The sequence below is a fragment of the Drosophila mojavensis genome, unplaced genomic scaffold (assembly GCF_018153725.1).
Source record: "Drosophila mojavensis isolate 15081-1352.22 unplaced genomic scaffold, ASM1815372v1 contig_74, whole genome shotgun sequence".
Lineage (NCBI taxonomy): Eukaryota > Metazoa > Arthropoda > Insecta > Diptera > Drosophilidae > Drosophila > Drosophila mojavensis.
In genome coordinates, this window is record NW_025318899.1 from 27,095,668 (window position 1) to 27,239,846 (window position 144,179).

At 42.6% G+C, this 144,179-nt stretch overlaps 1 protein-coding gene and 3 long non-coding RNA genes across 6 annotated transcripts; 1 reads left to right on the forward strand and 3 right to left on the reverse strand.

Moving 5' to 3' along the window:
- Positions 1 to 5,888: 5,888 nt before the first annotated feature.
- Positions 5,889 to 12,895, reverse strand: LOC122757585. Of its 3 annotated transcripts, none has more exons than XR_006357682.1 (3): positions 12,044 to 12,895; positions 11,703 to 11,839; positions 5,889 to 6,006 (listed from the first exon to the last, which is right to left on the reverse strand). It is a non-coding gene; the product is annotated as an uncharacterized LOC122757585 (long non-coding RNA). The 3 variants fall into 3 exon arrangements; XR_006357681.1 differs by having other exon boundaries at positions 11,699 to 11,839; XR_006357683.1 differs by having other exon boundaries at positions 11,699 to 11,839; positions 12,015 to 12,895.
- A 19,553-nt stretch (positions 12,896 to 32,448) lies between these two features.
- Positions 32,449 to 57,943, reverse strand: LOC122757509. The gene is made up of 2 exons (XM_044009817.1): positions 56,622 to 57,943; positions 32,449 to 32,568 (listed from the first exon to the last, which is right to left on the reverse strand). Exons 1-2 carry the CDS (start codon positions 57,211 to 57,213, stop codon positions 32,483 to 32,485), a joined length of 678 nt encoding a protein of 225 aa, XP_043865752.1. The 5' UTR covers positions 57,214 to 57,943; the 3' UTR covers positions 32,449 to 32,482.
- On the forward strand, positions 55,996 to 56,262 carry LOC122757510. Its single transcript, XR_006357569.1, has 2 exons — positions 55,996 to 56,036; positions 56,201 to 56,262. It is a non-coding gene; the product is annotated as an uncharacterized LOC122757510 (long non-coding RNA).
- A 19,924-nt stretch (positions 57,944 to 77,867) lies between the features above and the next one.
- Positions 77,868 to 78,606, reverse strand: LOC116804380. Its single transcript, XR_006357571.1, has 2 exons — positions 78,006 to 78,606; positions 77,868 to 77,927 (listed from the first exon to the last, which is right to left on the reverse strand). It is a non-coding gene; the product is annotated as an uncharacterized LOC116804380 (long non-coding RNA).
- Positions 78,607 to 144,179: the final 65,573 nt, after the last annotated feature.

Below are 144,179 nucleotides of genomic sequence, written 5' to 3' on the forward strand. Positions count from 1 at the left end.
TAAAACTGTATCTCCTAAAGTTGTAAACCTAGAATGCTGAAATTTTGCACGTCAGCTAATGGTATGATTCTATAAAGTCTAAAGATAAATTATAAGTCTACGCCCATTGTGGGCGTGGCAAATCGGACCTGAAGATATAGTGATTTTTTAAATTCTCCTATATTTTGGACACTATTGATGGCAGAGACCTCAAATTTTGTATATATACTCGGACTGATCACCCAAGACCAAAAAGTTTTGTCGGATATATGTCGTGGCAAACCGCAAAAGTTTATATCTCCTAAAGTATAATAGCTAGAAGCTTCAAATTTTGATAGTTGAGTTACGGCTAGCCTCCTCTATCGATTCCCCAAAAATAATTTTTACGCCTCTTTAGGGGCGTGGCATATCGAAAAAACCTGTATATTCTACAGTATTAGAGCGAAACTTAACTACTGAATTGTTGATGGGATGTGAATGAGTATTCCGCAGTCGGTAACGCCCGACTGCAACGTTCTTACTTGTTTCGTTTTGTACAAGTTTTCACTCAATTCAATGATGACTTTGTACAGTTGAATGTGCTTTTTTTGCCATTCATGCAGACGTCTAATATGTACATACATATAATTTCAAAAGCACGTTTTTTCTCCGCGAATCCCGATGTTGCCACATTCGCTTATCTTCGCTAAGTTGCCACACTAAGTCAATCAGCTGACTACAGCTGATCGTAGTGTGGGCTGTAGGCAGTGTGCCCAATCCGTCTTGAAATAAATTTGTCTGTTTTGAGCAAGGGCCTTTTATTTTGACTCGGCTGCAATATTATGAATGGAAATTCTTGCGACAATTTCTTGAACTTCCGTAACATATTACAGCATTTTGAAAATTGATGTTGTTTGCCATTCCACCCTGACCAGCGTTCTTACCACCGATCAGTGAATGATATTTATTTTTCTGTGATTTAACCAATTGAGTGTAAACACTAAAAGGCGTGTAAACTTAAATATAGTGAGTAAACACGAAAAAGATCACATACACAAGAATGGACATTCGTCAATTTTTCGTTAAAAGACCTAGGTTAGAAAATCGGGAGGTAAGTAAAAATTGTCATATCGAATACTACAAGTTGGAATATCAAGTGAATCATCATGTTTTGGATTTCCTCAAACTTACGGTTATAAAAATATATTACATTTCATTTAGGACATTTAGCGACAAAACACGTTCATTGATGCATTGAATCATTGTTGAGAGTCTTTTTACCCCACGGTTCATCGGTATTTGCAAATTGCTGCGACGCTTCCAGTCTCTGTTGCTCCGAGCGAACGAATTTTCAATGGGTTCAGGGTATAATGGTTTTGTTAAAAGTATGTAACAGGCAGAAAGAGGCGTGGCAGACCCCACAAAGTATATATATTCTTGATCAGGGCGACGAGATGAGTCGATTTGGCCCTGTCCGTCTGTCTGTCCGTCCGTATGTATGAACGCGTCGATCTCAGAAGATATAAGAGTTAGAGACTTGAAATTTTTTTTCCTAGGTCCGTGTGTATCACGCGCATATCAAGTTTTTCTTTTTATATCGATAACTACTCCCGATATTTTATTATCGATTAAAAACCTTATCGAAAGCTAGTTATTTAATTCTATCTCCTACACCTTTAGAGCTAGAGCTTGCAAATTTTAAATGTAGACTTATATGTATTTTATATAATTTCGATTTTTGTTGTAATTTACCCCCACCCCTACATCCACCCCCTCACCCTCACCTTTGTAAAAGGCGTATTTCAAATACTAGAGACTTGTGCTTTGGCAATTACATGCACATTCATGTTATAATCAGAATCTGAAAGTTTCATGAAGATCGTACGTCCATAAAAAAAGTTATTAAACAATTAAGCTCTCATAGTTAGCGCACACTGCAGCCCATGCGTGTTTATGCGTGGGTGCTTGTGTGTGTATGTGTTTGTGTATGTGTGTGTATGTGTATGTATTTATGTTTTTTTTTTTTTTTTATATTCATTTATTGACAAAATAACAAATTGCAAGTTGCGTGGTGGCTAGGATAGCGCGCGGTGCTTGCGGGACGGCCGTAAAGCATTGCTTCGCAAGCACTATGCGCTACCTTAGCCTGGGACAGCTCGTCTTCTCAGTCGCTCGACTCTGCGGAGCTCCATCATCACCGTGGCCGCGAAGGTGCTTGTTAGTTCCCAAGCTTCCTCCGATTCCAGCATGGCGTTGACTAAGTTGTCCGCTCTGATGGAGCGGCCCACTGCCTCTTCCAGACGACGCCTCTCCTCCAGGAACCGTCCACATTCGAAAAGAATGTGGTTGGCGTCTTCCACATGCTCTCGCTCGCACCAGGGGCGCTCGTCAGATTCCTCGTGGCCAAAGCGCTTCAAATAGCTCCGAAAGCATCCATGACCCGAGAGGATCTGCGTAAGGTAGAAGTTAACCTCGCCATGTTTGCGTTCAACCCATGGTTCAAGCTCCGGGATGAGCTTGTGCGTCCACCGCCCTTTAGCTGAGCTATTCCACCTTCTTTGCCATCGTGCGATGCTGTTCGCCCTGACAGCGTTGAGTCGCGTAGGCCCGTGCGAATTCCGCTCCACGGCTTCGGCGACCAAATACTCCAGTGGCACCATACCGGCTATGACGAGCGCCGCGACATCGGAGATAGTCCTGAAGGCGCAGCTGACTCTGATTGCGCTCAGCCTGTAGATCGCGCAAATGCCTCGGCTGTAGCTCGGCGTTGCCATCGCTCTTGCCCATATTGGCGCAGCATAGAGGATGACAGACCTAATGACGCTCATTAGGAGGAGACGTCGTTGCTGTTTAGGTCCCCGCGTGTTAAGCATGATTCTCGAGAGAGCTCTACAAGAATAAGCTGCCTTTTTATGCACATATTCTAAGTGCTCGCGGAAAGTTAATCTTGTGTCTATCATGACACCAAGATATCTTATCGCCCTCTTTGACGCAATGGTGACGCTGCCGATCTTTATATTGGCAGTTTCCACTCTTTTGCGACTGCTGACTAGTACAACTTCGGTCTTGTGTGCCGCTAGTTCGAGCCCAGCTCCTGTCCTGACCGTAATCGAGGCACTTGAAACAGCGTTTAGGCTGCTCCACGGCTCGGATACGGCAAACTACCCATCCTATTCTAATTTTTGACAGCTCGAGCAAAGTTTTAGCTTTCCCAATTGGAAGAGCAACCGTAGCTCTTTGCTGTCCACCAAAAGCTGGCCGAAGCGATTTGATAGCCTCAATGGGGAGTGAGCTATCCTTCAACTCCACCCTAATTGCCTCCAAGATCTCCTCTTTGGTCGCTAAATCATCTAGATCGCGAATCTCAACTTGAGCCGATTCGGTAAGTGTTTTAACTACCGCTCGGTCTCCCAAGGCCTTGCCTACAGCTTCGTGCAGAGCCTCAGCGCTATGCTCCGGCTTCCTACTCAGTTTCAATAAAAGGTCCCCCTTAGCTGTCTTCCTAATGCCTTGAACGTCGCTGCTCAGATGCTTCAAATTTGGGTCGCTTTTAACTACACGAAGCATGTCCGCATAGCTGCAACCCCCTACGCCTGAAATCGCAATCGCGTCAGTCCTGGGACGTTTTTGCATAGGCTTTCGCCCTTTGACGACTGTCCAGCTGCTCTGGTTTGTCTATCGAGCGGCCTGGTTTGAAGTTTCAGCTGTAGCCCGTAGAGCCATTGGTTCTTTTGGGTTCGCTATTGGGCCTCGGCTTTTTTGAGGGAGTTTTCCTCTGTTCGGAGGTAACTTCCCTCGACCGCTTGGGAGTATTGCTACCTACTGTAGCACTAATGCTCGCTGCCTTAACGTTTTCGCCTACTTTTTTGAGTGGCGTGGTCTGCACCTCACAGTTTTTAACCGAACGGTTGCAGAACGCTTCGGCCGTCTTGTGAAGGCTGACCAGCCTAGCCAGCTCCTCTCTCATTAAGGCATTTATATGCCGCTGACCCCCAAATAAGGCAGACAAACCCTCTAGTGTAGCTCCTATTTGAGCTAACGCTTCTTTTAGTGACTTGGGTGCCTGGCACTCAGCCACTGGAGCCTGGTTTGAAGTCGACGGCTGCGCCAACGCCCTCTGTTGTTGCTGCGGCGATCGCTGCAACGAGGAACGACGCGCAAAAGCTTGCAGCTCGTCCTCCATCATGGCATCCATTTCTGCTCCGACTACCACGGCGTGAAGCCTGTAGTGGGCAATGGCTACTAATATAATCTGAGTTTAATCTGAGTTTACGCAGTAACTTAAACTCAACTTGACTACAGCGAGAGCCGGAAAGTATGCACTACTTTTAATAACTGCTACTTCACTCCAGCAGCTAGGTTGCTGTCTTTGCTAAGGCTTAGCAACTCACCAACGTTAGTGAGCAGCTGATTGCCCGATGCAATTTCCAGCACTACTAACAGCTGTTAGAGTGAATGCACCTGATTTTTATTATTGCGCAAATGTGACGCCTAAAGTAACAAAATTTACGCGCCCACAAAAGACAAGGAAAGGAAGAAGCCCTGACGCCAAAACAATGACGCTATCGCCCCCCTCTCTTGCACCACCGAATTATACCGCTTGGGAATTCCACGAACCGCCGCGCAGTAAGTCTCTGGTAGTTTTTTTTTGAGGTCGCTGGGTACGCCGCGCCCACAGCAAACACATTGACTTCAGTTCTTTCCACTTTCACAGGGGAAAACACAGTTCAAGCTATTGTCTACGATGGATCACGATGACATCGACCGCACTCCGTGAAAACGCAACTCGAACTGATGTGTATGTATGTGTTTGTGTATGTGTGTGTGTATGTGTTTGTGTGTGTGTGTGTATGTGTTTATGTATGTGTATGTATGTGTTTGTGTATGTGTGTGTGTATGTGAGAGTGTGTATGCGTTTGTGTCTTTATGCGCGTGTGTGTATGTATGCCTGTGTGTGTGTGTGCGTGTTTCTTGTGTAAGCTGAAAGACGCGAAAAATTATTGAAATATCTATTGCTCCAACGGTTCAAGGAATCTCGTAGTCGAGCAGTCTCGACTAGAGTCTTCTTACTTGTTATACCCTGAACCCATTGAAAATGGGAAATCAGGGTATAATGGTTTTGTTAAAAGTATGTAACAGGCAGAAGGAGGCGTGGCAGACCCCACAAAGTATATATATTCTTGATCAGGGCGACGAGCTAAGTCGATTTGGCCCTGTCCGTCTGTCTGTCCGTCCGTCCGTATGTATGAACGCGTCGATTTCAGAAGATATAAGAGCTAGAGACTTGAAATTTTTTTTCCTAGGTCCGTGTATATCACGCGCATATCAATTCTTTATATACCGATAACTACTCCCGATATTTTATTATCGATCAAAAACCTTATCGAAAGCTAGTTATATTATTATATCTCCTACACCTTTAAAGCTAGAGCTTGCAAATTTTAAATGTAGACTTTTATGTATTTTATATAATTTCGATTTTTGTTGTAGTTTACCCCCCACCCCTATATCCACCCCCTCACCCTCACCTTTGTAAAAGGCGTATTTCAAGTACTAGAGACATGTGCTTTGGAATGTACATACATTTTCACCATATAATTACGCCCTGAAACTTTCATTAAGATTGTACATATAGAAATTAAATTATTCAACAAATAAATTCTTACATTGTTACCTACACTGCAGCGCAGCCCAAGCGCAGTTAGCAGAGCGCATTCTAATACGTGTGTGTGTATGTATGTTTGTCGAAAAGAAGTGCAGACTGATTAGAATATCAGATTAGAGGGTTCAGGGTATCTCCTAGTCGAGCAGTCTCGACTAGAGTCTTCTGACTTGTTTTACTATTATTATTCTATTTGTTTAATTTTATTTATTTATTTCTTAAAGCTATTAACAAAAACGAGAGTCAATTTTAATTTAAAAAAGCCTATACAAAGTACACGATATAATTTCAATAGTAACACCAACCCGATGGGGGTATTTTATTTGCCAGTCCGGCCGGTTATGCCCTTGTCTCACAGCCAAACATGGTCAGTGATACTATTGAAGCTATGAAAAGAAAGTGTTAGTAAGAAAGCTTAAAAAACAAAATATTAAAATGTAGGTTATAAACAATATCTAGCATAATTAAAATAATTCTTAAAATAATAATAAAAAATAAAATAATAATAATAATAATAATAATAATAAAAAAAAAATAAATAAATAAATAAATAAAATGAAAGGAGCTAAAAAAAAAAACAATAATAAAATAAAAAAAAAGAATAAAATAAGAAGAGATAAAGTATAGAAAAAGAAAAAGGACGGTAATAAAAGAAGTTGCAAGAAAAGTTAATAAAAAGAATGAGAAATAATAAAAAGAAAAGAGTAAGGGAAGAGCCAAAAATAGAGTATAAGAATAGAATTGAGAAATCACTAACACAACATTAGCAGCAAAAACGTATGCCAATGCTTATGCCTGGGCATTGTGAGTGATTTCCCTAAGATAAGCTGGTAGTAAACTTTTTATTTTAGGAGGAGAGAGCTCTAGGGAAAAAACGTGATAATATTTATTAAAATTAACACAAAGAACATGAAACGCACTGTGCAAAGAATAATCCCTAGTGCACACAGGTAAATGAAGCGGACGATAGTGTCTAGTTGCTCGGGACGGAACCAAAAAATTTAGACGACCCAACAAAGAGGACGAATCAATATCACCACTAATCAATTTATGCAGAAAAACAATTCCTAAAATTGTTCTGCGATTGGTTAGCGATGGAAGATCAATTAACTGGAGCCTACTATGATAAGACGGTAATCGTAAATTACTGTCCCATCTAAGGTCTCTTAAGGCAAAGAGAAGAAACTGTTTTTGGACCGATTCGATACGATCCTGATACAGTTTATGTTGCGGAGACCATACGACAGAGCAATACTCTAGGATAGGACGCACAAGCGAAGTAAATAAGCGCTTGGTAATAAAAGGATCTTTAAATTCCTTAGACCAACGTTTAATAAAGCCAAGCACACTTTTGGCTTCATTAATGATGGTAGAAATATGAAGATTAAAGTTAAGTTTACAGTCAAAGAACACACCAAGATCTTTGACTGTAAAGATGCGTTCTAAGGAAATATTGCTAATTTTATAATCAACAATTAGAGGAACGGTACGACTGAAGGTCATTGTCATACACTTTGAGCAATTTAGGTCAAGCTGGTTTGCCGCACACCAAAGTTGAAATGCATTTAGGTCATCTTGAAGGTGAAGATGTCCATTTGCCCTGGAGTATGGAAGGCAAAGTTTTACATCATCAGCATACATAAATATAGTGGAATACGAGATACAACTAGGAAGGTCATTTATAAAAAGGGAAAAGAGCAATGGGCCCAAATGGCTACCCTGAGGTACACCAGACGAAACAAAGATAAGTTTAGACATAGCTGTTCTCAGCAAGACTCTTTGGGTTCTACCCGTTAAATAGGATGAAATCCAAGAGACAAGACTGGGTGAAAATCCTAAACGTTCAAGCTTAAGAATTAGTATGTGATGATGAGCTGAGTCAAATGCTTTACTGAAGTCCGTATAAATAACATCGGTTTGCATTTTTTTTGGAAAAGCTGTCATTAACAAGCGAAGTGAACTCAAGTAAATTAGAGGACGTGGATCGATTTTGAACAAAACCATGTTGAGATGGTTGTATAATCGATTTGCAAAAGTGCTGCAAGGCCGATGTTATGATTTTCTCAAATAACTTCGGAATAGCAGATAATTTCGCGATGCCTCTATAATTGGAAATATCAGATCTTCCACCTTTTTTATATAAGGGAATGATGAAAGATTCTTTCCAAATTGAAGGGAACACAGAAGTATCCAAGGACAAGTTAAACAATTTTAGTAATTGTGACTGAAGAGAGACACTGCACTCTTTAATCACACAACTAGGAATATTATCAGCACCAGGAGAGAAAGATGATTTCAATGTCCTAATGGCTGCACCCAGAGAGGATGCAGTAACTTTGGGAGTATTTATAGATCCATATTCAGGAAGAGAATATGGATATGAGTTGCTGTAGAGATCAGCAGAAGAATAAGTGGATTGAAAAAAATCAGCAAATAGATCAGAGGAATCCTGATCATTGCATGTTTTTACACCTCCAAGGACAAATGAGGACGGCAAACCAGAGGATTTACGCTTCGAGTTTACAAATGAGAAAAATTGTTTGGGATCTCGAGTAAACTGACGTTTGCAACGTGTAAGATAATTCTCATAACAGCTAGAATTTAAAATATTGAAGTTTGACTTGGCAATGGAATATTTGGACCAGTCAATACTTGAACCAGACTTTTTGTAATTTTTAAAACATTTAGTTTTAATGTTTCTCAAGTTCGAAAGAGTTTTGGTGAACCAAGGTGGCTTATTTGAAACTGGCGAAATACGGCGGAGAGGGACACAAACATCCAGAATAGAGTTTAAGGTAGAATAAAAAAACGATGCCGCTAAATTAATATCAACCGACTCATATAGAATAGACCAGTCTGTTGAATTAATTAGTTCGTTAAGCAAAACGAAATTGCATTTACGATAACAGTGACTAAGTTTAGAAGGCATTGGAATAGTAGAGGGAGGATTATCGATAGTTAATAAAACCTCTAAAGTGGGGTGATATATATCCTCAGGTAAGGAGAAAGGAGTTGATCTCGCGACATTAATGAGCGAATCATGATTAACAAACACAAGATCAAGAGTACGATTAAGATGGTTTGAAATAGAGTTCATCTGAAACATAGACAGGTTAAACAATTCATCAAAAAAATAGTGATCAATTGTCGGAATAAAGTAATTTGCATTACAAGTTGAAGACCAAGAAGTGTTCGGAATATTAAAATCACCCAACACAAGAAGACAATCACTATCATTTACATGTTCATTAACTTGTTTAATACAATTTATGTGGTGAGCATAAACTTGTACATCAGAAGAGGGAGGGATATAAGAACATGTGATGTACAATGAGCACGATGGGAGAGTTAATTTAACCGCTATAATCTCCACATCATGAAGGGTCGAAAAGGTAAACAATTCAGAGTGGATAATGGACTTAACCGCAATTAACACCCCACCACCTCTACGCGACGAACGGTCGAGTCTATAAATAGTGAAATTACTTGAAAGAATTTCACTATTATGAATATTACTACTTAGCCATGTTTCAGTGAAAGCGATAATATCATATTGTACACTGAAACTATGCAAGAAAAGACTTTTAAGTTTTGAGTTTAAGCCACGTACATTTTGATAAATCAGGGACAGCTGAGAAGAGGTTTGTAAGTAATTTAGTTTTTTGGTACAACGTTTGATGAAGATTGCACCGAAAGTAAATTTACTGAAATAGGCATCGATCTGTTACGATTTTTGGGTTTAAATTCATGAACAACTACATGAGGTGGCCAGAAATTAGGGTCACAAAGGGTTTTAAAGTATTCTACAGGCACATTGATTTTGAACGAAGCAATTTCACGCGGTGTCGCAAAACTAAACTTCGATATAAAAACATTAGCCGGAATCTTATTTGAGATAAAAGCCGATACTGCCTCAATGGTAGTGTCAGATGAAAGCCTAGATAAGAAAACTTGCTTTCTAGGAGAGACAACAGATAAGGTAATGCTAGGAGAGGCTGACTTATTGTCACTCTTTGTTTGAGCAACAATAGAAGTAGCATCCAAATTTGGGACAGGGGCTTGAGATTCAATAGAAGCCTCAATAGGAGAAACAGATATGGGACAAGGTGAAGGAGGATCTAGAGAATTGGGAGCCGATGACAAAACAGAAGCGCAAGGTGAGGGAGGAGCAAGCGAATTAGTTATTTTTATTATTATTATTATTTTTTATTATTAAACCCTTTGTAGGATTATTTTTATTTGATTACTATATTTTTTAATTTTTAAACTTTTTGCAGGATTTCTTTTAATTATTTTTTTTTTTTTTTTTTGGTATTCTTTTTATAATTTGTAAATTTTTCAAAATTTTTCGTTTAGTTACGGCACTGACCAAAGAACACATAGATGAGACTTGTAGAACAAACTTTTTCACCACCGAAAAAATGTGCATGAGGGACTACTCACCTTCGTAGTTGCTCGGCTCCGTCTCTTATGGCTCGAGCAGTGAAAATACAACACTACAAAGTCATTTCGTTGCGAGCGCTCATACGAACTGGTCCCATTCTTATATGAAGCAAGGCTATGCGCTATTTGTCCTACTCTCTCTCTCACTCTATCTCTCTCTTTGGTCTCTCAAATCACCGAACTCAGCAGCGCACAAAAATTGAATTTTGTTCGCGATGATCCCAGCTCCTTCCCTTTGAAGTGAAGGGTATACCTAATCATAAAAGCGTTTGTCACGCCCATGCAAACAAAACTTAAGCGTTTGTATGGTTATTCGTGAGAAGGGTATGAAAGCGTTGATACTCATGGAAATGCTTTCGCGACGAGTGTGCACACAGACACATGAAACATGAGCATTAGTGGCCTGTGTGCGTAACTCTTGCTGCTTGTAGTAATTTTAAAGCCCAGCATTTGCATTTGGTCGATTTTGGGATATCACTTGTAGAAGCATTTGTATGCCTCTGTCCTTTACATGTGCGTATGTGTACATATGTCTTTGTGTGTATGCATGGGATCTGTGTGCATGCAATCTAAAATTGTGTGAACGATTTAGAGTTCGAAATACGAATTGCAGAATCGCATTTACATACATAGCAATATTTAATTAGCTAACTAAACTAATACTTTTGATATTTGTTTTTTTACTTGCATGATTTTTATGTCATCTTGACCTCTATATGTATGAACATATGCTTATTTTAAAAATTGCATATGAACATATGTATGTATATGCTTTGGAATATTTCGGGTTGCAGACTATAAATATATACTTCAAATGGGACATGAAATACACATGTCATATTAAGTCATAAAGGCCCATTCGACAGTCACTTTACAATGCAAACCATACATAATTTACAAACTATTAAATCGCGAGACAATTATCTTCCCATTCCATACATACATACCCATATGCAAATGTATATACATATACATATGTATATACATGTATGTATGTATGTTTGTGAGCACAAAATCGACCAAATGCAAATGCTGGGCTTTAAAATTACTACAAGCAGCAAGAGTTACGCACACAGGCCACGAATGCTCATGTTTCCAGAGACTGCAAGTGTGTGTGTCTGTGTGCACACTCGTCGCGAAAGCATTTCCATGAGTATCAACGCTTTCATACTCTTCTCACGAATAACCATACAAACGCTTACGTTTTGTTTGCATGAGCGTGACAAACGCTTTTATGATTAGGTATACCCTTCACTTCAAAGGGAAAGATCTGGGATCATCGCGAACAAAATTCAATTTTTGTGCGCTGCTGAGTTCGATGATTTGAGAGACCAAAGAGAGAGATAGAGTGAGAGAGAGAGTAGGACAAATAGCGCATAGCCTTGCTTCATATAAGAATGGGACCAGTTCGTTTGAGCGCTCGCAACGAACTGACTTTGTAGTGTTGTATTTTCACTGCTCGAGCCGTAAGAGACGGAGCCGAGCAACTACGAAGGTGAGTAGTCCCTCATGCACATTTTTTCGGTGGTGAAAAAGTTTGTTCTACATGTCTCATCTATGTGTTCTTTGGTCAGTGGTTACGGTTTGAGCTCGGTGCAAAAGTGAACTAAATTATTTCAATGTCGAAAAACTTACTTACTATTCAATTCGATGCCTACTATGTTATCGATATAATTTTCTACATTAAATCTGCTGTTCATTGTTTCCAAGCTGCTGCTATTTACCGTTTCCAGTGGATATAAGAAAATATTAATAATCGTCTCGTAGAATTGCTTCCTGTGGAGATATATATATTAGTAATGCTCTCACATGGTCGTAAAACCTTCTTTGAATAGTTGACGGGAATATTATTTCTTTTATATTATTTCATTGAATTACTAATTGTATTGATTTACGTGTTTGTATTACCACGTGTGTTATTGCGTTGTCTGTTATAGAATTACTGAATTACCAATTACTAGTTGTATTATCTTTTGTTACCGAACTTGGGAAGCCCTCAGGATCCTTTTTGGTGTAAGACCTACTTAGGTGAGGGTGGTTCCACAATCATCTCGTCTCTCTCTTACTTTCGTTTCATTTATTTATTTATTTTACTTTTTTCTTTTATATATTGTTGCCAGACTTATTCTCTTCCGAAAGGGAAGCCCAAAGTATTCCTCTTTGGTTCTAAGACCTACTAGGGTAAGGGTTATTTTTGCATATTTATGCTTTGCTTGTTGATTAGAGATTTCCAGACAACCGTCTTTTAATTTTGTTATATAGTTAGTGCTTTAAACTTAACGTTGACCACTATATTTCTTTTAATTTATACGGAAACCCATCATTCAACACAGGTGGAAATGGTGGGGTTTATTTTTTATGACATTTGTCTTACGGCAAGGATTTGAACCTCGATACGAGAATCAATCTCGTACCACCATTATGCCTGCAAATTTCTTGTATTTTCGTTTTAAGACTCGTCTCGGCACGGATTTGAGCCTAGGTATTGCCAATACCACCATTTAGCCACGATTTCTTTTATGTTATAGAATTATCTAGTGCACCAACACTTGCTAGAAATTATGTTATTATTTATTGTATTATGTTATGGCAAGGATTTTCACCCCATTACTTTGCAAATCGCAGAAGTACTTCGTAATTTTGCCAACAATTGCCCAATTGGATTGGAACAATTTATTTGTACTTGCTTTTTTAATAAGTTATTTTTATAGAATTATTGACCCGTCACCATTTCCCTTTATTTCCGTGAAGAATGTGGGTCCCTGCTCGGGCGCCAGTTAAGCGCTCCCATACTAGAGTACTAGTGATTGGAGGACGCTGTGTTGGGTTCTTGTGAATATATAACAACTTTGTGTTCAATGAAATAATATATTTTATACAATTTGGAACAATAGGTCTAAACTCTCTCTAGTCCGAATATAAACTGAACTAAAACTGTTCAACTGGTTAGGTTCTCCCCTTGAATGTCTGACTGGACTCTCCAGCCTCCTTAGATTGTCGAAAGTCTTAACTTATATATGATCTACTCAATAATACCTTTCATTTGATGTATAATACGTATGTAAATATGTACTTGTATAGGTACATATACATATGTATTTAATTATATGCTTGGGCGCTTGTCCAGGGCACTTGCGCTGTGCACTTACCCGTACCTATTCAGCAGGTAATGTGAGGGGGAGACAGATACAAATATAACATAATCACTGTATATATGTACATACATATGTTTATTTGTATATAGATGTATTATTGTCACTTTTACCTGCACCCATAGATATAACACTTAGTATAGGTTTACTATTTATTTATTTTATAGAATCTGCACTTAGGTTAGACCTTAAATCGGTCAGCATAAGCTTAAGAGCAGAAAATGTCCTTTCTACCGAAACCTGCGTGGCAGGCACCGAGTGAACTATCTTGGCAAGACGGTACAATCGTGGATAAGTAAACTTTTTGTCCTCCCAATAGTACATAATGTCCACGTTTATGTCTATTGGCCTCTCGATTCTGGCCAATTTGAGCTCCGGTTCGTCTTCTTCCTCAGACTCTATATAGTCAGACGCAACCTCAATGGAGTTCAAATAGGCGTTCAAAAATGAGCATGGTCTTTGCGATGTCATTTCAAGCCATCGTCCTATCTATTAGGCTCACCTTTTTATTTAAGGCAAGTATTTGGCGCATCAATGCTACCAAATGATTTTTGGTTGCCGGCAGCTGAAGTGGATTCTTCAGAAGAATCCGCCGAATTCTGGGATTCGAATAAATTAAAGAGAGAATGACTTTATTTGTTGTGAGTATTTCCTCACGCTTCTCCATTAAAAGTGACTTGTGCAAATATTTAAAAATAGACAGCCTATCGTCTACAGCACATCACCACCGGACATTAGGTACCGTTGAAAGAAGTCCTAGAACATTCAATGAGTACATTCGTTCATATATATCAATAGATAAAACTGACTGGGACGTATGGTTACAGTATTTCGTGTATTGTTTTAACACAACACCATCAGTAACTCATAATTATTGTCCATATGAACTTGTATTTGGAAGGCAAAGTAACCTTCCAATAAATTTTAATACCATAGAGGTAATTGAACCATTATATAATATAGATGATTATGCTAAAGAAGTTAAGTATAGACTAGAATATGCGCATAAGAGAGCTAAATATTGTAAGAACAAGTAAGAAAGCTCTAGTCGAGACTACTCGACTACGAGATCCCCTGAACCCTTGGAATAATAGCTATTTCAATAATTTTTCGCGTCTTTCAGCTTACACAAGAAACACGCACACACACACACACACACGCACGCACGCACACACAGGCATACATACACACACATACATACACACATACACACACACACACACACACACACATACACAAACAATTACATACATATACACACACAAGCATAAACACGCATGGGCGGCAGTGAGCGCTTACTATGAGAACTTAATTGCTTAATAACTTTTTTGTGGACGTACGATCTTCATGAAACTTTCAGATTATGATTATGACATGGATATGCATGTAATTGCCAAAGCACAAGTCTCTAGTATTTGAAATACGCTTTTTACAAAAGTGAGGGTGAGGGGGTAAATTTTAACAAAAACCGAAATTGTATAAATTGCATATAAGCATACATTAAAAATTTGGAGACTCTAGCAATAAAGGTGTAGAAGATATAATTTTATAACTGGTTTTCGATAAGGTTTTTTATCGATAAAAAAAGATCGGGATGAGTTATCGATTTTTAATGATAAACTTGATATGCGCGCTGTAATTACGAACATTTAAAAAAAAATTTGAAGTCTCTAGCTCTTATATCTTCTGAAATCGACGCGTTCATACATACGGACAGACGGACAGACGGACAGACGGACGGACGGACAGACGGACAGACGGACAGACAGACGGACAGGGCCAAATCAACTCAGCTCGTCGCCCTGATCAAGAATATATATACTTTGTGGGGTCTGCCACGCCTCCTTCTGCCTGTTACATACATTTCAACAAAACCATTATACCCTGATTTCCCATTAAAAATGGGTTCAGGGTATAAAAACATAAGATAAAACAAAAAGAGATAAATGATAAGAAATTATTAGACTCTAAATTAAAAGTAGGAGACCGGGTTTATCGAAAAAACGAAACAGGTCATAAACTGGAACCTTCTTATATAGGACCTTTTGAGGTCACTAGTATTGAAAACAATAGTAATATAGTTATAAAAACCCAAATAATAAGAATAAAACACAGAAAGTTCATAGGGATAGACTAAAAAATTTTTTTTAATAATTAATGTTTTTCTTTTAATGTCGTTTAAGCCAATTACTGGTAAATCAAAAAAACATTTTTTTAAAAATTAATTAACCAAAATTAAAACAATATATATATATATAAATATATAGATATACTAATGTATAAAAAAATGAAAATAAAACCTTTGTTTTCTCTTGCTAAATTTTAAATTACACAAAAATATATAAATCAAAATATGATAATAATAATAAAACAACATTTTTGTTTCACCTAAATATAATAAAATGAACAAAATAAAATAAAAAACAAGTAAGAAGACTCTAGTCGAGACTGCTCGACTAGGAGATACCCTGAACCCTCTAATCTGATATTCCAATCAGTCTGCACTTCTTTTCGACACACATACATACACACACACGTATTAGAATGCGCTCTGCTAACTGCGCTTGGGCTGCGCTGTGGTGTAGTAACATTATAAGAATTTATTTGTTGAATAATTTAATTCCTAGATGTACAATCTTAATGAAAGTTTCAGGGCGTAATTATATGGTGAAAATGTATGTACATTCCAAAGCACATGTCTCTAGTACTTAAAATACGCCTTTTACAAAGGTGAGGGTGAGGGGGTGGATATAGGGGTGGGGGGTAAATTACAACAAAAATCGAAATTATATAAAATATATATAAGTCTACATTTTAAATTTGCAAGCTCTAGCTCTAAAGGTGTAGGAGATATAATTAAATAACTAGCTTTCGATAAGGTTTTTGATCGATACTAAAATATCGGGAGTAGTTATTGATATATAAAGAAAAACTTGATATGCGCGTGATATACACGGACCTGGGAAAAAAAAAATTTAAAGTCTCTAGCTCCTATATCTTCTGAAATCGACGCGTTCATACATACGGACGGACGGACGGACAGACAGACGGACAGGGCCAAATCGACTTACCTCGTCGCCCTGATCAAGAATATATATACTTTGTGGGGTCTGCCACGCCTCCTTCTGTCTGTTACTTTTAACAAAATCGTTATATGATTTCCCATTTTCAATGGGTTCAGGGTATAACAAGAAAGAAAGCTCTAGTCGAGACTATTCGACTACGAGATCCCCTGAACCCTTGGAGTAATAGCTATTTCAATAATTTTTCGCGTCTTTCTGCTTACACAAGAAACACACACACACGCACGCACACATAGGCATACATACACACACACACACTCACATACACAAATAATTACATACATATACACACACAAGCATAAAACGCATGGGCGGCAGTGAGCGCTTACTATGAGAACTTAATTGCTTAATAACTTTTTTTGTGGACGTACGATCTTCATGAAGCTTTCAGATTATGATTATAACATGAATATGCATGTAATTGCCAAAGCACAGCAGTCTCTAGTATTTGAAATACGCTTTTTACAAAAGTGTGGGTGAGGGGGTGAATTTAAGGGTGGGGGTAAATTTCATCAAAAACCGAAATTGTATAAATTGCATATAAGCATACATTAAAAATTTGGAGACTCTAGCAATAAAGGTGTAGAAGATATAATTTTATAACTGGTTTTCGATAAGGTTTTTTATCGATAAAAAAAGATCGGGATGAGTTATCGATTTTTAATGATAAACTTGATATGCGCGCTGTAATTACGGACATTTTAAAAAATATTTGAAGTCTCTAGCTCTTATATCTTCTGAAATCGACGCGTTCATACATACGGACAGACGGACGGACGGACAGACGGACAGACGGACAGGGCCAAATCAACTCAGCTCGTCGCCCTGATCAAGAATATATATACTTTGTGGGGTCTGCCACGCCTCCTTCTGCCTGTTACATACATTTCAACAAAACCATTATATCCTGATTTCCCATTTTCAATGGGTTCAGGGTATAACAAGTAAGAAGACTCTAGTCGAGACTGCTCGACTAGGAGATACCCTGAACGCTCTAATCTGATATTCTAATCAGTCTGCACTTCTTTTCGACACACATACATACACACGCACGTATTAGAACGCGCTCTGCTAACTGCGCAGTAAGCAGCGACTGCGCTTAGGCTGCGCTGTAGTGTGGGCAACATTATAAGAATTTATTTGTTGAATAATTTGATTTCTACACGTATAATCTTAATGAAACTTTTAGAGCGTAATCATATGGAAACAAGTAAGACGGCTCTAGTCGAGACTTCTCGACTAGGAGATACCCTGAACCCTCCAAGCTGATATTCTAATCATTCTGCACTTCTTCTATGCACACATACATACACATGCATCCAGACGCACGTATAACAACGCGCTCTGCTGACAGCGCAGTAAGCAGTGACTGCGCTTGGGCTGCGCTGCAATGTGGGCAATATTATACGAATTTATTTGTTAAATTATTTAATTTCTAGACGCACAATCTTAATGAAACTTTCAGGGCGTAATCATATGGTGAAAATGTGTGTACATTCTAAAGCACACGTCTCTAGTACTTGAAATATGCCTTTTACAAAGGTGAGGGTGAGGGGGTGGATATAGGGGTGGGGGGTAAATTACAACAAAAATCGAAATTATATAAAATACATATAAGTCTACATTTAAAATTTGGAAGCTCTAGCTTTAAAGGTGTAGGAGATATAATTAAATAACTAGCTTTCGATAAGGTTTTTAATCGATAATAAAATATCGGGAGTAATTATCGATATATAAAGAAAAACTTGATATGCGCGTGATATACACGGACCTAGGAAAAAAATTTCAAGTCTCTAGCTCTTATATCTTCTGAGATCGACGCGTTCATACATACGGACGGACGGACGGACAGGGCCAAATCGATCCTGATCAAGGGCCTGATCAAGGATATATATAGTTTGTCGGGTCTGCTACGCCTCCTTCTGCCTGTTACATACTTTTAACAAAATCGTTATACCCTGATTTCCCATTTTCAATGGGTTCAGGGTATAACAAGTAAGAAAGCTCTAGTCGAGACTACTCGACTACGAGATCCCCTGAACCCTTGGAGTAATAGCTATTTCAATAATTTTTCGCGTCTTTCTGCTTACACAAGAAACACGCACACACGCAACACACACACACACACACACACACACACGCACGCACGCACACACAGGCATACATACACACACAAACATACACACACATACACACTAACACACATATATTAAGAACAAGTAAGAAGACTCTAGTCGAGGCTGCTCGCTAGGAGATACCCTGAACCCTCTAATCTGATATTCTAATCAGTCTGCTTTTCTTTTTGACACACATACATACACACGCACGTATTAGAACGCGCTCTGCTAGCTGCGAGGTAAGCAGCGACTGCGCTTGGGCTGCGCTGCAGTGTGGGAAACATTATAAGAATTTATTTGTTGAACAATTTAATTTCTAGACGTGCAATCTTAATGAAACTTTCAGAGCGTAATCATATGGTGAAAATGTATGTACATTCCAAAGCACATGTCTCTAGTACTTGAAATACGCCTTTTACAAAGGTGAGGGTGAGGGGGTGGATATAGGGGTGGGGGGTAAATTACAAAAAAAAAACCGAAATTATATAAAATACATATAAGTGTATATTTAAAATTTGCAAGCTCTAGCTCTAAAGGTGTAGGAGATATAATTAAATAACTAGCTTTCGACAAGGTTTTTGATCGGTAATAAAATATTGGGAGTAGTTATCGATATATAAAGAAAAACTTGATATGCGCGTGACATACACGGACCTAGGAAAAAAAATTTCAAGTCTCTAGCTCTTATTACTTCTGAAATCGACGCGTTCATACATACGGACGGCGGACGGGCGGACGGACAGACGGACAGACAGACGGACAGGGCCAAATCGACTCAGCTCGTCGCTCTGATCAAGAATATATATACTTTGTGGGGTCTGCCACACACACTCACATACACAAATAATTACATACATATACACACACAAGCATAAAACGCATGGGCGGCAGTGAGCGCTTACTATGAGAACTTAATTGCTTAATAACTTTTTTTGTGGACGTACGATCTTCATGAAGCTTTTAGATTAAGATTACAAGTAAGAAGACTCTAGTCGAGACTGCTCGACTAGGAGATACCCTGAACCCTCTAATCTGATATTCTAATCACTCTGCACTTCTTTTCGGCACACATACATACACATCTACGTATTAGAACGCGCTCTGCTAACTGCGCAGTAAGCAGCGACTGCGCTTGTGCTGCGCTGCAGTGTGGGCAACATTATAAGGATTTATTTGTTGAATATTTTAATTTCTAGACGTACAATCTTAATGAAACTTTCAGAACATAATCATAATATTCAAATGTATGCACATTCCAAAGCACAAGTCTCTAGTACTTGAAATACGCCTTTTACAAAGGTGTGGGTGAGGGGGTGGATATAGGGGTGAGGGGTAAATTACAACAAAAATCGAAATTATATAAAATGCATATAAGTCTACATATAAAATTTGGAAGCTCTAGCTCTAAAGGTATAGGAGGTATAATTAAACAACTAGCTTTCGATAAGGCTTTTGATCGATAATAAATTATCGGGAGTAGTTATCGATATAAAAAGAAAAACTTGATATGCGCGTGATATACACGGACCTAGGAAAAAAAATTTGAAGTCTCTAGCTCCTATATCTTCTGAAATCGACGCGTTCATACATACGGACGGACGGACGGACGGACGGACGGACGGACGGACGGACGGACGGACGGACGGACGGACAGACAGACGGACAGGGCCAAATCGACTTAGCTCGTCGCCCTGATCAAGAATATATATACTTTGTGGGGTCTGCCACGCCTCCTTCTGTCTGTTACATACTTTTAACAAAACCATTATACCCTGATTTCCCATTATCAATGGGTTCAGGGTATAATAACATGAATATGCATGTAATTGCCAAAGCACAGCAGTCTCTAGTATTTGAAATACGCTTTTTACAAAAGTGATGGTGAGGGGGTGAATTTAAGGGTGGGGGTAAATTTCAACAAAAACCGAAATTGTATAAATTGCATATAAGCATACATTAATAATTTGGAGACTCTAGCAATAAAGGTGTAGAAGATATAATTTTATAACTGGTTTTCGATAAGGTTTTTATCGATAAAAAAAGATCGGGATGAGTTATCGATTTTTAATGATAAACTTGATATGCGCGCTGTAATTACGGACATTTTAAAAAATATTTGAAGTCTCTAGCTCTTATATCTTCTGAAATCGACGCGTTCATACATACGGACGGACGGACGGACGGACAGACGGACAGACGGATAGGGCCAAATCAACTCAGCTCGTCGCCCTGATCAAGAATATATATACTTTGTGGGGTCTGCCACACCTCCTTCTGCCTGTTACATACATTTCAACAAAACCATTATACCCTGATTTCCCATTTTCTATGGGTTCAGGGTATAAAAATGCCCATTTAGTATGTCTGAAATTTCAATTTCGATGTATTTAAAAATATAAATAAAATACCAAACTCATTTAATAAAATATAAAAATATTTTGAAACAATTAAAAAAGTCAACATCAGTTGCACCGATCGGGATTCGATTTCTCGATCGATCGTCATGCAGCTAACACACTACGCCACCTCACTCCTGCAAGTGGCGCTGGCAAAACCGAAATAGATTCACTGCTGCAGCGCCATTTACCAAAACTAAACGAAACTAACTGCTGATGTGATTCTAAAAATCTGCTCGAATAACCAAACTATTAAAAACGCACATTAAGTATGGTTAAAATTTAAATTTCGGTCCTTCGATGGGCCAGTGTATAATATATTTATAAAAAAATGTAGACAGCAACTTGCGGTCTCTCTGAAGTGAATATGAAGTGCTGGCACCAGTGTTCAATTTTGTACTGATTTATTAAATTTAACATCAACGCAAGCGCAGCTTGCACAGTAGAGAGCGCACCTATGCGCATCTAACCGCGAGCAGCGAGAGAGCGATCTTTTGGAGAGCGACACTCCCGTGCTAGCGCGTACAACAACAACTTCTCTGTACAGTGGTTCAGCTTCAATTACTTAACCTATACAATTTCGATAATAATTCAATTTCTTAATATATATATATAACAATATATAATATAATATAATAATATAAGTTAACGACAGACCCTACAAAAGGGCATTGCACCGGCCCAATTATATCACGGCTCCAGTGCATGCACTTTTGACACGTGCGCTTTGTCAGCAGAATGCAACAGCAACGCAACCGCAACCGTGGGAGCCTATCGTCAGCAATATTAATAAGATCAATGCACTTGGCCAAAACACATTCTGGTCAACGTGCGCATTTCCGCCACGAGCGCCGAGTCAGCGCACCGATCAGCAACCACCGTGAGAGTCATCGTGTCACAAGACACCTATTCAGCAGCAACAGCAGTGACCACGGCGGCAGCGACGCCAATAGCAGCAGCGGCAGCTTTCATATAAATATTACTTGTATAATTATTCTTAAGTTAGTTCTAATCCAGCTCCGAAAGAAAATAAATGTTTTTTAATACAAAAATCGCTTCCGAATATTTAATTGGCGCCCGAGCAGGGACCCGCGTTCGTTACCACAGAAAAGTTTACGCGTCGAAAAACATAGTACCAACTATTGTTCGCGAGAGCACCTATAACGAAATATAGCTGCTAGTGAACGCGACGAAAATCTTTAGTGCCTAATCCGCAGCCACATCGTGAATGAGTGACTCTAACTACGTAAACGTGGTACGTTCGTCGGTCAAAAAAACCATTGTTGCCACCCTATAAGTGTCCGTCCGTAGGGTACCGCGAAATCGGAGTGCGTCGCAGGATCTTCAGTAACGGATAAATCACTAGCACTGGAATCTGAGGAAAGAGAGAAATCCGGACCACCATCGCGGGAGTCAACAATGCTGAAAATTATCTTGTAAGCATAGTAAATAAGATTTGAAAACAAAAACAAAGAAACTAGAAAAGAAAAGAATTAAAACAAATCAAGAAATATTAGTAATTAAGAAAAGAACAAGTAAGAAGACTCTAGTCGAGACTGCTCGACTAGGAGATACCCTGAACCCTCTAATCTGATATTCTAATCACTCTGCACTTCTTTTCGGCACACGTACATACACATCCACGTATTAGAACGCGCTCTGCTAACTGCGCTTGTGCTGCGCTGCAGTGTGGGCAACATTATAAGGATTTATTTGTTGAATATTTTAATTTCTAGACGTACAATCTTAATGAAACTTTCAGAACATAATCATAATATTTAAATGTATGTACATTCCAAAGCACAAATCTCTAGTACTTGAAATACGCCTTTTACAAAGGTGAGGGTGAGGGGGTGGATATAGGGGTGGGGGGTAAATTACAACAAAAATCGAAATTATATAAAATACATATAAGTCTACATATAAAATTTGGAAGCTCTAGCTCTAAAGTTGTAGGAGATATAATTAAATAACTAGCTTTCGATAAGGTTTTTGATCGATAATAAATTATCGGGAGTAGTTATCGATATAAAAAGAAAAACTTGATATGCGCGTGATATACACGGACCTAGGAAAAAAAATTTCAAGTCTCTAGCTCTTATATCTTCGGAAATCGACGCGTTCATACATACGGACGGACGGACGGACGGACAGACAGACGGACAGGGCTAAATCGACTTAGCTCGTCGCCCTGATCAAGAATATATATACTTTGTGGGGTCTGCCACGCCTCCTTCTGTCTGCTACATACTTTTAACAAAACCATTATACCCTGATTTCCCATTTTCAATGGGTTCAGGGTATAATAACAAGAATTAAACAACAAATATTAAGAATTAAACAATTAATATTAATTAAGAAGAAATAACAAGAAATATTAAACATTAACACTTAATAATTAAGAAAAACTCTGAAATTGTACTACTGAGCGATAATTGCGTTGCTCGGTATAGCGTATAGCCCGTAAAGCTATACAAAAATAGCCAGGAAGATCACTGCGTTGATCGCTTAGGAATTTACCATTTACTAACACAAAATCAAAATCCTGAGAACATTTTCTGAAAACAAACCACCATCATTTTCCGTTTCGATAAAAATTCTTTAAATCTGTCCGTGACCATTGACGAACTAACGACCGCATTCTCTAAGATAAACATGCCACCACCAGAGAATACACTCCCGTCCACCAGCACAGGTGCCACAAGGCAAACCTTTCTGACTGAACCAATTGAGAATACGATAGAGAGATACCTTAGGAAGATATTGTCCGAGAAAGGCGATGAGTTACTTAAAACAGGTACAACCGTTTCAGTTAAGCAAGATCAGACGATTCTACCAGAACATATGGGACGAATCAACGAGTTAGACAAGTTGCCAGACGTTGTAAGGGTTTTAAAAGACTTTTCCGGGAATAGAGCAGAATTCACTTCATGGCGCAAAAGCGTAGACAGGATATTCGAGGCATACTCTACCGTACAGGGAACACCAAAGCACTATGGTATCTTAATGGTAGTAAGAAGCAAAGTAGTTGGCGAAGCCGATGCTGTATTAGAAGCATATAACACACCACTAAATTGGAAAGCCATATCTCAATGTCTCACTGATCATTTTGCAGACCGTAGAGATCTTAACCCTTTATATGGCACCACGTCCGATTTTGATTCGGTTTTTTTTATTAGATAGAAAACTGAAAATAAAAAATACACTTTTTTTTCGTTTTTCAAAATTTTGATTCAGTACGATTTTATAAAGGAACAAGTAAGACGGCTCTAGTCGAGACTTCTCGACTAGGAGATACCCTGAACCCTCCAAGCTGATATTCTAATCATTCTGCACTTCTTCTATGCACACATACATACACATGCATCCAGACGCACGTATAACAACGCGCTCTGCTGACAGCGCAGTAAGCAGTGACTGCGCTTGGGCTGCGCTGCAATGTGGGCAATATTATACGAATTTATTTGTTAAATTATTTAATTTCTAGACGCACAATCTTAATGAAACTTTCAGAGCGTAATCATATGGTGAAAATGTGTGTACATTCTAAAGCACACGTCTCTAGTACTTGAAATACGCCTTTTACAAAGGTGAGGGTGTGGGGGTGGATATAGGGGTGGGGGTAAATTACAACAAAAATCGAAATTATATAAAATACATATAAGTCTACATTTAAAATTTGGAAGCTCTAGCTTTAAAGGTGTAGGAGATATAATTAAATAACTAGCTTTCGATAAGGTTTTTAATCGATAATAAAATATCGGGAGTAGTTATCGATATATAAAGAAAAACTTGATATGCGCGTGATATACACGGACCTAGGAAAAAAAATTTCAAGTCTCTAGCTCTTATATCTTCTGAAATCGACGCGTTCATACATACGGACGGACGGACGGACGGACGGACGGACGGACGGACGGACGGACGGACGGACGGACAGACAGACGGACAGGGTCAAATCGACTCAGCTCGTCGCCCTGATCAAGAATATATATACTTTGTGGGGTCTGCCACGCCTCCTTCTGCCTGTTACATACTTTTAACAAAACCATTATACCCTGATTTCCCATTTTCAATGGGTTCAGGGTATAAAAAGGATTTGTTGCAGATATGCAACAGATGTGCTTAAGGGGAAAAAAAATTACTGATAGTTCTCTGGGTATTTAGAAGAACGTAATATTTAATTTGGATTTTCTTAAACTATTTAACATATTATTATATTTATTTAATGACTATACGACTATTTATCTTAATAATATATTTATTAAACTTTAATTTAAGTGGAAATTTTTAAAACAATTGTTTCTCTTGTTGAAACATAAGGCCACTTCACATTTCCCACACATTACTTGCGAGAATCCCGTACACTTCGGGTACTTGCACCTTATTCGTTTTTCACCCCACAAAGGCCAATGTCCAAATTCATCCTGCCGTACCATTCGATTTGGCACGCGTTGCGTAGGACCTCTTTGTTTTTTTGCTGCAATTCGTTCTCGAGCATAGAACTTCTTTTTCCCATTATTGATTTGGTATCAATTTTTGTTAGCACCTCTGCAATATTTATCCGAAACTCGGAAGATCCTAAGAGTTTAGTGCTTGATGCATTCGCCTTATGAACGCGTTTGTACAAAAGCCAAGCATTACTCACTGTCAAGTCGAGTAGATGGTGAAAAATGCGAACCTGCCAGCGTCTACTTCTTAGTAAAATTTTATATCTTCCAATAATGCTGTCAATCAGATCAACACCTCCCATATAGCTATTGTATTGTGCTACTGCAAAGGGTCGGTCAATCTCTACGTATTTCTTTTTGGCTTTCTTGAATCGAAGTGCTTTGTCCTCTGGTAGTATTCCAGCATAGTTGGATGCCAATGATACGACTTTATTATCCACCCATGATGTTACTGATATGTCAACTCCGTCAAAATCAGTGACATATTCTACAGACGTACCCCTTGGATGCTTCTTCAAATTAATATTATCAATTGTTTTGTTATTTGGAATTCTGTTTCTTCGAATAGTACCCAAAGCTAAAATTCCTTCATCCGCTAAGTATTTCAAAAGGGGCAATAAATTGAAAAAATTGTCAAAATAAATTCGAAAGTTCTGATGCCTGGGCACTTCTCTGACCATTCTAACAACACAGTTTGATGCCGCACCTAGATCTGGTTCGTTAGGCAAAACTTTGTTTTCATTTCCTGAATCTATCTCAAACTTATAGCAGAAGCCTGAATGACCGATAAGAACATAAATTCTATATCCCCATTTATGAGGTTTGTTCGGGTTGTATCTTTTCATACGAAATCACTTTCTTCATTGCCAGAAAAATCGAATTCGTCCTCGCTCTCCAAACTATTAAAAAATCTTGCGATTTCCGAAGGTGTCAATCCCCTTGCGGACATTATTTCTAAGTAAGAAATACTGTCTACAAAAATATAAATATGTGTAGGTCGGCCTCAAAGAAGAACATAAAACACATAAGACAATCCAAAATAAATTCATAGCAACACATAATGACACAAAACAACAAAAGAAGTATATAGTGACATATAAAACATAAGCACAATAAATGGTATGTTGCATAAATGCAACAAAATTGAGAGTGCAAAAAAGAAGTCCTAATAGTACTTTGTTGCATATCTGCAACATACCGATATTCAAGAGTTACTCACAATACACAACAACAAACCCAAAAACTTGATTACAAACGCATTATTAATATAGTTACCTTATTTAAAAAGTAGTTGTTCGCAAATTAAAAATTTTTGTTATTAGAAAAATTTGCAAATATAAAATTGATTTGGACACCATATACACAACTCACTAAATTGGCGGGAAATTTTAATATTTGTATGGCAAGACATGTGGACAAGTGTAACCAGCTACAAAAATCGAAAAAACACATATTTCTGACTTATAAAAGAATTTGCCATACCACTTTCTTGATACCCATTGCGAAATAACTCAATTTAAACGGTATGTTGCAGATATGCAACAAGGCCGTATAAAGGGTTAAGACATTAGAGTACCAACTCTATACTCTTAAGCAAAATGGACGATCAATAGACGAATTTTATCAAGCCGTTTATTATCATCTGTCTTTAATCTTGAATCAGATAAACAACCATGATTCATCTGCAGAAACAGTAAGGGCCATTACCGAGATATATAGAGACAAAGCTTTAGATACATTTATCAGAGGTCTCAACGGAGACTTATCAAGATTATTAGCCATCAAAGAGCCAACCGACCTTAAACATGCCCTTCACTTGTGCCGACTGATTGAGAACCAGTCGATTAGAAATTCTGTTAGTCCCATTAGAGCCCCTTCGCTTCCTTCGAAGAACAATTATCAAAACAAAACTACTCAATCCCCGTTTCGATACAACAATCCACACGTCTTAAATCAAACCAACTTCAATCCGAACCTGTACTATCCACCAAAGCCTAAGTTTAACCCCCAGAATTCAGTTTTTCCACCAAGACCCATATACCAACAACAACAACAACAATTCTTTAACGCACCGCCAAGACCAATAGCCCCAAAGCCACAACCGGCTCCACAACCAATGGAAGTCGACTCTTCTATCAGAACTAGGAACGTGAATTATATGAATAGGCCAAATAATAGTCAATTTGCTGGGAAAAGACCCTTATCTTCTAGGGCAGAAAACCCATTCAAGCATCAGAGACAATTTCATATCAATACTTGGGAAACCCAAGTAGATGATGAGGCTAACGCTTACGCAGATGCATATGCAAATGCATACGCCGCCGAAGCTTATGCCGAGGCATACGAGCAGTGTATGAGTGAACAGGCTTACTATGCTGCTGCAGAGGAGCAAGGTATCGTCGAAGCACCATAAGAAAACGAAGCAACTACAGACAACCAGACTCAGGTAGAAATTGCTGATATGTCCGATGTCAATTTTTTAGCTTAAATCGTTCCTCGTTACCTTACTTCCAATGCAAAACGAGGGACGGACAGGTATTAAACTTCCTCATTAATACTGGTTCCAACCAGAATTACATACAGTCTTCCCTAGTAAACAACGCAAAAGAAAACAAAGAAGCTTTTTTCGCTAATTCTATAGGTGGAAAAATAGCCATAACCCATCATATCTTTTTGAATCTATTTAACCTCAAAACCCCAATCAGATTTTTCGTATTGCCCACTCTAAAAACTTTTCATGGCATTCTAGGCAACGATACAATGAAACAACTCAATGTTGTTATCGATGTCAGGAATGATATCCTTATAGTAAATGGCAGTAATAAATTCCGTATTAAGCAATTACCCGCACAAGCAGTTAACAATATAAAGGTCCGAACAAGTCATATGTCCGATAACCAGAAAAAGATAATAGATCGACTTATTTATGAAACTAAACCGTTATTTGCAGACCCAGAGCAAAAATTAACTTACACGACTAAAGTAGTAGGAGAGATCCGAACCAATACCGACACCCCAGTTTACAGCAGGCATTACCCATATCCCATTGCTCTAAAGCAAGAAGTCGAAAAGCAGATATCAGAAATGCTTGACGACGGAGTCATTAGACCCTCTAGATCACCGTATAACGCTCCAGTATGGATCGTACCAAAGAAATCTGATGTCTCAGGAAAAAAGAAATACCGACTAGTAATCGATTAACGCAAGCTAAATTTGGTCACAATCTCCGACCGATACCCTATGCCAGAAATAGGGGACATCATAGCCCACTTAGGGGACAATAAATTCTTCACGGTCCTCGACCTCAAAAGTGGTTTCCACCAAATTCCTTTGAAGGAGACAGACATAGAAAAGACAGCATTTTCTGTCAACGGAGGGAAGTACGAATTTACAAGACTACCTTTTGGTCTCAAGAATTCCCCTTCAATATTCCAAAGAGCCTTAGATGATATTCTAAGGGATCATGTTGGAAAAATATGCTATGTCTACATTGATGACATCATTGTTTTCAGCAAAACTGAAAACGAACATGCTCATCACCTAAAACAAGTCTTCACGACTTTACTTAACGCTAATATGAAAGTCCAAATGGACAAATGTGAATTTTTCAAAAAGGAAGTGAATTTCCTAGGATTCACCATTTCAGACAGTGGCGTTAAGACAAATCCAGAAAAGGTTGAAGCGGTTTCTAGATTCCCCATACCCAAAACTCATAAAGAACTACGATCGTTCTTAGGCCTCTCCGGCTATTACCGCAGATTCATAAAAGATTATGCAAAATTAGCTAAGCCTCTTACCACTCATCTCAGAGGTGAAGATGGTCGTATATCAGCAAAAGCATCAGATAAAGTACAGATAAAGTTAGATAACAAGGCAATAGAAGCATTTAACAAAATAAAACAGACTCTTTGTTCTAATGACGTAATCCTAAATTATCCAAACTTCTCTAAAGAATTCCATCTAACAACCGATGCTTCAAACTACGCAATCGGTGCAGTCGTTGAACAGGAAGGTAGACCCATTACTTTTATATCACGAACATTGTCAAAAACAGAGGAGAACTATGCAACTAATGAAAAGGAAATGCTAGCCATAGTTTGGGCATTGCAAAACCTTCGAATTTACTTGTATGGAACTGCCAAAGTTATTATATTCACAGACCACCAACCAATAACCTTTGCTCTGAGTAATAAAAATCACAACGGAAAATTGAAACGTTGGAAGAGTTACTTAGAAGAGTTCAATTACGACTTAAAGTACAAGCCAGGAACCACTAACATAGTAGCAGACGCTTTATCAAGAAACCCAATAAACGAAATCAATAGTACAGAAACCACAGTTATGAGTGATGAAAGTTCGTCACACAATCTCATCCCTACAATAGAAACGCCTATTAACGTTTTCAAGAATCAGTTATTCATAATAATCGGCGAAAAGCATGATTATAAATTCGAAATTCCCTTTCCTACATATCATAGGCATACAGTAACACAACCCCACTTTACTGAAGACGAATTAATCGATATTTTCAAGAAACGACTTGACCCAAGACTTATTAACGGCTTATTTACTCCAGAACATATTATGAGCAAAATACAGGAATTCTATCCACTTCACTTTTCAAATTATAAAATACGATATACCCAAAGAAAGGTAGAAGACATTACAAGCGTCGATGAACAGAATAAAATTATAACGCAAGAACATAGACGAGCACACAGAAATGCATCAGAAAATAAAGCCCAAATTCTAGAAAAATTTTTCTTCCCACAACTCCACAAAAAAGTTAAGGAAATTACAAAAGCATGCTTAACATGCAGAGAGTCAAAGTATGATAGACACCCTCCACATCCCGCAATTCAAGCAACACCAATTCCCAAATTTCCAGGCGAAATCATTCATATAGATATTTATATAACAGAAAATAAAACTATTTTAACTAGCATTGATAAATTCTCAAAATACGTTCAAGTCAAGATTCTAAACTCAAGAGCAGCAGAAGATATAAAAATCCCGTTAAGAGAAATACTAATTGCATTCGGTATGCCCAAAACTGTAGTAATCGATAACGAACGAGCTTTAAATTCAGCCTCCATAAAGTTTTTGTTGCAAGACCAGCTAGGTATCGAAGTTTATACAACCCCTCCATATAACTCAACAAGTAACGGACAAATAGAGAGATTCCACTCCACTCTTTCAGAAATAATGACTTGCCTAAGAAAAGACAATAAAGATATGAGTTTCACAGATACACTCTTTAAAGCAGTACAAGAATATAACGCCTCCTACCATTCAGTTACTAAAAAGAAACCAATAGAGATATTTTTCGGCACAACAGTTCAGGATAACCCAGAAAAAACAGAAGAGAATAGGAAGATAATATCCAACAAGCTACTAGATAAACAAAAATATGATTTAAATTACCACAATAAAGAGAGACAGGAAATTAAAGCTTACGAACCAGGGGAGATAGTCTATGTAAAAATAAACAAGCGCCTAGGTTCAAAACTCACACCCAAATACAAGAAAGAAACTGTAGCAGAAAACAGGAATTCAACCATTAGAACAGCATGGAAATGGCTGGCCGGTACACCGGACCATAGTGACCACGAGGTTTTAATTACAAAAATTAATGAGCAATTAGAAAATAATAATAAACAAGTAGTTATCAATAGAGTATTGCAAGATAGAATCAATGAAATAACACAAACCTCAAATAACATAATGAAAATTGTAAAAGATCATTCTAATATTCAAGAGGAAAAAATCACGTTTTTTAAATACAAGCTCCAAATCTTTAAAGACGATTTAACTAATTTAATTCATGCCATAGACTGGGCAAAAACAAATACAATAAACTCAATAATATTGTCAGAATCCGAAGTCAAAATAATAGAGCAGATACTAGAAAGAGAAAAAATCATGTTCTTAAATGCAGAAGAATTGTTAGAATTTAGCCAAATAAAAATCGCAAGTAATGGAAAAAATATACTCTATATAATCAACATACCTTTAATCTCAAATGAAGTTTGTACAACCATGTTAATTAAGCCAATTAAAAGAAAAAATTATATCAATGAAATAAAATTCGAAAATATTGTAAAATGCGAAAATTCAATCTATGCTATAAGAGACTCATGTGAGTCGCATAATGAAAAAACAATTTGTAATAAAAATAAGTTAGTCGACTTAAGAAATGATACTTGTACTCTGCCACTATTAAAAAACCAACCTCCAAACTGCCGTGCTATCAACAATCAACACGTACCCAATCACGAACAGCTGTTTGTCGGAACAATATTGCTCAACGATTTCAATGGATCAATCAAGATCGACGAAGAGGAAGTAGAACTCCATGGTACCTTCCTGGTACAATTCGAAAACTCCACGATACGCATCGAAGATGACATATACGAATCAAAAGTAATGTCCTTCGCAGAAGCCACCCCACCGCTATTTCAAATCATGGCGAAAACAAACAAGATCGACGAAGTCCTTTCACTGCAAATGCTCAAGGAAATAAATCTAAACAACACAAGAAAATTAGAAACCCTAAAGAGCAGCAACGATATAAGAGCAACAATCAATATAACTCTCTCTGGAACTCTACTGATAATTATGGCCGTAGTTGGATATTTGCTAAAACGAAAGACCCCAACCACCACAGGCCAAGTCACAACACCCGAAGCAGAAAAGAGAGAAAATGCTCAAGTTTTCTATATTGCGACCGAGGACGTTCGCATCTAAGGGGGGAAGAGTTAACGACAGACCCTACAAAAGGGCATTGCACCGGCCCAATTATATCACGGCTCCAGTGCATGCACTTTTGACACGTGCGCTTTGTCAGCAGAATGCAACAGCAACGCAACCGCAACCGTGGGAGCCTATCGTCAGCAATATTAATAAGATCAATGCACTTGGCCAAAACACATTCTGGTCAACGTGCGCACCGATCAGCAACCACCGTGAGAGCCATCGTGTCACAAGACACCTATTCAGCAGCAACAGCAGTGACCACGGCGGCAGCGACGCCAATAGCAGCAGCGGCAGCTTTCATATAAATATTACTTGTATAATTATTCTTGTGTGTTTTTTTAATACAAAAACCGCTTCCGAATATTTAATTTATATATAATATAATAATAATTCAGAGGGCAAATATCCAAATGCCTTAACATCGGCCGCGTTGAAAGGCCGCATGGCTTCAATAATATGGTGTATTAGTGGAGTGGCAGTGGTGCAACGCGATGAATTGCCCTTTTATATGTGCCATTTTTTGTCTTAACGACAATTACGCGCACTCTACCATCTCCTCCGACTATGGCTTCCACTGTTGTGGAGGAGCGTTGTCCTCTCCCACGAGCACGACTGCTCCGACCTGTACGTTCTGCCTCTCCTTCGTCCATTTTGACTTCTGCTGCAGGCTGAGCAGGTAGTCCCTTGACCAGTCGTTCCAAAATCGACGCTTGATGTTGGATGTCAGCTGCCATCTTTTTAAGAGTGTCAGCTTGGCGTCGTCGACTGGCTCTGTGGACGCGATTGGCAGCGGCACGAGCGTTGCTCCTATCAGGAAGTGCCCTGGCGTGAGCACTTCGCCGTCGTTTGGGTTGCTGCTGGGAGCGCCCATTGGCCGCGAATTGAGCACGGCCTCGACCTCGACCAGCACGGTGGCCACCTCGTCTTGCCGTAATCGAGCGCTGCCCATCGCTTTCAGCAGCAAACCCTTGGCGGATTTCACCGCCGCTTCCCAAAGGCCGCCAAAATGCGGCGCTCGAGGAGGGATGAACACAATCTTCATGCCCCGCTCCGCAGCAAACATTTCCATGTCCGCTGTGTTGCCATGGAACGTAGTTTTGAGGTCCAGCGTGCGTGCAGCACCCACGAAATTGGTGGCATTGTCGCAATACAGCTTCCGGACAAGCTCACGTCGACCAACGAACCTGGATAAACACATCAGAAATGAATTTGAGGTTGAATCGGTGACTAATTCAAGATGCACTGCCTTCGAAGTAAAGCAAACAAATATGGCAATATACATTTTGACTGGCGATTTACCCCGAATTCCCAGCGAAATTAGTATTGGACCGCAAAAGTCCACTCCACTGATCTCAAATGGCCTATTTCCATGTAAGCGATCAGCGGGAAGATTGCCCATTATTTGGGATAAGAGTTTCGGCTTGTAGCGAAAACAATGTACACATTTTCGGACTACTGCACTGCAAGCCTGTCGAGCATTGACCAGCCAAACCTGCTGACGAAGCAGGCCCATTAGTACTAGGGGATTGGCGTGGCAATGAGAGCGATGCAAATGCTCCAAATAAAGCGTTACGAAACGACACTTTTTTGGAAGCAATAATGGGAATGCTAATGGTGCCTTCAATAAACGACCTCCTACTCGTAGCAACCATAACATACGCCTGCCATGCTGATGTGGGTGCAAAAACGGTGTCAGTTTTTGCAATGACGGTTGCAACACGACTGACTTCTTTATTTTCTTTATTTCTTCGCTGAATTCAATGTGTTGAATTACAGATATAACTGCAAGGAATGCGAAGCTTAACTCAGAAGCTGTAGGAACAAGTGAAGAATGACTTTCTTGTTTTCCATTGATAAAGCGGAACATATAGGCAACGATGCGGATTAGCTTAGAAAATTATGACGTTGACTCAATAAGATGTACGATGGGATTTGTTACCTCATCGACCGCGATCATAGTAATTGCAGTTCTACGCTTCTCTAGCAGCTCTAACTCCTTTGATAGGGTGATTTGTGGGTTGGCTGGCCACAATGTGTCAGAAAGCTTTAAAAATCCTGGTCCGCAAAACCACAATGATGTTTTAAGCTCCTCAACTGAACATCCCCGAGATACAATATCTGCTGGGTTGTCTTTCGTTGGTACATGACGCCAAGATACATTAGTTGTCAACTCTTGGATGGTTGCAATGCGATTAGCAACGAATGTGTTCAAGCTAGATGAATGCATTCGCAGCCAATGAAGCACCACCTCAGAGTCTGACCAAAATGTGACTTGATTAATAGGACCACCAAGTACTTTCTTAACCGCATCCCATAAGGTAGCTAACAATTCTGCAGCACACAACTCCAGCCGCGGAACAGATTTTGTTTTCAAGGGCGCTACCTTAGATTTGGCGACTAGCAGCCTGGTAGTGATACCCTTATCTGTTTGCATTCTTACGTATAAACAACAAACGTAAGCTCTCGTTGAGGCGTCAGCAAATCCATGGATTTGACATCCTTTCGATTTAAGTGTGCCAACGTAACGAGGTATATGCAACGAGTTTAGATTTGAGAAACAGCTACTGCCTCAAATTCTTGCCTCATTTGAACAGGCAATTGGTCATCCCACCCAAGTTTGTGCAACCACATTTCCTGTAAAAGGACCTTCGAACGAGTTACGATCGGACTTAACAAACCTAAGGGGTCGTATAACCTTGCTACAAATGACAAAACGGATCTTTTGGTCTGTTGAACTTCCACTGGACAGTTCATGGAATATCTAAAGCTGTCATTCATTGGATTCCAAATTAATCCCAATGTTTTTGTGTCCTCTTGATGACCAATAACTATATCGTTTCTAGCTGGTTGTGCTGCGAGTTGTTTACAATTTGACGACCATTTCGTGAGAGGAAATCCAAACTTTTGAAGAATTGCTATCAAGTCTCGATGCAACAAGCACAATTCTTCAACGCTATCTGCTCCTGTCAACAAGTCATTAACATAGAAATCTCGGGCTAACGATCTTGCAGCAGCTGGATGAGTGGAAGCATGCAAGTCGCTTAGATGTTTTAAACATCGAATTGCTAAGAATGGAGCAGTCGCTGTCCCGTACGTTACTGTGTTTAATCGAAAGATTTGTAACGGATCAGTGGGCGTTTCCCTCCACACAATAAGTTGAAAGTTGCGGTGGGACTCGTCAAGTTCAATTTGACGGTACATTTTAGCGATGTCTGCAGTAGCAGCCCAAGGACGAAGTCGAAATCTTAGCAAAGTCTCTCATAACTGCGGCTGGATGGTCGGACCCACCATGAGTAGATCATTCAGCGACAATTGAGAGGAGGACTTGCTAGAGGCATCAAACACTACTCGAAGTTTAGTGGATGAGCTGTGCGGTCTTAGCACGCATTGATATGGGATGAAATAATGCGGCTCTCTCGGAATTTGATTGTTAGTTGGGCTCATGTGACCCAAGGCCAAGTATTCTTTCATAAAGTCAATGTACATTGGCCGAATGTCTTCTTGCTTGCTCATTCTTCTTTCCAAGGCCAGGAATCGTCGCTTGGCTGTGTCATAAGACGTACCAAGACAATGTGGGCTTGATTTGAATGGCAGCGACACTCTGAAACGACCCGAGGTAGTTTGGCAAATAGTCTCCACAAATGACTTCTCGCACAGTTGTTGCTCTGGGGTATACAAATTCGAATTAATTGTATTTGGCTTTTCTTCCAACTCCCAGAACTTGCGAACTATTGAATCTATAGCTATGTCGTCGTTTACGACGCTAATGAAAGTCGACGAACTAGTAGCTGCATTCAATGTTGTTATCGGGTCCTTTTATTTTGCCTTCTCTTAATATATCAAACAAGTAAGAAGGCTCTAGTCGAGACTGCTCGACTAGGAGATACCCTGAACCCTCTAAGCTGATATTCTAATCATTCTGCACTTCTTTTATGCACACATACATACACATGCATCCACACGCACGCATAGGCCTGCGCTCTGCTAACTGCGCAGTAAGCAGCGACTGCGCTTGGGCTGCGCTGCAGTGTAAGCAATATTATGGGAATTTATTTGTTGAATAATTTCTTTTGTAGACATATGATCTCAATGAAAGGAATAGAGCGTAATCATATGGTGAATATGTGTGTACATTCCAAAGCACAAGTCTCTAGTACTTGAAATGCGTTTTTTACAAATTGGAGGAGAAGGGGGCGTGGTATCCAAAATCTGTAAATCACAAAATCATTGTATCGATTAACTTTATATACAACGCAAATTTGAAGACTCCAGGTCTATAAATGTTCAAATTAGGCTAAAAAAAAAAAACCAATTTTTCGATTATTCTCGATAAAAAAGTTATCGGACGATTTATCGAAAAAATAAAGCAAACTCTTACTGTGTATGGTACTCACGAGTATGCATGCCAAATTTCAGCTCTCTAGCTCTTATAACTTCTGAGATCGACGCACTCATACGGACGGACGGACGGACGGACGGACAGGACTATATCGACTCAGCTCGTCACGCTGATCAAGAATATATATACTTTGTTGGGTCTGCCACGCCTCCTTCTGCCCGTTACATACTTTTTCACAAAACCATTTTACCCTGATTTCCCATTTTCAATGGGTTCAGGGTATAAAAAATGTACCACAAATCATGACGGAGCCACCTCCAAAGTCTGTCCTTGAAAAAAACATAGGATCCTTCCTCAAATCATGCTAATGGGTTCAACACTACCGCACAAAAGAAGCCACAAATATCTGGGTGTAGCGTTAGATAGAAGGCTTACATTTAATATGCACACCACGATGGTCAAAAGTCTGTTTTGTCCAAAAGCGCAAAAATGTCATGGCTTCTTAAGCCGGCCAATAAATTGTCACTATACAATAAAGTGACAATTTATAAATCAATACTCAGCCCCATATGGAGATATGCGCTTCAAATCTATGGGATTGCGGCAAAAACAAATTTCAATAAAATAAGAGTTGCACAAGCAAAAATCCTCCGGCAAATTTGCAATGCTCCCTGGTATATGCGTACCAGGGACATTGAAAAAGATCTCAGGGTGCAAAAGGTAGCTGCTAGCTACCTTGCAAGACTCGAAGGCCACCCAAACCCTTTGGCAAGAAGACTTAAGAAAGCAGCCAGAAAAAGAAGACTGAAGAAGTGCCATCCACAGGACCTCCCTACGAGGTTCCTATAAAAATGTATCAAGTCAAATTGCATGTGATTTACGTAAAAATTGTTATTGTTTGTTGATGTTTTTATACCCTGAACCCATTTTCAATGGGAAATCAGGGTATAATGGTTTTGTTGAAATTTATGTAACAGGGAGAAGGAGGCGTGGTAGACCCCACAAAATATATATATTCTTGATCAGGGCGACGAGCTGAGTTGATTTGGCCCTGTCCGTCTGTCTGTCCGTCTGTCCGTCTGTCCGTCCGTCCGTCTGTCCGTCTGTCCGTATGTATGAACGCGTCGATTTCAGAAGATATAAGAGCTAGAGACTTCAAATTTTTTTTAAATGTTCGTAATTACAGCGCGCATATCAAGTTTATCATTAAAAATCGATAACTCATCCCGATCTTTTTTTATCGATAAAAAACCTTATCGAAAACCAGTTGTAAAATTATATCTTCTACACCTTTATTGCTAGAGTCTCCAAATTTTTAATATATGCCTATATGCAATTTATACAATTTCGGTTTTTGTTAAAATTTACCCCCCACCCTTAAATTCACCCCCTCACCCTCACTTTTGTAAAAAGCGTATTTCAAATACTAGAGACTTGTGCTTTGGCAATTACATGCATATCCATGTCATAATCATTATCTGAAAGTTTCATGAAGATCGTACGTCCACAAAAAAGTTATTAAGCAATTAAGTTCTCATAGTAAGCGCTCACTGCCGCCCATGCGTGTTTATGCTTGTGTGTGTATATGTATGTAATTGTTTGTGTATGTGTGTGTGTGTGTGTATGTGTGTATGTATGTGTGTGTATGTGTATGTATGCCTGTGTGTGTGTGTGTGCGTGTGTGTGTGTGTGTGTGCGTGTTTCTTGTGTAAGCTGAAAGACGCGAAAAATTATTGAAGTAGCTATTACTCCAAGGGCTCAGGGGGATCTCGTAGTCGAGTAGTCTCGACTAGAGCTTTCTTACTTGTTGTTAATTGTTATATTGTTATTGTTATGAAATTTCTGTAGTGTGTACTGTAAATAATTGTGTCTTTATGTTCAACTTGTTAAGCTGCCAATTAGGTAGTAAAAAGCCTGTTTAAATAATATAAAAATAAACAAGTAAGAAGACTCTAGTCGAGACTGCTCGACTGCTTTTCGACACACATACATACACACAAACGTATTAGAATGCGCTCTACTAACTGCGCTTGGGCTGTGCTGTAGTGTAGTAACATTATAAGAATTTATTTGTTGAATAATTTAATTTCTATACGTACAATCTTAATGAAAGTTTCAGGGCGTAATTATAGGGCGTAAATGTATGTACATTCCAAAGCACATGTCTCTAGTACCTGAAATACGCCTTTTACAAAGGTGAGGGTGAGGGGGTGGATATAGGGGGTGGGGGGTAAATTACAACTAAAATCGAAATTATATAAAATATATATAAGTCTACATTTAAAATTTGCAAGCTCTAGCTCTAAAGGTGTAGGAGATATAATTAAATAACTAGCTTTCGATAAGGTTTTTGATCGATAATAAAATATCGGGAGTAGTTATCGATATATAAAGAAAAACTTGATATGCGCGTGATATACACGGACCTAGGAAACAAAATTTCAAGTCTCTAGCTCTTATATCTTCTGAAATCGACGCGTTCATACATACGGACGGACGGACGGACGGACGGACGGACGGACAGACAGACGGACAGGGCCAAATCGACTTAGCTCGTCGCCCTGATCAAGAATATATATACTTTGTGGGGTCTGCCACGCCTCCTTTTGCCTGTTACATACTTTTAACAAAACCATTATACCCTGATTTCCCATTTTCAATGGGTTCAGGGTATAACAAGTAAGAAGACTCTAGTCGAGACTGCTCGACTAGGAGATACCCTGAACCCTCTAATCTGATATTCTAATCAGTCTGCACTTCTTTTCGACACACATACATACACAAACGTATTAGAATGCGCTCTACTAACTGCGCTTGGGCTGTGCTGTAGTGTAGTAACATTATAAGAATTTATTTGTTGAATAATTTAATTTCTATACGTACAATCTTAATGAAAGTTTCAGGGCGTAATTATAGGGCGTAAATGTATGTACATTCCAAAGCACATGTCTCTAGTACTTGAAATACGCCTTTTACAAAGGTGAGGGTGAGGGGGTGCATATAGGGGTGGGGGGTAAATTACAACAAAAATCGAAATTATATAAAATACATATAAGTCTACATTTCAAATTTGCAAGCTCTAGCTCTAAAGTTGTAGGAGATATAATTAAATAACTAGCTTTCGATAAGGTTTTTGATCGATAATAAAATATCGGGAGTAGTTATCGATATATAAAGAAAAACTTGATATGCGCGTGATATACACGGACCTAGGAAAAAAAATTTCAAGTCTCTAGCTCTTATATCTTCTGAAATCGACGCGTTCATACATACGGACGGACGGACGGACGGACGGACGGACGGACGGACGGACGGACAGACAGACGGACAGGGCCAAATCGACTTAGCTCGTCGCCCTGATCAAGAATATATATACTTTGTGGGGTCTGCCACGCCTCCTTCTGCCTGTTACATACTTTTAACAAAACCATTATACCCTGATTTCCCATTTTCAATGGGTTCAGGGTATAACAAGTAAGAAGACTCTAGTCGAGACTGCTCGACTAGGAGATACCCTGAACCCTCAAATCTGATATTCTAATCACTCTGCACTTCTTTTCGGCACACGTACATACACATCCACGTATTAGAACGCGCTCTGCTAACTGCGCAGTAAGCAGCAACTGCGCTTGTGCTGCGCTGCAGTGTGGGCAACATTATAAGAATTTATTTGTTGAATAATTTAATTTCTAGACGTGCAATCTTAATGAAACTTTTAGAACATAATCATAATGTTCAAATGTATGTACATTCCAAAGCACAAGTCTCTAGTACTTGAAATACGCCTTTTACAAAGGTGAGGGTGAGGGGGTGGATATAGGGGTGGGGGGTAAATTACAACAAAAATCGAAATTATATAAAATGCATATAAGTCTACATATAAAATTTGGAAGCTCTAGCTCTAAAGGTGTAGGAGGTATAATTAAATAACTAGCTTTCGATAAGGTTTTTGATCGATAATAAATTATCGGGAGTAGTTATCGATATAAAAAGAAAAACTTGGGTCAAATCGACTCAGCTCGTCGCCCTGATCAAGAATATATATACTTTGTGGGGTCTGCCACGCCTCCTTCTGCCTGTTACATACTTTTAACAAAACCATTATACCCTGATTTCCCATTGAAAATGGGTTCAGGGTATAAAAATATATCAGCACCGAGGTCTATAAATGTTCAAATTAGGCTAAAAAAAACAAAACCAATTTTTCGATTATTCTCGATAAAAAAGTTATCGGACGATTTATCGAAAAAATAAAGCAAACTCTTACTGTGTATGGTACTCACGAGTATGCATGCCAAATTTCAGCTCTCTAGCTCTTATAACTTCTGAGATCGACGCACTCATACGGACGGACGGACGGACGGACGGACAGGACTATATCGACTCAGCTCGTCACGCTGATCAAGAATATATATACTTTGTTGGGTCTGCCACGCCTCCTTCTGCCCGTTACATACTTTTTCACAAAACCATTTTACCCTGATTTCCCATTTTCAATGGGTTCAGGGTATAAAAAATGTACCACAAATCATGACGGAGCCACCTCCAAAGTCTGTCCTTGAAAAAAACATAGGATCCTTCCTCAAATCATGCTAATGGGTTCAACACTACCGCACAAAAGAAGCCACAAATATCTGGGTGTAGCGTTAGATAGAAGGCTTACATTTAATATGCACACCACGATGGTCAAAAAGTCTGTTTTGTCCAAAAGCGCAAAAATGTCATGGCTTCTTAAGCCGGCCAATAAATTGTCACTATACAATAAAGTGACAATTTATAAATCAATACTCAGCCCCATATGGAGATATGCGCTTCAAATCTATGGGATTGCGGCAAAAACAAATCTCAATAAAATAAGAGTTGCACAAGCAAAAATCCTCCGGCAAATTTGCAATGCTCCCTGGTATATGCGTACCAGGGACATTGAAAAAGATCTCAGGGTGCAAAAGGTAGCTGCTAGCTACCTTGCAAGACTCGAAGGCCACCCAAACCCTTTGGCAAGAAGACTTAAGAAAGCAGCCAGAAAAAGAAGACTGAAGAAGTGCCATCCACAGGACCTCCCTACGAGGTTCCTATAAAAATGTATCAAGTCAAATTGCATGTGATTTACGTAAAAATTGTTATTGTTTGTTGATGTTTTTATACCCTGAACCCATTTTCAATGGGAAATCAGGGTATAATGGTTTTGTTGAAATGTATGTAACAGGGAGAAGGAGGCGTGGTAGACCCCACAAAATATATATATTCTTGATCAGGGCGACGAGCTGAGTTGATTTGGCCCTGTCCGTCTGTCTGTCCGTCTGTCCGTCTGTCCGTCCGTCCGTCTGTCCGTCTGTCCGTATGTATGAACGCGTCGATTTCAGAAGATATAAGAGCTAGAGACTTCAAATTTTTTTTAAATGTTCGTAATTACAGCGCGCATATCAAGTTTATCATTAAAAATCGATAACTCATCCCGATCTTTTTTTATCGATAAAAAACCTTATCGAAAACCAGTTGTAAAATTATATCTTCTACACCTTTATTGCTAGAGTCTCCAAATTTTTAATATATGCCTATATGCAATTTATACAATTTCGGTTTTTGTTAAAATTTACCCCCCCACCCTTAAATTCACCCCCTCACCCTCACTTTTGTAAAAAGCGTATTTCAAATACTAGAGACTTGTGCTTTGGCAATTACATGCATATCCATGTCATAATCATTATCTGAAAGTTTCATGAAGATCGTACGTCCACAAAAAAGTTATTAAGCAATTAAGTTCTCATAGTAAGCGCTCACTGCCGCCCATGCGTGTTTATGCTTGTGTGTGTATATGTATGTAATTGTTTGTGTATGTGTGTGTGTGTGTATGTGTGTATGTATGTGTGTGTATGTGTATGTATGCCTGTGTGTGTGTGCGTGCGTGTGTGTGTGTGTGTGCGTGTTTCTTGTGTAAGCTGAAAGACGCGAAAAATTATTGAAGTAGCTATTACTCCAAGGGCTCAGGGGATCTCGTAGTCGAGTAGTCTCGACTAGAGCTTTCTTACTTGTTGTTAATTGTTATATTGTTATTGTTATGAAATTTCTGTAGTGTGTACTGTAAATAATTGTGTCTTTATGTTCAACTTGTTAAGCTGCCAATTAGGTAGTAAAAAGCCTGTTTAAATAATATAAAAATAAACAAGTAAGAAGACTCTAGTCGAGACTGCTCGACTGCTTTTCGACACACATACATACACACAAACGTATTAGAATGCGCTCTACTAACTGCGCTTGGGCTGTGCTGTAGTGTAGTAACATTATAAGAATTTATTTGTTGAATAATTTAATTTCTATACGTACAATCTTAATGAAAGTTTCAGGGCGTAATTATAGGGCGTAAATGTATGTACATTCCAAAGCACATGTCTCTAGTACTTGAAATACGCCTTTTACAAAGGTGAGGGTGAGGGGGTGGATATAGGGGTGGGGGGTAAATTACAACTAAAATCGAAATTATATAAAATATATATAAGTCTACATTTAAAATTTGCAAGCTCTAGCTCTAAAGGTGTAGGAGATATAATTAAATAACTAGCTTTCGATAAGGTTTTTGATCGATAATAAAATATCGGGAGTAGTTATCGATATATAAAGAAAAACTTGATATGCGCGTGATATACACGGACCTAGGAAACAAAATTTCAAGTCTCTAGCTCTTATATCTTCTGAAATCGACGCGTTCATACATACGGACAGACGGACAGGGCCAAATCGACTTAGCTCGTCGCCCTGATTAAGAATATATATACTTTGTGGGGTCTGCCACGCCTCCTTTTGCCTGTTACATACTTTTAACAAAACCATTATACCCTGATTTCCCATTTTCAATGGGTTCAGGGTATAACAAGTAAGAAGACTCTAGTCGAGACTGCTCGACTAGGAGATACCCTGAACCCTCTAATCTGATATTCTAATCAGTCTGCACTTCTTTTCGACACACATACATACACACACGTATTAGAATGCGCTCTGCTAACTGCGCTTGGGCTGCGCTGTAGTGTTGGTAACATTATAAGAATTTATTTGTTGAATAATTTAATTTCTATACGTACAATCTTAATGAAAGTTTCAGGGCGTAATTATACGGTGAAAATGTATGTACATTCCAAAGCACATGTCTCTAGTACTTGAAATACGCCTTTTACAAAGGTGAGGGTGAGGGGGTGCATATAGGGGTGGGGGGGTAAATTACAACAAAAATCGAAATTATATAAAATACATATAAGTCTACATTTCAAATTTGCAAGCTCTAGCTCTAAAGTTGTAGGAGATATAATTAAATAACTAGCTTTCGATAAGGTTTTTGATCGATAATAAAATATCGGGAGTAGTTATCGATATATAAAGAAAAACTTGATATGCGCGTGATATACACGGACCTAGGAAAAAAATTTCAAGTCTCTAGCTCTTATATCTTCTGAAATCGACGCGTTCATACATACGGACGGACGGACGGACGGACGGACGGACAGACAGACGGACAGGGCCAAATCGACTTAGCTCGTCGCCCTGATCAAGAATATATATACTTTGTGGGGTCTGCCACGCCTCCTTCTGCCTGTTACATACTTTTAACAAAACCATTATACCCTGATTTCCCATTTTCAATGGGTTCAGGGTATAACAAGTAAGAAGACTCTAGTCGAGACTGCTCGACTAGGAGATACCCTGAACCCTCAAATCTGATATTCTAATCACTCTGCACTTCTTTTCGGCACACGTACATACACATCCACGTATTAGAACGCGCTCTGCTAACTGCGCAGTAAGCAGCAACTGCGCTTGTGCTGCGCTGCAGTGTGGGCAACATTATAAGAATTTATTTGTTGAATAATTTAATTTCTAGACGTGCAATCTTAATGAAACTTTTAGAACATAATCATAATGTTCAAATGTATGTACATTCCAAAGCACAAGTCTCTAGTACTTGAAATACGCCTTTTACAAAGGTGAGGGTGAGGGGGTGGATATAGGGGTGGGGGGTAAATTACAACAAAAATCGAAATTATATAAAATGCATATAAGTCTACATATAAAATTTGGAAGCTCTAGCTCTAAAGGTGTAGGAGGTATAATTAAATAACTAGCTTTCGATAAGGTTTTTGATCGATAATAAATTATCGGGAGTAGTTATCGATATAAAAAGAAAAACTTGGGCCAAATCGACTCAGCTCGTCGCCCTGATCAAGAATATATATACTTTGTGGGGTCTGCCACGCCTCCTTCTGCCTGTTACATACTTTTAACAAAACCATTATACCCTGATTTCCCATTGAAAATGGGTTCAGGGTATAAAAATATATCAGCACCGAGCAACAAATCAATACGTTGCGGCTTGTGGAATTGAGGATCAGCTAATTGTACATTATTAGGTACCTTGATCTCTTCAGTGTGCTTCTCTGGTTGATACGACGAAATGGAACGTAACACACCAAAGTCTGTTCGGATTTCTATGTCGTCCGTTCGGGACGCTATTGAAGTTTGAACGCTGTGCCGAACAGATGACTGACAATTAGCAATGCCCAACAATTGAATCCCAGATCTTTGCCGTTATAATTTCAACTGTTTTGCAAGTTCTTCAGTTATGAAATTAACTTGCGAGCCGGAATCTAATAAAGCTCTAGCTAAGTGATAAGATCCAGATTGATCTTTTATCTTCACAACTGCAGTTTCCAAAAGAACTTGATCAGAGGCTATCCGTGCGTGATTTACAGATGAAATCTGTGACGAAGTGACACGAGGGACTGCTGATACAGCTGCTGAGCTACTTTGAGCCGCTTCAGAGCTGTATCTATGCAGTATGGTATGGTGCGGCTTAGAACACACACGACAGTGGCCTGATTTGCAAGCAGCCACTGAGTGTCCTGTTCGCAAACAATTTATACAGAGCGGATAGCTCTTTGCGAACGTAAAACGTTTCTGGCAAGGTATTGCTGCGAACGACGAGCACGAGTGAATGAAGTGATCGTTCTTTTTACAAAACACGCATTTGGGACTCTGCGGCTCACTGGGCAGAGCGACAGCTAGTGAAGTTTTCCCAATTCTTTTCCTATTATCCTGAGCTACCTTACGACGTGGACCAGATGAGTCTTCAGTTCAAGGCAGCTTCACAATCTTGCCACAATGGAAGCTTTTTGTAGTCAAGATTCTCTTCCCACCTAGAGCGCGTGCCAGCGTCCGCTTTCATCATTACTAAATGGATGAGCATGGCATTCGAAATCTGCTTATCAGATCCTAGCGATAATAGAGATTCGTAAAGGCACGGACTGAGTCTATCAGCAAGCTCAAAGATGATGCTGACGGTTCGGACATGTGTGGGAGATCAAATAGTTTTGAAATGCTGTTAAAAAATATGAGACACTGATTGTCGTACACATTTTTTAAAGCAGCTAACGCTTTTGGGTAATTTGCATCTGTCACCTGATATGCCTTGACAGTGCCTAATGCTTCTTTGTCCAAGCATGACAACAAGTGATTAAACTTTTCTATATTTGATAACCCTGGCTCGTTGTCGACTAAACTCTCAAAAAGTCCAATGAAATTCTTATATTCCGAATATTCTCCGCTAAACTTTGGCAGCTTTATATTCGGTAGATTCCTAGAGTGTGACACTGAGCTAATCATTGTAGAGTTAGCGGGACTCTCAATTTTAGGTTGGCTATCACTACCTCGCTTCATAAGAAGTGCTTTGGTTGATACACACAAATCTTCTAACGTTGACCGAGGCACTAAATCTGCGTTAATGTCGTCAAAATCTTGTTGTGTCTTAAAGGCCTTTTCTATGTGTTCTAGTGTAATCTTTTAATGATTTATTAATGCGTGTTATATCGTTTGTAACATTTTTGTAAACGGCCAACAGAGCTTCGACACGCTCCGTTGATGACTCGTCCATAGACCTATCCTCGCTTATTAGTCATGATGCTATAAGTGAAGCTCAGTTGAAACCAATTTCAATCGAAAGAAATAAAAATTCACTTAATGTATGACAACAAGCGAAGAGCAAGTCAAGAATATTAACAAATGCGCGCGATCGTAATAAATCTCAATATATTACGCTGGCAGTGTTAAACTATACTTGAGTGACTGTTACAGACAGCTTATAACGATATAGCGAAGACAATAACCAAAATGTTGAGTGACTATTTGGGCAAGTGGTCTATTGAGTGATATTTGACTGTAGAGCGACTGAGTGCAATGCATTCACAAGCGAGAGCGCGCCGGTATGAATGCCAAAATATAAGTGCAGATCGAGCTCATACGATGAGCGCAAAGCGAGAGTGCAAGTTTTGAGCGAGAATATATCCAAGTGACGAGCGCAAGTTTTGAGCGCAAAGCGAGAGCGCTGCTGCGTGTGCAAGCGTGGGTGCAAACGATATTGCAAGCGCGCATGCAAATGATGAGCGTAAATTAAAGCGAAATTTACTGTGTAAGCGCGAGTGCAAACGATATAGCAAGTGAGTATGCAATGAGCGCAAAACGAGCGCGCACTAATATGTGCAAGCGAGACAGTAAAAACGAGAGCGCAACTATAAGTGCAAGCGATATTGCAAGCGCGAATACAAATGAAGAGCGTAAATTAAGAGCGCAATTATCTGTGCAAGCGAGAACGAACTTTTATGTGCGAGCGAGAGCGAGCTGTGAGCGCAAGCGCAAAACGAAAGTGCGAGACGAAAATGAGCAAAAAAACTGTAACACATTAACGGCGCCAAAGAAAACTTGGATTATGCGAGGCAACAGAGATTGAATTATTTGCAGATCAAAGGTCATTATTTGCAATTACAATATGCACCTTATTATTATTATTTTTATTTGTATTTTTATACCCTGAACCCATTGAAAATGGGAAATCAGGGTATAATGGTTTTGTTAAAAGTATGTAACAGACAGAAGGAGGCGTGGCAGACCCCACAAAGTATATATATTCTTGATCAGGGCGACGAGCTAAGTCGATTTGGCCCTGTCCGTCTGTCTGTCCGTCCGTCCGTCCGTATGTATGAACGCGTCGATTTCAGAAGATATAAGAGCTAGAGACTTGAATTTTTTTTTCCTAGGTCCGTGTATATCACGCGCATATCAAGTTTTTCTTTTTATATCGATAACTGCTCCCGATAATTTATTATCGATCAAAAACCTTATCGAAAGCTAGTTATTTAATTATACCTCCTACACCTTTAGAGCTAGAGCTTCCAAATTTTATATGTAGACTTATATGCATTTTATATAATTTCGATTTTTGTTGTAATTTACCCCCACCCCTATATCCACCCCCTCACCCTCACATTTGTAAAAGGCGTATTTCAAGTACTAGAAACTTGTGCTTTAGAATGTACATATATTTGAATATTATGATTATGTTCTGAAAGTTTCATTAAGATTGTACGTCTAGAAATTAAAATATTCAACAAATAAATCCTTATAATGTTGCCCACACTGCAGCGCAGCCCAAGCGCAGTCGCTGCTTACTGCGCAGTTAGCAGAGCGCGTTCTAATACGTAGATGTGTATGTACGTGTGCCGAAAAGAAGTGCAGAGTGATTAGAATATCAGATTAGAGGGTTCAGGGTATCTCCTAGTCGAGCAGTCTCGACTAGAGTCTTCTTACTTGTTTTATTTTTTTTTTTTAATTTCAATTTGAAATAAGCTCAACACAATGTACATAGGCGTAGATTGTACATACATTAATATTTTGTATGTCTCAAGTAATGCATTTATTTATTTATCGCTTGCATTACTTGGTCATCTATGTGCTCTATATATTTATGTACTTCCCTGATTATCCACAAAATTCATAATCCAGCTTCCAGAGAGTGTCCACCCGGGGGCGCCAAAAATGTCCTTCCAAAAGGAGTCTGGTCCTTCGATGGGCCAGTGTATAATATATTTATAAAAAAATGTAGACAGCAACTTGCGGTCTCTCTGAAGTGAATATGAAGTGCTGGCACCGGTGTTCAATTTTGTACTGATTTATTAAATTTAACATCAACGCAAGCGCAGCTTGCACAGTAGAGAGCGCACCTATGCGCATCTAACCGCGAGCAGCGAGAGAGCGATCTTTTGGAGAGCGACACTCCCGTGCTAGCGCGTACAACAACAACTTCTTTGTACAGTGGCTCAGCTTCAATTACTTAACCTATACAATTTCGATAATAATTCAATTTCTTAATATATATAGTTACGTATTCATCATACTCCAACAAATTAGAGTATTTGGTATGCATACATAATTTCTCTTATAATCTCTCTTAAGCCACTCTGTAGCTTAATCTTACGACTCTCAAAGCTCGCAAGCGAAGTTACGGCAGAATCACGCCACTTAAAGCATTTACAAGAAAGGTAACTGCATGATCAGGCCACCTAGAGCTTTGTAACGGCAATGTCATCCGATGCTGGAGCTTTATAGCTGCCAACGCCGACGCATTGCATAGTAAGCTTAGAATTAGAGTTAGTTGTAAATCTGCATCACGAGAATAAACTTGTTCAACTCCAATGCTATTAAAATAAAGTTATCTTTCTATTTAACTAACCGCATTGTTTAAAAATGTAATTGGCGCAGCCGGTAGGATACGCGCGGTAAACATAAACTCTATAAAGTCATTTTATTTGATTGGTCAAATACTAGTACCATCACCCAATTGTGCGGAATCAATAAAAGACAGTGAAAAAGTGCGTCAGTTAAGTTATAATCAACTGCCACAAACATTTCAAACAAAAATTATTGAGTGGAAACCACCGTATCCGCATAAGAACCTAATTTAAATCGTGAGTGAAAATTTGACCACGTAACAAAAAAAAAAATAAATAAATTATGTCGCTGACTGAAAACCATAACCAACTACCTCCAACTGGGAGTAGCACAAATATGCTTACTGAAGGCCAACTCAATCAATTGTTATTGCAATTAAAACAAATTCCAACATTCGAGGGTCAAGAAGATACTCTGGGGCCGTTTATTCGTCGACTGGATTATCTACTTGCTCTCTATCCAACACATGATCTCAGGCAGCAAAGTATAATCTTTGGAGCGACAGAAGTGTTGCTGGGTATCCAAGCACAAAGGGCAGTAGGACTTCAAGGTGTCAGCAACTGGAAATCCCTAAGGGCAGCTTTAATCAATGAGTACAAACCGCACATATCTTTTGAGGAGCTGCTTCGCCGTCTCTATAATACTAATTTCCAGGGTAGCTTGCGTAAGTTTGTAGAAGAGCTCGAAATCAAAGCCAGCATAATTGTAAACAAATTATCATTAGAAAATGACGAAGTAAACAACTTTTATTATACACAAGCTATGAACGAAACAGTAAAAAATGTAATAAATAAAAAATTGCCTGATCGTATGTTCATGATTTTAGCACGTCATGATATATCTAGTATTTCTAAGTTAAAATGTGTTGCCCAACAAGAAGGCATGTATGAAGATAATGTAAACTTAATTCTCGTACAAAATAGTAGGAAATCAAATTCAAATATCAATCCTGATAGGCCTTCTAATAAAGAAATAAATAATACTAAAATGACTTCATACAATAACAGTCCATCCCAGCAAAAAACTAACGAAATTGTCAGCAATCAATATCTCATACCGCACCATGTCCGACAGAACACATTTAATCAGGGACGACCTTCTTTACCACCCTCTTTACCATCGCCAAATCCACAAATATTTAAAGAATTTCAACAGAAACTCGTACAAGCTCAACAAAGTGATGCCCATAGAAAGTCAAGTCAAGGTTATTCGATACCAAATTTAACTTAACCTCAAAAGCGCCAACGTGAAAGTACAAGTGGCCATCAAAAGATGGAAATTGATGATTACCATCATATAGAAATGCCGATTGATCAATACTATAATCAAAGTTGCGAATATCAAAATAATAGTGAAGAACCTTATTGCGAAACCGACCATCAGAATCTTAATCATCCATACCAACAACCAGATGAAGATAATGCCGAAAATTTTCGTTTATCAGCCTCCCAACACACCAATATATTGCCTTAAAATTTAATAATAAACTCTGTCGTTGTCTAATTGATACAGGTAGTTCAATTAATATTATGAGCCAAAATTTCTTTAACCTACCCATAACATCAAAGCCTACAGTAGTTCGTGCATTGCAAGGAGTGGTGAATTTGAACAAAATAATTACTGTTCAACCTAATGAACTTTTCCCAGTAGAACAACATTTTTACATATTTCCATTTTCACACTATTATGACATATTATTAGGACGCAATTTTCTAAAGGCAACTAATTCAATTATCGATTATTCCAGAGATCAAATTATAATAAACAATAAAACATTTTCTCACAAACTTTATTTTCCTGACAACAATAAAGATTTCACAACTACTCCAGAGCTTACTTACGCAATTGAGAATCCAATAGACGAGCAACCTCAATACCGACTCGATCACCTCAATAAAGAAGAACGGGCAAATTTGCTGAAGCTTTTAAAACAGTTTATTGACATTCAGTATCGCGAAGGCCAAATATTAAGCTTTACTAATCAAACCAAACATAGAATTGAAACCATTCACAATAATCCCGTTTACAAAAAACCCTACAGTTATCCGTTCGCCGCCGAGCAAGAAATAGACGCTCAAGTTGAGGAAATGCTTCAGCAAGGGATTATCAGGGAAAGTAATTCATCATATTGCAGCCCCTTATGGGTTGTGCCCAAAAAATTAGACGCTTCAGGGAATCAAAAATATCGAGTTGTCGTCGATTATCGAGGATTGAACGAAATCACTATAAGCGATAAATTCCCCATCCCAAATATTGACGAAATTCTTAGTAAGTTAGGCAGGTGTCAGTATTTTACGACAATCGATCTTGCAAAAGGCTTCCACCAGATAGAAATGGATCCAGATTCCATCACCAAAACTGCATTTTCAACCAAAAATGGACATTATGAATATACACGAATGCCATTTGGGTTGAAAAACGCACCAGCAACTTTTCAGCGTTGCATGAATAATGTTTTGAAAGAGGTAATAAATAAATGTTGTTTAGTATATCTCGATGATGTCATTGTATTCTCGACATCATTAACTGAACACTTGGACTCGTTGAGAAAGGTGTTTAGCAAATTAAGAGAAGCCAACCTAAAGTTGCAGCTTGATAAGTGCGAATTCCTTAAAAGGGAAACAAAGTTTTTAGGTCATATTATAGGCCCATATGGCATCAAGCCCAATGAAGATAAAATAAAATCAATTAAATATTTTCCTCTTCCCAAGAGTCCAAAAGAAATAAAATCATTTCTTGGATTATGCGGCTACTATAGGAAATTTATCCCAAATTTCGCACAAATTGCCAAACCTATTACCAATTGTCTTAAAAAAGGAAATAAAATTGATTTAAGAAACGAAGCTTATCTCCAGGCCTTTGAAAAATTAAAAATTCTAATTTCAAGTGACCCAATACTTGTTTGCCCTGATTTCAAAAAATTGTTTCAAATCACAACTGACGCTAGTAGTGTAGCAATAGGTGCTGTTTTGTCACAAGAAGGTAAAGCTATTTGTTTCGCTAGTCGAACACTAAACGATCACGAACAAAACTATAGCACCATTGAGAGGGAATTATTGGCCATTGTTTGGGCAACAAAATACTTTCGGCCCTATTTATTTGGTAGGACTTTCGAGGTATTAAGTGATCATAAGCCGTTGGTTTGGCTTCACTCAATACCAGATCCCAACATGAAACTCCAAAGGTGGAAAATTCGCCTATCAGAATACGATTTTACAATAGAATACATCCAAGGAAAAACCAATTATGTAGCCGATGCGCTTTCACGTATTCAATCACAACACGAAGAAGTAATGTTAGGAAGTACTTGTGCAACTGTACATAGTGCGGAAGAGGATAGTTCATTCTTAATCCCTTTAACGGAAAAGCCCCTAAATCACTACTCTCGACAAGTAATCATGGTTAAAACAGATAATATTTCAGTTAAAGTAGAACAATATTTCAAAAAACAAAAAATTATAATAAATTATAAAGAGATAACTTTCGAATCTGCAAAGCAGTTATTAATAGACCACCTTTTTGCTAAATCCAGTGCACTCTATATTGAAAGCGATCCCGACTTTCTCATCATCCAAAAAGCTTACAAGGAGATAGTCCATGACCAAAAAACTTCCATTGTAAGAGCATTATTATATTTGAAAGATATAAAAAGTTACGCTGAATTTAAAGAATTAATATTAAAACAGCATATTAAGCTTATCCACCCTGGCATAGAAAAAATGTTAAGACTTTTCAAAGAAAGTTATTATTTCCCAGATTCTGGTAAATTGATACAAAACATTATTAATCAATGCGACGTTTGCCAATTGTCGAAAACAGAACACAGAAATACAAACGCCCCATTTGAATTAACACCAGAAGTATTCAACCCTCGCGAAATATTTATGATAGACTTTTATATTTCAGAGAATAAAACTTATCTAACATGTATCGACATTTATTCAAAATTTGTCATGTTAGTACAAGTGAAAAGCCGTGACTGGCTGGAAGCCAAACGTGCACTATTACAAGTATTTACTCAAATGGGCAAGCCGATAACACTCAAAGCAGACAGAGACTCAGCTTTCACAAGTAACGCAATTAAACAATGGTTGACTTCGGAGGAGGTTAAATTAGAATTAGCATCAACAAAGACAGGGGTTGCGGACATTGAACGATTTCACAAAACCTTAAACGAGCGTATTAGAATAATAAATACTGATACTTACGTTGAAGAAAAGCAGATGAAAATCGAAACTATCCTATTCATTTATAATCATAAAATTAAACACAATAGCACAGGTAGAACACCAGCCCATTTGTTTATTTTTGCAGGTACCCCTGCATACAGTAATCAAATCTTAAAAACACAAAAAATTAATAAAGTCAACGAAAATAGAAAATCTTTTGAAGTCAATACAAAATATAAAAAAGCACCAATATTGAAAGGCAAACTTCAAAACCCATTCAAGAAAACTGCCAAAATTAAGGCTGTTGACGAGAAACACTTTAGCGAATTAAACAGAGGAAGGGAGTTTATTCATCATAAAAATCAATTTATGCGTAAGAAGGTTATTAATGACTCTAACTATCACACCAGGCCTCCTGAACTTGTTTGTATGACTCATACTGATGACAATTGATTCCACATATCCCTACTCCACATATCAATAAAAAAAAAAAAAAAATAGATAAAATAAACCCACCAACATTTTTGAGCTATTACTATCATTAAAACATTTTGAACAATTTATTTAACCTAACATTACCTTTTCAGAATTGATATTTGAACATCTAAAATAATCCGAAATATTAATACCTAATATTAGAAAAATAGCAAAGAATACAAAAAAAAAAAACAAAAAAAACCAAATAGCGAAAAAAAACGAATTGTTAGTCACACTATATTTGTACTAAGTATGTTAATCAATATTGAAAAAAAAAAATCATAAATTTAATACTAAAAAAGATGAATTGTTAGAATTAAGTCCACTTAATTGTTAACTAATTCAAGATACAAAAAGGTTGTAGAATGGTAATACTTCAAGTGTACCGCCTGAGGACAGGCTACATTCTCGGGTTGGAGGAGTTACGTATTCATCATACTCCAACAAATTAGAGTATTTGGTATGCATACATAATTTCTCTTATAATCTCTCTTAAGCCACTCTGTAGCTTAATCTTACGACTCTCAAAGCTCGCAAGCGAAGTTACGGCAGAATCACGCCACTTAAAGCATTTACAAGAAAGGTAACTGCATGATCAGGCCACCTAGAGCTTTGTAACGGCAATGTCATCCGATGCTGGAGCTTTATAGCTGCCAACGCCGACGCATTGCATAGTAAGCTTAGAATTAGAGTTAGTTGTAAATCTGCATCACGAGAATAAACTTGTTCAACTCCAATGCTATTAAAATAAAGTTATCTTTCTATTTAACTAACCGCATTGTTTAAAAATGTAATTATATATATAACAATCTATATATATAAAAGAAAGTTGTGTAAAAGTGAAGACTGCTTATAACTTGATTTGGGCTGAACCAATTTTCATGGTTTTTGATTTGTTGGATTTGTCTCCGCAACGAGTTTAGTATAGGGTCTTAAAAATACTGAAAAAATTTGCCGAATACTTGAAAAACGCGGTTTTTTCCCCAAATGTTCAAATTTTTTTTATACCCAGTAGGCTTGGTAACAGTGACAGTTTTGACAATAGTGTAGAAGTAAATAAACAAATGTAGTCAGTCAGTCTACGGCACAGCCTCAGGCGAACCTGACTATTCATAAAAAAGCACATTTGTTAAAAAAAAAAATTTTGAAAAACAATACGCATACGGACAAAAGCAAAATATCTCGAAAGTTCAGGTAGGTATTGTTGAATTTGTTTTTCTCAGACATTATTTTTGTAAATAATTTATATTTGTATTTCTCGACATTATTTTTGTAAATAATTTTTATTTATATTTCTCGATTTCTCGATATTTTATGTGGTTTTGTGCGATTGTGCATATTCAGTATTACTATTAATGAAAATGCCGCGTCCTAGAAGATCTAATCTTTCCCAGCGGACCCATAATGCAATTAGGCTACGGAATACCGCGAGTCAATTATCTGACGAAGAACGAGAAAGGCGCCGCGTTAGTACCCAGCAAAGAAGGGCCTTAATTCGTGCTTCTCAAAGAGAGGCAGCCCGTGAAACGGCAATAAGAAATGGTTCAAGGATTGATTTGAATCGAGCAGCGTTTCGATATGATTGTACCATTGACTACAGCTTGAATCGTTTAGTTTGCATTGGTCCAATGGACGTTGTTTGCCAGCATTGTGGCGCATTGAAGTTTGCTGGTGAAACGCCCGGTTTGTGCTGCCTTAGTGGTAAAGTGACATTGCCATTAGTGGTCTCGCCACCAGAGCCATTGCGTTCCCTGCTTTATGGCGAAACACTAGAATCACGACATTTTCTAGCGAACACTCAAAAATACAATGCCTGTTTCCAAATGACTTCATTTGGGGCGGAAATTATTGAAGAACACGGATATAATCCGACATTTAAGGTAATTTACGTTAAAAATTTTATTTTCTTATTTGGGATAATGTAGTTGGTTAGATTTCTGTAAAAAGTGTTTGTAAATCTAACTATAACTATGGCTTTGAATGTAAAGATTCAAGGCCAGATTTGCCATCGCATTGGATCATTGCAACCTATTGAAGATGAACAGCACAAATTCTTGCAAATATACTTCATGGGCAATATGGAAGAGCAACTTGATCGGCGCCAAGAAATCAACACTGCGATGAAAAGAGCAATTCTCCAAGATTTGCAGCAAATGCTTCATGAACATCATGCATTGGTCAAGTTGTTCAAGACCGCTTTAGAGCGCATGCCAAGAGATGACTATAAAATAGTAATCAGAGCAGATAAAAGACCAGCTGGAACACATGAACGCACATTTAATGCTCCAACAATCGATGAAGTGGCAATCCTGATTGTTGGTGAAAGCTTGGAAGCACGCGATATTGTGCTTACACGACGCAGTGCTGCGCAACTACAAAGAATATCTGAAACGCACCGTTCATATGACGCTTTACAATACCCGCTGATGTTTTGGCAAGGAGACGATGGATATCACTTTAATATCAAAATGATAAATCCATTGAATGGTAAGATCAATCATTGTTTTCATTTTAACTTTATATATACATTTTATTCTGTTTGCTTTTGGTACACAAAAAAAGTTATCACTCTTAATTTAGTAGAGAGTAGCTGTAAGAGTCGTAAACCTATTAGGGGCTCTAAAATACAATTTTTACTGCATTTGTTTCAGGTGAGGAAACTGGCAAGAAGGTTAGTTCTATGAATTATTACGCATATCGTTTGATGATTCGTGAAAATTCTGACGAAGAATGTCGTTTACCACAAGGTGCTTGAATGAAAATCTGATTAATAAATTAATTAGAGTGTATCCCAACCTGAACAACATACCTTTTAATCATTTTTTACCTAGAAATAAGGGTAGGGCAATGCAACGCTTGCTGGGACTGCTAGTATATAATATAATATAATAATATATATAATATAATAATAATTCAGAGGGCAAATATCCAAATGCCTTAACATCGGCCGCGTTGAAAGGCCGCAGTGCTTCAATAATATGGTGTATTAGTGGAGTGGCAGTGGTGCAACGCGATGAATTGCCCTTTTATATGTGCCATTTTTTGTCTTAACGACAATTACGCGCACTCTACCATCTCCTCCGACTATGGCTTCCGTCACCACGCCTAGCATCCACTGTTGTGGAGGAGCGTTGTCCTCTCCCACGAGCACGACTGCTCCGACCTGTACGTTCTGCCTCTCCTTCGTCCATTTTGACTTCTGCTGCAGGCTGAGCAGGTAGTCCCTTGACCAGTCGTTCCAAAATCGACGCTTGATGTTGGATGTCAGCTGCCATCTTTTTAAGAGTGTCAGCTTGGCGTCGTCGACTGGCTCTGTGGACGCGATTGGCAGCGGCACGAGCGTTGCTCCTATCAGGAAGTGCCCTGGCGTGAGCACTTCGCCGTCGTTTGGGTTGCTGCTGGGAGCGACCATTGGCCGCGAATTGAGCACGGCCTCGACCTCGACCAGCACGGTGGCCACCTCGTCTTGCCGTAATCGAGCGCTGCCCATCGCTTTCAGCAGCAAACCCTTGGCAGATTTCACCGCCGCTTCCCAAAGGCCGCCAAAATGCGGCGCTCGAGGAGGGATGAACACAAACTCCATGCCCCGCTCCGCAGCAAACATTTCCATGTCCGCTGTGTTGCCATGGAACGTAGTTTTGAGCACCCACGAAATTGGTGGCATTGTCGCAATACAGCTTCCGGACAAGCCCACGTCGACCAACGAACCTGGATAAACACATCAGAAATGAATTTGAGGTTAAATCGGTGACTAATTCAAGATGCACTGCCTTCGAAGTAAAGCAAACAAATATGGCAATATACATTTTGACTGGCGATTTGCCCCGAATTCCCAGCGAAACTAGTATTGGACCGCAAAAGTCCACTCCACTGATCTCAAATGGCCTATTTCCATGTAAGCGATCAGCGGGAAGATTGCCCATTACTTGGGATAAGAGTTTCGGCTTGTAGCGAAAACAATGTACACATTTTCGGACTACTGCACTGCAAGCCTGTCGAGCATTGACCAGCCAAACCTGCTGACGAAGCAGGCCCATTAGTACTAGGGGATTGGCGTGGCAATGAGAGCGATGCAAATGCTCCAAATAAAGCGTTACGAAACGACACTTTTTTGGAAGCAATAATGGGAATGCTAATGGTGCCTTCAATAAACGACCTCCTACTCGTAGCAACCATAACATACGCCTGCCATGCTGATGTGGGTGCAAAAACGGTGTCAGTTTTTGCAATGACGGTTGCAACACGACTGACTTCTTTATTTTCTTTATTTCTTCGCTGAATTCAATGTGTTGAATTACAGATATAACTGCAAGGAATGCGAAGCTTAACTCAGAAGCTGTAGGAACAAGTGAAGAATGACTTTCTTGTTTTCAATTGATAAAGCGGAACATATAGGCAACGATGCGGATTAGCTTAGAAAATTATGACGTTGATTCATAGCGCGATCATAGTAATTGCAGTTCTACGCTTCTCTAGCAGCTCTAACTCCTTTGATAGGGTGATTTGTGGGTTGGCTGGCCACAATGTGTCAGAAAGCTTTAAAAATCCTGGTCCGCAAAACCACAATGATGTTTTAAGCTCCTCAACTGAACATCCCCGAGATACAATATCTGCTGGGTTGTCTTTCGTTGGTACATGACGCCAAGATACATTAGTTGTCAACTCTTGGATGGTTGCAATGCGATTAGCAACGAATGTGTTCAAGCTAGATGAATGCATTCGCAGCCAATGAAGCACCACCTCAGAGTCTGACCAAAATGTGACTTGATTAATAGGACCACCAAGTACTTTCTTAACCGCATCCCATAAGGTAGCTAACAATTCTGCAGCACACAACTCCAGCCGCGGAACAGATTTTGTTTTCAAGGGCGCTACCTTAGATTTGGCGACTAGCAGCCTGGTAGTGATACCCTTATCTGTTTGCATTCTTACGTATAAACAACAACCGTAAGCTCTCGTTGAGGCGTCAGCAAATCCATGGATTTGACATCCTTTCGATTTAAGTGTGCCAACGTAACGAGGTATATGCAACGAGTTTAGATTTGAGAAACAGCTAGGTACTGCCTCAAATTCTTGCCTCATTTGAACAGGCAATTGGTCATCCCACCCAAGTTTGTGCAACCACATTTCCTGTAAAAGGACCTTCGCACGAGTTACGATCGGACTTAACAAACCTAAGGGGTCGTATAACTTTGCTACAAATGACAAAACGGATCTTTTGGTCTGTTGAACTTCCACTGGACAGTTCATGGAATATCTAAAGTTGTCATTCATTGGATTCCAAATTAATCCCAATGTTTTTGTGTCCTCTTGATGACCAATAACTATATCCTTTCTAGCTGGTTGTGCTGCGAGTTGTTTACAATTTGACGACCATTTCGTGAGAGGAAATCCAAACTTTTGAAGAATTGCTATCAAGTCTCGATGCAACAAGCACAATTCTTCAACGCTATCTGCTCCTGTCAACAAGTCATCAACATAGAAATCTCGGGCTAACGATCTTGCAGCAGCTGGATGAGTGGAAGCATGCAAGTCGCTTAGATGTTTTAAACATCGAATTGCTAAGAATGGAGCAGTCGCTGTCCCGTACGTTACTGTGTTTAATCGAAAGATTTGTAACGGATCAGTGGGCGTTTCCCTCCACACAATAAGTTGAAAGTTGCGGTGGGACTCGTCAAGTTCAATTTGACGGTACATTTTAGCGATGTCTGCTGTAGCAGCCCAAGGACGAAGTCGAAATCTTAGCAAAGTCTCTCATAACTGCGGCTGGATGGTCGGACCCACCATGAGTAGATCATTCAGCGACAATTGAGAGGAGGACTTGCTAGAGGCATCAAACACTACTCGAAGTTTAGTGGATGAGCTGTGCGGTCTTAGCACGCATTGATATGGGATGAAATAATGCGGCTCTCTCGGAATTTGATTGTTAGTTGGGCTCATGTGACCCAAGGCCAAGTATTCTTTCATAAAGTCAATGTACATTGGCCGAATGTCTTCTTGCTTGCTCATTCTTCTTTCCAAGGCCAGGAATCGTCGCTTGGCTGTGTCATAAGACGTACCAAGACAATGTGGGCTTGATTTGAATGGCAGCGACACTCTGAAACGACCCGAGGTAGTTTGGCAAATAGTCTCCACAAATGACTTCTCGCACAGTTGTTGCTCTGGGGTATACAAATTCGAATTAATTGTATTTGGCTTTTCTTCCAACTCCCAGAACTAGCGAACTATTGAATCTATAGCTATGTCGTCGTTTACGACGCTAATGAAAGTCGACGAACTAGTAGCTGCATTCAATGTTCGGCAGCGACCAGATACAATCCAACCAAAGGCAGTCAATTGCAATGTTGGGTTGTTATCGGGTCCTTTTATTTTGCCTTCTCTTAATATATCAAAAAAGATATCAGCACCGAGCAACAAATCAATACGTTGCGGCTTGTGGAATTGAGGATCAGCTAATTGTACATTATTAGGTACCTTGATCTCTTCAGTGTGCTTCTCTGGTTGATACGACGAAATGGAACGTAACACACCAAAGTCTGTTCGGATTTCTATGTCGTCCGTTCGGGACGCTATTGAAGTTTGAACGCTGTGCCGAACAGATGACTGACAATTAGCAATGCCCAACAATTGAATCCCAGATCTTTGCCGTTATAATTTCAACTGTTTTGCAAGTTCTTCAGTTATGAAATTAACTTGCGAGCCGGAATCTAATAAAGCTCTAGCTAAGTGATAAGATCCAGATTGATCTTTTATCTTCACAACTGCAGTTTCCAAAAGAACTTGATCAGAGGCTATCCGTGCGTGATTTACAGATGAAATCTGTGACGAAGTGACACGAGGGACTGCTGATACAGCTGCTGAGCTACTTTGAGCCGCTTCAGAGCTGTATCTATGCAGTATGGTATGGTGCGGCTTAGAACACACACGACAGTGGCCTGATTTGCAAGCAGCCACTGAGTGTCCTGTTCGCAAACAATTTATACAGAGCGGATAGCTCTTTGCGAACGTAAAACGTTTCTGGCAAGGTATTGCTGCGAACGACGAGCACGAGTGAATGAAGTGATCGTTCTTTTTACAAAACACGCATTTGGGACTCTGCGGCTCACTGGGCAGAGCGACAGCTAGTGAAGTTTTCCCAATTCTTTTCCTATTATCCTGAGCTACCTTACGACGTGGACCAGATGAGTCTTCAAGGCAGCTTCACAATCTTGCCACAATGGAAGCTTTTTGTAGTCAAGATTCTCTTCCCACCTAGAGCGCGTGCCAGCGTCCGCTTTCATCATTACTAAATGGATGAGCATGGCATTCGAAATCTGCTTATCAGATCCTAGCGATAATAGAGATTCGTAAAGGCACGGACTGAGTCTATCAGCAAGCTCAAAGATGATGCTGACGGTTCGGACATGTGTGGGAGATCAAATAGTTTTGAAATGCTGTTAAAAAATATGAGACACTGATTGTCGTACACATTTTTTAAAGCAGCTAACGCTTTTGGGTAATTTGCATCTGTCACCTGATATGCCTTGACAGTGCCTAATGCTTCTTTGTCCAAGCATGACAACAAGTGATTAAACTTTTCTATATTTGATAACCCTGGCTCGTTGTCGACTAAACTCTCAAAAAGTCCAATGAAATTCTTATATTCCGAATATTCTCCGCTAAACTTTGGCAGCTTTATATTCGGTAGATTCCTAGAGTGTGACACTGAGCTAATCATTGTAGAGTTAGCGGGACTCTCAATTTTAGGTTGGCTATCACTACCTCGCTTCATAAGAAGTGCTTTGGTTGATACACACAAATCTTCTAACGTTGACCGAGGCACTAAATCTGCGTTAATGTCGTCAAAATCTTGTTGTGTCTTAAAGGCCTTTTCTATGTGTTCTAGTGTAATCTTTTAATGATTTATTAATGCGTGTTATATCGTTTGTAACATTTTTGTAAACGGCCAACAGAGCTTTGACACGCTCCGTTGATGACTCGTCCATAGACCTATCCTCGCTTATTAGTCATGATGCTATAAGTGAAGCTCAGTTGAAACCAATTTCAATCGAAAGAAATAAAAATTCACTTAATGTATGACAACAAGCGAAGAGCAAGTCAAGAATATTAACAAATGCGCGCGATCGTAATAAATCTCAATATATTACGCTGGCAGTGTTAAACTATACTTGAGTGACTGTTACAGACAGCTTATAACGATATAGCGAAGACAATAACCAAAATGTTGAGTGACTATTTGGGCAAGTGGTCTATTGAGTGATATTTGACTGTAGAGCGACTGAGTGCAATGCATTCACAAGCGAGAGCGCGCCGGTATGAATGCCAAAATATAAGTGCAGATCGAGCTCATACGATGAGCGCAAAGCGAGAGTGCAAGTTTTGAGCGAGAATATATCCAAGTGACGAGCGCAAGTTTTGAGCGCAAAGCGAGAGCGCTGCTGCGTGTGCAAGCGTGGGTGCAAACGATATTGCAAGCGCGCATGCAAATGATGAGCGTAAATTAAAGCGAAATTTACTGTGTAAGCGCGAGTGCAAACGATATAGCAAGTGAGTATGCAATGAGCGCAAAATGAGCGCGCACTAATATGTGCAAGCGAGACAGTAAAAACGAGAGCGCAACTATAAGTGCAAGCGATATTGCAAGCGCGCATGCAAATGAAGAGCGTAAATTAAGAGCGCAATTATCTGTGCAAGCGAGAACGAACTTTTATGTGCGAGCGAGAGCGAGCTGTGAGCGCAAGCGCAAAACGAAAGTGCGAGACGAAAATGAGCAAAAAAACTGTAACACATTAACGGCGCCAAAGAAAACTTGGATTATGCGAGGCAACAGAGATTGAATTATTTGCAGATCAAAGGTCATTATTTGCAATTACAATATGCACCTTATTATTATTATTTTTATTTGTATTTTTTTATTTTTTTTTTTTAATTTCAATTTGAAATAAGCTCAACACAATGTACATAGGCGTAGATTGTACATACATTAATATTTTGTATGTCTCAAGTAATGCATTTATTTATTTATCGCTTGCATTACTTGGTCATCTATGTGCTCTATGTATTTATGTACTTCCCTGATTATCCACAAAATTCATAATCCAGCTTCCTTCAATTCCAGAGAGTGTCCACCCGGGGGCGCCAAAAATGCCCTTCCAAAAGGAGTCTGGTCCTTCGATGGGCCAGTGTATAATATATTTATAAACAAGTAAGAAGACTCTAGTCGAGACTGCTCGACTAGGAGATACCCTGAACCCTCTAATCTGATATTCTAATCACTCTGCACTTCTTTTCGGCACACGTACATACACATCTACGTATTAGAACGCGCTCTGCTAACTGCGCAGTAAGCAGCGACTGCGCTTGGGCTGCGCTGCAGTGTGGGCAACATTATAAGGATTTATTTGTTGAATATTTTAATTTCTAGACGTACAATCTTAATGAAACTTTCAGAACATAATCATAATATTCAAATATATGTACATTCTAAAGCACAAGTTTCTAGTACTTGAAATACGCCTTTTACAAATGTGAGGGTGAGGGGGTGGATATAGGGGTGGGGGGTAAATTACAACAAAAATCGAAATTATATAAAATGCATATAAGTCTACATATAAAATTTGGAAGCTCTAGCTCTAAAGGTGTAGGAGGTATAATTAAATAACTAGCTTTCGATAAGGTTTTTGATCGATAATAAATTATCGGGAGCAGTTATCGATATAAAAAGAAAAACTTGATATGCGCGTGATATACACGGACCTAGGAAAAAAAAATTCAAGTCTCTAGCTCTTATATCTTCTGAAATCGACGCGTTCATACATACGGACGGACGGACGGACGGACGGACGGACGGACAGACAGACGGACAGGGCCAAATCGACTTAGCTCGTCGCCCTGATCAAGAATATATATACTTTGTGGGGTCTGCCACGCCTCCTTCTGTCTGTTACATACTTTTAACAAAACCATTATACCCTGATTTCCCATTTTCAATGGGTTCAGGGTATAAAAAATGTAGACAGCAACTTGCGGTCTCTCTGAAGTGAATATGAAGTGCTGGCACCGGTGTTCAATTTTGTACTGATTTATTAAATTTAACATCAACGCAAGCGCAGCTTGCACAGTAGAGAGCGCACCTATGCGCATCTAACCGCGAGCAGCGAGAGAGCGATCTTTTGGAGAGCGACACTCCCGTACTAGCGCGTACAACAACAACTTCTCTGTACAGTGGTTCAGCTTCAATTACTTAACCTATACAATTTCGATAATAATTCAATTTCTTAATATATATATATAACAATATATAATATAATATAATAATATATATAATATAATAATAATTCAGAGGGCAAATATCCAAATGCCTTAACAGTTACAATTTTGGATTTAGGTTGGTTCACTCTTGATGCCTGCCACGCGACTGTTCTTCCGGTCGCCGTACTGAGGCGTAGACGCGTTTTGCTGGCTGAATCCTCGCGCACTGGCAAGCGATTTCGCTGGAGCTGTGCGCGAATGAGGAGTGTGCCACAAAATGCCAGTCGGCGTCAAAATTCGGCGCCGGTGACAGTTGCGAACGACATCGATGTGGCCAGCTTTCAAACAAACAATCCATAATTTGAAAGCACCCACCACGGAGTTCCACCCACAAACGGAGATCAGCGACGAGCCTTCGCCAGCAGCAGAGAGGTCGACGAGGGATATGGTGAGGCAGGTGGCCGCCGCACGAGTGCCAAAGCCACCGGAGACTGCAGAACAAACAGGTGAGTTGTGCAGGAGCGTCCGGCGTGGGCGGAGGCAGCGGCGGCCCATATTGCACGCGGGCATGCAGTCGGAGATGTGGCTGTTTGCTGTGAGAGTGTGACTACAGACGCCTGCCACGCGAATGGCTCCACCGGTCATGGATCGCCAGGTGTCGGTAAAGCTTGGCAACCGAATCCTCGCGCACTGGCCAGCGACTCCGCTGGAGCTGTGCGCGAAAGAGGAGTGGCCAACAAGCGCACCGACACCAAAGATCTGACACCGGTGTCCATTTGCGAACGACGTCTGTGGCCCGATCTCATAGCAGCAGTGCATGTATTGACTGCGATGCCCCACCGGAGCATCCCCAAGGGCCCAAGAAGCAACAGGGATCAGAAGAGAGATGTCTCCAACGGCGAGGGACAGCATGCGCCAAATGGGCGAAATGGCCATTGCCGTGCGCGCGTGCGCCAATGCCACCGGGGGCTGCAAAACCGAGAGGCGAGTTTTGCAGCAGCGCCCGGCGTGGGCATTGGCAGCGGCAGGCCATCAGGTCAAGGGGCATAAAGGAAAAGATGCCTAGCCTGAAAACAATATTTTTATTAAAAATGTGATTGAGACATAAAAATATTAACCCCATTCACTTACCGGCAGAATGCAGCATTGCCAGCGGTAAGGGGAAAATGCAGCTGATAACGTTAACAGAGCGTTAACAGCAGCGATCAGCGCAGAATGGAGCAGCGAGGGATGGAGCGACGCAAAACGGAGCAGCGCAGCGGAGACGGGCGCCAAATTCAAACACGATGGTCTCGTGTTTTCCCGAAGGAAGAGGGGAGTGTGAGGAGCAATATAGGTATGCACGTATTAATGTATATAAACGTATGTATTCGCTATGCGTTTATATGCATATACGTGCATATACATGTTGCTCCACACAGCGACGCGAATACTGTAGAAGCGACCCTCGCACTGGAAAGGGGGGTCAAAGTCCTTTTAGAGGCGGTCTCTTTCGCTCCTACAGATTCAGCAATGGGTTCGCGTCACCACCCAGATCACGCCACTTTACCGTTTTTATGGGCACGAGCAGCAGGAAGGCCCCGCTCCCGAGCCGAACAGGCCCCGTTACCACACGAGGCAGGGCCTGTGGCTGGGGTATAAAAGGCCACCAGCGGCTCCATACGGGAAGTGAAAAAGGGTCGAAAAACGATACGAGAGAGTGTTGCCGTCGAAATTTATACAAAGTGAAAGTGAAGAAAGTGTCGAAATCAAGTCAACGCGAGTAGCAAACAGGACTCCCAGGACACCGCGGGAACAGCAAGGACATCGTGGGAACCACAAGGACATCCAGTGGGAATCCTTGCAGATCATCAGTAGGCGCGGATCAGGACATCGGTGCATATCAGCAACGTAAGCGAGGCCTGCACACCTGGGTGAGTTCGCGTAGCCGTGCGTAAGTGAAGTGCTTGTAAGTGAACGAAGCTAGTGTTGTGCTGTGAGTGAGCGAGATAGTAGGAGAGATCTGCATAGCTGGCGAACCGCCAGAGTTTACAGATCCAGATCCTGGCGTTTCTCAAATCCTTACGGTGAGCTAGCGTGTTCAGCACAACACTCTCCCAGCCGGAGTGCGTTGAACAAGCGCTCAGTAGGTGTGCGTCGCTAAGCAAACCAGCGAGCCAGCATACATTTACATAAGTGACGTGTACATTTCATATTTATTTAAGAAAATATACCATTGCGCTATAAAACCTAAACCACAAGACTAATTAATTATCGCAGGGGCTTCAACAAATAAATTTGTTGGCAACGAATCCACAGTCAGCTGAAACTAGCCCAGCTTAGACTCGGGATAAACCGAAGGTTCGTACCAATATTACGGCGCTTATGTATAGCTGTTATAATATAAATAAAGCAACAAAGTGTTGCTATGTTGTGAGAATGATACTCTTACTTATATTTTGGGCATATGTCAACTTCATATATTGTATACACTACAATACTGTGAGCATATGCTTATATGACATACAACATACTACAGTATTTTAAGAATTATTTTAATTATTATGTTAGATATAGTTAATAAATCTACATTTAATATATATATTTTTTAAGTTTTCTTACTAACACTTTCTTTTCATAGCTTCAATAGTATCACTGACCATATTTGGCTGTGACGCGGGGGCATAGCCGGCCGGACTGGAAAATAAAATACCCCCATCGGGTTGGCGTTACTATTGAAATTATACCCTGTACTTTGTATAGGCTTTTTATACCCGAAAACGGGAAATCAGGGTATAATGGTTTTGTTAAAAGTATGTAACAGGCAGAAGGAGGCGTGGCAGACCCCACAAAGTCCGTCCGTCCGTCCGTCCGTATGTATGAACGCGTCGATCTCAGAAGATATAAGAGCTAGAGACTTGAAATTTTTTTCCTAGTCGAGACTGCTCGACTACGAGATCCTCTGAACCCTTGGAGCAATAGCTATTTCAATAATTTTTCGCGTCTTTCAGCTTACACAAGAAACACGTACACACGCACACACACACGCACGCACGCACACACACGCATACATACACACACGATACATACACACACACACGCATACACACACACACACATAAACAAACATTTACAGGGAGTTCGAGTTGCGTTTTCCTGGAGTGCGGTCGATGTTATTGTGATCCATCGTTGACTATAGCTTGTTCCGAGTTTTTCCCTTCGAAAGTGGAAATATCTTAAGAAAACGTGTATGCTGTGGGCGCAAAGTATCCAGCGACCACGAAAGCTACCAGAGACTTACTGCGCGGCGGTTCGTTGGATACCCCGGTGGTAGAACCCAGTGGGCAATAGCGTCATTGTTTTGGCGTCAGGGCTTTTCTCTTTCCTTTTCTTTTTCAAGCGCGAAAAGTTTTGTCACTAGGCGTCACACTTGCGCAATTAATAAAAATCAGGTGAATTCACTCTAAAAGCTGTTAGTAGTGCAGGAAATTTCAGCGGACAATCAGCTGCTCACTAACTTTGGTGAGTTGCTAAGTCTAAGAAGTCTAAGAAGACGCAGTTACTAAAAGTAGTGCATACCTTCGGGCTCTTGCTGTAGTTAAGCTAAGATACTGCGGTCTGTAAACTCAAATTATATTAGTAGCCATTGCCCACTACAGGCTTCACGTAGTTGTAATCGGAGCAAAAAATGGATGCCAGGATGGAGGACGAGCTGCAAGCTTTCGCGCGTCGTTCCTCGTTGCAGCGATCACCGCAGTAACAACAGAGGGCGCTGCCGCAGTCGTCGAGCTTTAATCAGTCTCCAGTGGCTGACTGCCAGGCACCCAACTCACTAAAAGAAGCGTTAGCCCAAATAGGAGATACGCTAGAGGGCTTGACTGTCTTATTTGGGGGTCAGCGGCATATTAATGCCCTAATGAGAGAGGAGCTGGCTAGGCTGGTCAATCTCCATAAGACGGCCGAAACTACGTTTAAAAACTGCGAGGTGCAGACCATGCCGCTCCAGAAAGTAGTGAAGAAAACGAGCACTAGTGCGATCTCAGGTAGCAATACGCCCAAGCGGTCGAGGGAAGTTGCCACCGATCAGAGGAAAGCACCCTCAAAAAAGCCGAGGCCCAATAAAGGCGCAGCGAACCCAAAGGAACCAATGGCTCTACGGGCTACAGCTGAAAATTAAATTCAGGCAGGTCGACAGACAAACCCGAACAGCTGGACAGTCGTTAAAGGACGCAAGCCCATGCAAAAACGACCCAGAAGTGACGGAATCGCGATTTCAGGCGTGGGTGGTTGCAGCTATGCGGACATGCATCGTGTATATAGCATCTGAGCGGCGACGTTCAAGGCATTAGGAAGACAGCTAAGGGGGACCTTTTGTTGCAACTGAGCAGAAAGCCGTGTAATAAAATAAAACATTCGACGGCAACGTCTTTGTCGTTTTGGGTTTGGACAGCGAATGCTCTCCGTATTTTATTCAAATCAAATCTTAGCCTAAAGTACATAGATTTCTTATTATATATCTCTGCCGCTGAAGGCAGCAGAGCAAGAGAGCGCAGTATGTATTTATGTATATACATATATGCAAAGGGCATATAAAATAAGTTATTTTCTCCGTTACCTCTCGCTTAGGCAGAGAGAATAAAAGACTTTTAAATACGTTATTTTCCCCGTTATCTCTCGCTTAGGCTGAGAGAGTGAAAGACTTTTTATTTACGGCTGGTGCCGGAGTAATGGATTTCTTCGTGACGTTTTCTCGAGAATACAAAGCAGAACTAAAAACTAAAAATGTGGGACAGCGAATCGGCGTGCCGATTTGCTCGAAAGTGATGCTGACACCCCCACACTAATGTAAGGTGTCAGATTACTGTTTCTGTCCGCTGTGGTCAGGGCGCTGAATTCAATGCTTTTCGTCGGCACCATGTAACAAGCGTCGGCAAGTGAGAGGGAAATATGCTTATGCTATGTTAATGTTAACTACTCTCCCCTTAAGATTTTGACCGACCTCGTTCAAACTAAAATTTTCAACCCCCCCCTGGATCTCGTGCGAGGCTCGTCTTCTCCTCCAGACTTGCAGGTTGTGGTGATTCATCCTCTGACGGTGTGGCATGCTGAGGACTGGGTCGTGGCTGATCACGTTGAGAAGAGGTGACACGGCGATGCCTGGTTTCTCGCTAAGGGCTTCGCTCTGGTTCACGTACTTGGTCCCGTTGATTATGGCCGACGTCTCGAAAGTGACGGGGAAGGTGCCGTTTACCAATATTGTTGGGCCGTCGTCCGTGGTCACTTGGGCCGGGCTTTCGTTTATGGTCAGAACGCCGTCGTCTACTTGGGTGCCAGTCTCCAAGTGGCTGGGTTGTGTGCGGCAGAGTGCCACGGATCCCGAATGTAGTCCACGGGCGCAAGTGTCATGTACCGCCAGCTTGCAGAAGGGCGCACATGTTGTTGCTGCGCAGCTAGTGACCGCCAGTGCCTCGTTGTCACACTCCGCTACGGTGTCGGCATCCAGCTGTAGCACGATGTGTTCGTACGAGACCGGGAAAATGCTGACCTTCTTACACATAGACTTAATCATGGGATAATCTATGATTATGTGATCGGACTGTAGTACCCTTATGTTGGAAGTTTCCATCAGACAGACAATGGGGACAGATGTGGGGTGCTCAGTTAATATTGACTCCAAATCTTGTTTATCAAATATTGTGGGATTTATTATGTTTGACCTCGCCAGCGTTACTGTGAGCATTAAATTTTGAATCTCTGTTATAAGCATCCTGTTCCTAGCTAGAAGAGCTTTATACAAGCGGGGCGTGCCAATTTCGTGTTTCGTGAGTGGGGGTAGTCGGTGATCTGAGCTTTAGCAACCGTAATAAAAAGTAGGGACACGACGAGGGGCCTGTCCGGCGAGAAGTGACTAATTCTAGATGTTTTTTTTTTTTTTGTTTCCTTTTCATTTATTTCTTTTTCATTTTTCATTTTTTTTTTTTTTTATATTTATTTTTCCCTTTTCATTCATTTCTTTTTCATTTTTTTCTCTTTTTTTTTTATTTCTCTTTTCATTTTTTTTTTTTTTTATTTATTTTCCTTTTTTTTTTTTTTTTTTTTTTTTTTTTTTTCTACTTTAAGTTGTCCTTGTGGACCACCCTCCCCTTAATAAGAACAGACGTTCCTAGGTCTGCCTGCACTTTTTCCTCTGAGCATAAGGGGGTAAGTTTGTTTCCCAACCTTTTGTTGCTCTTCACTAAAACCGTCTCTCCGACTTCAAACACCCTGTTCTGTCTGGTCGGGTTGCACCTGTTCATGTTGTTCTTTTGTGCGTGCTCGAGTTTTCGCTTTATATTTTCCGCGACTTCCCCTGAGACTGAGTACATGACCTCGATTGGGCTCATGTCAGTTGTTGAATGTATTGTCCGGTTGTATTCTGTTGTCGCTCTTAGGATGAGCTCAACGGTATCGTCAATTTTTTTGTCTAGCTTCATGCATCTGGCTATTTCCGCCAAGGTGCTGTGGAAGCGTTCGACTTGTCCGTTAGAAACGCTGTGCAGAGGGGGCATGTTTACGACGTCTATGTTGTAGCCGTTTTTTAGAAGAGACGTGATCGTCTCGGAATTGAATGCCGCCTCGTTGTCGCAGCAGATTGTTTTGATTCTGGGGAACAAGTTTACTAGCAGCAAAATGGGCGTCTTGACGTCTACTATCGTTCGGGACGTTACTGGATATACCACGGCCATTTTTGAGAATTTGTCTATGCAAGTTAAAAACATCTTCTTGTCGGTGGAGAAGATGTCGATGTGCAACATTTCGCCGACATATGAGGGGATCGGGGTTAAACCTAACTCCTGTTTTTTCGGGTGTCGGTCATACTTTGCCTTGGCGCAAATTCTACAATTCGCTACCACCTCATTAGCTATTTTTGTCATTTTAGGGAAGAAGTAATCCCTAAGAATGTGTTTAATGTTTTCCTGTACTGCCCTGTGAGCTCGATTGTGCTCGGCCTCAACTATTTCTCTTTGTTCAGACTTGTCCGTAATGTCTGAGACAAAATTCTTGCAGTATAAGAATTTTGTGTTTGGGAATGACCTGACCAACTCATGTTGGACTGCCGCCAACGTTGGCAAATCGCAGTGAAGGGCGTTAACTACGCTCGGGTTCACGACGTCTTTGATGTCATTTATGACTCCGTCCTTTTCTGTGAAGTGGATGATGTGGCGGTTTTTCTCGCCGAAAAGTATGAACTTACGATATCTTTGGAACTGGGCCTGTTCTAGCACTATCTGGTTTCTAAAGCAATTTAAGGGTTTTTCCGTCGTTTCGACCGTGTAGGTCAGGGACAGCTCACTGTGTATTGTGGCTGCATCGGACATGGCCTCTTCCTGAAGAGCATTGATGTTCTGTCTTGAAAGGGCGTCTGCAACGAAGTTTTCCTTGCCTGGCTTGTAGTGTATCTTAGCGTTATGTTCGTCTATGTACGCTTTCCATCTCTTAATTTTTGCGTTGGGGTTCCTATCTGAAACAGCGAAGGTAAGAGGCTGGTGATCAGTATAGATGTTGATGTCTCGAGTTCCGTACAAGTAGTGCTGTAGTTTACCTAACGCCCACACGATGGCCAACAGCTCTCTTTCGTTTGTAGCGTAGTTGGTCTCGCAATCTTTTAGAGTCCTCGAGATCATTGTAATGGGCTTTCCTTCTTGGGATAATACTGCCCCTATGCCGTATGAGCTGGCATCCGTCGTCAGGTCAAATGGTTTTTTAAAGTCCGGGTACCTCAGGATGACATCCTCCGATGCCAAGATATCCCTTAGCTTCTGGAACGCGTGCCTCTGCGCGTCGTCGAAATTCACGATGGTTTTCCGTGAGAGATGCTTGCTGACGGATCCGTTTTCGCCTTTCATTATTGCCGTCAGCGGTCTCGCTATGGCAGCAAAATCTTTTATGAAGCATCTGTAATAACTGGCCAGTCCCAGAAACGACCTCAGCTCGTAGAGATTCTTTGGTTCTGGGAACTCTTTTATTGCTTTAACCTTTTCGGGGTCGGATTTTGCTCCTCCCATGGTAACTATGAATCCCAAGTACTCAACGCTTTGTTTAAAGAACTGCGTTTTTTCCTTTGAGACTTTCATGTTAGCGCGGCATAAGCTTTTGAGAACCCAGTCTATGTGCCTGACATGGTCCTTTTCGTTTTCGGAAAAAATTATGACGTCGTCTACGTACACATAGCACGACTTTCCGATTTGTTCTCGTAGGACGTCGTCGATTGCCCGCTGAAAGATACTGCCCGCATTCTTCAGGCCAAAGGGCAACCTACAAAATTCGTACTTTCCTCCATTTACGGAGAACGATGTTTTTTCTCTGTCCTGCTCTGCTAAATATATCTGATGGTACCCGGATTTTAGATCCAAGGTCGTGAAGTATTTAGCTTTGCCTAAGTTGGCCAAGATCATTGAGATATTCGGCATCGGGTATTTGTCTGCGATGGTCTTTTCGTTCAGTTTCCTGAAATCGATGACGAGTCGCTTTTTCCTGATACCCTCTTCATCGTATCCCTTTTTATCAACGACCCATGTCGGGCTGTTATATGGGGATTTTGATGGCCTTATGATGCCGTTGTTTAGGAGATCCCTGATCTCTTTAGTGACGAAGTCGGCCACTCCCATTGGATGTGGGTACAATTTGGAGTAGATGGGCTGGTCGTCTTCTGTGCGTATCGTCGCTATGACCGAAGTGTTGAACGGCAGTGCCTCGTTGGAGGTCGAAAATGCCTTGATGTTCTTCAGAATCATTTTTTTTAAATCCTCTTTTACCATCTCGGGTACCACGATATCGTTGACGTTAGTGAAATTAACGTTGTCACAGAAGTGATGCCGTAACTTTTCGTTAGTTTGCCCATAATTAATTGTACCTTTCTCAATGTCCAATGTTGCTCCTACTTGCGTTAGCAGGTCGAAGCCTATTATGGCGTTGAACGGCTGAAGAGATTCCAATAGGAAAAATTGAGCTGTCGTTCCAAAAATGTTTACTGTACACTTTTGGCTGATTTTGTTAGATCCATGAACGGAGCTAACTGTGAAGGGGGTATCGACGGGTTTTATGTTTTTCAACTCCTTTATGGGTTGAATGTAATTCTTCGCCGCCCCTGTATCGATTAGGATTTTTACTGTTCTCCCAGCCAACTGCCGCTCGATGAACGGTAGCCGGGAGTGACCTCTAAAAAATTGACCAGGTCGTTGTCTCCTAGGGAGTCGGAGTCGTCTAGTATTTCGCCAACAGCTTCGGCTGCAGCTTCATCGTACTCGTTATGCTGAACCACTCGGTTCAGTCTTTGCCGCCTGGGGCCAGTGTGTCGTTCTGACGAATTGGGTCTCTTCGCGGCTTGTCCATTGTCGGATTGCTGTGCGGGTCTGTCCCTCCAGTTTGTTGTCTGACGGACCTTGGACATTGACGGGTCTACATCCATCGGCTCCGACTGCTGGGGCGGTTTCGGCTGTTGCTGCGCGTGATCGCCGCTTTGAGGTTGTTTCCCTTGTTTTTTTTACGAAGTGTGGGTTCTTCTCTTGGTTAGGGTTATTATTCCTACCGTATTTGTCCTGTCTGGTTTGACTTTTGTTGTGCTCATTCGAATGAGCTCTTTCTTCCATCACCCTCGCGTATGACGCAGCGAAGTTGCTGCGCTCAATGCTAGCTTCGGCCTCTCGTGCTAAGGCCAAGGCGGCGGGCAAGTCGCCGGGTTGGGCTGGGAAGACGATGGCCTTGAGGGATCTTTTTAAACCCGAAACGAATGCGTGAAGGGCATCTGCCCTGACCTCGTTGTTTAATAAGGTCGCCATGGCGGCTTCGTGTGTCATGATGATTTTGTTGGTTACCAAAGTTAGCTTGCGTTCTACGTCGTCGTAGTACTGCATGAGAGAAGAATCGCCCTGTCTGACCATTTCCAGGTTTTGGCGGAGGAGCCTTAGTGAGGTCTTGTCCGCGTACGTGGAATCCAGCCTGGCAATGATCGCATCAAAATTAAGAACCATGTTGTGGGACGTAAGCAGGGCTCTTGCGTTTCCTCTAATCTTGTTTCTAATTATGGTCACCGCTTGGTAATGAACACTGCTAGTAGGGTGGGACCTAAATAGCTCGTAAGCGTCTGTTGCTGACTGCCGCCAGGCAACATAGTCTTCTTGAGCCCCGTCGAAGTCGGGCATTGTCTTTACCACGTCTAGCGAGATTGGGCATTGGACTGTGGGGTCGACTACTATCCTTTGGTACACTTGAATTTCTGGGGCTGCGACTCGCAAGGTAGAAACTTGCTGTCTCAAAGCGTCGAGCTGCGCATCGAACGCCTGCTTCTGGGCCAGCAACGCTGCCTGCACTATCCGATCGACACCTGCGGCGTCCATGGTTGGCTGAGGGGGAAGTTGAGGGGCAAAACCTACAATGCTACTGTCAAAGTCTTCGAGGTTATCGTCAGATGGGAGAGGGCTGGACTCTTCGTCGCTAATAATCTCTCTTTTTACTTCTCTATACGGGCCTGCGAAACTCATTAGCAACCTACACAGAATCACGAATCGACATTCGGCTTGTATTTTTTTTTTTTTTTGAACACGGATAAATGCTTTGTTAAAGAATGGACACAGTACGCTTGTCGAGTTAATATTAAAAGAAAACAAAAAAAAAATTTTTTTTTTTTTTTTTTTTTTTTTTTTTATCTGGAGTGAATTAACTGAGCACGCCACTTACATGTTTATTTGAAGGGGCGCTTGACTGTTCCTGGTGTTTCCGGCTCTTTGCTGACGTCGTCGTAGTCTTCTGAGTGGATTGCTTGCTTTAATTTGCTACGCTGCCGTAATCGGTCCGATTACGTGACAAACGCTGCCAACACCGGTCCGGTGCTGTGACAGAATGAGTTTTGCTTTCGCACTTTGGTGCGAAAATTCGCTTTTGATTTTTAGTTTCGCACCGTTGCACAGTGGGCGAAACGGCTGATTTAGCTCCGATTAATTCAAATTTAAAGTAATTCTAGTTGCCAATTTCTCTTTTGTAATCGATCACTAATATATTCGATAGACCAAAAACATTAATCGCTTCGATTTTCTCTCAATATTCGCACAGCTGTGAAGCTTAGAAGACAACATATGTTTTGTTGGTTGTTGCAATCAGCTTTCCCGCCAATTCCGATTGAATCGAAAAAAAATTGAATAAAAATTGGTTTTACTGTTTTCAATTGAACTTTTTGCTGTGAACTGAATAAAAAGGTATGTAGTTACTAACCAAATAAATGTTTGCGACCTGTGATTGTGTTTCGTCCCAAAACGTAATATATGAATTAGTACTTGAATTTGTCTTAACATTTGCTAAAAACTGAACTTTAGTAGAGTAGAACTTTTAAGATTCGACTGGATTCGATATCAATGTGTTTTTAAAAAATAAGTCTGTGTATTACGAAGTGAAATCGTCCACAATGAGCTGCATATATCCGCATATTATTTTAGAAATATTTTTTTTAGCAACAATGTCAGTGTCCAAACGAGAATTATTTAGTGTATGGCATATGGAGACTGACGTTTCAAAAAAAACTTTTGCGGTTGAGACATACATCTACACCAATATTTTTGATAAAAATAAATACGACGATAGCCAATGCGCTAAAATTGATAAGAAAATAAAAAATTTCATTACAAAATTGACATGCAAATGGAAAGAAAATCATAGAATTCTTAAAAATTTCGAGCTAAACAACCAGGAATGGTTAGATGACGATATAATATTGGTGGATCGAAATTCAAATGTTGGGCGACCTGATCTCAGTTTTGAAGATAGCCAGGAAAAAACAAAGAAAAAAAATTTCAGACATCGTCAAAGAAATTCCGAGCAATGAGCTTGTCTCCGCGGCTAGTACTAGTTTATACAACTGTGGAAAGCGAAGTGCATCTAAAATGATTAATTTGTTGAGCACTGATGAAAGTATTCCCAAAAAAATAAAATCAATTATTCAGTCCGATGATAAGCAACCAATTAAGTATACACCAGAGGAAGCCTTAGCCTTATATATTGATGGTGGTTATACAAAGAAGGCTTATACAGACTTGCAGCGTGGTACCAAAATGCGAAATGCAAATATATTTCCGACGTATGATGTTCTGCGTTCTGCAAAAAAACTGTGCTATCCTAGTGGTCTAGTAGTAACTGATCATTCATTTGAGGTACCTTTACATAATTTAATTGACCACACAATATCCCGAATATATAAAGCACATTATAAAGATTTTCCTAGTATAGAAAATAACAATGGTTCCCAGCTAACTGCAATATATAAATGGGGTTGTGATGGAAGTAGTGGCCACTCAACTTATCGCCAGAATTTTAATGATTTGAACGCTTGTATGGTCGATCAGCACATGTTTTCGGCTTACTTGGTACCATTAGAAATACTACGAGGATCAGAAATAGTTTGGAAGAATGCCAAACCTTCATCCACTCGTTATTGCAGGCCATTAAAATTGATTTGTCAAAAGGAAACAATAGATTTGGTTCATGATGTTGTGAATAATTTCAAAAGCCAAATAACAGCAATACAGCCAACTAATATAACAAATTTTGAAGTACATCATCAATTTCACCTGACGATGATAGATGGTAAAGTATTCAGTGTTCTGGCTGAATCATCAACTTCAGTTTGTGGAATATGTGGTACAACCCCAAAAAAAATGAATGATCTCAGTGCTATTAAAAACTTGCCATGCAAAGAAAACCTTTACAAATATGGTTTATCTAGTTTACATGCTTGGATTCGTTTCCTTGATTGCATTCTGCATATTAGCTACCGACTAATAACTAAAAATTGGCAAGTTCGAAGTACAGATAAAGCAGCTGTTGATATGAGAAAATTGGAAATACAAAAGAATTTGAGAAAAGAGATGGGTATATTGGTTGATATTCCAAAGCCTGGCGGGTCAGGCAATACTAATAACGGCAACACAGCGAGAAAGTTTTTTCAAGATGCAAAATTAGCTGCCAAAATAACTGGAGTCAACTATCTTTTAATTTATCGATTTAGTGTAATATTACGAACACTAGCATCCGGATATGAAATTGATACAGAAGTCTTTAAACATTATGCATTTGAAACTGCAATATTATTTGTAGACATGTACCCATGGTTTTATATGCCTTCCTCTGTCCATAAAATTTTGATTCATGGTGCAGAAATTATAGAACACTTTGCCCTTCCGATAGGTATGATGTCAGAAGAAGCTCTTGAAGCCAGAAATAAAGATCAAAGAAAATTTCGATTAAATCACACACGAAAAAATTGTCGCAATAACACAATGGAAGACTTGGCCCACACACTTTTTATTTCATCGGACCCATTTATTACAATGTTAGCGAAATCAACAGTTTCCTTTTCTAAAAAAGATCGGTTTGTAGATAAAGACATTATTAGTCTTATTTCAAATAAGGACTCACAAGTTGAGCTATCGGATTGCGAAACATCAGATTCCGATTAGATGTAAAATTGTTGGTAATATTTACGTTATATGGATTGCGTACATAATCGCACGCTTTAAGAAAAAAAAATATATAAAAAAAAAATATATATATTAAAAAAAAAAAAATTTGGTCTATTGAACATTACTCTAGGGGAACATGCGAAAGAAGAGAGAAAGAAGACACTTTCGATAATTAAAAAAAAATGATAATGCTGTCCAATTTATTTATTTTTTTGATGGTTTGTATATATATTTCTAAAGTAATAGCAAATAAAAAGAAGTATTAAAAATGTATTGAAATTCCTTAAAATTGAGCGAAAATAACCATACATCGAATAGAACGGGCTTACACTATCTTAAAAAAAAATTTTTTTAATACTTTCACTTAATGAAAAAATTTTTTTCTACATTAATTCTGATGTGTATATAATTTATCTACAAAACAAAAGTATCCGTACAAAAATAGCATCATTTTTGCAGAAGTTATTAATTAATCGCCGCTAAATCAGCCGTTTCGCCCACTGTGCGTTGGTGTATGCACTTGATAGTTAGCTTAGTGCCGCACCTTTGGTGTATGCCTTTGATAATTATTCTGGTTTTGAACCTCTGGTTTATGTACTTGACAGTTAGTGTGGTGTCGAACCTTTGGTGAGTGCACTTGATATATATTTTGGTTTTAAACCTTTGGTGTGCGTACTCGATAGTTAGTGTGGTGTCGAACCTTTGGTGAGTGCACTTGATAAATATTTTGGTTTTAAACCTTTGGTGTATGCACTTGCTTGAGCTTTGTGAAAGTTCGGTTATTCGCTGAGAGTTTTTTTCTTTTTCACGATTGCTTTTGCACTTCACTTTCACAAGTAAGATGTTTTTTGTCAATTTATTCTTAAAGTTGCACTTTGGTTTTTGTTGTTAAGTGTGTTTAACACATGCACTTATTAATTGAGAGGGCTCTCGTGAGTACTTTTATTACGTTGGGCGCCAAATAAGTTATTTTCTCCGTTACCTCTCGCTTAGGCAGAGAGAATAAAAGACTTTTAAATACGTTATTTTCCCCGTTATCTCTCGCTTAGGCTGAGAGAGTGAAAGACTTTTTATTTACGGCTGGTGCCGGAGTAATGGATTTCTTCGTGACGTTTTCTCGAGAATACAAAGCAGAACTAAAAACTAAAAATGTGGGACAGCGAATCGGCGTGCCGATTTGCTCGAAAGTGATGCTGACACCCCCACACTAATGTAAGGTGTCAGATTACTGTTTCTGTCCGCTGTGGTCAGGGCGCTGAATTCAATGCTTTTCGTCGGCACCATGTAACAAGCGTCGGCAAGTGAGAGGGAAATATGCTTATGCTATGTTAATGTTAACTTATACATTAGTTCGCTATATGAGCTGTTGAGTTGTCAAGCGGTCAAATGCTGACACGGCTATATGAGCCGATGCTGCAGAAGGCAGCAGTGGACATATATGTAAATATATACAAGCGGCAGCCGTTGGCTTGCCAAACGATCAATTGCTGACGCGGCTATTCCCATGCGTCTTGCATATGAGCGGTCCACTTATGTGGCCGATAATATTTGGAGTACATTTATGTTTACTTGATCGCTTCTTGTATATGTGTACATAGTGTGTGTGTGTTGGATATATATTATTATATGAGACATACTACACCTCCCCTTTTTAAAAAATAACGTAATATATGGAGTTATTTAAGAATAATATATAATATATATAATAGGTATAAAAAAAAGTATATATATAGTTTTTTTTTTTTTTCAATTTGTTCATGTAAAAATAAAAATGAAAGATAAATATATGGTAATATAAAATGTAAAAAAAAAATTTTTTTTTTTTTTTTTTTTATACCCTGAACCCATTGAAAATGGGAAATCAGGGTATAATGGTTTTGTTAAAAGTATGTAACAGGCAGAAGGAGGCGTGGCAGACCCTATATATATATTCTTGATCAGGGCGACGAGCTGAGTTGATTTGGCCCTGTCCGTCTGTCTGTCCGTCCGTCCGTCCGTCCGTATGTATGAACGCGTCGATCTCAGAAGATATAAGAGCTAGAGACTTGAAATTTTTTTTCCTAGGTCTGTGTATATCACGCGCATATCAAGTTTTTCTTTATATATCGATAATTACTCCCGATATTTTATTATCGATTAAAAACCCTATCGAAAGCTAGTTATTTTATTATATCTCCTACACCTTTGAAGCTAGAGCTTCCAAATTTTAAATGTAGACTTATATGTATTTTATATAATTTCGATTTTTGTTGTATTTTACCCCCCACCCCTATATCCACCCCCTCACCCTCACCTTTGTAATGTGCTTTGGAATGTACATACATTTTTACCATATGATTACTCTCTAAAAGTTTCATTAAGATTGTACGTCTAGAAATTAAATTATTCAACAAATAAATTCTTATAATGTTGCCCACACTACAGCGCATCCCAAGCGCAGTCGCTGCTTACTGCGCAGTTAGCAGAGCGCGTTCTAATACGTGAGTGTGTATGTATGTGTGTCGAAAAGAAGTGCAGACTGATTTGAATATCAGATTAGAGGGTTCAGGGTATCTCCTAGTCGAGCAGTCTCGACTAGAGTCTTCTTACTTGTTTTTTTTTCTTTTGTTTGGTTGATCAGACCGATTTCATGAAACCTTTTAATTATTGTATCTTTTTAGCCTATCCTTATGTACTTTCTGTTTCTTATTCTTACTATCTTTAATGAAAACATTTTCATTATCATCTATTTTATCTATTATATATGGTCCTATATATGCTGGGTCTAATTTATGCCCTGTTTCGTTTCTTATTAGTACTTTATCTTCTACATTTAAATCAAAATTTTTAGCATTTTTATCATATTCTAATTTCCTAAGAGCCTTGGCTTTTTCTAGCATAACTCTTGTTCTTTTATATGCTACTTCTAATCTAAATTTTATTTCCTTAGCATAGTCTTCTCAATTATATAATGGGTTAACTATATTATTTTTATTAAAGTTTACGAATGGTCTCGGTAATCTACCAAAGACTAGTTCGTATGGACAATACTCATGCGTTGCTTATGGTGTAGTGTTGAAACAATATGTAAAATATTGTATCCAAACATCCCAATCAGTTTTGTCTGCAGATATGTATGAACGAACGTATTCATTAAATGTTCGATGACTTCGTTCTATTGTCCCTAAAGTCTGGTGGTGATGTGCAGTAGATGTTATGTTGTCTATTTTCAAGTATTTGCACAAGTCGTTTATAATGGAGTTTTTATATTCTGTTCCCATGTCCGTAATGAACGTCTTCATTGGACCGTACTTCAGAATAAAATTTTCAAATATAGCTTTGGCAACAGTTGTTGCACTTTTATTCGGAATTGGAATGGATACCAAGTATTTTGTTAAATCACATATTAACGTAACTGCGTATTCATTACCATTTTCCGAGCGTGGTAGTGGACCTATTGTGTCTACTATCACTCTGTCAAAAGCTTGTATCGGGGTTTCCGTTATTGTCATTGGAGTCTTTACTTTTGTTGTTACTTTTGATTTTAGGCATTTTGGACATTTCTTTATGTACTCTTTGATATGACGTGTCATATTTTTCCAATAATAATGTCTTTTTACTTTGGCCAAAGTTTTTGTAATGCCTGTATGACCTCCTTGAATTGGATCATCATGGTATGTAAACAGTATCGCTTCTTTATCTTTATTATTATTTATTAGGGTCACCGGCTTGAGTAGCGCTACTCTAGAATATATTCTTGCCCATATGATTAAAAGAATCTGTGAAACTAGTTCAAAGATCTTTTGCACGGTGCCTCTTGTGTTGCTGATTATATATACACCGGCTTGTCATGCAAGCCTTTGGAAAATCTGACCTAAGTCGAGAATTCCACAAAATCGCTAACATCAATTCTTGCTATAATTTCTTCATGTTTCTAAAAACATGTCGATTTGTTATATGCAAGGCCACTACTTTTTATATTTCGTCATTAAAAATGACGTTGGGCTTAGAAGCGTTTGTTAAGAGATTGCATAGGCAAATCTTCTTGAACATATCCTGCAGGAATTTTTCTGTTTACTTGCCTGGTAGTGACTTCAGGTCTTTTATAAAATTTTGGTCTTGGCCAGTTGAGATTCTTAGTCGCCTTTTACGACAAGCGTTCTCTCACTGTGGTTGTATTCTAGAGCCCCGCGACCACACGGGTGCGTCTAAGGAGGCTTTAGTTACATTTTAAATCATAAAAGATGTGTATGTGTTAATGTATTCGTTTTCGAATTCATGAAGTTTGATAAATTCTTTATGCTTATGCAAAATATTTAGGGAGTTTATTATGAAATTTGGGTTCTCTCTTAAAATTAGATCTATTCTGTCATTCATTTTAGATGTTATCTGCCGCCCTGTTCAAGTATCTACGTTTAATTAATTTGTTATGCTTGACGTAAACTGTTAATGAAAATTGGCAGACTGTTGCTATTGTCATAATTAATAACAATATCCAAATAGCGTTTAGATCATCTGTATGATCGATGATTTTGACATTATTTACGACATTCGCTGTATTATCTTTAGCTTGAGTATCGTCGCTTCCGAACCAACCCATTTTGGAAATTTAATTATTTTTTTTTTTTTGTAGTTTCGTGAAATCGGTTTTATAATTAAAATTAAAATTTCTTTTTTTTTTTTTTTTTTTTTTATTCTTGAAAAATACAAAGATTTTAAAAACTATCCTTTAATTTTTACTTGATTATACAAAAAATTATTATTCTTTTTGTTTTTTTTTTTTTTATATATATATATATATATATATATATATATATATATATATATATATATATATATATCCTATCTTCCCTACTCGATCATCGCAGTGATCTTCCTGCCTATTAGGTGTATGGCTTCACGGGCCATACGCTAGCGGGCAATGATTTTGATCGCTTCCGCTTTACAATTGTTTTCTTAACATTAATTATGTGTATGCATCGCAGTGCAAAAAAAAAAATTTTTTTTTTTTTTTGTTCTTAATTTTTAGTTAATCTAACATCAGCTGGTCGTCACCGGTTGGTTCGCTGATGTTCCCTCGATGGCATAAAAGGCGGCCTGCCTTTTACGCTGTTGTTTCTGCTGCTGATGTCCGGGGCCTATGGGCTCAGGCGGTACCGGTGCTGGCCGCACAGGTTGTCGTGCAGTGTTTGCACGTGTAATTGCAATGTGGGCTTCCTAGAGGTCCCTCGCAGTCATTTGGGCACGTCTTCTTCGGTTTGTCTATGGTGACTTTGGGCATTGTCGCATTCCTGTTTTCAGAAGTTTGATTAATAATTGGAATCTGTTTGTATATAGTGGTAGAGGTTGAGTGTTTGTTTTTTCGATTTTGTTGCGCTTGCTCAATTTGGTCAAGCTCTTTTTGCAATTCTATTGTTGCCTGCCAACGCGGTGGTGGGTTGGTGGCGAACAATAGTTTTAATATTTCCGCCTTCCTTTTCCGCAGGCGTATTTTTAAGCCACTTCTGCCGGCTTTTTTCTTTCGAGCCTCACTCATTAACCTCTACTCACTCAGATTTTCAAATTTCTAGTTCTTCTTTATTTTTTTCTGCCGTCAGTTGGTATCTGCGATGTCCCACGATGTCCATATTGTTGTTGCTGCTGTCGCTGTTGTTGTTGTTGACATTGTTAAGGTTTATGTGTAGATGGCGAAGTCCATAGCGTCATCTTCAGACTCGGTCAGAATACACTTATTTAATTTGTAGACAGCGACAACTGTCACGGTCGCCATGTAATAGAATAAAACATTCGACGGCAACGTCTTTGTCGTTTTGGGTTTGGACAGCGAATGCTCTCCGTATTTTATTCAAATCAAATCTTAGCCTAAAGTACATAGATTTCTTATTATATATCTCTGCCGCTGAAGGCAGCAGAGCAAGAGAGCGCAGTATGTATTTATGTATATACATATATGCAAAGGGCATATACATTAGTTCGCTATATGAGCTGTTGAGTTGTCAAGCGGTCAAATGCTGACACGGCTATATGAGCCGATGCTGCAGAAGGCAGCAGTGGACATATATGTAAATATATACAAGCGGCAGCCGTTGGCTTGCCAAACGATCAATTGCTGACGCGGCTATTCCCATGCGTCTTGCATATGAGCGGTCCACTTATGTGGCCGATAATATTTGGAGTACATTTATGTTTACTTGATCGCTTCTTGTATATGTGTACATAGTGTGTGTGTGTTGGATATATATTATTATATGAGACATACTACAGCCGGAACATAGTGCCCTTCACGAAGCTGTAGACAAGGCCTTGGGTGACCGAGCGGTAGTTAAACCACTTACCGAATCGGCTCAAATTGAGATTCGTGACCTAGATGAGTTAGCGAGCAAAAAGGAGATCTTCGAGTCAATTAGGGCGGAGTTGAAGGATAGCTCACTCTCCATTGAGGCTATCAAGTCGCTTCGACCGGCTTGTAGTGGACAGCAAAGAGCTACAGTTGCTCTTCCAATTGGAAAAGCCAAAACTCTGCTCGAGTCCAAAATCAGAATTGGATGGGTTGTATGCCGTATCCGCGCCGTGGATCACCATGCACTAAGCCACCAAAATGTAGCCTCTGTAGAACCAGCTGCCCTAGGGCATTGGCAGCAGATGCTAATGGCAATGCGGTGTTGTGGGTATGTGGCAACACAACGAATGTTCTTTCGAATGTGAAGTCATTTAATGGGTTCGTACGTGGCCAATACGGTAGCCTATGGCTCCACAGCTGCTACCTGGCCCCCAGCATGCAGCTCAGTGATTTCACAACGGCGCTTGAGGAGCTTGCCGAGGATGCTAGGGGTCGGAAGACCATTATAGCAGGAGATTTTAACTCATGGGCGTTAGAATGGGGTAGCCACACAACAAATGTCCGAGGACGTATCTTACTGCAGATTTTCGCGACACTAGATGTTGCACTGGTCAACACTGGCCTCGAGTTCACCTTCAGTCGGGCTGGGTACGGATCTGTAATGGACATTACTTTTGTCACTTCATCCCTCGTTCGGGAAGCAACATGGAGCCACTGCGATAGCTATGCGGGCAGCGATCATACGGCACTTCTGTTCACAACAGGTGAGCCACCTGCCAGGGCGTCAACCTTGAGAAGAAACTATCAACGGGCTCGGGGTAGGTCTACGTTTTTCGAAAAACAATTGGCCTACCAGGCAGCCAGAAGACAGTTGAAGAAGGCCATTCGGGCAAGCAAAAGAGAATGCTTTCTAGAGTTGTGCGACTCAGCCGGATATGATCCTTGGGGCAGGGCATATAAGACAGTACTTAAAAGACTATACGCAGATAAACAGGTGCAGCCGACGGATCGTCTGGAGCTTAAATCGATTGTGGAAACGCTCTTTCTAGAAAGATTAAGCTCCAGTCATGCCCCGGAGTCCGAGTCTGCTAATCAGGGCTCAACGAGCACTCAAATTGTTTTAGTTACAGACGAAGAAATCTTAGTAGGTCTTAGAACCAACACAGCTCCAGGGCCGGACGGGATCCCAAATCGTGCGCTAAAGCTAACCCTCGCTTTGCACCCTAGTACGTCCGCCGAACTATTCAACGAATGCTTACTACAAGGGACGTTCCCTGCAAAATGGAAGACCCAGAACCTGGTATTGCTACCTAAGGCTGACAAACCACCAGACGAGCCATCTTCATACAGACCGATCTGCCTCTTAGACACCATAGGAAAGGTGTTTGAGAAATTGATCTGCTCTAGACTGGAGACTGCTATTGCTAGCGCCGGAGGCTTATCACCAAATCAATTTGGATTGCGGAAGGCCCGGTCAACAGCAGAAGCTCTACAAAAAGTTGTTGGCCTGGCAACTTCCGCCATCCAAGGCACCAGATGGAGGCACGAGGCGAAGCCATACTGCATCATCGCGACCCTGGACGTTAAGAACGCCTTCAACACAGCTAGTTGGGATATGATACTGAATGCGCTGTCACAATATAATATCCCTAAATATCTAAAAGAGATAATAAAGAGCTTGCGGCGCACAAGACGGAAGTCGTCGTAGTAAGCAGTCGCAAAAAAGTGGAAACTGCCAATATAAGGATAGGCAGCGTCAGCATCGCATCAAAGAGGGCGATTAAGTATCTTGGCGTCATGTTAGACACAAGATTAACTTTCCGCGAGCACTTAGAATATGTGCATAAAAAGGCAGCTTATTCTTGTAGAGCTCTCTCTGAAGAATTATACTTAACACGCGGGGACCTAAACAGCAACGACGTCTTCTATTAATGAGCGTCATTAGGTCTGTCATCCTCTATGCTGCGCCAATATGGTCAAGAGCGATGGCAACGCGCGATCTACAGGCTGAGCGCAATCAGAGTCACCTGCGCTTTCAGGACTATCTCCGATGATGCGGCGCTTGTCATAGCCGGCATGGTGCCTCTGGAGTACCTGGTCCCCGAAGCCGTGGAGCGGAATTCGCACGCGCCTGTGCGACGCAACGCTATCAGGGCGAACAGCATTGCAAGATGGCAAAGGAAGTGGAATAGCTCAGCTAAAGGGCGGTGGACGCACAACCTCATCCCGGAACTCGAGCGATGGGTTAACCGCAAACATGGCGAGGTTAACTTCTACCTTACGCAGATCCTCTCGGGTCATGGATGCTTTCGGAGCTATTTGAAGCGCTTTGGCCACGAGGAATCTGACGAGTGCCCCTGGTGCGAGCGAGGGCATGTGGAAGACGCCAACCACATTCTTTTCGAATGTGGACGGTTCCTGGAGGAGAGGCGTCGTCTGGAAGAGGCAGTGGGCCGCTCCATCAGAGCGGACAACTTAGTCAACGCCATGCTGGAATCGGAGGAAGCTTGGGAACTAACAAGCACCTTCGCGGCCACGGTGATGATGGAGCTCCGCAGAGTCGAGCGACTGAGAAGACGAGCTGTCCCAGGCTAAGGTAGCGCATAGTGCTTGCGAAGCAATGCTTTACGGCCGTCCCGCAAGCACCGCGCGCTATCCTAGCCACCACGCAACTTGCAATTTGTTATAATTGAATGAATATAAAAAAAAAAAAAAAAAAAAAAAAAAAAACGTACGCACACAGGCATACATACACACACACGCATACAGACACAAACGCATACACACACTCACATACACACCCACACACACACAAACACATACACAAACACAGACAGTGTTGTGTTGCGTTTCACGGAGTGCGGTCGATGTCATCGAGATCCATCGTAGACAATAGCTTGAACTGTGTTTTCCCCTGTGAAAGTGGAAAGAACTGAAGTCAACGTGTTTGCTGTGGGCGCGGCATACCCAGCGACCTCAAAAAAATACTACCAGAGACTTACGGCGCGGCGGTTCGTGGAATTCCCAAGCGGTATAATTCGGTGGTGCAAGAGAGGGGGGGGGCGATAGCGTCAGTGTTTTGGCGTCAGGGCTTCTTTCCTTTCCTTGTCTTTTGTGGGCGCGTAAATTTTGGTACTTTAGGCGTCACACTTGCGCAATAATATAAATCTGGTGCATTCACTCTAACAGCTGTTAGTAGTGCTGGAAATTGCATCGGGCAATCAGCTGCTCACTAACGTTGGTGAGTTGCTAAGCCTTAGCAAAGACAGCAACCTAGCTGCTGGAGTGAAGTAGCAGTTATTAAAAGTAGTGCATACTTTCCGGCTCTCGCTGTAGTCAAGTTGAGTTTAAGTTACTGCGGGTTGTAAACTCAGATTATATTAGTAGCCATTGCCCACTACAGGCTTCACGCCGTGGTAGTCGGAGCAGAAATGGATGCCATGATGGAGGACGAGCTGCAAGCTTTTGCGCGTCGTTCCTCGTTGCAGCGATCGCCGCAGCAACAACAGAGGGTGTTGCCGCAGCCGTCGACTTCTAATCAGGCTCCAGTGGCTGAGTGCCAGGCACCCAAGTCACTAAAAGAAGCGTTAGCTCAAATAGGAGCTACACTAGAAGGTCTGTCTGCCTTATTTGGGGGTCAGCGGCATATAAATGCCTTAATGAGAGAGGAGCTGGCTAGGCTGGTCAGCCTTCACAAGACGGCCGAAGCGTTCTGCAACCGTTCGGTTAAAAACTGTGAGGTGCAGACCACGCCACTCAAAAAAGTAGGCGAAAATGTTAAGGCAGCGAGCATTAGTGCTACAGTAGGTAGCAATACTCCCAAGCGGTCGAGGGAAGTTGCCTCCGAACAGAGGAAAACTCCCTCAAAAAAGCCGAGGCCCAATAGAAGTGCAGCGAACCCAAAAGAACCAATGGCTCTACGGGCTGCAGCTGAAACTTCAAACCAGGCCGCTCGACAGACAAACCAGAGCAGCTGGACAGTCGTTAAAGGGCGAAAGCCTATGCAAAAACGTCCCAGGACTGACGCGATTGCGATTTCAGGCATAGGGGGTTGCAGCTATGCGGACATGCTCCGTGTAGTTAAAAGCGACCCAAATTTGAAGCATCTGAGCAGCGACGTTCAAGGCATTAGGAAGACAGCTAAGGGGGACCTCTTATTGCAACTGAGTAGGAAGCCGGAGCATAGCGCTGAGGCTCTGCACGAAGCTGTAGGCAAGGCCTTGGGAGACCGAGCGGTAGTTAAAACACTTACCGAATCGGCCCAAGTTGAGATTCGCGATATAGATGAGTTAGCGACCAAAGAGGAGATCTTGGAGGCAATTAGGGTGGAGTTGAAGGATAGCTCACTCCCCATTGAGGCTATCAAATCGCTTCGGCCAGCTTTTGGTGGACAGCAAAGAGCTACGGTTGCTCTTCCAATTGGGAAAGCTAAAACTCTGCTCGAGCTGTCCAAAATTAGAATAGGATGGGTAGTTTGCCGTATCCGAGCCGTGGAGCAGCCTAAACGCTGTTTCAAGTGCCTCGATTACGGTCATATGGCAGCTAACTGCGGCAGCGACTGTGACTTAAAGGGCGCCTGTTTCAGGTGTGGAGAGATGGGTCACAGTGCCAAAGCATGCACCAAGCCACCAAAATGTAGCCTCTGCATCCGGAAAGGGGAAAAGCAGACGGACCATTCAGCAGGCAGCTTCAAGTGCCCATCTTACCGTGAAGCTGCTCGTAAAATGAAATGTTAAGGTTTTTGCAGCTTAACTTAAATCATTGTGTTGCTGCCCAAGATCTTCTAGAGCAGACCATTAGGGAAAAATGTATAGATGTAGCTTTTCTCAGTGAGCCTCACCACTGAAGAGCCAGCTGCCCTAGGACATGGTCAACAGACGTTAATGGCAAAACTGCGTTGTGGGTATGCGGCAACTCAACGAACGTACTTTCGAATGTTAAGTCATTCAATGGGTTCGTACGTGGCCGATATGGTAGCGTATGGCTCTACAGTTGCTATCTGGCCCCCATCATGCAGCTCAGTGAATTCACGACGGTGCTCGACGAGCTTGCCGAGGATGCTAGGGGTCGGAAGGCCATTATAGCTGGAGATTTTAACTCCTGGGCGCTAGAATGGGGTAGCCCCACAACAAATGCCAGAGGTCGTATCCTACTGGAGATCTTCGCGACACTAGATGTTGCACTGCTCAACACTGGCCATGAGTACACCTTCAGTCGGGCGGGATACGGGTCTGTTATCGACATTACTTTTGTCACTTCATCCCTCTTTCGGGGAGCAACATGGAGCCATTGCGATAGCTATACAGGCAGCGATCATACGGCACTTCTGTTCACAATAGGTGAGCCACCTCCAGGGCGTCAACATTGTGGAGGGAGTCGTATCGACTAGATACTTTTGATCCCGCGGTCTTTTCAGAGGCCACTCAGTCTCTGGGTACAATTGGTAATGCTGAGGCCAGAGCATGCCAAATGGTAGCCCAAATACAGAGTGCCTGAAATAGCAGCATGTTACGCCGCAAGCAGTTCACGCGACAACATGAGCCTACGTATTGGTGGAATACGCAAATAGGTGACATTCGTCGCAAATGCATCCAGGCGAGAAGAAGCTACCAACGGGCTCGCGGTAGGCCAACGTTTTTTGAGAAACAGTTAGCTTACCAGGCAGCTAGAAGACAGCTGAAGAAGGCCATTCGGGCAAGCAAAAGAGAATGTTTTTTACAGTTGTGCGACTTAGCCGAATATGACCCTTGGGGCAGGGCATATAAGATAGTAGTTAAAAGACTTTACGCAGGTAGACAGGTGCAGCCTACGGATCGTCTGGAACTTAAATCGATTGTGGAAACACTCTTTCCAGAAAGTTTAAGCTCCATTCACGCCCCTGAGTCCGAGTCTGCTGATCAGGGCTCAACGAGCACTGAAATTGTTTTAGTTACAGAGGAAGAAATATCAGTAGTTCTCCGAGGTCTTAGAACCAACACAGCTCCAGGGCCGGACGGGATCCCAAATCGTGCGCTAAAGCTAGCCCTCGCCTTGCACCCAAGTACGTTCGCCGAATTATTTAACGAATGCCTGATCCAAGAGACGTTCCCGGCAAAATGGAAAGCCCAGAATCTGGTATTGCTACCCAAGGCTGGCAAACCACCAGATGAGCCATCTTCGTACTGACCGATCTGTCTCTTAGACACCATGGGAAAGGTGTTTGAGAAACTGATCTGCTCTAGGCTGGAGACTGCGATTGCAAGCGCCGGAGGCCTGTCACCAAACCAATTTGGATTCCGGAAGGCCCGGTCAACAACGGACGCGCTTAACAAAGTTGTCGGTCTGGCCACTTCCGCCATTCAAGGCACCAGATGGAGGCACAGGACGAAGGAATACTGCATCATTGCGACCCTGGATGTAAGGAATGCCTTCAACACAGCTAGTTGGGATATGATACTGAATGCGCTGTCACAATATAATATCCCTAAATATCTAAGAGAGATAATAAAGAGCTACTTCAGAGGAAGAACACTGGTATACAACACGAGTGAGGGTCCCCAAACTCATACAGTGTCAGCTGGAGTACCCCAAGGCTCAGTGCTGGGGCCTCTCCTATGGAACATCATGTACGACGGCGTACTGCGCTTGGAACTACCAGCAGGCGCGCACACCATTGCCTTTGCTGATGATGTAGCTGTCGTAGCCATAGGAAAGGAGCTCAAAGATACAGAGGATATGTGCAGCGAAAGTATCAATCGCATACGAAGCTGGTTGACAGGAGCTGGGCTCGAGCTAGCGGCACACAAGACCGAAGTTGTACTGGTCAGTAGTCGCAAAAGAGTGGAAACTGCCAATATAAAGATCGGCAGCGTCACCATTGCGTCAAAGAGGGCGATAAGATATCTTGGTGTCATGATAGACACAAGATTAACTTTCCGCGAGCACTTAGAATATGTGCATAAAAAGGCAGCTGATTCTTGTAGAGCTCTCTCGAGAATCATGCTTAACACGCGGGGACCTAAACAGCAACGACGTCTCCTCTTAATGAGCGTCATTAGGTCTGTCATCCTCTATGCTGCGCCAATATGGGCAAGAGGCAGTGGGCCGCTCCATCAGAGCGGACAACTTAGTCAACGCCATGCTGGAATCGGAGGAAGCTTGGGAACTAACAAGCACTTTCGCGGCCACGGTGATGATGGAGCTCCGCAGAGTCGAGCGACTGAGAAGACGAGCTGTCCCAGGCTAAGGTAGCGCATAGTGCTTGCGAAGCAATGCTTTACGGCCGTCCCGCAAGCACCGCGCGCTATCCTAGCCACCACGCAACTTGCAATTTGTTTAATTTTGTCAATAAATGAATAAAAAACAAGTAAGAACGTTGCAATCGGGCGCTACCGACTGCAGAATACTCATTCACATCCCATCAACAATTTAGTAGTTAAGTTTCGCTCTAATACTGTAGAATATACAGGTTTTTCCGATTTGCCACGCCCCAACTGGGCGTAGACCCCTTATTTTTGGTCAGTTTTTAGAAAGAGATAACGGTACCCTAACTGCAAATTTTGAATGCTTACCCTCAAAAAATGTGAAAATTACAGGGTATTTTTCGATATGCCACGCCCCTAAAGAGGCGTACAAATTATTTTTTGGGAATCGATAGAGGAGGCTACCAGTAACTCAACTATCCAAATTTGAAGTTTCTAGCTATTATACTTTAGGAGATATAAACTTTTGCGGTTTGCCACGCCCCCTGTGGGCGGACATATATCCGACAAAACTTTTTGGTCTTGGGTGATCAGTCCGAGTATATATACAAAATTTGAGGTCTCTGCCATCAATAGTGTCCAAAATATAGGAGAATTTAAAAAAGCACTATATCTTCAGGTCCGATTTGCCACGCCCCCAATGGGCGTAGACTTGTAATTTATCTTCATAGAATCATACCATTAGCTGACGTGCAAAATTTCAGCATTCTAGGTTTACAACTTTAGGAGATACAGTTTTATCCGATTTGCCACGCCCCCAATGGGCGGAGATATATCCGCCATAGCTCGTGATCTTGGGTGGTCAACGCGGACCTACATACCAAATTTCAGCTTTCTAGCTCTTCAACAAACATGATTTCTGGTATATCGGAAAATGCATTTTCCGATTTGCCATGCCCCTAGTGGGCGGATCGGGAAAATTTTAACACTTTATAAATCGGAGATATACACGAGTATGTGTTCCAAATTTCAAGTCTCTAGCTTCAATAGCGCCGAAATAGATTGCGTTCATACGGACAGACGGACAGACGGACGGACGGACAGACGGACAGACGGACGGACAGCAAGACGGACATTGCACAAAACCAATATACTGATTCACTTTCGTGAATGAGTATAATGATTCACTTTCGTGAATGAGTATAAAAAAAAAAAAAAAAAAAACATACACAAACACATACACACACATACACAAACACATACACACACAAGCACCCACGCATAAACACGCATGGGCTGCAGTGTGCGCTTACTATGAGAACTTAATTGCTTAATAATTTGTGGACGTACGATCTTCATGAAACTTTCAGATTATGATTATAACATGAATATGCATGTAATTGCCAAAGCACAACTCTCTAGTATTTGAAATACGCTTTTTACAAAAGTGAGGGTGAGGGGGTGGATGTAGGGGTGGGGGTAAATTTTAACAAAACCCGAAATTGTATAAATTGCATATAAGCATACCTTAAAAATTTGGAGACTCTAGCAATAAAGGTGTTGAAGATATAATTTTATAACTGGTTTTCGATAAGGTTTTTTATCGATAAAAAAAGATCGGGAAAAGTTATCGATTTTTAATGATAAACTTGATATGCGCGCTGTAATTACAGACATTTTAAAAAAAATTTGAAGTCTCTAGCTCTTATATGTTCTGAAATCGACGCGTTCATACATACGGACAGACGGACAGACGGACGGACGGACAGACGGACAGACAGACGGACAGGGCCAAATCAACTCAGCTCGTCGCCCTGATCAAGAATATATATACTTTGTGGGGTCTGCCACGCCTCCTTCTGCCTGTTACATACATTTCAACAAAACCATTATACCCTGATTTCCCATTGAAAATGGGTTCAGGGTATAAAAAAAAAAAAAACTAGTAAGAAGGCTCTAGTCGAGACTGCTCGACTAGGCGATACCCTGAACCCTCTAAAGCTGATATTCTAATCATTCTGCATTTTTATGCACACATACATACACATGCTTCCACACGCACACATAAGCCTGCGCTCTGCTAACTGCGCAGTAAGCAGCGACTGCGCTTGGGCTGCGCTGCAGTGTGGGCAATATTATGAGAATTTATTTGTTGAATAATTTCTTTTGTAGACATAAGATCTTAATGAAACTTTCAGAGTGTAATCATATGATGAATATGTGTGTACATTCCAAAGCACAAGTCTCTAGTACTTGAAAAGTACAACTTTTACAACTTGGGTGGAAAGGGGGCGTGGTATCCAAAATCTGTAAATTACAAAACTTTTGTATCGATTAACTTTATATACAACGCAAATTTAAAGACTCCGGCTCTAAAAATGTTCAAATTAGGCTGAAAAAACAATGCCGATTTTTCGATTATTCTCGATAAAAAAGTTATCGGATGAATTATCGAAAAAATAAAGCAAACTCGTACTGCGTATGGTACACACGAGTATGCATGCCAAATTTCAGCTCTCTAGCTTTTGTAACTTCTGAGATCGACGCACTCATACGGACGGACAGACGGACAGGGCTATATCAACTCAGCTCGTCGCGCTGATCAAGAATATATATACTTTGTGGGGTCTGCCACGCCTCCTTCTGCCTGTTACATACATTTAACAAAACCATTATACCCTGATTTCCCATTTTCAATGGGTTCAGGGTATAACAAGTAAGAAGACTCTAGACGAGACTGCTCAACTAGGAGATACCCTTAACCCTTCAATCTGATATTTTAATCACTGAGCACTTCTTTTCGGAACACATACATACACACGCACGTAAGACCGCGCTCTGCTAACTGTGCAATGAGCACCGACTGTGCTTGGGCTGCGCTGCAGTGTGAGCAACATTATAAGAATTTATTTGTTGAATAATTTAATTTCTAGACGTACAATCTTAATGAAACTTTAAGAATATAATTATAATGCTCAAATGTATGTACATTCCAAAGCACAAGTCTCTAGTATTTGAAATACGCTTTTTACAAAGGTGATGGTGAGGGGGTAGAAATAGGAGTGGGGGGTAAATTCTAACAAAAATCTAAATTGTATAAAATATATATAAGTCTACACTTAAAATTTGGAAGCTCTAGCTCTAAAGGTGTAGAAGATATAATTAAATAACTAGCTTTCGATAAAGTTTTTAATCGATCATAAAATATCGAGATTAGTTATCGATATTTAGAGAAAAACTTGATATGCGCGTGATAAACACGGACCTAGGAAAACAAATTTCAAGTATCTAGCTCTTATATCTTCTGAGATCGACGCGTTCATACATACGGACGGATGGACGGACGGACGGACGGACAGAACCCTGAACCCATTGAAAATGGGAAATCAGGGTATAATGGTTTTGTTAAAAGGTTTTGTTTTTATACCCTGAACCCATTGAAAATGAGAAATCAGGGTATAATATTTTGTTAAAAGTATGTAACAGGCAGAAGGAGGCGTGGCAGACCCCACAAAGTATATATATTCTTGATCAGCGCGACGAGCTGAGTTGATATAGCCCTGTCCGTCTGTCTGTCCGTCCGTCCGTCCGTCCGTCCGTATATATGAACGTGTCGATCTCAGAAGATATAAGAGCTAGAGACTTGAAATTTGTTTTCCTAGGTCCGTGTTTATCACGCGCATATCAAGTTTTTCTCTAAATATCGATAACTAATCTCGATATTTTATTATCGATTAAAAACCTTATCGAAAGCTAGTTATTTAATTATATCTCCTACACCTTTCGAGCTAGAGCTTCCAAATTTAAAATGTAGACTTATATGTATTTTATATAATTTCTGTTTTTGTTGCAATTTACCTCCCACCCCGATATCCACTCCCTCACCCACACCTTTGTAAAAGGTGTATTTCAAGTACTAGAGACATGTGCTTTAAAATGTACATACATTTTCACCATATGATGACGTCCTGAAAGTTTCATTAAGATTGTACGTCTAGAAATTAAATTATTCAACAAATAAATTCTTATAAAACAAGTAAGAAAGCTCTAGTCGAGACTACTCGACTACGAGATCCCCTGAACCCTTGGAGTAATAGCTATTTCAATAATTTTTCGCGTCTTTCAGCTTACACAAGAAACACGCACACACACACACACAGGAGTTCGAGTTGCGTTTTCACGGAGTGCGGTCGATGTCATCGTGATCCATCGTAGACAATAGCTTGAACTGTGTTTTCCCCTGTGAAAGTGGAAAGAACTGAAGTCAACGTGTTTGCTGTGGGCGCGGCATACCCAGCGACCTCAAAAAAATACTACCAGAGACTTACGGCGCGGCGGTTCGTGGAATTCCCAAGCGGTATAATTCGGTGGTGCAAGAGAGGGGGGGCGATAGCGTCATTGTTTTGGCGTCAGGGCTTCTTCCTTTCCTTGTCTTTTGTGGGCGCGTAAATTTTGGTACTTTAGGCGTCACACTTGCGCAATAATATAAATCAGGGGCATTCACTCTAACAGCTGTTAGTAGTGCTGGAAATTGCATCGGGCAATCAGCTGCTCACTAACGTTGGTGAGTTGCTAAGCCTTAGCAAAGACAGCAACCTAGCTGCTGGAGTGAAGTAGCAGTTCTTAAAAGTAGTGCATACTTTCGGGCTCTCGCTGTAGTCAAGTTGAGTTTAAGTTACTGCGGGTTGTAAACTCAGATTATATCAGTAGCCATTGCCCACTACAGGCTTCACGCCGTGGTAGTCGGAGCAGAAATGGATGCCATGATGGAGGACGAGCTGCAAGCTTTTGCGCGTCGTTCCTCGTTGCAGCGAACACCGCAGCAACAACAAAGGGCGTTGCCGCAGCCGTCGACTTCTAATCAGGCTCCAGTGGCTGAGTGCCAGGCACCCAAGTCACTAAAAGAATCGTTAGCTCAAATAGGAGCTACACTAGAAGGTCTGTCCTTATTTGGGGGTCAGCGGCATATAAATGCCTTAATGAGAGAGGAGCTGGCTAGGCTGGTCAGCCTTCACAAGACGGCCGAAGCGTTCTGCAACCGTTCGGTTAAAAACTGTGAGGTGCAGACCACGCCACTCAAAAAAGTAGGCGAAAATGTTAAGGCAGCGAGCATTAGTGCTACAGTAGGTAGCAATACTCCCAAGCGGTCGAGGGAAGTTGCCTCCGAACAGAGGAAAACTCCCTCAAAAAAGCCGAGGCCCAATAGAAGTGCAGCGAACCCAAAAGAACCAATGGCTCTACGGGCTGCAGCTGAAACTTCAAACCAGGCCGCTCGACAGACAAACCAGAGCAGCTGGACAGTCGTCAAAGGGCGAAAGCCTATGCAAAAACGTCCCAGGACTGACGCGATTGCGATTTCAGGCGTAGGGGGTTGCAGCTATGCGGACATGCTTCGTGTAGTTAAAAGCGACCCAAATTTGAAGCATCTGAGCAGCGACGTTCAAGGCATTAGGAAGACAGCTAAGGGGGACCTCTTATTGCAACTGAGTAGGAAGCCGGAGCATAGCGCTGAGGCTCTGCACGAAGCTGTAGGCAAGGCCTTGGGAGACCGAGCGGTAGTTAAAACACTTACCGAATCGGCTCAAGTTGAGATTCGCGATCTAGATGAGTTAGCGACCAAAGAGGAGATCTTGGAGGCAATTAGGGTGGAGTTGAAGGATAGCTCACTCCCCATTGAGGCTATCAAATCGCTTCGGCCAGCTTTTGGTGGACAGCAAAGAGCCACGGTTGCTCTTCCAATTGGGAAAGCTAAAACTCTGCTCGAGCTGTCCAAAATTAGAATAGGATGGGTAGTTTGCCGTATCCGAGCCGTGGAGCAGCCTAAACGCTGTTTCAAGTGCCTCGATTACGGTCATATGGCAGCAAACTGCGGCAGCGACTGTGACTTAAAGGGCGCCTGTTTCAGGTGTGGAGAGATGGGTCACAGTGCAAAAGCATGCACCAAGCCACCAAAATGTAGCCTCTGCATCCGGAAAGGTGAAAAGCAGACGGACCATTCAGCAGGCAGCTTCAAGTGCCCATCTTACCGTGAAGCTGCTCGTAAAATGAAATGTTAAGGTTTTTGCAGCTTAACTTAAATCATTGTGTTGCTGCCCAAGATCTTCTAGAGCAGACCATTAGGGAAAAATGTATAGATGTAGTTTTTCTCAGTGAGCCTCACCACTGGAGAACCAGCTGCCCTAGGACATGGTCAACAGACGTTAATGGCAAAGCTGCGTTGTGGGTATGCGGCAACTCAACGAACTTACTTTCGAATGTTAAATCATTCAATGGGTTCGTACGTGGCCGATATGGTAGCTTATGGCTTTACAGTTGCTATCTGGCCCCACGGTGCTCGACGAGCTTGCCGAGGATGCTAGGGGTCGGAAGGCCATTATAGCTGAAGATTTTAACTCCTGGGCGCTAGAATGGGGTAGCCCCACAACAAATGCCAGAGGTCGTATCCTACTGGAGATCTTCGCGACACTAGATGTTGCACTGCTCAACACTGGCCATGAGTACACCTTCAGTCGGGCGGGATACGGGTCTGTTATCGACATTACTTTTGTCACTTCATCCCTCTTTCGGGGAGCAACATGGAGCCATTGCGATAGCTATACAGGCAGCGATCATACGGCACTTCTGTTCACAATAGGTGAGCCACCTGCCAGGGCGTCAACATTGTGGAGGGAGTCGTATCGACTAGATACTTTTGATCCCGCGGTCTTTTCAGAGGCCATTCAGTCTCTGGGTACAATTGGTAATGCTGAGGCCAGAGCATGCCAAATGGTAGCCCAAATACAGAGTGCCTGCAATAGCAGCATGTTACGCCGCAAGCAGTTCACGCGACAACATGAGCTTACGTATTGGTGGAATACGCAAATAGGTGACATTCGTCGCAAATGCATCCAGGCGAGAAGAAGCTACCAACGGGCTCGCGGTAGGTCAACGTTTTTTGAGAAACAGTTAGCTTACCAGGCAGCTAGAAGACAGCTGAAGAAGGCCATTCGGGCAAGCAAAAAGAGAATGTTTTTTACAGTTGTGCGACTCAGCCGAATATGACCCTTGGGGCAGGGCATATAAGATAGTAGTTAAAAGACTATACGCAGGTAGACAGGTGCAGCCTACGGATCGTCTGGAGCTTAAATCGATTGTGGAAACACTCTTTCCAGAAAGTTTAAGCTCCATTCACGCCCCTGAGTCCGAGTCTGCTGATCAGGGCTCAACGAGCACTGAAATTGTTTTGAGTTACAGAGGAAGAAATATCAGTAGTTCTCCGAGGTCTTATAACCAACACAGCTTCAGGGCCGGACGGGATCCCAAATCGTGCGCTAAAGCTAGCCCTCGCCTTGCACCCAAGCACGTTCGCCGAATTATTTAACGAATGCCTGATCCAAGAGACGTTCCCGGCAAAATGGAAGGCCCAGAATCTGGTATTGCTACCCAAGGCTGGCAAACCACCAGATGAGCCATCTTCGTACAGACCGATCTATCTCTTAGACACCATGGGAAAGATGTTTGAGAAACTGATCTGCTCTAGGCTGGAGACTGCGATTGCAAGCGCCGGAGGCCTGTCACCAAACCAATTTGGATTCCGGAAGGCCCGGTCAACAACGGACGCGCTTAACAAAGTTGTCGGTCTGGCCACTTCCGCCATTCAAGGCACCAGATGGAGGCACGGGACGAAGGAATACTGCATCATTGCGACCCTGGATGTAAGGAATGCCTTCAACACAGCTAGTTGGGATATGATACTGAATGCGCTGTCACAATATAATATCCCTAAATATCTAAGAGAGATAATAAAGAGCTGCTTCAGAGGAAGAACACTGGTATACAACTTTCCGCGAGCACTTAGAATATGTGCATAAAAAGGCAGCTGATTCTTGTAGAGCTCTCTCGAGAATCATGCTTAACACGCGGGGACCTAAACAGCAACGACGTCTCCTCCTAATGAGCGTCATTAGGTCTGTCATCCTCTATGCTGCGCCAATATGGGCAAGAGCGATGGCAACGCCGAGCTACAGCCGGGGCATTTGCGCGATCTACAGACTGAGCGCAATCAGAGTCAGCTGCGCTTTCAGGACTATCTCCGATGACGCGGCGCTCGTCATAGCCGGTAGGGTGCCACTGGCGTATTTGGTCGCCGAAGCCGTGGAGCGGAATTCGCACAAGGCCTACGCGACTCAACGCTGTCAGGGCGAACAGCATCGCACGATGGCAAAGAAGGTGGAATAGCTCAGCTAAAGGGCGGTGGACGCACAAGCTCATCCCGGAGCTTGAACCATGGGTTAACCGCAAACATGGCGAGGTTAACTTCTACCTTACGCAGATCCTCTCGGGTCATGGATGCTTTCGGAGCTATTTGAAGCGCTTTGGCCACGAGGAATCTGACGAGTGCCCTTGGTGCGAGCGAGGGCATGTGGAAGACGCCAACCACATTCTTTTCGAATGTGGACAGTTCCCTGGAGGAGAGGCGTCGTCTGGAAGAGGCAGTGGCCGCTCCATCAGAGCGGACAATTTAGTCAACGCCATGCTGGAATCGGAGGAAGCTTGGGAACTAACAAGCACCTTCGCGGCCACGGTGATGATGGAGCTCCGCAGAGTCGAGCGACTGAGAAGACGAGCTGTCCCAGGCTAAGGTAGCGCATAGTGCTTGCGAAGCAATGCTTTACGGCCGTCCCGCAAGCACCGCAATAAATGAATATAAAAAAAAAAAAAAAAACACACACACACACAAACACACACACACACACACATACACACACACACAAAACACACACACACATACACAAACATTTACATACATATACACACACATACACACACATACACAAACATTTACATACATATACACACACAAGCATAAACACGCATGGGCGGCAGTGAGCGCTTACTATGAGAACTTAATTGCTTAATAACTTTTTTTGTGGACATACGATCTTCATGAAACTTTCAGATTATGATTATAACATGTATATGCATGTAATTGCTAAAGCACAAGTCTCTAGTATTTGAAATACGCTTTCACAAAAGTGAGGGTGACGGGGTGAATTTAAGGGTGGGGGGCAAATTTTAACCAAAACCAAAACATAAAAAATTTGGAGACTCTAGCAATAAAGGTGTAGGAGATATAATTTTATAACTGGTTTTCGATAAGGTTTTTTATCGATAAAAAAAGATCGGAATGAGTTATCGATTTTTAATGATAAACTTGATATGCGCGCTGTAATTACGGACATTTTAAAAAAATTTGAAGTCTCTAGCTCTTATATCTTCTGAAATCGTTGCGTTCATACATACGGACAGACAGACGGACAGGGCCAAATCAACTCACCTCGTCTCCCTGATCAAGAATATATATACTTTGTGGGGTCTGCCACGCCTCCTTCTGCCTGTTACATACATTTCAACAAAACCATTATACCCTGATTTCCCATTTAAAATGGGTTCAGGGTATAAAAACAAGTAAGAACGTTGCAGTCGGGCGATACCGATTGCAGAAGACTCATTCAAAGCCCAAACGCCATCAACCAGAGTATATAGTGCAATTTTCAAGTCTAGTGCGCAAGAAAAAACACGGCATGATGCCATTAAAATTGGAAAATCATCGATAGCTTTTGCATTAAAATTACATACATATATAATTTATACAATATTGATATATATTTATATCCATATATTGGATACCGGCTTCAAGCTAACAGCAGATCAGCGCGATTTTCCTATGCATGCGCACACACTCATCGTTTCTACTATGCGTACAGACAGAAGCGCGCCTTTTCTCACATTCTTAGAATTTCGATTGATTTCTGGACTTTCTAGCCGTTACTGCAGTTTTGTCTGATGACGCTCTCTTATTAAGTTATTCTCTAATATATTATCTCTAATATGTTATTATTATTTTTTTTTTTCATACATATTTCGTTTTTTATAAAATAGATATTATATTGATACTTTTCATTTTCTTAGTCGAATAATTTTATAAGTTTAAATTTGTTTCTTCTTATAGACGCGCTCATTTGTATGTGTGCATGTATGTACACATAAATGCGTACTCTAGCATATTCTAAGAATTTCGCTGCGATTGATTTGTCTTTGCATTGTTTTTGAATTTCCAGCCACCACTCTGGCTTTTCTTTGCTATGTGGCGTCACAACAATAATGTGATTTCGTTTTAACTACCGTTGATCGAAACGACACGGTGGTGCTGTAGGCTGAAGCGCCGACGATCTTTATTTTAGCTATTTTGACAAACATGCTGTTTGGGTTGGCTGCGAGTTCAAATCCCGCGGAAAACACTTTTTTGTAAATCGCAAATTTTTTTTATACCCTGAACCCATTGAAAATGGGAAATCAGGGTATAATGGTTTTGTTGAAATGTATGTAACAGGCAGAAGGAGGCGTGGCAGACCCCACAAAGTATATATATTCTTGATCAGGGCGACGAGCTGAGTCGATTTGGCCCTGTCCGTCTGTCTGTCTGTCCGTCTGTCCGTCTGTCCGTCTGTCCGTCTGTCCGTCTGTCCGTATGTTTGAACGCGTCGATTTCCGAAGATATAAGAGCTAGAGACTTGAATTTTTTTTTAAATGACCGTATATACAGCGCGGACGTCGAGTTTGCTTTTAAAATTCGATAAATCATCTCGTTATGTTTTTATCGAGTAGAAACATTCAAGTTCAAATCAGATGCGACTATAGCTAATTGTGAATGATTTTTCTTTTTTTTTAATTTCTCAAATATTCAATATAATATGTAGATCATATGCTGAAAGTTTCATTTAATTCCGTTCAGTCAAAAATTAATAAAAAAATAATCAAATATTTGGCCAATTAACAAACGCACGTGCAGCAGCTACAACAGCATCGTATGTGTGTGCACACATACATTCAAACTTCTTCTAGAAATATTCGTTGAATCATATCAGCTGTTAGTTTCGTTTAGTTTTGGTAGATGGCGCAGCAGCAGTGAATCTATTTGAGTTTTGCCAGCGCCACTAGTAGGAGTGGGGTGGTCTAGTGTGTTAGCTGCATGACGCTCGATCGAGAAGTCGCGGTTCGAATCCCGATCGATGCAACTGATGTTAATTTTTTTTAATTGTTTTAAAATATTTTTATTTTCATAAATGAGTTTTCTATTTAATTTAAATTTTTAAATACCCCGAAATTGAAATTTTAACTATACTTTATGTGCGTTTTTAATAGTTTGGTTATTCTAGCAGATTCTTAGAAACACATCAGCAGTTAGTTTCGTTTAGTTTTAATAGATGGCGCTGCAGCAGTGAATCTATTTGAGTTTTGCCAGCGCCATTAGGTGGAGTGAAGTGTCCTAGTGTGTTAGCTGCATGACGCTCGATCGAGAAGTTGTGGTTCGAATCCCTATCGATGCAACTGATGTTAACTTTTTTAATTGTTTCAAAATATTTTTATATTTTATTAAATGAGTTTGGTATTTTATTTATATTTTTAAATACATCGAAATTTAAATTTCAGCCATACTAAATGGGCATTTTTATATGTTGGGTTCAGGATAGTATCTAGTCGAGCACTCTCGACTAGAGTTTTCTTACTTGTTATTTCTTTTAAATTTTTTTAAATTCATAACAAGTAAGAAAGCTCTAGTCGAGACTACTCGACTACGAGATCCCCTGAACCCTTGGAGTAATAGCTATTTCAATAATTTTTCGCGTCTTTCAGCTTACACAAGAAACACGCACACACACACACACACACACGCACGCACACACAGACAGGTTCGAGTTGCGTTTTCACGGAGTGCGGTCGATGTCATCGTGGTCCATCGTAGACAATAGCTTGAACTGTGTTTTCCCCTGTGAAAGTGGAAAGAACTGAAGTCAACGTGTTTGCTGTGGGCGCGGCGTACCCAGCGACCTCAAAAAACTACCAGAGACTTACTGCGCGGCGGTTCGTGGAATTCCCAAGCGGTATAATTCGGTGGTGCAAGAGAGGGGGGGGGCGATAGCGTCAGTGTTTTGGCGTCAGGGCTTCTTTCCTTTCCTTGTCTTTTGTGGGCGCGTAAATTTTGTTACTTTAGGCGTCACACTTGCGCAATAAGAAAAATCAGGTGCATTCACTCTAACAGCTGTTAGTAGTGCTGGAAATTGTATCGGGCAATCAGCTGCTCACTAACGTTGGTGAGTTGCTAAGCCTTAGCAAAGACAGCAAGATAGCTGCTGGAGTGAAGTAGCAGTTATTAAAAGTAGTGCATACTTTCGGGCTCTCACTGTAGTCAAGTTGAGTTTAAGTTACTGCGGGTTGTAAACTCAGATTATATTAGTAGCCATTGCCCACTACAGGCTTCACGCCGTGGTAGTCGGAGCAGAAATGGAAGCCATAATGGAGGACGAGCTGCAAGCTTTTGCGCGTCGTTCCTCGTTGCAGCGATCGCCGCAGCAACAACAGAGGGTGTTGCCGCAGCCGTCGACTTCTAATCAGGCTCCAGTGGCTGAGTGCCAGGCACCCAAGTCACTAAAAGAAGCGTTAGCTCAAATAGGAGCTACACTAGAAGGTCTGTCTGCCTTATTTGGGGGTCAGCGGCATATAAATGCCTTAATGGCTAGGCTGGTCAGCCTTCACAAGACGGCCGAAGCGTTCTGCAACCGTTCGGTTAAAAACTGTGAGGTGCAGACCACGCCACTCAAAAAAGTAGGCGAAAACGTTAAGGCAGCGAGCATTAGTGCTACAGTAGGTAGCAATACTCCCAAGCGGTCGAGGGAAGTTGCCTCCGAACAGAGGAAAACTCCCTCAAAAAAGCCGAGGCCCAATAGAAGTGCAGCGAACCCAAAAGAACCAATGGCTCTACGGGCTACAGCTGAATCTGAAACTTCAAACCAGGCCGCTCGACAGACAAACCAGAGCAGCTGGACAGTCGTCAAAGGGCGAAAGCCTATGCAAAAACGTCCCAGGACTGACGCGATTGCGATTTCAGGCGTAGGGGGCTGCAGCTACGCGGACATGCTTCGTGTAGTTAAAAACGACCCAAATTTGAAGCATCTGAGCAGCGACGTTCAAGGCATTAGGAAGACAGCTAAGGGGGACCTTTTACTGCAACTGAGTAGGAAGCCGGAGCATAGCGCTGAGGCTCTGCACGAAGCTGTAGGCAAGGCCTTGGGAGACCGAGCGGTAGTTAAAACACTTACCGAATCGGCGCAAGTTGAGATTCGCGATCTAGATGAGTTAGCGACCAAAGAGGAGATCTTGGAGGCAATTAGGGTGGAGTTGAAGGATAGCTCACTCCCCATTGAGGCTATCAAATCGCTTCGGCCAGCTTTTGGTGGACAGCAAAGAGCTACGGTTGCTCTTCCAATTGGGAAAGCTAAAACTCTGCTCGAGCTGTCCAAAATTAGAATAGGATGGGTAGTTTGCCGTATCCGAGCCGTGGAGCAGCCTAAACGCTGTTTCAAGTGCCTCGATTACGGTCATATGGCAGCAAACTGCGGCAGCGACTGTGACTTAAAGGGCGCCTGTTTCAGGTGTGGGAGATGGGTCACAGTGCAAAAGCATGCACCAAGCCACCAAAATGTAGCCTCTGCATCCGGAAAGGTGAAAAGCAGACGGACCATTCAGCAGGCAGCTTCAAGTGCCCATCTTACCGTGAAGCTGCTCGTAAAATGAAATGTTAAGGTTTTTGCAGCTTAACTTAAATCATTGTGTTGCTGCCCAAGATCTTCTAGAGCAGACCATTAGGGAAAAATGTATAGATGTAGTTTTTCTCAGTGAGCCTCACCACTGGAGAACCAGCTGCCCTAGGACATGGTCAACAGACGTTAATGGCAAAGCTGCGTTGTGGGTATGCGGCAACTCAACGAACTTACTTTCGAATGTTAAATCATTCAATGGGTTCGTACGTGGCCGATATGGTAGCTTATGGCTTTACAGTTGCTATCTGGCCCCACGGTGCTCGACGAGCTTGCCGAGGATGCTAGGGGTCGGAAGGCCATTATAGCTGAAGATTTTAACTCCTGGGCGCTAGAATGGGGTAGCCCCACAACAAATGCCAGAGGTCGTATCCTACTGGAGATCTTCGCGACACTAGATGTTGCACTGCTCAACACTGGCCATGAGTACACCTTCAGTCGGGCGGGATACGGGTCTGTTATCGACATTACTTTTGTCACTTCATCCCTCTTTCGGGGAGCAACATGGAGCCATTGCGATAGCTATACAGGCAGCGATCATACGGCACTTCTGTTCACAATAGGTGAGCCACCTGCCAGGGCGTCAACATTGTGGAGGGAGTCGTATCGACTAGATACTTTTGATCCCGCGGTCTTTTCAGAGGCCATTCAGTCTCTGGGTACAATTGGTAATGCTGAGGCCAGAGCATGCCAAATGGTAGCCCAAATACAGAGTGCCTGCAATAGCAGCATGTTACGCCGCAAGCAGTTCACGCGACAACATGAGCTTACGTATTGGTGGAATACGCAAATAGGTGACATTCGTCGCAAATGCATCCAGGCGAGAAGAAGCTACCAACGGGCTCGCGGTAGGTCAACGTTTTTTGAGAAACAGTTAGCTTACCAGGCAGCTAGAAGACAGCTGAAGAAGGCCATTCGGGCAAGCAAAAGAGAATGTTTTTTACAGTTGTGCGACTCAGCCGAATATGACCCTTGGGGCAGGGCATATAAGATAGTAGTTAAAAGACTATACGCAGGTAGACAGGTGCAGCCTACGGATCGTCTGGAGCTTAAATCGATTGTGGAAACACTCTTTCCAGAAAGTTTAAGCTCCATTCACGCCCCTGAGTCCGAGTCTGCTGATCAGGGCTCAACGAGCACTGAAATTGTTTTAGTTACAGAGGAAGAAATATCAGTAGTTCTCCGAGGTCTTATAACCAACACAGCTTCAGGGCCGGACGGGATCCCAAATCGTGCGCTAAAGCTAGCCCTCGCCTTGCACCCAAGCACGTTCGCCGAATTATTTAACGAATGCCTGATCCAAGAGACGTTCCCGGCAAAATGGAAGGCCCAGAATCTGGTATTGCTACCCAAGGCTGGCAAACCACCAGATGAGCCATCTTCGTACAGACCGATCTATCTCTTAGACACCATGGGAAAGATGTTTGAGAAACTGATCTGCTCTAGGCTGGAGACTGCGATTGCAAGCGCCGGAGGCCTGTCACCAAACCAATTTGGATTCCGGAAGGCCCGGTCAACAACGGACGCGCTTAACAAAGTTGTCGGTCTGGCCACTTCCGCCATTCAAGGCACCAGATGGAGGCACGGGACGAAGGAATACTGCATCATTGCGACCCTGGATGTAAGGAATGCCTTCAACACAGCTAGTTGGGATATGATACTGAATGCGCTGTCACAATATAATATCCCTAAATATCTAAGAGAGATAATAAAGAGCTGCTTCAGAGGAAGAACACTGGTATACAACTTTCCGCGAGCACTTAGAATATGTGCATAAAAAGGCAGCTGATTCTTGTAGAGCTCTCTCGAGAATCATGCTTAACACGCGGGGACCTAAACAGCAACGACGTCTCCTCCTAATGAGCGTCATTAGGTCTGTCATCCCTCTATGCTGCGCCAATATGGGCAAGAGCGATGGCAACGCCGAGCTACAGCCGGGGCATTTGCGCGATCTACAGACTGAGCGCAATCAGAGTCAGCTGCGCTTTCAGGACTATCTCCGATGACGCGGCGCTCGTCATAGCCGGTAGGGTGCCACTGGCGTATTTGGTCGCCGAAGCCGTGGAGCGGAATTCGCACAAGGCCTACGCGACTCAACGCTGTCAGGGCGAACAGCATCGCACGATGGCAAAGAAGGTGGAATAGCTCAGCTAAAGGGCGGTGGACGCACAAGCTCATCCCGGAGCTTGAACCATGGGTTAACCGCAAACATGGCGAGGTTAACTTCTACCTTACGCAGATCCTCTCGGGTCATGGATGCTTTCGGAGCTATTTGAAGCGCTTTGGCCACGAGGAATCTGACGAGTGCCCTTGGTGCGAGCGAGGGCATGTGGAAGACGCCAACCACATTCTTTTCGAATGTGGACAGTTCCTGGAGGAGAGGCGTCGTCTGGAAGAGGCAGTGGCCGCTCCATCAGAGCGGACAATTTAGTCAACGCCATGCTGGAATCGGAGGAAGCTTGGGAACTAACAAGCACCTTCGCGGCCACGGTGATGATGGAGCTCCGCAGAGTCGAGCGACTGAGAAGACGAGCTGTCCCAGGCTAAGGTAGCGCATAGTGCTTGCGAAGCAATGCTTTACGGCCGTCCCGCAAGCACCGCAATAAATGAATATAAAAAAAAAAAAAAAAAAACACACACACACACAAACACACACACACACACACATACACACACACACAAACACACACACACATACACAAACATTTACATACATATACACACACATACACACACATACACAAACATTTACATACATATACACACACAAGCATAAACACGCATGGGCGGCAGTGAGCGCTTACTATGAGAACTTAATTGCTTAATAACTTTTTTTGTGGACATACGATCTTCATGAAACTTTCAGATTATGATTATAACATGTATATGCATGTAATTGCTAAAGCACAAGTCTCTAGTATTTGAAATACGCTTTCACAAAAGTGAGGGTGACGGGGTGAATTTAAGGGTGGGGGGCAAATTTTAACCAAAACCAAAACATAAAAAATTTGGAGACTCTAGCAATAAAGGTGTAGGAGATATAATTTTATAACTGGTTTTCGATAAGGTTTTTTATCGATAAAAAAAGATCGGAATGAGTTATCGATTTTTAATGATAAACTTGATATGCGCGCTGTAATTACGGACATTTTAAAAAAAATTTGAAGTCTCTAGCTCTTATATCTTCTGAAATCGTTGCGTTCATACATACGGACAGACAGACGGACAGGGCCAAATCAACTCACCTCGTCTCCCTGATCAAGAATATATATACTTTGTGGGGTCTGCCACGCCTCCTTCTGCCTGTTACATACATTTCAACAAAACCATTATACCCTGATTTCCCATTTAAAATGGGTTCAGGGTATAAAAACAAGTAAGAACGTTGCAGTCGGGCGATACCGATTGCAGAAGACTCATTCAAAGCCCAAACGCCATCAACCAGAGTATATAGTGCAATTTTCAAGTCTAGTGCGCAAGAAAAAACACGGCATGATGCCATTAAAATTGGAAAATCATCGATAGCTTTTGCATTAAAATTACATACATATATAATTTATACAATATTGATATATATTTATATCCATATATTGGATACCGGCTTCAAGCTAACAGCAGATCAGCGCGATTTTCCTATGCATGCGCACACACTCATCGTTTCTACTATGCGTACAGACAGAAGCGCGCCTTTTCTCACATTCTTAGAATTTCGATTGATTTCTGGACTTTCTAGCCGTTACTGCAGTTTTGTCTGATGACGCTCTCTTATTAAGTTATTCTCTAATATATTATCTCTAATATGTTATTATTATTTTTTTTTTTTCATACATATTTCGTTTTTTATAAAATAGATATTATATTGATACTTTTCATTTTCTTAGTCGAATAATTTTATAAGTTTAAATTTGTTTCTTCTTATAGACGCGCTCATTTGTATGTGTGCATGTATGTACACATAAATGCGTACTCTAGCATATTCTAAGAATTTCGCTGCGATTGATTTGTCTTTGCATTGTTTTTGAATTTCCAGCCACCACTCTGGCTTTTCTTTGCTATGTGGCGTCACAACAATAATGTGATTTCGTTTTAACTACCGTTGATCGAAACGACACGGTGGTGCTGTAGGCTGAAGCGCCGACGATCTTTATTTTAGCTATTTTGACAAACATGCTGTTTGGGTTGGCTGCGAGTTCAAATCCCGCGGAAAACACTTTTTTGTAAATCGCAAATTTTTTTTATACCCTGAACCCATTGAAAATGGGAAATCAGGGTATAATGGTTTTGTTGAAATGTATGTAACAGGCAGAAGGAGGCATGGCAGACCCCACAAAGTATATATATTCTTGATCAGGGCGACGAGCTGAGTCGATTTGGCCCTGTCCGTCTGTCTGTCTGTCCGTCTGTCCGTCTGTCCGTCTGTCCGTATGTTTGAACGCGTCGATTTCCGAAGATATAAGAGCTAGAGACTTGAATTTTTTTTTAAATGACCGTATATACAGCGCGGACGTCGAGTTTGCTTTTAAAATTCGATAAATCATCTCGTTATGTTTTTATCGAGTAGAAACATTCAAGTTCAAATCAGATGCGACTATAGCTAATTGTGAATGATTTTTCTTTTTTTTAAATTTCTCAAATATTCAATATAATATGTAGATCATATGCTGAAAGTTTCATTTAATTCCGTTCAGTCAAAAATTAATAAAAAAATAATCAAATATTTGGCCAATTAACAAACGCACGTGCAGCAGCTACAACAGCATCGTATGTGTGTGCACACATACATTCAAACTTCTTCTAGAAATATTCGTTGAATCATATCAGCTGTTAGTTTCGTTTAGTTTTGGTAGATGGCGCAGCAGCAGTGAATCTATTTGAGTTTTGCCAGCGCCACTAGTAGGAGTGGGGTGGTCTAGTGTGTTAGCTGCATGACGCTCGATCGAGAAGTCGCGGTTCGAATCCCGATCGATGCAACTGATGTTAATTTTTTTTAATTGTTTTAAAATATTTTTATTTTCATAAATGAGTTTTCTATTTAATTTAAATTTTTAAATACCCCGAAATTGAAATTTTAACTATACTTTATGTGCGTTTTTAATAGTTTGGTTATTCTAGCAGATTCTTAGAAACACATCAGCAGTTAGTTTCGTTTAGTTTTAATAGATGGCGCTGCAGCAGTGAATCTATTTGAGTTTTGCCAGCGCCATTAGGTGGAGTGAAGTGGCCTAGTGTGTTAGCTGCATGACGCTCGATCGAGAAGTTGTGGTTCGAATCCCTATCGATGCAACTGATGTTAACTTTTTTAATTGTTTCAAAATATTTTTATATTTTATTAAATGAGTTTGGTATTTTATTTATATTTTTAAATACATCGAAATTTAAATTTCAGCCATACTAAATGGGCATTTTTATATGTTGGGTTCAGGATAGTATCTAGTCGAGCACTCTCGACTAGAGTTTTCTTACTTGTTATTTCTTTTAAATTTTTTTAAATTCATAACAAGTAAGAAAGCTCTAGTCGAGACTACTCGACTACGAGATCCCCTGAACCCTTGGAGTAATAGCTATTTCAATAATTTTTCGCGTCTTTCAGCTTACACAAGAAACACGCACACACACACACACACACACGCACGCACACACAGACAGGTTCGAGTTGCGTTTTCACGGAGTGCGGTCGATGTCATCGTGGTCCATCGTAGACAATAGCTTGAACTGTGTTTTCCCCTGTGAAAGTGGAAAGAACTGAAGTCAACGTGTTTGCTGTGGGCGCGGCGTACCCAGCGACCTCAAAAAACTACCAGAGACTTACTGCGCGGCGGTTCGTGGAATTCCCAAGCGGTATAATTCTGTGGTGCAAGAGAGGGGGGCGATAGCGTCAGTGTTTTGGCGTCAGGGCTTCTTTCCTTTCCTTGTCTTTTGTGGGCGCGTAAATTTTGTTACTTTAGGCGTCACACTTGCGCAATAAGAAAAATCAGGTGCATTCACTCTAACAGCTGTTAGTAGTGCTGGAAATTGTATCGGGCAATCAGCTGCTCACTAACGTTGGTGAGTTGCTAAGCCTTAGCAAAGACAGCAAGATAGCTGCTGGAGTAAAGTAGCAGTTATTAAAAGTAGTGCATACTTTCGGGCTCTCACTGTAGTCAAGTTGAGTTTAAGTTACTGCGGGTTGTAAACTCAGATTATATTAGTAGCCATTGCCCACTACAGGCTTCACGCCGTGGTAGTCGGAGCAGAAATGGAAGCCATAATGGAGGACGAGCTGCAAGCTTTTTGCGCGTCGTTCCTCGTTGCAGCGATCGCCGCAGCAACAACAGAGGGTGTTGCCGCAGCCGTCGACTTCTAATCAGGCTCCAGTGGCTGAGTGCCAGGCACCCAAGTCACTAAAAGAAGCGTTAGCTCAAATAGGAGCTACACTAGAAGGTCTGTCTGCCTTATTTGGGGGTCAGCGGCATATAAATGCCTTAATGGCTAGGCTGGTCAGCCTTCACAAGACGGCCGAAGCGTTCTGCAACCGTTCGGTTAAAAACTGTGAGGTGCAGACCACGCCACTCAAAAAAGTAGGCGAAAACGTTAAGGCAGCGAGCATTAGTGCTACAGTAGGTAGCAATACTCCCAAGCGGTCGAGGGAAGTTGCCTCCGAACAGAGGAAAACTCCCTCAAAAAAGCCGAGGCCCAATAGAAGTGCAGCGAACCCAAAAGAACCAATGGCTCTACGGGCTACAGCTGAATCTGAAACTTCAAACCAGGCCGCTCGACAGACAAACCAGAGCAGCTGGACAGTCGTCAAAGGGCGAAAGCCTATGCAAAAACGTCCCAGGACTGACGCGATTGCGATTTCAGGCGTAGGGGGCTGCAGCTACGCGGACATGCTTCGTGTAGTTAAAAACGACCCAAATTTGAAGCATCTGAGCAGCGACGTTCAAGGCATTAGGAAGACAGCTAAGGGGGACCTTTTACTGCAACTGAGTAGGAAGCCGGAGCATAGCGCTGAGGCTCTGCACGAAGCTGTAGGCAAGGCCTTGGGAGACCGAGCGGTAGTTAAAACACTTACCGAATCGGCTCAAGTTGAGATTCGCGATCTAGATGAGTTAGCGACCAAAGAGGAGATCTTGGAGGCAATTAGTGGAGTGGAGTTGAAGGATAGCTCACTCCCCATTGAGGCTATCAAATCGCTTCGGCCAGCTTTTGGTGGACAGCAAAGAGCTACGGTTGCTCTTCCAATTGGGAAAGCTAAAACTCTGCTCGAGCTGTCCAAAATTAGAATAGGATGGGTAGTTTGCCGTATCCGAGCCGTGGAGCAGCCTAAACGCTGTTTCAAGTGCCTCGATTACGGTCATATGGCAGCAAACTGCGGCAGCGACTGTGACTTAAAGGGCGCCTGTTTCAGGTGTGGAGAAATGGGTCACAGTGCCAAAGCATGCACCAAGCCACCAAAATGTAGCCTCTGCATCCGGAAAGGTGAAAAGCAGACGGACCATTCAGCAGGCAGCTTCAAGTGCCCATCTTACCGTGAAGCTGCTCGTAAAATGAAATGTTAAGGTTTTTGCAGCTTAACTTAAATCATTGTGTTGCTGCCCAAGATCTTCTAGAGCAGACCATTAGGGAAAAATGTATAGATGTAGCTTTTCTCAGTGAGCCTCACCACTGTAGAACCAGCTGCCCTAGGACATGGTCAACAGACGTTAATGGCAAAGCTGCGTTGTGGGTATGCGGCAACTCAACGAACTTACTTTCGAATGTTAAGTCATTCAATGGGTTCGTACGTGGCCGATATGGTAGCTTGTGGCTTTACAGTTGCTATCTGGCCCCCAGCATGCAGCTCAGTGAATTCACGACGGTGCTCGACGAGCTTGCCGAGGATGCTAGGGGGTCGGAAGGCCATTATAGCTGGAGATTTTAACTCCTGGGCGCTAGAATGGGGTAGCCCAACAACAAATGCCAGAGGTCGTATCCTACTGGAGATCTTCGGGACACTAGATGTTGCACTGCTCAACACTGGCCATGAGTACACCTTCAGTCGGGCGGGATACGGGTCTGTTATCGACATTACTTTTGTCACTTCATCCCTCTTTCGGGGAGCAACATGGAGCCATTGCGATAGCTATACAGGCAGCGATCATACGGCACTTCTGTTCACAATAGGTGAGCCACCTGCCAGGGCGTCAACATTGTGGAGGGAGTCGTATCGGCTAGATACTTTTGATCCCGCGGTCTTTTCAGAGGCCATTAAGTCTCTGGGTACAATTGGTAATGCTGAGGCCAGAGCATGCCAAATGGTAGCCCAAATACAGAGTGCCTGCAATAGCAGCATGTTACGCCGCAAGCAGTTCACGCGACAACATGAGCCTACGTATTGGTGGAATACGCAAATAGGTGACATTCGTCGCAAATGCATCCAGGCGAGAAGAAGCTACCAACGGGCTCGCGGTAGGCCAACGTTTCTTGAGAAACAGTTAGCTTACCAGGCAGCTAGAAGACAGCTGAAGAAGGCCATTCGGGCAAGCAAAAGAGAATGTTTTTTACAGTTGTGCGACTCAGCCGAATATGACCCTTGGGGCAGGGCATATAAGATAGTAGTTAAAAGACTATACGCAGGTAGACAGGTGCAGCCTACGGATCGTCTGGAGCTTAAATCGATTGTGGAAACACTCTTTCCAGTAAGTTTAAGCTCCATTCACGCCCCTGAGTCCGAGTCTGCTGATCAGGGCTCAACGAGCACTGAAATTGTTTTAGTTACAGAGGAAGAAATATCAGTAGTTCTCCGAGGTCTTAGAACCAACACAGCTCCAGGGTCGGACGGGATCCCAAATCGTGCGCTAAAGCTAGCCCTTGCCTTGCACCCAAGTACGTTCGCCGAATTATTTAACGAATGCCTCATCCAAGAGACGTTCCCGGCAAAATGGAAAGCCCAGAATCTGGTATTGCTACCCAAGGCTGGCAAACCACCGGATGAGCCATCTTCGTACAGACCGATCTGTCTCTTAGACACCATAGGAAAGGTGTTTGAGAAACTGATCTGCTCTAGGCTGGAGACTGCGATTGCAAGCGCCGGAGGCCTGTCACCAAACCAATTTGGTTTCCGGAAGGCCCGGTCAACAACGGACGCGCTTAACAGATGGAGGCACGGGACGAAGGAATACTGCATCATCGCAACCCTGGATGTAAGGAATGCCTTCAACACAGCTAGTTGGGATATGATACTGAATGCGCTGTCACAATATAATATCCCTAAATATCTAAGAGAGATAATAAAGAGCTACTTCAGAGGAAGAACACTGGTATACAACACGAGTGAGGGTCCCCAAACTCATACAGTGTCAGCTGGAGTACCCCAAGGCTCAGTGCTGGGGCCTCTCCTATGGAACCTCATGTACGACAGCGTACTGCGCTTGGAACTACCAGCAGGCGCGCACACCATTGGCTTTGCTGATGATGTAGCTGTCGTAGCCATAGGAAAGGAGCTCAAAGATACAGAGGATATGTGCAGCGAAAGTATCAATCGCATACGAAGCTGGTTGACAGGAGCTGGGCTCGAGCTAGCGGCACACAAGACCGAAGTTGTACTAGTCAGCAGTCGCAAAAGAGTGGAAACTGCCAATATAAAGATCGGCAGCGTCACCATTGCGTCAAAGAGGGCGATAAGATATCTCGGTGTCATGATAGACACAAGATTAACTTTCCGCGAGCACTTAGAATATGTGCATAAAAAGGCAGCTGATTCTTGTAGAGCTCTCTCGAGAATCATGCTTAACACGCGGGGACCTAAACAGCAACGACGTCTCCTCCTAATGAGCGTCATTAGGTCTGTCATCCTCTATGCTGCGCCAATATGGGCAAGAGCGATGGCAACGCAGAGCTACAGCCGAGGCATTTGCGCGATCTACAGACTGAGCGCAATCAGAGTCAGCTGCGCTTTCAGGACTATCTCCGATGACGCGGCGCTCGTCATAGCCGGTAAGGTGCCACTGGAGTATTTGGTCGCCGAAGCCGTGGAGCGGAATTCGCACGGGCCTACGCGACTCAACGCTGTCAGGGCGAACAGCATCGCACGATGGCAAAGAAGGTGGAATAGCTCAGCTAAAGGGCGGTGGACGCACAAGCTCATCCAGGAGCTTGAACCATGGGTTAACCGCAAACATGGCGAGGTTAACTTCTACCTTACGCAGATCCTCTCGGGTCATGGATGCTTTCGGAGCTATTTGAAGCGCTTTGGCCACGAGGAATCTGACGAGTGCCCCTGGTGCGAGCGAGGGCATGTGGAAGACGCCAACCACATTCTTTTCGAATGTGGACGGTTCCTGGAGGAGAGGCGTCGTCTGGAAGCGGCAGTGGGCCGCTCCATCAGAGCGGACAACTTAGTCAACGCTATGCTGGAATCGGAGGAAGCTTGGGAACTAACAAGCACCTTCGCGGCCACGGTGATGATGGAGCTCCGCAGAGTCGAGCGACTGAGAAGACGAGCTGTCCCAGGCTAAGGTAGCGCATAGTGCTTGCGAAGCAATGCTTTACGGCCGTCCCGCAAGCACCGCGCGCTATCCTAGCCGCCACGCAACTTGCAATTTGTTATTTTGTCAATAAATGAATAAAAAAAAAAAAAAAAACACACAGGCATACATACACACACATACACACACACACACACATACACAAACAATTACATACATATACACACCCAAGCATAAACACGTATGGGCGGCAGTGAGCGCTTACTATGAGAACTTAATTGCTTAATAACTTTTTTGTGGACGTACGATCTTCATGAAACTTTCAGATTATGATTATGACATGGATATGCATGTAATTGCCAAAGCACAAGTCTCTAGTATTTGAAATACGCTTTTTACAAAAGTGATAGTGAGGGGGTGAATTTAAGGGTGGGGGTAAATTTTAACAAAAACCGAAATTGTATAAACTGCATATAAGCATATATTAAAAATTTGGAGACTCTAGCAATAAAGGTGTAGAAGATATAATTTTATAACTGGTTTTCGATAAGGTTTATTATCGATAAAAAAAGATCGGGATGAGTTATCGATTTTTAATGATAAACTTGATACGCGCGCTGTAATTACGGACATTTTAAAAGAAATTTGAAGTCTCTAGCTCTAATATCTTCTGAAATCGACGCGTTCATACATACGGACAGACGGACAGACGGACGGACGGACAGACGGACAGACAGACGGACAGGGCCAAATCAACTCAGCTCGTCGCCCTGATCAAGAATATATATTTTATATTTATGATTTCCCATTGAAAATGTGTTCAGGGTATAAAAATGTTTCTTTTAATGAAACAGGCAGAAGGAGGCGTGGCAGACCCCACAAAGGGCGTCGAGCTGAGTTGATTTGGCCCTGTCCGTCTGTCTGTCCGTCTGTCCGTCTGTCCATCCGTCCGTCTGTCCGTCTGTCCGTATGTATGAACGCGTCGATTTCAGAAGATATTAAAGCTAGAGACTTCAAATTTCTTCAGCGTCCTGCGCCATCATCCGGCTAGTTGCCTCCGTCGAAGGTGTCGTCGCTGGCGTCTCCTTCTGCCCCCCGGCTTGTCCTCCAGACCGGGGATCAGACATCTTCTCACGGAAGGGATTATTCTGTCGCACCTCCGCTGGCTTAGGCCAGGCGGTCTCCACCGTTGCCTTCCTCCCTCGTTCTCTTTGTTGATTCCTCACGTTTTCGAACTCTGCAGCCATCTGTGTCAGCTGGTTCAGGGATGAAAAATCGTGCCTCCGTACGTACAGCCTATATTCCGGGGATGCGTTTTCGTAGGCCCTATTCAACTCTTGGGCCGGGCTGTATCTAGCCTGACGCATCAATAAACGCAACTCGATCAAGTAGTCCTTGAAGGGTTCGCCCTCCTGTTGCCGGATCTGATCCTCCAGACGCTCGAGGTATTGGGGAGGTAAGAAGAAATCCAAGAACTCTTTCTTGAATTCTATCCAGGGCACGTCTCTTAGCCCACTAGTTAGGAACCACTTAGCCGCCTTGTCTACCAACACCTCGCTCAGCGCCCTCGGCATCCTGTCCAGTTCGATCCCATAAGTTATGGCTCGCTCCTCCAGGATTTCGATGAAACCGAGAGGATCCGACCGACCGTCGTATTTCATTCCCCACTTTCTCACTTGCTCGGCGATATTCCAAGGGTGGTGCCTCTCCGGCGGCAACGAGAGCCTGTCGCTCAATCCTCATTTCGCCACCACTGCCGGATTCCCTCGGCCTCTCGTCCCTCCGGCTCCCAGCCACGCTGCTCGCCGTCGGCACGCTAAGCCTCAGCGGCGCCGCCGAAATGGAACCACTCTCCTGGATCTTCCGCAAATCGGGCTCTGATTTCTGGTACGCGCGGCCGCCCATACTCGACGCCGCGCCTCCCGAAGAGAAACGTGTCTCCCATTCGGCCAGTCTTCCTTTGATTTCCACCGAATAGTTACCGCCCTGGATGAATGACGACAACATCTTTCTGAGATCCTCCACGCGGCCTTCATCTTTAAGGCCGAGATCGCGCGCTACCGCTATCAACTCCTCTTTACAGCGCTGGTAGACCCAGCCGACGCTTAGCCCCGAAGTATGGGGTGTTCCTCCTTCCATTGTTGATGCCTTGTTGTCTTGATGCTTCCTTGTTCGCTTATACTAATATCTTTTCCTTGTTTTCTTTCCTTTCCTTTTGTTTTTTTTTCTTTCTCTTTTTTTCTTCTTCTTTCCCCTTTTGTTTTTTTTCTTTATCCGTATTATTAATATATTATTATAATTTTTTCTTCTTCCTCTCCTTCTTATCTTATACAATTTTGTTTGCTTTTCCCGTCTTAATCTATCTTATTTCATTCCTTTATCCTCTTCCTTGCCTTTCTGCACTTATTCTAGTTTTGCTTTACTTTCTTTATTCGCCTTAACCTATTTCGTTCTCTTTAGTTTTATTCCTTTTTTTTGTTAATCTTTTTTTTTTTTTTTTAAATCTATTTTGTTTTATTTCGTTTTCTTTATTTTCCTTAATCTATTTTGTTTTATTTCGTTTTCTTTGTTCTTTCTTAACCTAGTTTAGATTATTTTACTTCGTTTCATTTCTTTTTTTTTTCTCTTTCAATTTTACTTCTTAATTGATCTTATTCCCCCTCCCTTTTTTTCCACTTTCCGTTCGCTCATCCGACTCAACTTTATCCCTTTATCCCACTTTGTTCGCTTCAACTTGCTTTGCTTTCACTACCGTTTTACCCGACTTACTCATCTTCTCTTTACTCTGGTTCCTTTACTTGACTTTCCCGTCTCTACTTATTCCGCGTTATTTTATCTCCCTTTACTTTTATTACTCTGCTTCTATTCTGCTTCACTCCGCTTCAGTTCTCCTTGCTGCATTTTCTTCATCTTCACTTCATCTTCACTTGACTTGGCTTCGCTTTATCTTCTTTGCTTTTCCTTCGCTTCGCTTTATCCTACTTAACCTTGCTATGTTCCGCTTCGCTCCGTTCCAGTGCGTTTTTATTTCATTTTATTTTATTTTATTTTATTTTATTTTATTTTATTTTGTTTTATTTTGTTATACCCTGAACCCATTTTCAATGGGAAATCAGGGTATAATGGTTTTGTTGAAATGTATGTAACAGGCAGAAGGAGGCGTGGCAGACCCCAGAAAGTATATAACTCATCCCGATCTTTTTTTATCGATAAAAAACCTTATCGAAAACCAGTTAGAAAATTATATCTTCTACACCTTTATTGCTAGAGTCTCCAAATTTTTAATGTATGCTTATATGCAATTTATACAATTTCGGTTTTTGTTAAAATTTACCCCCCACCCTTAAATTCACCCCCTCACCCTCACTTTTGTAAAAAGCGTATTTCAATAACTAGAGACTTGTGCTTTAGCAATTACATGCATATCCATGTCATAATCATAATCTGAAGAAGATCGTACGTCCACAAAAAAGTTATTAAGCAATTAAGTTCTCAGAGTAAGCGCTCACTGCCGCCCATGCGTGTTTATGCTTGTGTGTGTATATGTATGTAGTTGTTTGTGTATGTGTGTGTGTGTGTGTATGTGTGTATTATGTGTGTGTATGTATGCCTGTGTGTGCGTGCGTGCGTGCGTGTGTGTGTGTGTATGTGTGCGTGTTTCTTGTGTAAGCTGAAAGACGCGAAAAATTATTGAAATAGCTATTACTCCAAGGGTTCAGGGGATCTCGTAGTCAAGTAGTCTCGACTAGAGCTTTCTTACTTGTTAATTTTTGCGCTTTACCATGAATGTTCTTGCCTTTTGCTGCTTTTTTACGCACACTGCTTATATTCGAATTAACCACCAAATAACTACAAAATCGTCTCTATTGCCCGTCACCTCTATTTGGGTATGCCGGCGGGTTTTTACGCCACCCGTATACCACACTTTCTCTAGCCCCGCGTCCCTGCTCGGGCGCCACTTGTAAGGTTACATTATTTTCCAGCCGGGGTCAGAGTCTCAGTCTGCCCAGGGCCATAACTCACAAGAAATTTGTAAGTAGATACGGGACGTATTGAGTTAGAGAAATGGGAGAGGGGGGGGAAGTCGTATAGGTTAGGCGACCACGTGGCCTGAGCTCGCCGACCACGCCCACGCCCACGCGTTTGCACGCGGGAGGGCGGCCGCAATCGAGTGGCGCGATCAAGCGCACTTCACATTGCGGGGGTCGGGGCTGCGAAGACGTGTTGCGGAATGTTAATGGGGTTACAACGATTGGTAGACCGCGGATCGAGGAACGGCCAGCGTTGCCGCCGGCGTTCGCTCAAGACCACGCGGTTTTACTGCCAGAGTTTTAACCTTCTGCCGAACGGGTCATGACCTCGTTCAAACTACCAGTTAGTAGTGTTATGGTGGTTATGATTAGTGGACTGGGGAATTAGTTGGCAAACCAGATCTGAATAAAACACGCAAGTTAATCCCATTATACATGTTCTTACTTTATTTGTGCCTTTGTCCTCTATACTCGCTAATTCGTCTCGCTGCCTTTTGCTCTCGCTTTCGCGTCCGCTCGCTTCGGGAGCTCGAAACTAACTAAAACTGATGCGCAGCTTTCGATCTTTTCCTCTCGCCTCTGCAGCTTTCACCACGCGACCAGCAATGCAGCTCACCACGACGAGCTTTCGAGCCGCCGGGTTGCACTGCTGATCGCGCGCGCGCGCTTAACTATTTGAATTTTACTTACTTTTAAGGCTAATCGCTACGGCACTTACATCTAATTATCAACTACCTAGTGCTACCTTACGAACTAACGCTTATTCTAATAACAACTAACCCCTATCAACTTATAAATGACTTCAAAATGTAAACCAAAATCTATATCGAAATCCACTCTTACAAACTAACTCTTATTCTAATAATACACTTCAAAATATAACCCTACTATCTACCAAATCTGCAACAAAATCCATTTCATTTCAACGTCTACTTAGGCTATAAACATGTAAGGTGGGCAAGAAAATGCCGCCTTACACTGTATCTCCTAAAGTTATAAACCTAGAATGCTGACATTTTGCACGTAAGCTGATGTTTTAATTCTATGAAGATGGGTGAAAAAATTATATATCTACGCTCACTAGGGGCGTGGCAAATCGGACCTGAAGATATAGTGATTTTTCGAATTCTGCTATATCTTAGGCACTATTGATGCTAGAGATCTGAAATTTGTTATATATACGCGGGTTTATCACCCAAGTCCAACGAGCTATGGTAGATATATGTCCGCCCATAGGGGGCGTGGCAAACCGCAAAAGTTTATATCTCCTACAGTTTAAGAGCTAGAAGCTTCAAATTTGGATAGTTAAGATACTGGTAGCCTCCTCTATCGATGCCCCAAAAATAATTTTTAAGCCTCTTATATCATATATCGAAGAATACCCTGTAATTTTGACATTTTTTGAGCGCTAGAATTCAAATTTTGCATCTAGGTAACCGGTTGCTCGTTCTAAGAACTGGCAATAAATGAGGAGTCTACGGTCACTAGGGGCGTGGAAATCGGCATTTACAGTGCCCGTATTGCGACATTTATATGCGTCAGCCATCTATTTATGCATTTGTACATAAAAATTAAACTTAATAGATATTCATTACAACAAGTAAAAAGACTCTAGTCGAGACTGCTCGACTAGAAGATACCCTGAACCCTCTAATTTGATATACTAATCACTCTGCACTTCTTTTCGGCATACATACATACACACGCACGTATTAGAACGCGCTCTGCTAACTCCGCAGTAAGCAGCGACTGCGCTTGGGCTGCATAATTTAATTTCTAGACGTACAATCTTAATGAAACAATCTTACAGAGCGTAATCATATGGTGAAAATGTATGTACATTCCAAAACACACGTCTCTAGTACTGGAAATATGCCTTTTACAAAGGTGATGGTGAGGGGATGGATATAGGGGTGGGGGTAAATTACAACAAAAATCGAAATTATATAAAATATATATAAGTCTACATTTAAAATTTGCAAGCTCTAGCTCTAAAGGTGTAGGAGATATAAATAAATAACTAGCTTTCGATAAGGTTTTTAATCGATAATAAAATATCGGGAGTGGCTATCGATATAAAAAGAAAAACTTGATATGCGCGTAATACACACGGACCTAGGAAAAAAATTTTCAAGTCTCTAGCTCTTATATCTTCTGAGATCGACGTGTTCATACATACGGACGGATGGACGGACGGACGGACGGACGGACGGACGGACAGACAGACGGACCGGGCCAAATCGACTTAGCTCGTCGCCCTGATCAAGAATATATGTACTTTGTGGGGTCTGCCACGCCTCCTTCTGCCTGTTACATACTTTTAACAAAACCATTATAACCTGATTTCCCATTTTCAATGGGTTCAGGGTATAACAAGTAAGAAAGCTCTAGTCGAGACTACTCGACTACGAGATCCCCTGAACCCTTGGAGTAATAGCTATTTCAATAATTTTTCGCGTCTTTCAGCTTACACAAGAAACACGCACACACACACACACACACACACACACGCACACACACACAGGCATACATACACACATACATACACACATACACACACTCACACACACACACACATACACAAACAATTACATACATATACACACCCAAGCATAAACACGCATGGGCGGCAGTGAGCGCTTACTATGAGAACTTAATTGCTTAATAACTTTTTTGTGGACGTACGATCCTCATGAAACTTTCAGATTATGATTATGACATGGATATGCATGTAATTGCCAAAGCACAAGTCTCTAGTATTTGAAATACGCTTTTTACAAAAGTGAGGGTGAGGGGGTGAATTTAAGGGTGGGGGGTAAATTTTAACAAAACCCGAAATTCTATAAATTGCATATAGGCATACATTAAAAATTTGGAGAGTCTAGCAATAAAGGTGTAGAAGATATAATTTTATAACTGGTTTTCGATAAGGGTTTTTATCGATAAAAAAAGATCGGGATTTTTAATGATAAACGATTTTTAATGATAAACTTGATATGCGCGCTGTAATTACGAACATCTTTAAAAAAAATTGAAGTCTCTAGCTCTTATATCTCCTGAAATCGACGCGTTCATACATACGGACAGACGGACAGACGGACAGACGGACGGATGGACAGACGGACAGACAGACGGACAGGGCCAAATCAACTCAGCTCGACGCCCTTTGTGGGGTCTGCCACGCCTCCTTCTGCCTGTTACATACATTTCAACAAAAACATTATACCCTGATTTCCCATTGAAAATGTGTTCAGGGTATAAAAACGTTTCTTTTTTTCATATCCATGTCATAATCATAATCTGAAAGTTTCATGAAGATCGTACGTCCACAAAAAAGTTATTAAGCAATTAAGTTCTCAGAGTAAGCGCTCACTGCCGCCCATGCGTGTTTATGCTTGTGTGTGTATATGTATGTAATTGTTTGTGTAGTGTGTGTGTGTGTGTGTGTGTGTGTGTGTGTGTGTGTGTATGTGTGTATGTATGTGTGTGTATGTGTATGTATGCCTGTGTGTGTTTTTTTTTTTTTTTTATATTCATTTATTGACAAAATAACAAATTGCAAGTTGCGTGGCGGCTAGGATAGCGCGCGGTGCTTGCGGGACGGCCGTAAAGCATTGCTTCGCAAGCACTATGCGCTACCTTAGCCTGGAACAGCTCGTCTTCTCAGTCGCTCGACTCTGCGGAGCTCCATCATCACCGTGGCCGCGAAGGTGCTTGTTAGTTCCCAAGCTTCCTCCGATTCCAGCATAGCGTTGACTAAGTTGTCCGCTCTGATGGAGCGGCCCACTGCCGCTTCCAGACGACGCCTCTCCTCCAGGAACCGTCCACATTCGAAAAGAATGTGGTTGGCGTCTTCCACATGCCCTCGCTCGCACCAGGGGCACTCGTCAGATTCCTCGTGGCCAAAGCGCTTCAAATAGCTCCGAAAGCATCCATGACCCGAGAGGATCTGCGTAAGGTAGAAGTTAACCTCGCCATGTTTGCGGTTAACCCATGGTTCAAGCTCCGGGATGAGCTTGTGCGTCCACCGCCCTTTAGCTGAGCTATTCCACCTTCTTTGCCATCGTGCGATGCTGTTCGCCCTGACAGCGTTGAGTCGCGTAGGCCCGTGCGAGTTCCGCTCCACGGCTTCGGCGACCAAATACTCCAGTGGCACCATACCGGCTATGACGAGCGCCGCGTCATCGGAGATAGTCCTGAAAGCGCAGCTGACTCTGATTGCGCTCAGCCTGTAGATTGCGCAAATGCCTCGGCTGTAGCTCGGCGTTGCCATCGCTCTTTCCCATATTGGCGCAGCATAGAGGATGACAGACCTAATGACGCTCGTTAGGAGGAGACGTCGTTGCTGTTTAGGTCCCCGCGTGTTAAGCATGATTCTCGAGAGAGCTCTACAAGAATCAGCTGCCTTTTTATGCACATATTCTAAGTGCTCGCGGAAAGTTAATCTTGTGTCTATCATGACACCAAGATAGCTTATCGCCCTCTTTGACGCAATGGTGACGCTGCCGATCTTTATATTGGCAGTTTCCACTCTTTTGCGACTGCTGACTAGTACAACTTCGGTCTTGTGTGCCGCTAGCTCGAGCCCAGCTCCTGTCAACCAGCTTCGTATGCGATTGATACTTTCGCTGCACATATCCTCTGTATCTTTGAGCTCCTTTCCTATGGCTACGACAGCTACATCATCAGCAAAGCCAATGGTGTGCGCGCCTGCTGGTAGTTCCAAGCGCAGTACGCCGTCGTACATGATGTTCCATAGGAGAGGCCCCAGCACTGAGCCTTGGGGTACTCCAGCTGACACTGTATGAGTTTGGGGACCCTCACTCGTGTTGTATACCAGTGTTCTTCCTCTGAAGTAGCTCTTTATTATCTCTCTTAGATATTTAGGGATATTATATTGTGACAGCGCATTCAGTATCATATCCCAACTAGCTGTGTTGAAGGCATTCCTTACATCCATGGTTGCGATGATGCAGTATTCCTTCGTCCCGTGCCTCCATCTGGTGCCTTGAATAGCGGAAGTGGCCAGACCGACAACTTTGTTAAGCGCGTCCGTTGTTGACCGGGCCTTCCGGAAACCAAATTGGTTTGGTGACAGGCCTCCGGCGCTTGCAATCGCAGTCTCCAGCCTAGAGCAGATCAGTTTCTCAAACACCTTTCCCATGGTGTCTAAGAGACAGATCGGTCTGTACGAAGATGGCTCATCCGGTGGTTTGCCAGCCTTGGGTAGCAAAACCAGATTCTGGGCTTTCCATTTTGCCGGGAACGTCTCTTGGATGAGGCATTCGTTAAATAATTCGGCGAACGTACTTGGGTGCAAGGCGAGGGCTAGCTTTAGCGCACGATTTGGGATCCCGTCCGGCCCTGGAGCTGTGTTGGTTCTAAGACCTCGGAGAACTACTGATATTTCTTCCTCTGTAACTAAAACAATTTCAGTGCTCGTTGAGCCCTGATCAGCAGACTCGGACTCAGGGGCGTGAATGGAGCTTAAACTTACTGGAAAGAGTGTTTCCACAATCGATTTAAGCTCCAGACGATCCGTAGGCTGCACCTGTCTACCTGCGTATAGTCTTTTAACTACTATCTTATATGCCCTGCCCCAAGGGTCATATTCGGCTGAGTCGCACAACTGTAAAAAAAACATTCTCTTTTGCTTGCCCGAATGGCCTTCTTCAGCTGTCTTCTAGCTGCCTGGTAAGCTAACTGTTTCTCAAGAAACGTTGGCCTACCGCGAGCCCGTTGGTAGCTTCTTCTCGCCTGGATGCATTTGCGACGAATGTCACCTATTTGCGTATTCCACCAATACGTAGGCTCATGTTGTCGCGTGAACTGCTTGCGGCGTAACATGCTGCTATTGCAGGCACTCTGTATTTGGGCTACCATTTGGCATGCTCTGGCCTCAGCATTACCAATTGTACCCAGAGACTTAATGGCCTCTGAAAAGACCGCGGGATCAAAAGTATCTAGCCGATACGACTCCCTCCACAATGTTGACGCCCTGGCAGGTGGCTCACCTATTGTGAACAGAAGTGCCGTATGATCGCTGCCTGTATAGCTATCGCAATGGCTCCATGTTGCTCCCCGAAAGAGGGATGAAGTGACAAAAGTAATGTCGATAACAGACCCGTATCCCGCCCGACTGAAGGTGTACTCATGGCCAGTGTTGAGCAGTGCAACATCTAGTGTCCCGAAGATCTCCAGTAGGATACGACCTCTGGCATTTGTTGTTGGGCTACCCCATTCTAGCGCCCAGGAGTTAAAATCTCCAGCTATAATGGCCTTCCGACCCCTAGCATCCTCGGCAAGCTCGTCGAGCACCGTCGTGAATTCACTGAGCTGCATGCTGGGGGCCAGATAGCAACTGTAAAGCCACAAGCTACCATATCGGCCACGTACGAACCCATTGAATGACTTAACATTCGAAAGTAAGTTCGTTGAGTTGACGCATACCCACAACGCAGCTTTGCCATTAACGTCTGTTGACCATGTCCTAGGGCAGCTGGTTCTACAGTGGTGAGGCTCACTGAGAAAAGCTACATCTATACATTTTTCCCTAATGGTCTGCTCTAGAAGATCTTGGGCAGCAACACAATGATTTAAGTTAAGCTGCAAAAACCTTAACATTTCATTTTACGAGCAGCTTCACGGTAAGATGGGCACTTGAAGCTGCCTGCTGAATGGTCCGTCTGCTTTTCACCTTTCCGGATGCAGAGGCTACATTTTGGTGGCTTGGTGCATGCTTTGGCACTGTGACCCATTTCTCCACACCTGAAACAGGCGCCCTTTAAGTCACAGTCGCTGCCGCAGTTTGCTGCCATATGACCGTAATCGAGGCACTTGAAACAGCGTTTAGGCTGCTCCACGGCTCGGATACGGCAAACTACCCATCCTATTCTAATTTTGGACAGCTCGAGCAGAGTTTTAGCTTTCCCAATTGGAAGAGCAACCGTAGCTCTTTGCTGTCCACCAAAAGCTGGCCGAAGCGATTTGATAGCCTCAATGGGGAGTGAGCTATCCTTCAACTCCACCCTAATTGCCTCCAAGATCTCCTCTTTGGTCGCTAACTCATCTAGATCGCAAATCTCAACTTGCGCCGATTCGGTAAGTGTTTTAACTACCGCTCGGTCTCCCAAGGCCTTGCCTACAGCTTCGTGCAGAGCCTCAGCGCTATGCTCCGGCTTCCTACTCAGTTGCAGTAAAAGGTCCCCCTTAGCTGTCTTCCTAATGCCTTGAACGTCGCTGCTCAGATGCTTCAAATTTGGGTCGTTTTTAACTACACGAAGCATGTCCGCGTAGCTGCAGCCCCCCTACGCCTGAAATCGCAATCGCGTCAGTCCTGGGACGTTTTTGCATAGGCTTTCGCCCTTTGACGACTGTCCAGCTGCTCTGGTTTGTCTGTCGGGCGGCCTGGTTTGAAGTTTCAGATTCAGCTGTAGCCCGTAGAGCCATTGGTTCTTTTGGGTTCGCTGCACTTCTATTGGGCCTCGGCTTTTTGAGGGAGTTTTCCTCTGTTCGGAGGCAACTTCCCTCGACCGCTTGGGAGTATTGCTACCTACTGTAGCACTAATGCTCGCTGCCTTAACGTTTTCGCCTACTTTTTTGAGTGGCGTGGTCTGCACCTCACAGTTTTTAACCGAACGGTTGCAGAACGCTTCGGCCGTCTTGTGAAGGCTGACCAGCCTAGCCAGCTCCTCTCTCATTAAGGCATTTATATGCCGCTGACCCCCAAATAAGGCAGACAGACCCTCTAGTGTAGCTCCTATTTGAGCTAACGCTTCTTTTTAGTGACTTGGGTGCCTGGCACTCAGCCACTGGAGCCTGGTTAGAAGTCGACGGCTGCGCCAACACCCTCTGTTGTTGCTGCGGCGATCGCTGCAACGAGGAACGACGCGCAAAAAGCTTGCAGCTCGTCCTCCATTATGGCTTCCATTTCTGCTCCGACTACCACGGCGTGAAGCCTGTAGTGGGCAACGGCTACTAATATAATCTGAGTTTACAACCCGCAGTAACTTAAACTCAACTTGACTACAGCGAGAGCCCGAAAGTATGCACTACTTTTAATAACTGCTACTTCACTCCAGCAGCTAGGTTGCTGTCTTTGCTAAGGCTTAGCAACTCACCAACGTTAGTGAGCAGCTGATTGCCCGATGCAATTTCCAGCACTACTAACAGCTGTTAGAGTGAATGCACCTGATTTTTCTTATTGCGCAAGTGTGACGCCTAAAGTAACAAAATTTACGCGCCCACAAAAGACAAGGAAAGGAAAGAAGCCCTGACGCCAAAACACTGACGCTATCGCCCCCCTCTCTTTCACCACCGAATTATACCGCTTGGGAATTCCACGAACCGCCGCGCAGTAAGTCTCTGGTAGTTTTTTGAGGTCGCTGGGTACGCCGCGCCCACAGCAAACACGTTGACTTCAGTTCTTTCCACTTTCACAGGGGAAAACACAGTTCAAGCTATTGTCTACGATGGACCACGATGACATCGACCGCACTCCGTGAAAACGCAGGGGGGCCTGTGTGTGCGTGCGTGCTTGCGTGTGTGTGTGTGTGTGTGCGTGTTTCTTGTGTAAGCTGAAAGACGCGAAAAATTATTGAAATAGCTATTACTCCAAGGGTTCAGGGGATCTCGTAGTCGAGTAGTCTCGACTAGAGCTTTCTTACTTGTTATACCCTGAACCCATTGAAAATGGGAAATCAGGGTATAATGGTTTTGTTAAAAGTATGTAACAGGCAGAAGGAGGCGTGGCAGACCCCACAAAGTACATATATTCTTGATCAGGACGACGAGCTAAGTCGATTTGGCCCGGTCCGTCTGTCTGTCCGTCCGTCCGTCCGTCCGTCCATCCGTCCGTATGTATGAACGCGTCGATCTCAGAAGATATAAGAGCTAGAGACTTGAAAATTTTTTTCCTAGGTCCGTGTGTATCACGCGCATATCAAGTTTTTCTTTTTATATCGATAGCCACTCCCGATATTTTATTATCGATTAAAAACCTTATCGAAAGCTAGTTATTTATTTATATCTCCTACACCTTTAGAGCTAGAGCTTGCAAATTTTAAATGTAGACTTATATATATTTTATATAATTTCGATTTTTGTTGTAATTTACCCCCACCCCTATATCCATCCCCTCACCATCACCTTTGTAAAAGGCATATTTCAAGTACTAGAGACGTGTGTTTTGGAATGTACATACATTTTCACCATATGATTACGCTCTGTAAGATTGTTTCATTAATAATACGTGCGTGTGTATGTATGTATGCCGAAAAGAAGTGCAGAGTGATTAGTATATCAAATTAGAGGGTTCAGGGTATCTTCTAGTCGAGCAGTCTCGACTAGAGTCTTCTTACTTGTTGTAATGAATACCTATTAAGTTTATTTTTTATGTACAAATGCATAAATAGATGGCTGACGCATATAAATGTCGCAATACGGGCACTGTAAATGCCGATTTCCACGCCCCTAGTGGCCGTAGACTCCTCATTTATTGCCAGTTCTTAGAACGAGCAACCGGTTACCTAAATGCAAAATTTGAATTCTAGCGCTCAAAAAATGTCAAAATTACAGGGTATTCTTCGATATATGATATAAGAGGCTTAAAAATTATTTTTGGGGCATCGATAGAGGAGGCTACCAGTAACTTAACTATCCAAATTTGAAGCTTCTAGCTCTTAAACTGTAGGAGATATAAACTTTTGCGGTTTGCCACGCCCCCTATGGGCGGACATATATCTACCATAGCTCGTTGGACTTGGGTGATAAACCCGCGTATATATAACAAATTTCAGATCTCTAGCATCAATAGTGCCTAAGATATAGCAGAATTCGAAAAATCACTATATCTTCAGGTCCGATTTGCCACGCCCCTAGTGAGCGTAGATATATAATTTTTTCACCCATCTTCATAGAATTAAAACATCAGCTTACGTGCAAAATGTCAGCATTCTAGGTTTATAACTTTAGGAGATACAGTGTAAGGCGGCATTTTCTTGCCCACCTTACATGTTTATAGCCTAAGTAGACGTTGAAATGAAATGGATTTTGTTGCAGATTTGGTAGATAGTAAGGTTAGTTTGTAAGAGTGGATTTCGATATAGATTTTGGTTTACATTTTGAAGTCATTTATAAGGTGATAGGGGTTAGTTGTTATTAGAATAAGCGTTAGTTCGTAAGGTAGCACTAGGTAGTTGATAATTAGATGTAAGTGCCGTAGCGATTAGCCTTAAAAGTAAGTAAAATTCAAATAGTTGAGCGCGCGCGCGATCAGCAGTGCAACCCGGCGGCTCGAAAGCTCGTCGTGGTGAGCTGCATTGCTGGTCGCGTGGTGAAAGCTGCAGAGGCGAGAGGAAAAGATCGAAAGCTGCGCATCAGTTTTAGTTAGTTTCGAGCTCCCGAAGCGAGCGGACGCGAAAGCGAGAGCAAAAGGCAGCGAGACGAATTAGCGAGTATAGAGGACAAAGGCACAAATAAAGTAAGAACATGTATAATGGGATTAACTTGCGTGTTTTATTCAGATCTGGTTTGCCAACTAATTCCCCAGTCCACTAATCATAACCAAATAGAGGTGACGGGCAATAGAGACGATTTTGTAGTTATTTGGTGGTTAATTCGAATATAAGCAGTGTGCGTAAAAAAGCAGCAAAAGGCAAGAACATTCATGGTAAAGCGCAAAAATTAAAAAGTGAAAACACCCAGAGTGTGTATATATGTATGCACACACCAAAAGTAAGTAAGAGGACAAAAAAAAAAAAAAAAAAAAGAAAGTGGTCATAGTGAACGAAATTAAATGTCAACAAGATCATTGATGCCGCTGCAATTGCACCAATGAGCTAATAGTTGAGTATAAAAGTGGTTTTAGATGAAGTAAAAGAAAAGTGAAAGCATTTAGTGCCGACGGCAAGCGAATATACCCGCCATAAGAAAGTGTAGTTGTGAAAAAGAAATAGTCAAGAAAACGCGCATAGTCAAGGGTGCAAGTGTGCATATATGTATATACATGAGTGAATGTAAGGATTAGCGGGGAGAGAACAAAAAGTGAAATAGTGAAGTGTATATATGTATGTGCGCATGACGAGTGCGCAGATGTATATATATACATATAAATGTGCATGTGAGACAATTAGTTAAGAGGGGGTGAGCGGCGGAGTGTATATACATATGTATGTGCGTGGGTGCATGCGTGCGTACATATGTGTATACATGCGAAGCGCTCAGTTAAGAGAGAGTGAGCAGTGAAGGGTACTATGCGCGCATAGGCAAGGGTACATATGTGTATATGTATGTGAGAAAACAAATTGAGAGAGAGAGAGCGATCGGTCAAGCGTATGTGTGTGATTATGCGCATATGACACTGGCCGATTTTTTTTTTGTATATTTGCGCATGCGCGTGCGTGAATGTGTGTAATTATGCGCATGTGACACAAGGCGATTTTTCTGATGCGCATATGACACGAGGCGATTTTGATCGTGGGAGTGGACAGTAGGCCGAGACCAGTGAAAATAAAACAAAATAAAATAAAATAAAATAAAATAAAATAAAATAAAATAAAATAAAATAAAATAAAATAAAATAAAATAAAATAAAACAAAATAAAATAAAATAAAATAAAATAAAATGAAATAAAAACGCACTGGAACGGAGCGAAGCGGAACATAGCAAGGTTAAGTAGGATAAAGCGAAGCGAAGGAAAAGCAAAGAAGATAAAGCGAAGCCAAGTCAAGTGAAGATGAAGTGAAGATGAAGAAAATGCAGCAAGGAGAACTGAAGCGGAGTGAAGCAGAATAGAAGCGGAGTAATAAAAGTAAAGGGAGATAAAATAACGCGGAATAAGTAGAGACGGGAAAGTCAAGAAAAGGAACCAGAGTAAAGAGAAGAGGAGTAAGTCGGGTAAAACGGTAGTGAAAGCAAAGCAAGTTGAAGCGAACAAACTGGGATAAAGGGATAAAGTTGAGTCGGATGAGCGAACGGAAAGTGGAAAAAAAAGGGAGGGGGAATAAGATCAATTAAGAAGTAAAATTGAAAGAGAAAAAAAAAGGAAATGAAACGAAGTAAAATAATCTAAACTAGGTTAAGAAAGAACAAAGAAAACGAAGAAGTGGAGAGAAGAAGAAAAAAAGAGAAAGAAAAAAAAACAAAAGGAAAGGAAAGAAAACAAGGACATGTGAAGGAGTCGGGCCCAGAGGTGTCGCGCGAGGCCGCGACGTCAAAGGGGGATCCGAGGTCGGCAATCACGGTGTCGACAGTCGGCTTTCAGGAGGCATCGAGCCAAGGCGCGACGCCCGACAAGAAGAGAGGTGAGAGGAAACGGACGAAGAAAAGCGGAAATAAGAGGAAAAGAATGAATGAAGGAACGCCGAAGGAGAGACTTGGAGAGAATCTTCCGGCGACAAAAGGAAATGAAGAGAAAAGAGGCGAGACACTGGAAAATAAACGGGGAGCTGGGCCTCCCGCGAGAGCTGTGAAGCGGAGCGAGGATTTGAGGGGCGGACCCGAAGAGCGGCCGCCGGAGTTCAGGTCGGTCGAGTTGGAGAAGGAAGGTGAGCCCGGAGGCAGCCCACCGACGAGAGAAGAATCAGAAAGCGAGGATGAAGGAAATGAACGATCCGCGCACAGTAGCAAGGAGTGGCCGGAGGAGTTGGAGGAGGAACTGCAGGAGTTTCTAGAAGCAGAGCTAGCATTGTTTGAGGATCTCAGAGGCGTGACGCACATCGCCGAGCATAGTATCCGGATGAAGGACGACAAGCCTTTGAAGCAAGGGTACTACCCAAAAAATCCGGCTATGCAAAAGGTGATCGACGAGCAGGTGGACGAGCTACTCCAAGCAGGGGCGATTGAGCCGTCGAAGAGCCCACATAGCGCACCCATAGTCTTAGTCAAGAAAAAGATTGGGGATTGGCGCATGTGCGTAGATTATCGTCAACTCAATGCCCACTCGATCCCGGATGCGTACCCCGTTCCGCGGATCCTGCACATTTTAAAGAGGTTGCGGCACGCACGTTTCATATCGACGCTGGATCTAAAGAGCGGGTACTGGCAGATCCCGATGGCGGCGGATAGTAGGGAATATACGGCGTTCACTGTGCCAGGCAGAGGACTGTTCCAATGGCGAGTGATGCCGTTCGGGTTGCATTCGGCGGGGGCGACATTCCAGAGGGCGCTGGATACGGTCATCGGGCCCGACATGGAGCCTCACGCGTTTGCATATCTAGATGACATAGTGGTCATTGGAGCGACGAAGGAGCAACACGTGCCCAACCTGAAGGAAGTTTTCCGGCGGTTGCGGGCGGCCAATCTGAGACTCAACAGAAATAAATGCAGTTTCTTTCGGGAGAAGTTGGCGTACCTTGGCCACGTTATAAGCGGAGAGGGGAATTGCACGGATCCCGCGAAGGTTGAGGCGATTCGGAGCCTCCCATCGCCTTCGTGTCTAAAGGAGTTGCGGCAATGCCTAGGAATGGCATCGTGGTATAGACGGCTCGTGCCGGACTTCGCATCGCTAGTACAACCAATGACGAAGCTCCTGAAGAAGGGTCAGAAGTGGGCCTGGAGCGAGGAACAGGAGGAGGCGTTGCAGAAACTCAAGGAGAGTTTGACGACCGCGCCTATTCTGGCCTGTCCCGACTTCTCGGCCAAATTCGTGCTGCAGACCGACGCCAGCGACTACGGCCTCGGTGCAGTGCTGACGCAAGAAGTTGAGGGGCAGGAGCGAGTAATAGCATATGCCAGTCGGAAGTTACTGAAGGCGGAGCTAAACTACTCGGCCACGGAAAAGGAGTGTCTCGCGATCGTCTGGGCGATCCGAAAGATGCGATGTTACCTGGAGGGCTACAGGTTCGACGTCGTCACGGATCACCTAGCGCTGAAATGGCTCAACTCTATAGAAAGTCTCACGGGCCGGATCGCTCGTTGGGCGCTAGAGTTGCAGCAATTCCAGTTCGACGTACGCTATCGCCGTGGTGGCCGACGCACTGTCCCGACAGCCCATAGACAGTTGCAAGCAGGCCGTGGAAGAAAATCCCCCTTGCGGGTGGATAAAGAGGATGCGTGAAAGGATCGTAAAGGAGCCTGAGAAGTTCCGGGATTACGTGGAGGAGAACGGGCAGTTATACCGGAATTTAGGACATAGGATAGACGAGGAGGACTTTATCCCATGGAAGCTCTGCGTCCCAAGCAGTTTGAGGTGCAGAGTGATGAGGGAGTGTCACGACGCTCCCACGGCCGGACATCAAGGAGTGAGGAAGACGGCAGCACGACTTGCGCAAAGGTACTATTGGCCGGGCATGTTCCGAGATGCCGCCAAGTACGTGAGGTGTTGCGAAACGTGCCAAAGATTTAAATGCGTGCAACAGAAGCCGGCCGGGCATATGCTCACCAGGCAGGTGGCGGAGCCAATTGCGGTCTTGTGCGCAGACTTCGTGGGACCTTTGCCTCGTTCCAAGCGTGAGAACACAATGTTGTTGGTGTTCCACGACGCTTTTGCTAAATGGGTGGAGCTGGAGCCATTGAGGAAAGCTACTACCGCTCTGTTGCAACTGGCGTTCCGGGAACGTATACTCGGCAGATTTGGAGTACCCAGGACATTCGTTTGCGACAACGGCGTACAATTTGCAAGTAGGAGTTTCAAGGCGTTCATGGAATCTTTGGGGGTGACACTCCAGTATACAGCGCCTTATTCGCCGCAGAAGAACCCGACGGAGAGAACGAATCGCACGGTGAAGACAATGATAGCTCAGTATATCGAAGGCCATCAGAGCTCATGGGACGAGCTGCTGCCGGAGATAACGCTGGCCGTCAATTCGAGCGTGGCCGACTCCACGGGCTTCACTCCAGCATTTCTGATGTTTGGGCGGGAACCACGTCTACCCGCCGCTTTGTACGACGAAGTCACTCCCGGTTCGGCGACTAGAGAGACCCAGCCCGAGGCCAAAGAAGTTAAAATGAGAGAGGTTTTCAACATAGTGCGCAGTAACTTGCAGCGAGCATCAAAAGATCAAGGCAGACACTATAACTTAAGACGGCGTGACTGGAGGCCAACGTTGGGTTCGGCAGCTCTGTTGCGACAACATCAACTTCGAACGCGGCGGAAGGATTCGCGGCGAAACTGGGGCCCAAATTCTACGGCCCTTACAAGGTTGTTAAGTTCCTATCCTCCAACGTAGTGCGCCTAACGAAGGAAGGCGAACGCAAATGAAGGGTGGCCAACATTGCACAGTTGAAGCCATTTCATCAAAGAGATGAGGAAATTGACACGATTCCGGTAACCGAGACCGGGGAAACGGAGAACGACGAGCGAGGAGGTACTCGGCGAAGAGGACGCGCGCGCGCGATCAGCAGTGCAACCCGGCGGCTCGAAAGCTCGTCGTGGTGAGCTGCATTGCTGGTCGCGTGGTGAAAGCTGCAGAGGCGAGAGGAAAAGATCGAAAGCTGCGCATCAGTTTTAGTTAGTTTCGAGCTCCCGAAGCGAGCGGACGCGAAAGCGAGAGCAAAAGGCAGCGAGACGAATTAGCGAGTATAGAGGACAAAGGCACAAATAAAGTAAGAACATGTATAATGGGATTAACTTGCGTGTTTTATTCAGATCTGGTTTGCCAACTAATTCCCCAGTCCACTAATCATAACCACCATAACACTACTAACTGGTAGTTTGAACGAGGTCACGACCCGTTCGCCAGAAGGTTAAAACTGTGGCAGTAAAACCGCGTGGTCTTGAGCGAACGACGGCGGCAACGCTGGCCGTTCCTCGATCCGCGGTCTACCAATCGTAGTAACCCCATTAACATTCCGCAACACGTCTTCGCAGCCCCGACCCCCGCAATCTGAAGTGCGCTTGATCGCGCCACTCGATTGCGGCCGCCCTCCCGCGTGCGAACGCGTGGGCGTGGGCGTGGTCGGCGAGCTCAGGCCACGTGGTCGCCTAACCTATACGACTTCCCCCCCCTCTCCCATTTCTCTAACTCAATACGTCCCGTATCTACTTACAAATTTCTTGTGAGTCATGGCCCTGGGCAGACTGAGACTCTGACCCCGGCTGGAAAATAATGTAACCTTACAACAGTTTTATCCGATTTGCCACGCCCCTAATGGGCGGAGATATATCCGCCATAGCTTGTGATCTTGGGTGGTCGGCGCGGACCTACATACCAAATTTCAGCTTTCTAGCTCTTCAACAAACATGATTTCTGGTATATCGGAAATGCATTTTCCGATTTGCCACGCCCCTAGTGGGCGGATCGGGAAAATTTTAACACTTTATGAATCGGAGATATACACGAATATGTGTTCCAAATTTCAAGTCTCTAGCTTCAATAGCGCCGAAATAGATTGCGATCATACGGACAGACGGACGGACAGCAAGACGGTCATTGCATAAAACCAATATACTCATTTCACTTTCGTGAATGAGTCTAAAAACACATCTCAACCAAAGGCATGCACAAAAGAAGCCTCAACATCGGCCACACACACACTCATTGTATGCCTCAATTTTTGTGTATCTCTTTTCACCCAACTTTCTTGCGACGCTCAAGCGTCGGCATATGTCACACACACACATGCAAAAGAAATATCTACTCACTTTTGCAGCTAGTGTGCACAAACACTCAAATATTATTGTGAGGCGAGCGATTATACTCATTTGTGCGGTGTTTGAAAACACCCGGGTGTCAAAATCACCCAACATTTACCCGGTGCGCCTTGAGTACCGGTGGCTTGTTGCAGTTCTCTGTTTAGCAAGTACATGTATATTCATGTTATAATCATAATCTAAAAGTTTCATGAAGATCGTATGTCCACAAAAAAGGCTATTAAACAATTAAGGTCTCATAGTAAGCGCACATGCTGTGCTTCAAAATTGCTACAAGCCGTCAGAGCTACACACACAGGCATACAAATGCTCATAGTACATGTATTGCAGTGTGTGTGTGCATGCTCGTCGCGAAAGAATTTTCATTATGCGTACCAACGCTTTTATATCCTTCCCACAAATAATAACGAAAGCGCAAACATTTCGCATGAGTATGGCAAACGATTTGAAGAGTTAGGTATACTCTTCACACAGAAGGGATGAAACGGGAGTCTAACGCGACGAAATTTCAATTTTCGTGAGCTGCTGCTTGCGCTCACATGCATACATACATATACATATTTGAGAGAGCAGAGAGCAGAGAGAGAGAGAGAGAGCAAGAAAAAATTGAGCATTGTGGCTTCTTTTGCTCAACATTTGAGCATCTCGGTCGAGCGCATGTAGCGAAATGATTGTGCTTTCGTATATTTTCATAGCCCGAACCTAAAAGTGAAGAGCCGAGCAAATAGGAAGTGGTCTGGGAGATAATACTCGCAAAAAAAAGTGTGCAAATCGCTTTACACTACTTGTCCGGTCTATGGGTTGTGTGGTTTTTTCGATAGCTCATCCGATAACTTTTTATTGAGAATAATCGAAAAATGGATATTGTTTTTTAAGCCTAATTTGAACCTGGAGACTTCATATTTACTGTGTATATACAGTTGATGGATACGAAGATTTTGTAATTTACACCAATTAAAAATAAAGTATTTGAAGTACTGGAGACTTGTGGTTTTGAATGTGAATATTTTTTGATCGATCATTAGGTTATCAAATTTTCACAAAACCACAATATGTTCTTAAAAACGATGATCGATGATCACCAACTTCTTACTCGTTTAATATTAATATAATTCCTTTTATATATTTAAAATATCTATTGGAGGTGTTATCGGACTTTTTATTGGAGCATCTTTACTAAACATTATAGAGCTAATATCAATTTTTAGCCATATGATATATAATTGTATAAATTAAAGTAATCTAAATATATGTAGAGGCTTGTATTTTCAATTATAAAATGAATAGCAACTTTTACTCTTACCCTCTGTAAGGCGGCACACTGAACCGCCTCACATAATTTTTTTGTTTTTAAATAGGCCAAAGGACGCGCGCAAGTCGCGGCTATCGGCAATGCAACTCTGTCCTTCGCGGCGAAAGTTCGAAGGGCCGACGCCGTGGTGAGTTGTATTGCCGACGCCGAGGCGGATCGCGGCGGAGGCTTGGAGGCGGCCAACTGAGAGCGAAATGATTATTAGTTTTCGGACAGCGAAGAATAGCGGGTGAGCGCAAGTGACTTATTAGAGTTTAAGTAACATGTAACGAATTAAAAGCCGAAAGTAGAAATAGGAGGGGATGTAGAAATAAGAGTAGAATGTTTTAAATAAATTAAAAGAGAAATTGAAGTGAAACTCGGCGTGTTGTTTATTTTGCAAGTTAAACACTAACAACAGTAGTGATTCCCTATTCCTCCCCCGCTCCCCTCTGTTCCATTCGTTTCAACCTGTCGCGGCAACGCCCGACTGTAGAAAGGAGTTGGCTATAAAGAACGCGGCCGCGCCCGTTCGCCGAGTGGACAAGCCTCGGCTGTCGTCAACTAAGAGAAGAGAAGAGAAGAGAAGAGAAGAGAAGAGAAGAGAAGAGAAGAGAAGAGAAGAGAAGAGAAGAGAAGAGAAGAGAAGAGAAGAGAAGAGAAGAGAAGAGAAGAGAAGAGAAGAGAAGAGAAGAGAAGAGAAGAGAAGAGAAGAGAAGAGAAGAGAAGAGAAGAGAAGAGAAGAGAAGAGAAGAGAAGAGAAGAGAAGAGAAGAGAAGAGAAGAGAAGAGAAGAGAAGAGAAGAGAAGAGAAGAGAAGAGAAGAGAAGAGAAGAGAAGAGAAGAGAAGAGAAGAGAAGAGAAGAGAAGAGAAGAGAAGAGAAGAGAAGAGAAGAGAAGAGAAGAGAAGAGAAGAGAAGAGAAGAGAAGAGAAGAGAAGAGAAGAGAAGAGAAGAGAAGAGAAGAGAAGAGAAGAGAAGAGAAGAGAAGAGAAGAGAAAGAAGAGAAGAGAAGAGAAGAGAAGAGAAGAGAAGAGAAGAGAAGAGAAGAGAAGAGAAGAGAAGAAGAGAAGAGAAGAGAAAGAAGAGAAGAGAAGAGAAGAGAAGAGAAGAGAAGAGAAGAGAAGAGAAGAGAAGAGAAGAGAAGAGAAGAGACAACTCAGATAAAGATGGAAGGAGGCGAAGGCCAAAGCTCGGGGCTCAGCGTGCGCTGGGTATACTACCGCAATAAAGAAGAGTTGGTTGCAATAACCCGAGAGCTCGGACTGGAGTGCGACGGTCGGGTGGACGACCTACGAAAGAGGCTGTCGGCATACATACAGAATGGTAAACACTCTGCAGGGATGAGGATGCGCCTGGGCGAGATAGAGGCCCGTTTCCCTAAAGGGACAGATACACTTCCAGGACCGACAGCGGAAAGTATGGGGGGACGCACCTATCAGAAGTCGGAACCTGACCTCCGTAAATTGCAAGAGCCAGAGTCGGCCCCGATGGCAAACTTGAGGCTAAAAGAGCCTGGCGTCCACGGGGCGAGAGCGGCGCCACCTACGCCAAGAACCCCTTTACGCGACCGCATGCCCACATCACCACCGGAGAGACACACACCTTGGTGCGTGGCTGAACAGTTGAGGAAATGGGGCATGAGGTATGACGGCCAGGCGGACCCGTTAGGATTCGTAGAGGTGGTAGAAGAGCGGGCCATAACATATGGCATAGAGCTGGACCGGATGCCGAGAGCGATGAGCGAGATATTCAGCGACAAGGCGGCGAAGTGGCTTTTAACCAGCGGGCTGAGAGACGCGACCTGGACCGAGTTCAAAAGAGAGTTTCTGGACTTTTTCCTGCCGCCGCAATACTTCGAGCGCCTGGAGGACCAGATCCGGGCGCGTCATCAGCAACAGGGAGAAAGCTTCAAGGATTACCTCCTCGAGCTCAGGTTGCTGATACGTCAGGCCCGATACAGCGCGGCGCAAGAGCTACACTGGGTGTACGAGAACGCCGCGCCTGAGTATCGGTTGTACGCAAGACGCCACGACTTCACAACGTTGACGCAACTAACCCAGATGGCGACGGAGTACGAAAATGTCCAGGGCCAAAAAAGGATTTGGGAGATGAAATCCGTGGCGAGCCATTCGAGGGCGCCTTGGGCGATGCCGACGGACAGTCGGCTTGGAAATCCGTTCCGCGCGCAAACGTCGGAGCCGCGAAACGAGCAGCAAGGCGCAGGTCATACCGCGGTGACAGCAACGGCACCAGCGGAGGCAGTGCATCGCATGGTGGCCCAGGATGCCGGTTTCGATTTCGAACCGCGACGAGTTTGCTATCGATGTGCGCAGGTGGGACATTTCGCAAGAGAATGTCGCGGCGCGCAGGTACTGTTTTGCCGACAATGCGGCAGAAAGGGGAAGAGTACACAAGAGTGTTGTCTTCGGACGGAAGCTGGGTGGCGCCGATTAACACCAAGAGAGAGAGAGGCGGATACCCGTTAAGGGTAAAAAAGGAAGGATCGTCGCGACGGTGAGGATCGGGGGCCAGATCATGACCGCTACGATTGACACCGGGGCCACCCGCAGCTTCATGACTGAGGACTGCGCGCGCCAGCAGGCGGTTCAAGGGTAGTCGCAGGAGATACTATCTGGAATAAGGTTGGCCGACGGGTCGTCGCTGGACGTAACGCGAACAATGAAGGTAGTCGTGGCCCTCGCGGAGAAGGTAGTGCAGATGACGGTGCTCATCATGCCGACTATGTTGGATCACGTTATTTTAGGGATGGATTTCCTGTGCGTGGTGGGGGCGACGCTGCGCTGTGGCGACACGAATCTGACGATGAGAATGGAAGAAACGTCAAAAGAGAGCAGTCGCGTTGAAAACGAGGGGTCACTCGCTCGACGGTCGAGCTACGCTAATGTGAGGTGTTTGAACCCCGAGGCGCCAAGCTGGACTCCACCGTCGAAGAAATGGAGAGCTCGGGCGGATGCAGAATCCCAGAGGGCACCGGACATTTGCAAGGGCCGACAGGAAGGGAGACGAGCAGCTCGAACGGAAGCTGGGAAAGCACCCCACGATGCGAGACGCAACAGATCCGGAAGAAGAACGCGACGCAAGGCCGGCCCTCGGAGCCGTGGTGTGGCCGGAAGATCTGGATCCTAGCCTAAAGCAGTTCCTGGAGACCGAGCTAGCACTCTTCGAGAAGCTCGAAGGAGTGTCCCACATAGCGGAACACAGCATCAGGATGTGGGACGATAAACCCCTCAAACAGAGATACTACCCGAAGAACCCAGCGATGCAGAAGATAATCAACGAGCAGGTTGACGAACTGCTCAGGGTTGGAGCTATCGAGCCGTCGAGGAGTCCGCACAGCGCGCCCATAGTCCTGGTGAAGAAGAAGACCGGAGAATGGCGCATCTGCGTGGATTACCGGCAGCTCAACGCCCACTCGATTCCGGACGCTTATTCCGGTTCCCAGGATTAACCACATCCTGGAAAGACTGCGGCAAGCCCGGTTCATATCTACGCTGGACCTCAAAAGCGGGTATTGGCAGATCCCGATGGCGGCGGACAGCAAGGAGTACACGGCTTTCACCGTCCCGGGGAGAGGTTTGTTCCAGTGGCGGGTAATGCCCTTCGGACTGCATTCGGCTGGGGCAACGTTCCGGAGATGGAGCCCCACGCGTTCGCATACCTGGACGATATAGTGGTGATCGGAGACTCAAAAGAAGAACATACGGCCAATTTGAGGGAGGTTTTCCGGCGACTGAGAACGGCTAACCTCAAGGTTAATAGGAAAAATGCTGCTTTTTCCGAGAAAAGTTGGCGTATCTAGGCCACGTCATTAGTGGGGAAGGGATCTGCACCGACCCCGCGAAAGTCGAAGCGATTCGAGACTTCCCCACACCGAAGAACCTGAAAGAGCTACGGCAATGCTTGTGAATGGCGTCTTGGTACAGGCGATTTGTGCCGAACTTCGCTTCATTGGTCCAACCAATGACCAGGCTGCTCAAGAAAGGGCAGAAGTTGGTCTGGACCGAGGAGCAAGAAGATGCGCTGCAAAAGCTGAAGGGGAGCCTGACGACAGCACCAGTCCTGGCGTGCCCCGACTTCTTGGAAAAATTTGTGCTGCAAACCGACGCCAGCGACTGCGGGCTTGGCGCAGTGCTAACTCAGGAGATCGAGGGTCAGGAAGACTGACTACGCCAGCCGAAGACTGACTAAAACGGAGGTGAATTATTCGGCCACGGAGAAAGAGTGCCTCGCGATCGTCTGGGCAATCAGGAAGATGCGTTGCTATCTAGAAGGCTACAGGTTCGACGTAATCACAGACCACCTGGCGTTGAAATGGCTGAACTCGATAGAGAGCCCCATGGGCAGGATCGCTCGATGGGCGTTAGAACTACAACAATTCCAGTTCGACGTCCGTTATCGCCGGGGAAGCCTAAACGTGGTGGCCGACGCACTGTCTCGCCAACCCCTGGAGAATTGTCAACAAGCGGTGGAGGAGTGCCCCCCTTGTAAGTGGATAGCGAAGATGCGCGAGAGTATTGCTAACGACCCAGAGAAGTTCAGGGACTACGTAGAGGAAAATGGCCAGATATATAGAAACTTGGGCTATCGGACGGACGACGAGGATTACATCCCTTGGAAGCTGTGCGTCTCCGAAGGCCAAAGGAGCATGAATGTCACGATGCCCTCACAGCAGGACATCAAGGGGTGAGAAAGACGGCAGCTAGACTGGCGCAGAGATACTATTGGCCGGTCATGTTCCGAGATGCCGCCAAGTACGTGAAGCGCTGCGAGACGTGCCAGAAATTCAAGCGTACAACAAAAGCCGGCCGGGCAGATGCTGACAAGGCAGGTAGCGGAGCCAATGGCGGTCTTGTGCGTAGATTTCGTGGGACCTTTACCTCGATCCAAGCGTGGGAACACTATGTTGTTGGTGTTCCACGACGCTTTCGCTAAGTGGGTGGAGCTAGTGCCGTTGAAGAAGGCCACTACCGCGCTGCTGCAGCTAGCGTTCCGGGAACGTATACTCAGCAGATTCGGAGTACCCAGGACATTCGTCTGCGACAACGGTGTTCAATTTACAAGCAGAAGCTTCAAGGCGTTCATGGAATCCTTGGGGGTGACGCTCCAATATACAGCGCCTTATTCGCCGCAGGAGAATCCGACGGAGAGGACAAATCGCATGGTAAAGACGATGGTAGCACAATACGTTGAAGGCCATCAAAGCTCGTGGGACGAGCTGCTGCCTGAGATAACGCTGGCCGTCAACTCGAGTGTGGCCGATTCCACAGGCTTCACTCCTGCATTTCTAATGCTGGGGCGGGAGCCACGCCTACCCGCCGCACTGTATGAAGAAGTCACTCCGGGTTCTGCGACAAGAGAAATCCAGCCCAAGGCCAAAGAAGTTAGGATGAGAGAAATCTTCGACGTAGTCCGTAATAACTTACAGCGAGCCTCGAAAGATCAGGGACGATATTATAATTTGCGTAGGCGCGAATGGAGGCCGAAGCCAGGTTCGTCAGTCCTGTTGAGGCAGCACCCGTTGTCCAACGCGGCGGATGGCTTCGCAGCGAAATTGGCAATTGAAGTGTGACGGCCCGTTCAAGATCGTCTCCCCCAACATCGTACGCCTCACCAAACGCGGCGAGCGCAAAAGAAGGGTAGCTAGCATCTCCCAGCTCAAGCCCTTCCATCACGACGGCGACGAGAGCGAGGAAGAGCGGGACGAGAGCCGAGGGACCATCGACGTCTCTGAACACTGACGGCAACACACCTCAGTCATACCCTTTCCCCACCTCAAACCTGTTATCCAACCCCCGTAGTATCTCGTGAAAGTTGATATACTAACCGGTGTCACTTATACTTGAGTTTTCAGATACAACATCAATGGAGAACGAGGTCATCATAATCAGCAGCGAGGACGAGAGGGAGGAAGAAGAGGCGGCTCGCGTGGAAGATGTCAGCGACGCGAACACCGAGCCATTCCCGGGTGCATGGGGTACCAAAGGCGAGGCGACCCGAGGGTGGGCCGGGAGTATTACAGGTCTCGTGAGGAGCGACCCCCACCCAAGTTCAAACACACGATCCATCGATCCTCAATTAAAATCGCCGAGAGGCTCGATGGATGCGTCATGTTGATGAAGGTGGAGTTCACCACCATCTACGTGGAAATACCTCAGTCTCGAGGGGCGCAACCATACGTAGAGCAGCCACAAACCCTCCCGACGCCGCCAGCGATACCAGGGCCGGAGGAATGTGCCGCCCCCCGAGCGAAGAGGAGGAAGAGGAGATGCGCAAGGTCCAGTTACCAGAGGAAGAGACCCCCGTCGCTGGGACAGGATGGCGACCGGGAGCGCAGTCCTTTCGCCGCACCCCACGACTCGGAGACCGGGCGTGGAACGAAGGGCAACGATCCCCATCATTGTGGACGCGGCGAGGCGAGAGGAGGAAGGCGCGAGGCGCACATCTCGAGTCGGAGACCAGCGCTGAGGAAAGCGGATTGAGCACCCCTCTCCGACGCCGACGCCGGCGAAGTCCGTCGAAGAGCCCGGCCCAAAAGACCCCGAGAGTCGACTTGGCGAGCGTGGCGGAAAGTCTGCGGAAATCGGGAGAAGGACGGCAAACGACGGCGAGCCGAAGGCCTAGAATAGGACGCGTACGAACCACCAGAGGAACCGAGCGCCGCGCTAGAGCCAGAGGAGCATGAGGCCGAACTGCTGGCCGATATGGCCGATATCTTGGACGGCTGGGAGCCGAATTTATTCGAGATCCTTATGGGGGGAGAGCCCCCTCCATTCGACCCAGCGCCGGTCATCCCACCCGACTGGAAGATCCGGCCACCGGGGGGCCTCTGTGGACGAACAGACCATCCGAGCGGTACAATGCGAGCTAGGGTGCGCAGAAGGGTGCGTTTCCGTGTTCGTACCGAGGGCGCCACGATCAATGTGACGGTCACACCTTCGGGGGGCGTGACCCTCGCTCTAGTAAATAAGGAGGGGGGTGTAAGGCGGCTCACTGAACCCCCTCACATACTTTTTTGTTATTTATAAATAGGCCAAGAGACGCGCGCAAGTCGCGGCGATCGGCAATGCAACTCTGTCCTTCGCGGCGAAAGTTCGAAGGGCCGACGCCGTGGTGAGTTGCATTGCCGACGCCGAGGCGGATCGCGGTGGAGGCTTGGAGGCGGCCAACTGAGAGCGAAATGATTATTAGTTTTCGGACAGCGAAGAATGGCAGGTGAGCGCAAGTGACTTATTAGAGTTTAAGTAACATGTAACGAATTAAAAGCCGAAAGTAGAAATAGGAGGGGATGTAGAAATAAGAGTGGAATGTTTTAAATAAATTAAAAGAGAAATTGAAGTTAAACTCGGCGTGTTGTTTATTTTGCAAGTTAAACACTAACAACAGTAGTGATTCCCT

What these genes read in the sequence shown, in the direction of transcription:
- LOC122757509 (XM_044009817.1), bottom strand. Translation starts at nt 57,213, where the DNA reads ATGCCACCAATTTCGTGGGTGCTCAAAACTACGTTCCATGGCAACACA. An exon ending in AGCCATAGTCGGAGGAGATG is followed by an intron (nt 32,569 to 56,621) that starts GTAGAGTGCGCG and finishes TCGGAGGAGATG; the next exon opens with GTAGAGTGCGCGTAATTGTC.